At 37.2% G+C, this 143,040-nt stretch overlaps 10 protein-coding genes, 2 long non-coding RNA genes, 17 other non-coding genes and 8 pseudogenes across 29 annotated transcripts; 36 read left to right on the forward strand and 1 right to left on the reverse strand.

Moving 5' to 3' along the window:
- The first annotated feature begins 4,261 nt into the window (after positions 1-4,261).
- On the forward strand, positions 4,262-7,907 carry LOC113304327 (annotated as a pseudogene).
- A 1,351-nt stretch (positions 7,908-9,258) lies between these two features.
- LOC113305163 lies at positions 9,259-12,855 on the forward strand (annotated as a pseudogene).
- A 2,014-nt stretch (positions 12,856-14,869) lies between these two features.
- On the forward strand, positions 14,870-18,270 carry LOC113304388 (probable sulfate transporter 3.4). The gene is made up of 12 exons (XM_026553494.1): positions 14,870-15,265; positions 15,349-15,397; positions 15,483-15,862; positions 15,957-16,022; positions 16,162-16,275; positions 16,373-16,489; positions 16,573-16,699; positions 16,797-17,083; positions 17,227-17,417; positions 17,506-17,588; positions 17,673-17,749; positions 17,859-18,270. The coding sequence occupies exons 1-12, from the start codon at positions 14,933-14,935 to the stop codon at positions 18,000-18,002; spliced, it is 1,968 nt and encodes a 655-aa protein (XP_026409279.1). The 5' UTR covers positions 14,870-14,932; the 3' UTR covers positions 18,003-18,270.
- Positions 18,271-23,826: 5,556 nt separating this feature from the next.
- Positions 23,827-27,233, forward strand: LOC113305164 (annotated as a pseudogene).
- A 1,840-nt stretch (positions 27,234-29,073) lies between these two features.
- On the forward strand, positions 29,074-31,793 carry LOC113305165 (probable sulfate transporter 3.4). Its single transcript, XM_026554260.1, has 10 exons — positions 29,074-29,406; positions 29,490-29,538; positions 29,624-30,003; positions 30,098-30,163; positions 30,305-30,418; positions 30,519-30,635; positions 30,719-30,845; positions 30,943-31,229; positions 31,373-31,563; positions 31,652-31,793. The coding sequence occupies exons 1-10, from the start codon at positions 29,074-29,076 to the stop codon at positions 31,791-31,793; spliced, it is 1,806 nt and encodes a 601-aa protein (XP_026410045.1).
- A 1,466-nt stretch (positions 31,794-33,259) lies between these two features.
- Positions 33,260-33,768, forward strand: LOC113305166 (probable sulfate transporter 3.4). Its single transcript, XM_026554261.1, has 2 exons — positions 33,260-33,592; positions 33,676-33,768. The coding sequence occupies exons 1-2, from the start codon at positions 33,260-33,262 to the stop codon at positions 33,766-33,768; spliced, it is 426 nt and encodes a 141-aa protein (XP_026410046.1).
- Positions 33,769-33,861: 93 nt separating this feature from the next.
- LOC113304386 (probable sulfate transporter 3.4) lies at positions 33,862-36,418 on the forward strand. Its single transcript, XM_026553493.1, has 10 exons — positions 33,862-34,189; positions 34,284-34,349; positions 34,491-34,604; positions 34,705-34,821; positions 34,905-35,031; positions 35,129-35,415; positions 35,559-35,749; positions 35,838-35,923; positions 36,008-36,084; positions 36,194-36,418. The coding sequence occupies exons 1-10, from the start codon at positions 33,899-33,901 to the stop codon at positions 36,335-36,337; spliced, it is 1,500 nt and encodes a 499-aa protein (XP_026409278.1). The 5' UTR covers positions 33,862-33,898; the 3' UTR covers positions 36,338-36,418.
- Positions 36,419-38,472: 2,054 nt separating this feature from the next.
- LOC113305167 (probable sulfate transporter 3.4) lies at positions 38,473-38,981 on the forward strand. The gene is made up of 2 exons (XM_026554262.1): positions 38,473-38,805; positions 38,889-38,981. The coding sequence occupies exons 1-2, from the start codon at positions 38,473-38,475 to the stop codon at positions 38,979-38,981; spliced, it is 426 nt and encodes a 141-aa protein (XP_026410047.1).
- Positions 38,689-41,880, forward strand: LOC113304387 (annotated as a pseudogene).
- A 1,799-nt stretch (positions 41,881-43,679) lies between these two features.
- LOC113305168 lies at positions 43,680-47,025 on the forward strand (annotated as a pseudogene).
- A 1,820-nt stretch (positions 47,026-48,845) lies between these two features.
- LOC113305169 (probable sulfate transporter 3.4) lies at positions 48,846-57,185 on the forward strand. The gene is made up of 12 exons (XM_026554263.1): positions 48,846-49,241; positions 49,325-49,373; positions 49,459-49,838; positions 49,933-49,998; positions 50,140-50,253; positions 55,571-55,687; positions 55,770-55,896; positions 55,994-56,280; positions 56,424-56,614; positions 56,702-56,787; positions 56,870-56,946; positions 57,042-57,185. Exons 1-12 carry the CDS (start codon positions 48,909-48,911, stop codon positions 57,183-57,185), a joined length of 1,971 nt encoding a protein of 656 aa, XP_026410048.1. The 5' UTR covers positions 48,846-48,908.
- An 871-nt stretch (positions 57,186-58,056) lies between these two features.
- Positions 58,057-59,930, forward strand: LOC113301681 (annotated as a pseudogene).
- A 10,127-nt stretch (positions 59,931-70,057) lies between these two features.
- Positions 70,058-70,807, forward strand: LOC113305170 (AAA-ATPase ASD, mitochondrial-like). The gene has a single exon (XM_026554264.1). The coding sequence runs from the start codon at positions 70,058-70,060 to the stop codon at positions 70,805-70,807; it is 750 nt and encodes a 249-aa protein (XP_026410049.1).
- A 4,976-nt stretch (positions 70,808-75,783) lies between these two features.
- On the forward strand, positions 75,784-76,438 carry LOC113305171 (annotated as a pseudogene).
- A 1,263-nt stretch (positions 76,439-77,701) lies between these two features.
- On the forward strand, positions 77,702-79,331 carry LOC113301181 (AAA-ATPase At3g28510-like). The gene has a single exon (XM_026549941.1). It carries the CDS (start codon positions 77,774-77,776, stop codon positions 79,181-79,183), a length of 1,410 nt encoding a protein of 469 aa, XP_026405726.1. The 5' UTR covers positions 77,702-77,773; the 3' UTR covers positions 79,184-79,331.
- Positions 79,332-80,247: 916 nt separating this feature from the next.
- LOC113305172 lies at positions 80,248-81,633 on the forward strand (annotated as a pseudogene).
- A 4,480-nt stretch (positions 81,634-86,113) lies between these two features.
- LOC113307049 lies at positions 86,114-86,204 on the forward strand. The gene has a single exon (XR_003339016.1). It is a non-coding gene; the product is annotated as a small nucleolar RNA SNORD96 family (small nucleolar RNA).
- A 7,114-nt stretch (positions 86,205-93,318) lies between these two features.
- On the forward strand, positions 93,319-93,427 carry LOC113307326. Its single transcript, XR_003339113.1, has one exon. It is a non-coding gene; the product is annotated as a small nucleolar RNA Z107/R87 (small nucleolar RNA).
- Positions 93,428-93,506: 79 nt separating this feature from the next.
- Positions 93,507-93,603, forward strand: LOC113307043. The gene has a single exon (XR_003339009.1). It is a non-coding gene; the product is annotated as a small nucleolar RNA R30/Z108 (small nucleolar RNA).
- Positions 93,604-93,650: 47 nt separating this feature from the next.
- On the forward strand, positions 93,651-96,964 carry LOC113304389. The gene is made up of 2 exons (XR_003338169.1): positions 93,651-96,445; positions 96,603-96,964. It is a non-coding gene; the product is annotated as an uncharacterized LOC113304389 (long non-coding RNA).
- LOC113307324 lies at positions 93,921-94,028 on the forward strand. Its single transcript, XR_003339111.1, has one exon. It is a non-coding gene; the product is annotated as a small nucleolar RNA Z107/R87 (small nucleolar RNA).
- Positions 94,582-94,689, forward strand: LOC113307321. Its single transcript, XR_003339108.1, has one exon. It is a non-coding gene; the product is annotated as a small nucleolar RNA Z107/R87 (small nucleolar RNA).
- Positions 94,782-94,879, forward strand: LOC113307044. Its single transcript, XR_003339010.1, has one exon. It is a non-coding gene; the product is annotated as a small nucleolar RNA R30/Z108 (small nucleolar RNA).
- LOC113307359 lies at positions 95,468-95,613 on the forward strand. The gene has a single exon (XR_003339139.1). It is a non-coding gene; the product is annotated as a small nucleolar RNA snoR2/U65 (small nucleolar RNA).
- Positions 95,654-95,736, forward strand: LOC113307330. The gene has a single exon (XR_003339117.1). It is a non-coding gene; the product is annotated as a small nucleolar RNA snoR77Y (small nucleolar RNA).
- LOC113307050 lies at positions 96,339-96,429 on the forward strand. The gene has a single exon (XR_003339017.1). It is a non-coding gene; the product is annotated as a small nucleolar RNA SNORD96 family (small nucleolar RNA).
- Positions 96,965-103,548: 6,584 nt separating the features above from the next.
- On the forward strand, positions 103,549-103,656 carry LOC113307327. The gene has a single exon (XR_003339114.1). It is a non-coding gene; the product is annotated as a small nucleolar RNA Z107/R87 (small nucleolar RNA).
- Positions 103,657-103,736: 80 nt separating this feature from the next.
- Positions 103,737-103,835, forward strand: LOC113307042. Its single transcript, XR_003339008.1, has one exon. It is a non-coding gene; the product is annotated as a small nucleolar RNA R30/Z108 (small nucleolar RNA).
- A 318-nt stretch (positions 103,836-104,153) lies between these two features.
- On the forward strand, positions 104,154-104,261 carry LOC113307325. Its single transcript, XR_003339112.1, has one exon. It is a non-coding gene; the product is annotated as a small nucleolar RNA Z107/R87 (small nucleolar RNA).
- A 521-nt stretch (positions 104,262-104,782) lies between these two features.
- Positions 104,783-107,192, forward strand: LOC113304390. The gene is made up of 2 exons (XR_003338170.1): positions 104,783-106,673; positions 106,831-107,192. It is a non-coding gene; the product is annotated as an uncharacterized LOC113304390 (long non-coding RNA).
- LOC113307323 lies at positions 104,814-104,921 on the forward strand. Its single transcript, XR_003339110.1, has one exon. It is a non-coding gene; the product is annotated as a small nucleolar RNA Z107/R87 (small nucleolar RNA).
- On the forward strand, positions 105,014-105,111 carry LOC113307045. Its single transcript, XR_003339011.1, has one exon. It is a non-coding gene; the product is annotated as a small nucleolar RNA R30/Z108 (small nucleolar RNA).
- LOC113307360 lies at positions 105,700-105,845 on the forward strand. The gene has a single exon (XR_003339140.1). It is a non-coding gene; the product is annotated as a small nucleolar RNA snoR2/U65 (small nucleolar RNA).
- Positions 105,886-105,968, forward strand: LOC113307331. Its single transcript, XR_003339118.1, has one exon. It is a non-coding gene; the product is annotated as a small nucleolar RNA snoR77Y (small nucleolar RNA).
- Positions 106,567-106,657, forward strand: LOC113307052. Its single transcript, XR_003339018.1, has one exon. It is a non-coding gene; the product is annotated as a small nucleolar RNA SNORD96 family (small nucleolar RNA).
- Positions 107,193-125,927: 18,735 nt separating the features above from the next.
- Positions 125,928-130,491, reverse strand: LOC113305173. The gene is made up of 6 exons (XM_026554266.1): positions 129,630-130,491; positions 128,550-129,539; positions 128,052-128,183; positions 127,854-127,937; positions 127,465-127,757; positions 125,928-126,107 (listed from the first exon to the last, which is right to left on the reverse strand). Exons 1-6 carry the CDS (start codon positions 130,489-130,491, stop codon positions 125,928-125,930), a joined length of 2,541 nt encoding a protein of 846 aa, XP_026410051.1.
- Positions 130,492-135,623: 5,132 nt separating this feature from the next.
- On the forward strand, positions 135,624-138,000 carry LOC113303079 (uncharacterized protein At4g00950-like). The gene is made up of 2 exons (XM_026552071.1): positions 135,624-136,382; positions 137,562-138,000. Exons 1-2 carry the CDS (start codon positions 135,756-135,758, stop codon positions 137,688-137,690), a joined length of 756 nt encoding a protein of 251 aa, XP_026407856.1. The 5' UTR covers positions 135,624-135,755; the 3' UTR covers positions 137,691-138,000.
- Positions 138,001-143,040: the final 5,040 nt, after the last annotated feature.

Consider the following 143,040-nt stretch of genomic DNA (forward strand, 5'->3'; position numbering starts at 1 on the left):
TTGTTATGAACAAGGACCTTCACCGGTTCCGCAGCTGCAACTATGTTGACCTCTTCTTGATTACCTTTGTTTCCACCATTATTAGCACCTTTGTTTTCTGGACAATCACGCTTGAAGTGTCCTACTTTCTTACACGCTCAACAACACCTCTAGTCCGGGATTGAGATCTCCCCTAGACATTCCTCTAGAATTCCATCTGGATTTGTTGTTGTTGTTCCTATTTTGAACTCCTGCCTCTATCTTCTTCTTGCATACTTAAGGCCGAGCTTGAAGTACTAGAACCGTAACCTTGTTCTATTATTCTCTCCTCTTCAACGATCAACCTTTGTTGCACATCATCAAGCTTCAGCTTCTCGCTCCATGGGGAATTGCTAATGGTTGTCCTTCCAGTCTCCCAACTCTTTGGTAATGACGACAACAACCGTAAATCTTGAACTTCATCATCAAAAGTAATACTAACTTTTGAAAGTTGAGAACTAATCGATTTAAACTTCCCAAGATGTGCTGAAATCGCTTCGCCTTCTTGCATCTTCAGATTGAATAGTTGTTCACACAACATAATCTTCCCCGAGGCTGATGACTTTTGATACAACTTTTCAAGTTTATCCATAGGATTATTCGTACTAGTTTCCTCCTGCACGTTATTGTAGACTTCCTCCGTTAGACATCTACGGATCACGGCTACACACTTGCGATCAAGAGTTGTCCATTCATCGTCTTTGCGTGCTCCATTTTTCGCTACTCCACCCAATGGATCAGCAAGGTCTTTCTCATATAGGTAGTCTTCCATCTGAGACTTCCAAAACGCAAAGTTCTTCCCATTAAAAACTTTAACCCTAGATACCGTACTTTCGCTATTATCACCCATAACTCCCACTCCAATCGTACTACGATAAACCCTAAAGCTCTAACCCGAGCTCTGATACCAGTTGTTAGGATTCGCTTATGGAATCACTGACAATCGCAGAATAACGGATCTTGAGATATTATGATGAATAGTAAGTAAACCAAGCACAAGCAAATATGAAAATACGAGAAAGATAAATCAACTCACAAGACATAAGATTTATAGTGGTTCGACCAATACATACAAAGAAGGTATATATTGTCTATTTCCACTTTGAGCCGCACCAACTCAAATCCACTATGAAGAAAAACGATCACAACGTCATGTGAATCCCAGCAAACCCTTGGTTACACCGCAACAATTACCCGAGACGATAACCTTGTCTCTTGTTCCTCACCAATATGCTCTCACAACGAAACCCTAACTTTAGCCCTAAAAGCTATACAAGGAATCTCTCATCGATCTCTTAATCGTTTTCTACACAATACAATTCTACAAGGCCTAATTACCTATTTATATAGGTTACAAACTTGGCCACCAAGAATTATAACCGGTTTAGGAAACCCCTTTCCTAAAATATCACGACTAACTTTAGAAAATAGTTAATTAGTCTTCAATTAACTAACAGAAGAGTGACTCAACAAAGGAGGAGATACATAAAGTTTCTTTACCACCAAATGAAACTACGTTCCAATCTCAAAGTTTTATGAGACATATCGCGCTGGAAGTGTTTTATGTGGTGGTAAAAAACTCTATGTATCTCATCTTTTGTTTGTTGTTTCACCACACACCAATTAACAATAGTTTTATGAACATCTAATTAGTTTGAACTTCCACTCGCCATCTATGCACAAGAGAGAACCCATTAAAAAACTTCAGATATGCAGTAACAAGAAACAATATGAAGAAGCAAGCTACATATAACCCTTTAGAAGACAACCGTAAACAAAGTTAAAGAGATCAACCGAGAATATTATAGTGAACACGAGAGGAAGAAATATAAGTAGCTGCTTCTTCATATTATCTCTGGTTGATGGATGGTATGGATGTGCATATGAAGTTCTTTGTACGTGTATGTATATATAGTTTTATTTTTCATTGGGAAAGAAATCACTTTATCACTCGGGGTCTTCTTTTCTTTTTCTTTGAAAAGGCAAAAAGAGAGTTTAATAGAAGAGGAAAAAGATAGTTTACAACCTACTTACTCCCACCTAAACTGATTTATATAAAGTACATTTAACTTAATGCATGATGACTATGATTTAGCAAAGGTAATCCAACAATCACACTCGATTACCCAACAATGTTGAGCGTTAAAATCGTTGCGGTGTAGCATCTGGCGATATGCCCTTTTGGGTGGTCAACCGTATCCATGGATTCCTGTTCATGTGTACGGGCCATGAGCCAGGGTCCACTTTGAAGACGGTCATACCCTCAACATGCGAACTTATTACACCATCCTTTTGGTGGACGCTTGTCCCCTGGGCAGGGGTAAAGTGGATTTGTTGCGATAACGGTCGCGAATGCGTAAATCCTATTAGAACGGTTCATCCACTCCATGTTCATTACAAAAACGACACGGAACGTGTTAAGTATTTTTCCTTAACTCAGGGTGGGTTCCGTCTCGGCGGGATGGCAACCGGTGTAAAAACTTCGCCGCATCTTTGGAAATAAGATCGTTACACGATTCATCTCTGCTCGACCTGGGACTTTCTACTGGAAAAGAGTTTTGCTTTGGACTATGATTTAACCAATTTCCTTCAACTTTCGATGACTTTGATTTGTCAACTTGGGTCCTGTTTTGCAAAACTACGTACGTTATAATCTTTCACACGGTAATTGGAATTATTTAAGAAACGAAATTTTCTTTCGAATAATAGGATATTCTGTTTCATATATGTTGTTGTTTCGTTTTATAACAAGAAAAACTTGCGTATTGTTTATGTAATGTGGTGAAGGTACATTATAAAGCCCCATACGTGAACGTTAACTATGATTCAGTATTTCTTTCTTTTAGCCAAGTTAGGTTGTTTACTCCATCGTAACACCTTCCGCAAGTGTTGGGTTGTCCGGTATTTGAGTCGGAAAACGAAATCTATTCACCACATACATATGTTTATGTGACTAGGTATAGCTAGGATTTGTTTTCATAGCCAAAGTCAAATCAGCTTTTGAGATTGTTAAATAAAATCCTATAAATAAGATATTCCCATGCATGCCAATTCTCAAAATTATCGCCAAGATATTTCGTGAGATTTTATCCGATGGCGTTTCCTTTACCTCCCCGGGAGAGAGACTACAAATTCGAAACAAGTAGCAAAATCGGACGGAAATGTTAATAGCAAAGAACATCGCATAGATATAGTTGACTCGACAAGTTACACCAAGGTTACAAGTTATGTAGACGAAGACGAAGAAAATATAGTTTTGATGGTGTTTAATTTTATAGGGATGGTGATTATTTTTATAGGAAAACTTTTATTTGGTATATTTTTGGGGGTCACTATTTTTATGGTGCTCTATATGGTGTTCATGCTATTTAAATCACTCGTAGAACTGTTTATCGAGATTATATTTCATTAGATTTTTTAATGTCAAATTTTGAAATACCTATCACGATCGTATATGACGTGAAACATGGATGTGAGCATAACAAATATTACAGATATTTTTATTTTGTGCACTTCCCCCACAAAATTACAGATAACATCTTGCCTTAAGTTATAAGATTTTTTATTTTTTTTCCTCAATGAATATTAAAGATTTTTATAAAGAAGAAAAAAAATTCATATCCCTTTTCATTTTTTTTAATATGTGTTAAGCAAACTCATCAAATAAACTAGGTTGGAGACAACATACGCAAATCAACCGTATCGATTTCATTACATCCACCCAGCAGCAACTCTAGATGTTGTGTTAACACTGCGCATAATCCTTGGATAGATGATGATCTAGGGGGAATTACATCCAGCAAAGTTTGCAATGGCACCATCTACGTACCATAAACATCGTTGGGTTGGGTTAACGTTCCGAGCAGTAATTAGCAAACGCGGATCCAGGACTACTTTCGGTAGAGGAGGAATGAGTCTCTGCAACTGAATCTTGATTTTTGGCACTCAGTTGGGTCTTGGAGGAGAGCTTTCTTCAGGGACATCAGTAAGAAGAATAATTTCTGACGTAGTAAGTAGTAGTATTAAGGTTAGGGTTTCTTCCTTGAACTAGGAATGGGATGTTCCCTAAAATATGAGTTCTTTAAGTGCATACTCTCTGCATCAGGCCGTTGTCATGCATATCGTGTATACGTGCTTATCCGGCCAACTTTGTTCGGCCGCAATCTTCTGCAATTTTCTATTCTATATATATATAGCAACCGACTGAAATTTCAAAAAACCATATCCCCATAGGATTAAAATTTCCAATCCCACTAGGATCTGTGCTTTTCTGTTTCCTTAATTTCCTTCATTATCTCCTGTATAAATAACACAGGTTATGTAAAACACTCGATACATACAATCTTCTTCAACAACAAACTCTAGAAAAGCAATTTAGGTTTTTTTTCTTGCTTTGTGCAGAGATGGTGGGTGGAAGTTCAAACAAAGTAGATGATGTTCATGAAACTAGTATTACAATTGATGGTGATCATTTAACAATGGTGGAGATACATAAAGTTTGTTTACCACCAAATAAAACCATCTTCCAATCTATTAAACACAACTTTTCTGAGATATTTTTCCCTGATGATCCTCTTCACAGGTTTAAGAATCAAAAACCTTCTAAGAAATTTCTTCTAGGGTTTCAATATTTCTTTCCTATACTTCAATGGGGGTCTGAGTATATATAGCTTCAAATTTCTCAAATCTGATGTTATATCTGGTCTTACCATTGCTAGTTTGGCTATTCCTCAGGTATGCCAAAACTTCCCCATTCATTAAACGGTTAAACCCCCATAATATTTTAAAGTTTTTAGTATTGATATGAACCCTAAGTTTCCATTCTTTAAACGGTTAAACCCCATAATAACGTAAAACTTATGGTTTTGATATGAACCCTAAATTTTTTACTTTGCAGGGAATTAGTTATGCTAAGTTGGCAAATTTGCCTCCTATTCATGGACTATGTAAGCACTTTATAATTATTTTTTGACAATTTTTTCTTTATCTTTTGTTTTTTTTGTAGAGTTTTATTGATTTAGGGTATTGTGGGATATGATGACAGATTCAAATTTTCTACCGCCATTGTTATATGCGGTTCTTGGAAGTTCAGGACATTTAGCAGTTGGTCCGGTATCAATATCATCGCTAGTAATGGGTTCTATGCTTAAAGAGTAGTCTCACCAACTGAAGATCCAACTCTGTATTTGAAATTGGCTCTCACTTCAACCTTCTTTGCTGGTGTATTTCAAACATCTTTGGGTCTACTTAGGTTGGGTTTCATCATCGATTTCCTGTCGAAGCCAACTTTAACTGGGTTCACAGCCGGGGAAGCAGTTATTGTAGGTCTACAACAGCTTAAGGGAATGATTGGAATTACTCACTTTACTCTTAAGATGAAAATTGTCAATGTGCTGTCTTCTGTTTTTAGCACCACAAAAGAGGTATGTACATCTGCAAGGACATTTTTTATATACATGCACATTCAAAGGTTGAAAGCCGGAAAGTACTAACCGGGAGATCCTTATGATTTTGATATGCAGTGGTCATGGCAAACTGTAGTGATGGGGATGTGTTTCTTGATCTTTCTACTGGCAACAAGGCACATTGTAAGTTATTTTCCATCATCACATATGAAACTGTCAACCTTTTTGCTTCTTACTATGGTTTAAACATCCCACATAAAGTCCTTTCCCATTGCGTTTGGCATAATAATCTCATGTTGTTGTTGTTGTCTTATCTGACTATCAGAGCATAAAAAACCCAAACCTCTTTTGGATTTCGGCAGCCGCTCCATTAGCATCCGTAATTCTGTCAACAGTTTTAGTCTATGTCTTCAGAGCTCACACTTCTGCCATTTCAACAGTAAGTTTCAGTCACATATGAATCTACTTTTAATATAATTGTTGTTCTGTTTCATCAAGGTCTAACAATTTTTAACTTTTTATTGCTTTATCAGATTGGACACTTGTCGACAGGCTTGAACCCGCCCGCCGTCTGCGAACATGTTATCTTTCAGTGGAACTCATCTAGCCCTTGCTGTAAAAACAGGCATTGTATCCGGGATTCCCTCACTGTAAGTCACCGTAAACCATCTAAGGGTAGAAACCGGCCCAGTCTATACAACTTTGTTTTGCAACTATCTGAATGTATACCTCGTTTTGCAGGAAGGTATTGCAGTTGGAAGGACTTTTGCTTCACTGAGAAATTACCAAATCGATGGGAATAAAGAAATGATTGCAATCGGTGTTATGAATATGGCTGGTTCTTGTACTTCATGCTATGTAACTACAGGTACCGTTAATCTTCTTTACGACTCTACAAATTAACCTTTTTGTAATTGTTATTTGTAGGATCATTTTCTAGATCAGCTATAAACTTCAATGCCGGAGCACAGACAGCAGTATCGAACATAGTTATGGCAGCAACCGTCATGATCACACTGCTATTCCTGCTGCCATTGTTTTACTTCACTCCCAATGTCATCTTAGCGGCGATTATTATAACTGCGGTTATGGGCTGATCAATTACCAAGAAGTGGATTAAGTTCTGGAGGGTTGACAAGTTCGACTTCATGACATGTTTAATTGCATTCTTTGGTGTTATTTTCCTCTCTGTCCAAATGGGCCTTGCAATTGCTGTAAGCTTCTATTCCAGTCTACTGTTCGTCTTACTACATATCTAATATGTTAATCCAGTTCTTTCTAACAAAATTGACTCTACAAATACAAACGCTCGCTATGCTATCTGATTAGGATCCGACATAGTGACATCTTTTTGTCTTATCAGGTGGGGGTGTCAATATTCAAGATTCTGATGAATGTGACGAGGCCAACCACAGTAGTGTTGGGGAATCTTCCTGGGACGCAACTATTTCAACATGTTGGTCGTTACGGAGACGCTAAATGTGTTCCATCATTCTTTATATTTGCGATTGAATCTCCCATCTGCTTCGCAAATTCTGCCTATCTTCAAGAGAGGTTGGTATAGGATCAAGTATACATGCAACACATATCAAGTAGTGGTTACGGACTTCATGTTACTCAAATTTGCTTGTTTATTCTTGGTGCAGGATATTAAGATGGGTTAGAGAGGAGGAAGAAAGGATTTTAGCAAACAAAGAGCAAGACATGAAAACCATAATCTTGGACCTGACAGGTATAGAACTTATCCGCATAACTATGTTCATGTTCATCTTCTTATCGATTATCTGACATAAAAAACTATTGTACAGTATTGCAGCTGTAACTGCCATAGACACCAATGGACTTGAAGCAATAGTTGAAATCAGAAAGATGCTCGATAATCGATCGTATAAGGTAAGAATAACCTGCAGGGTATTTCAAGTATATATACCCTGAATTTGTTTTTGGTACCTACTATTTGTATGGTTTTAACCATATTGTGGTTTTTGCTTGAATTTTGTAGCTGGTGTTGGTGAATCCATTGGGACAAGTGATGGAGAAACTGGAAACTTCAAAGACACTGGAACTTTTTGGGGAAAGAGGATTTGTATCTCACAGTTGGAGAAGCCATTGCAGATATATCCAAAAGGTCCAAGATTGAGGTCTAAGTCACTTGTTACAATGGGTAGTTGAATCCAGATTGTCTTATTTTTACACGATAGATCAGAGGACCCCTATTTTATTTATTTATTTTTTTTTTTTGATAGGCTAAAGCTGGACCAGGCCCCTACCCAAATCAAGCCAGTTGGACTAGCCCCACTGCTAGACCCAACCCCGCCAAATCCCTCTATACAACTAATTAAATATAAATCCCTCTAGCCCCACTGCTAGACCCAGGCCCCTGCATTAGAGTATTACCCAAGTTTGTTCCAAGTCACTTGTTATAATTGTATCTGTATATATTTAATTGCATCTTTGCAGCACTTAATTAACCTTGTAATTCCTATTTTTGAAGCACATTTTTTTCTCATGAATGTTAATAAATAAACAAAATGGTTGGATTATGTTTCGGATCGATTGGTTCTCTTCTAAACTTTGTATCAGTTTTTTTTTCCTCATTAGATCTTCTCTTTCTCTTGACAAAGTTATTGGTAGGTATCGTATCTTTTTTTACCATATGATTTTGTCTCCAATATGTGGTTTTTTGGTTTTGTTCTTAAAAGTAATCTTTGTATTTACCTTTAAGGTCAGTTGTCAAACAACAACGGCTTCAATTTGATACAACTAGCAGTCCAAGTTTCTCGAGTCAAAACTTATTCCAAAATCTAAATGGTGTTTAGATTAGAAGTGCTGGGTTGATTGAACACTAGACAGAATCTAAATGGCATATTGTAGATATGTGGTGTACAGACTATACAAAGTACTATTATTCTCTGGGTTGTACTAGCTACGGCACTATGCCAACTTCCAACTAAGAAGGGCGTGTAACACATGGTTTTTGAAAGATGAGAAAGTTAAGGTGTTTCCAAAATGAGAAGTTATCAAGCTGCAGGTGAAGAAAGTACGAAGCACCTAACTCCCCCATGGTAAACCATCTCACTAATGGGATCACCAATGATAAATAATACTTGACGCAGATCCAATGGGAAGAGAGTTAGTTAGTTCATTAGTTACCTACAAGGGTTTAGGTTGATCATGCACAAATTAACACTCTATCCTAACCGTTCCTCTTAGTATATGTAACAACACTTAATGTAGGAAGAGAGTTAGTTCATAGAGAGAGAGAGAGAGCACAAACTAAAGTAGATGAGATATTTTGGGAACAAATGATTCTTGAGTTTATGCAGTCACAATCATCACAACAACCATGACTGATTTTCATCACTATGCTCGGGCCTTTTTTGAGACATCGGCGAAAACTAAAATTGGTAAGTGAAAACATCTTTCGGATTGCCTCCTGACAAGATCCTCATTAATTCTTCTTCTCGTATAGAAGCGATTTAGCCCTCTACGAAAACATCCTTTCCAGGCTCTCTTGCTACGAAAATTCTATATTATTGTTTTATTAATTTCTAGTTTTGCATTATTGGATTAACATTTGGATATGAGATTTGTAGGAAAGGATGAAGATTTCTTAAATGCATTTAGTGCACCAAATACAATTTTCTGTTTTGTTTTGTTTTGTTTATTTTAATTTTTCTATCATTTTTATTTAATTATTAAAATTAGCTAGGTGATTATATTTCACCAAAACCTACAGCTTTTCCGGTCCAAACAATCTAAGGCAAGGAAACAACTAAATAACAAACTAAGTCGCGTATAAATCCGATCAGATCCACAACGGTAAACAAATATAATGGGTATTACAGGACGTGTAAATGTTTACCTGAAAAATTTGCATACTTTTCCTTTCCGTATACACAAAAAAGATGAACTCTCGGCAAGGGTTCTTGTGGTCATCCTTCAAAACATCCTCACTACAGCCCCAACAGTAGGGTTCATAAGTAGATGGCCCATTTCGCGAGTTCATCTAGGGCACCCTTGACACTGAGACGGCCTGCATGCATGCGTGCTTATCCGGCCAATTTCGTTCCGCCAATCTTGTGCAATTTTCATAGATCTTTCCTTCTTTTAGAAAACCAGATCCCCGGAGGATTAAAATTTCCAAAAACTGTAGCCTACACTCCCACTAGGATTAGGTCTTTCTCTTACCTTTCACTTTTTTTCTCCTCTATAAATTACACAGGCTATGAAAACAATCGTAGTTACAATTTTCTTCATCAACAAACTTTAAATAAGCAATTTAGGTTTCTGAGATGGTGAGTGGAAGTTCAAACAAAGTAGGTGATGTTCATGAAACCAGTATTACGATTGAGGGTGATCATGATCATTCAACAACGGTGGAGATACATAAAGTTTGTTTACCACCAATAAAACGACATTCCAATCTATCAAACATTACTTTTCTGAGATATTTTTCCCTGATGATCCTCTTCATAAGTTTAAGAATCAAAAACCTTCTAAGAAATTTTTTCTAGGGCTTCAATATTTCTTTCCAATACTTGAATGGGGGTCTGAGTATAGCTTCAAACTACTTAAATCTGATGTTATTTCTGGTCTTACCATTGCTAGTTTGGCTATTCCTCAGGTATGACTAATTTCACATTCTCAAAACCCCATATTATCTTAAGATTTATGGTTTTGAATGAACCCTAAATTTTCACTTTGCAGGGAATTAGTTATGCAAAGTTGGCTAATTTGCCTCCTATTCATGGACTGTGTAAGCATACTTCCAATTTTTTCTTTATTTTTTGCTTTTTGTAGAGTTTTATTGATTTAGGGTATATTGTGGGATATGATGACAGATTCAAGTTTTGTACCACCATTGCTGTATGCAATTCTTGGAAGTTCAAGACATTTAGCAGTTGGTCCAGTATCAATAGCATCACTAGTAATGGGTTCTATGCTTAAGAAGTAGTCTCACCAACTGAAGACCCAACTCTGTATCTGAAATTGGCTCTCACTTCAACCTTCTTTGCTGGTGTATTTCAAACATCTTTGGGTCTACTTAGGTTGGGATTCATAATCGATTTCCTTTCGAAGCCGACTTTAACTGGGTTCACAGCTGGGGCAGCTGTTATTGTAGGTCTACAGCAGCTTAAAGGAATGCTTGGGATTACTCACTTTACTCCTAAGATGCAAATTGTCAATGTGCTGTCTTCTGTTTTTAGCACCACAAAAGAGGTATACGTATGACAAGGACTTACATTTATATACATATTTAAAGTTGAAAGACGAAAAGTATTAATCTGGTAATCCTTGTGATTTTGATGAGCAGTGGTCATGGCAAACTGTTGTGATGGGGATGTGTTTCTTGATCTTTCTACTGGCAACAAGGCATATTGTAAGTTATTGTCCCTCGTGTATGAAAATAAAATATTAACTGTTTTTCTTGTTACTATTGTTTATCCCCACTCAAATTTCTTTACCTTTGTAATTGGCATATTAATCTCATGTCGTGGTTGTTGTTTTATCTACTATCAGAGCATCAAAAGCCACAGCTCTTTTGGATTTCAGCAGCCGCTCCATTAGCATCCGTAATTCTGTCAACAGCTTTAGTCTATGCCTTCAGAGCTCACACTTCTGCCATTTCAATCGTAAGCTTCAGTAGGATACCAGTCTATTTTTAATGTACATGTTCATCTGTTTCATCAAGGTCTTACAACTTTTGATTTTTTGTTGTATTACTATTACCAGATTGGACACTTGTCGAAGGGTTTGAATCCGCCATCCTCGAACATGCTATCTTTCAGTGGAACTCATCTTCCCCTTGCTGTAAAAACGGGCATTGTATCCGGGATTTTGTCTCTCACTGTAAGTCATCTTAAACCATCTTTTTTGGATCAAAATATGTACCTAAGCCTTGGAACTATCTGAACGTATACCTCCTTTTACAGGAAGGTATCGCAGTTGGAAGGACTTTTGCTTCGCTAAGAAATTATCAAATTGATGGGAATAAAGAAATGATAGCAATCGGTGTTATGAATATGGCTGGTTCTGGTACTTCATGCTATGTAACAACAGGTACCGTCAATCTTCTATATGATTGTACACGTTACTTTGCAAGATTTTTGCTCACATGCAGTTTATAATGACCACTTTTTGTGATTGTTATTTTTAGGATCATTTTCTAGATCAGCAGTAAACTTTAATGCTGGAGCACAGACAGCAGTATCGAACATAGTTATGGCAGCAACCGTCATGATCACACTGCTATTCCTGCTGCCGTTGTTTTACTTTACTCCCAATGTCATCTTAGCGGCGATTATTATAACTGCTGTTATTGGGCTGATCAATTATCAAGAAGTCATTAAGTTTGGAGGGTTGATAAGTTCGACTTCATGACATGTTTAATTGCATTCTTTGGTGTTCTTTTCTTCTCTGTTCAAATGGGCCTCGCAATTGCTGTAAGTTCTCTTTCATTCTACTATTTGTCTTACGAGATGCATAAATATGCTAATGCAGTTCTTTCTAAAAAACTGACATTACAAACGCTTGCTATGCTATCTGATTGGAATCCGACAAAGTGACATCTTTCCTATCTATCAGGTCGGGGTTTCAATATTCAAGATTCTGATGAATGTGACAAGACCAAATACAATGGTGTTAGGGAATATTCCTGGGACACAAGTATTCCAAAATGTTGGCCGTTATGGAGACGCTACAAGGGTTCCATCATTCTTCATACTTGCGATTGAATCTCCCATCTGCTTTGCAAATTCTGCATATCTTCAAGAGAGGTTGGTATAGGATCACTATGCATCACACATCAAGTAATGGTTCCGGACTTTATGTTTCTCAAATTTGCTTGTGTTATTCTTGGTGCAGGATATTAAGATGGGTTAGAGAGGAGGAAGAAAGGATTTTAGAAAACAAAGAGCAAGACATGAAAACCATAATCTTGGACCTGACAGGTATAGAACTTATCCGCATAACTATGTTCATGTTCATCTTCTTATCGATTATCTGACATAAAAAACTATTGTACAATATTGCAGCTGTAACTGCCATAGACACCAATGGACTTGAAGCAATAGTTGAAATCAGAAAGATGCTCGATAAGCGATCGTATAAGGTAAGAAAACCTGCAGGGTATTTCAAGTATATATACCCTGAATTTGTTTTTGGTACCTACTATTTGTATGGTTTTAACCATATTGTGGTTTTTGCTTGAATTTTGTAGCTGGTGTTGGTGAATCCATTGGGACAAGTGATGGAGAAACTGGAAACTTCAAAGACACTGGAACTTTTTGGGGAAAGAGGATTGTATCTCACAGTTGGAGAAGCCATTGCAGATATATCCAAAAGGTCCAAGATTGAGGTCTAAGTCACTTGTTACAATGGGTAGTTGAATCCCGATTGTCTTATTTTTACACGATAGATCAGAGGATCCCTATTTTATTTTTTTATTTTATTTTTTTTTATTTTTTGATAGGCTAAAGCTGGACCCAGACCCTACCCAAATCAAGCCAGTTGGACTAGCCCCACTGCTAGACCCAACCCCGCCAAATCCCTCTAGCCCCACTGCTAGACCCAGGCCCCTACATTAGAGTATTACCCAAGTTTGTTCCAAGTCACTTGTTATAATTGTATCTGTATATATTTAATTGCATCTTTGCAGCACTTAATTAACCTTGTAATTAGTCCTATTTTGAAGCACATTTTTTTCTCATGAATGTTAATAAATAACAAAATGGTTGGATTATCTTTCGGATCGATTGGTTCTCTTCTAAACTTTGTATCAGTTTTTTTTTCCTCATTAGATCTTCTCTTTCTCTTGACAAAGTTATTGGTAGGTATCGTATCTTTTTTTACCATATGATTTTGTCTCCAATATGTGGTTTTTTGGTTTTGTTCTTAAAAGTAATCTTTGTATTTACCTTTAAGGTCAGTTGTCAAACAACAACGGCTTCAATTTGATACAACTAACAGTCCAAGTTTCTCGAGTCAAAACTTATTCCAAAATCTAAATGGTGTTTAGATTAGAAGTGCTGGGTTGATTGAACACTAGACAGAATCTAAATGGCATATTGTAGATATGTGGTGTACAGACTATACAAAGTACTATTATTCTCTGGGTTGTACTAGCTACGGCACTATGCCAACTTCCAACTAAGAAGGGCGTGTAACACATGGTTTTTGAAAGATGAGAAAGTTAAGGTGTTTCCAAAATGAGAAGTTATCAAGCTGCAGGTGAAGAAAGTACGAAGCACCTAACTCCCCCATGGTAAACCATCTCACTAATGGGATCACCAATGATAAATAATACTTGACGCAGATCCAATGGGAAGAGAGTTAGTTAGTTCATTAGTTACCTACAAGGGTTTAGGTTGATCATGCACAAATTAACACTCTATCCTAACCATTCCTCTTAGTATATGTAACAACACTTAATGTAGGAAGAGAGTTAGTTCATAGAGAGAGAGAGAGAGAGCACAAACTAAAGTAGATGAGATATTTTGGGAACAAATGATTCTTGAGTTTATGCAGTCACAATCATGATCACAACAACCATTTTGACTGATTTTCATCACTATGCTCGGGCCTTTTTTGAGACATCGGCGAAAACTAAAATTGGTAAGTGAAAACATCTTTCGGATTGCCTCCTGACAAGATCCTCATTAATTCTTCTTCTCGTATAGAAGCGATTTAGCCCTCTACGAAAACATCCTTTCCAGGCTCTCTTGCTACGAAAATTCTATATTATTGTTTTATTAATTTCTAGTTTTGCATTATTGGATTAACATTTGGATATATGAGATTTGTAGGAAAGGATGAAGATTTCTTAAATGCATTTAGTGCACCAAATACAATTTTCTGTTTTGTTTGGTTTTGTTTATTTTAATTTTTCTATCATTTTTATTTAATTATTAAAATTAGCTAGGTGATTATATTTCACCAAAACCTACAGCTTTTCCGGTTCAAACAATCTAAGGCAAAGGAAACAACCTAAATAACAAACTAAGTCGCGTATAATCCGATCCGATCCACAACGGTAAACAAATATAATGGGTATTACAGGACGTGTAAATGTTTATCCTGAAAAACATTTGCATACTTTCCTTTCCGTATACACAAAAAAGATGAACTCTCGGCAAGGGTTCTTGTGGTCATCCTTCAAAACATCCTCACTACAGCCCCAACGGTAGGGTTCATAAGTAGATGGCCCATTTCGCGAGTTCATCTAGGGCACCCTTGACACTGAGACGGCCTGCATGCATGCGTGCTTATCCGGCCAATTTCGTTCCGCCAATCTTGTGCAATTTTCATAGATCTTTCCTTCTTTTAGAAAACCAGATCCCCGGAGGATTAAAATTTCCAAAAACTGTAGCCTACACTCCCACTAGGATTAGGTCTTTCTCTTACCTTTCACTTTTTTTCTCCTCTATAAATTACACAGGCTATGAAAACAATCGTAGTTACAATTTTCTTCATCAACAAACTTTAAATAAGCAATTTAGGTTTCTGAGATGGTGAGTGGAAGTTCAAACAAAGTAGGTGATGTTCATGAAACCAGTATTACGATTGAGGGTGATCATGATCATTCAACAACGGTGGAGATACATAAAGTTTGTTTACCACCAAATAAAACGACATTCCAATCTATCAAACATTACTTTTCTGAGATATTTTTCCCTGATGATCCTCTTCATAAGTTTAAGAATCAAAAACCTTCTAAGAAATTTTTTCTAGGGCTTCAATATTTCTTTCCAATACTTGAATGGGGGTCTGAGTATAGCTTCAAACTACTTAAATCTGATGTTATTTCTGGTCTTACCATTGCTAGTTTGGCTATTCCTCAGGTATGACTAATTTCACATTCTCAAAACCCCATATTATCTTAAGATTTATGGTTTTGAATGAACCCTAAATTTTCACTTTGCAGGGAATTAGTTATGCAAAGTTGGCTAATTTGCCTCCTATTCATGGACTGTGTAAGCATACTTCCAATTTTTTCTTTATTTTTTGCTTTTTGTAGAGTTTTATTGATTTAGGGTATATTGTGGGATATGATGACAGATTCAAGTTTTGTACCACCATTGCTGTATGCAATTCTTGGAAGTTCAAGACATTTAGCAGTTGGTCCAGTATCAATAGCATCACTAGTAATGGGTTCTATGCTTAAAGAAGTAGTCTCACCAACTGAAGACCCAACTCTGTATCTGAAATTGGCTCTCACTTCAACCTTCTTTGCTGGTGTATTTCAAACATCTTTGGGTCTACTTAGGTTGGGATTCATAATCGATTTCCTTTCGAAGCCGACTTTAACTGGGTTCACAGCTGGGGCAGCTGTTATTGTAGGTCTACAGCAGCTTAAAGGAATGCTTGGGATTACTCACTTTACTCCTAAGATGCAAATTGTCAATGTGCTGTCTTCTGTTTTTAGCACCACAAAAGAGGTATACGTATGACAAGGACTTACATTTATATACATATTTAAAGTTGAAAGACGAAAAGTATTAATCTGGTAATCCTTGTGATTTTGATGAGCAGTGGTCATGGCAAACTGTTGTGATGGGGATGTGTTTCTTGATCTTTCTACTGGCAACAAGGCATATTGTAAGTTATTGTCCCTCGTGTATGAAAAATAATATTAACTGTTTTTCTTGTTACTATTGTTTATCCCCACTCAAATTTCTTTACCTTTGTAATTGGCATATTAATCTCATGTCGTGGTTGTTGTTTTATCTACTATCAGAGCATCAAAAAGCCACAGCTCTTTTGGATTTCAGCAGCCGCTCCATTAGCATCCGTAATTCTGTCAACAGCTTTAGTCTATGCCTTCAGAGCTCACACTTCTGCCATTTCAATCGTAAGCTTCAGTAGGATACCAGTCTATTTTTAATGTACATGTTCATCTGTTTCATCAAGGTCTTACAACTTTTGATTTTTTGTATTACTATTACCAGATTGGACACTTGTCGAAGGGTTTGAATCCGCCATCCTCGAACATGCTATCTTTCAGTGGAACTCATCTTCCCCTTGCTGTAAAAACGGGCATTGTATCCGGGATTTTGTCTCTCACTGTAAGTCATCTTAAACCATCTTTTTTGGATCAAAATATGTACCTAAGCCTTGCAACTATCTGAACGTATACCTCCTTTTACAGGAAGGTATCGCAGTTGGAAGGACTTTTGCTTCGCTAAGAAATTATCAAATTGATGGGAATAAAGAAATGATAGCAATCGGTGTTATGAATATGGCTGGTTCTGGTACTTCATGCTATGTAACAACAGGTACCGTCAATCTTCTATATGATTGTACACGTTACTTTGCAAGATGTTTGCTCACATGCAGTTTATAATGACCACTTTTTGTGATTGTTATTTTTAGGATCATTTTCTAGATCAGCAGTAAACTTTAATGCTGGAGCACAGACAGCAGTATCGAACATAGTTATGGCAGCAACCGTCATGATCACACTGCTATTCCTGCTGCCGTTGTTTTACTTTACTCCCAATGTCATCTTAGCGGCGATTATTATAACTGCTGTTATTGGGCTGATCAATTATCAAGAAGTCATTAAGTTCTGGAGGGTTGATAAGTTCGACTTCATGACATGTTTAATTGCATTCTTTGGTGTTCTTTTCTTCTCTGTTCAAATGGGCCTCGCAATTGCTGTAAGTTCTCTTTCATTCTACTATTTGTCTTACGAGATGCATAAATATGCTAATGCAGTTCTTTCTAACAAAACTGACATTACAAACGCTTGCTATGCTATCTGATTGGAATCTGACAAAGTGACATCTTTCCTATCTATCAGGTCGGGGTTTCAATATTCAAGATTCTGATGAATGTGACAAGACCAAATACAATGGTGTTAGGGAATATTCCTGGGACACAAGTATTCCAAAATGTTGGCCGTTATGGAGACGCTACAAGGGTTCCATCATTCTTCATACTTGCGATTGAATCTCCCATCTGCTTTGCAAATTCTGCATATCTTCAAGAGAGGTTGGTATAGGATCACTATGCATCACACATCAAGTAATGGTTCCGGACTTTATGTTTCTCAAATTTGCTTGTGTTATTCTTGGTGCAGGATATTAAGATGGGTTAGAGGAGGAGAAAGGATTTTAGAAAACAAAGAGCAAGACATGAAAACCATAATCTTGGACCTGACAGGTATAGAACTTATCCGCATAACTATGTTCATGTTCATCTTCTTATCGATTATCTGACATAAAAAACTATTGTACAATATTGCAGCTGTAACTGCCATAGACACCAATGGACTTGAAGCAATAGTTGAAATCAGAAAGATGCTCGATAAGCGATCGTATAAGGTAAGAATAACCTGCAGGGTATTTCAAGTATATATACCCTGAATTTGTTTTTGGTACCTACTATTTGTATGGTTTTAACCATATTGTGGTTTTTGCTTGAATTTTGTAGCTGGTGTTGGTGAATCCATTGGGACAAGTGATGGAGAAACTGGAAACTTCAAAGACACTGGAACTTTTTGGGGAAAGAGGATTGTATCTCACAGTTGGAGAAGCCATTGCAGATATATCCAAAAGGTCCAAGATTGAGGTCTAAGTCACTTGTTACAATGGGTAGTTGAATCCCGATTGTCTTATTTTTACACGATAGATCAGAGGATCCCTATTTTATTTTTTTATTTTATTTTTTTTTATTTTTTTGATAGGCTAAAGCTGGACCCAGACCCTACCCAAATCAAGCCAGTTGGACTAGCCCCACTGCTAGACCCAACCCCGCCAAATCCCTCTAGCCCCACTGCTAGACCCAGGCCCCTACATTAGAGTATTACCCAAGTTTGTTCCAAGTCACTTGTTATAATTGTATCTGTATATATTTAATTGCATCTTTTCAGCACTTAATTAACCTTGTAATTAGTCCTATTTTTGAAGCACATTTTTTTCTCATGAATGTTAATAAATAAGCAAAATGGTTGGATTATCTTTCGGATCGATTGGTTCTCTTCTAAACTTTGTATCAGTTTTTTTTTCCTCATTAGATCTTCTCTTTCTCTTGACAAAGTTATTGGTAGGTATCGTATCTTTTTTTACCATATGATTTTGTCTCCAATATGTGGTTTTTTGGTTTTGTTCTTAAAAGTAATCTTTGTATTTACCTTTAAGGTCAGTTGTCAAACAACAACGGCTTCAATTTGATACAACTAACAGTCCAAGTTTCTCGAGTCAAAACTTATTCCAAAATCTAAATGGTGTTTAGATTAGAAGTGCTGGGTTGATTGAACACTAGACAGAATCTAAATGGCATATTGTAGATATGTGGTGTACAGACTATACAAAGTACTATTATTCTCTGGGTTGTACTAGCTACGGCACTATGCCAACTTCCAACTAAGAAGGGCGTGTAACACATGGTTTTTGAAAGATGAGAAAGTTAAGGTGTTTCCAAAATGAGAAGTTATCAAGCTGCAGGTGAAGAAAGTACGAAGCACCTAACTCCCCCATGGTAAACCATCTCACTAATGGGATCACCAATGATAAATAATACTTGACGCAGATCCAATGGGAAGAGAGTTAGTTAGTTCATTAGTTACCTACAAGGGTTTAGGTTGATCATGCACAAATTAACACTCTATCCTAACCATTCCTCTTAGTATATGTAACAACACTTAATGTAGGAAGAGAGTTAGTTCATAGAGAGAGAGAGAGAGCACAAACTAAAGTAGATGAGATATTTTGGGAACAAATGATTCTTGAGTTTATGCAGTCACAATCATGATCACAACAATTTCCATGTCTAACCGTTGACTTTCAAGATCACATCACCCAAACCAATGATGTCGCATGCTTTACCGTCACCTAAGAATACTTGGCCATAGTATCCTTCTTTATAAGAGATCATAATACTCTTATCACCCGCTGCATGGAAAGAATCTCCCTAGTCTATAATCCAAGACTCATTTTTCTTGTCCTCATAGAGTAGTAGAAAACCTTCTGTAATCACCTTCTTGTTATGAACAAGGACCTTCACCGGTTCCGCAGCTGCAACTACGTTGACCTCTTCTTGATTACCTTTGTTTCCACCATTATTAGCACCTTTGTTTTCTGGACAATCACGCTTGAAGTGTCCTACTTTCTTACACGCTCAACAACACCTCTAGTCCGGGATTGAGATCTCCCCTAGACATTCCTCTAGAATTCCATCTGGATTTGTTGTTGTTGTTCCTATTTTGAACTCCTGCCTCTATCTTCTTCTTGCATACTTAAGGCCGAGCTTGAAGTACTAGAACCGTAACCTTGTTCTATTATTCTCTCCTCTTCAGCGATCAACCTTTGTTGCGCATCATCAAGCTTCAGCTTCTCGCTCCCTGAGGAATTGCTAATGGTTGTCCTTCGAGTCTCCCAACTCTTTGGTAATGACGACAAGAACCGTAAATCTTGAACTTCATCATCAAAAGTAATACTAACTTTTGAAAGTTGAGAACTAATCGATTTAAACTTCCCAAGATGTGCTGAAATCGCTTCGCCTTCTTGCATCTTCAGATTGAATAGTTGTTCACACAACATAATCTTCCCCGAGGCTGATGACTTTTGATACAACTTTTCAAGTTTATCCATAGGATTCTTCGTACTAGTTTCCTCCTGCACGTTATTGTAGACTTCCTGCGTTAGACATCTACGGATCACGGCTACACACTTGCGATCAAGAGTTGTCCATTCATCGTCTTTGCGTGCTTCCTTTTTCGCAACTCCACCCAATTGATCAGCAAGGTCTTTCTCATATAGGTAGTCTTCCATCTGAGACTTCCAAAACTCAAAGTTCTTCCCATTAAAAACTTTAACCCTAGCTACCGTACTTTCGCTATTATCACCCATAACTCCCACTCCAATCGTACTACGATAAACCCTAAAGCTCTAACCCGAGCTCTGATACCAGTTGTTAGGATTCGCTTATGGAATCACTGACAATCGCGGAGTAACGGATCTTGAGATATTATGATGAATAGTAAGTAAACCAAGCACAAACAAATATGAAAATACGAGAAAGATAAATCAACTCACAAGACACAATATTTATAGTGGTTCGACCAATACATACAAAGAAGGTATATATTGTCTATTTCCACTTTGAGCCGCACCAACTCAAATCCACTATGAAGAAAAACGATCACAACGTCATGTGAATCCCATCAAACCCTTGGGTACACCGCAACAATTACCCGAGACGATAACCTTGTCTCTTGTTCCTCACCAATATGCTCTCACAACGAAACCCTAGCTTTAGCCCTAAAAGCTATACAAGAAATCTCTCATCGATCTCTTAATCGTTTTCTACACAATACAATTCTACAAGGCCTAATTACCTATTTATATAGGTTACAAACTTGGCCACCAAGAATTATAACCGGTTTAGGAAACCCCTTTCCTAAAATATCACGACTAACTTTAGGAAATAGTTAATTAGTCTTCAATTAACTAACAGAAGAGTGACTCAACAAAGGAGGAGATACATAAAGTTTCTTTACCACCAAATGAAACTACGTTCCAATCTCAAAGTTTTATGAGACATATCGCGCTGGAAGTGTTTTATGTGGTGGTAAAAAACTCTATGTATCTCATCTTTTGTTTGTTGTTTCACCACACACCAAGTAACAATAGTTTTATGAACATCTAATTAGTTTGAACTTCCACTCGCCATCTATGCACAAGAGAGAACCCATTGAAAAACTTCAGATATGCAGTAACAAGAAACAATATGAGGAAGCAAGCTACATATAACCCTTTAGAAGACAACCATAAACAAAGTTAAAGAGATCAACCGAGAATATTATAGTGAACACGAGAGGAAGAAATATAAGTAGCTGCTTCTTCATATTATCTCTGGTTGATGGATGGTATGGATGTGCATATGAAGTTCTTTGTACGTGTATGTATATATAGTTTTATACTTTCATTGGGAAAGAAATCACTTTATCACTCGGGGTCTTCTTTTCTTTTTCTTTGAAAAGGCAAAAAGAGAGTTTAATAGAAGAGGAAAAAGATAGTTGACAACCTACTTACTCCCACCTAAACTGATTTATATAAAGTACATTTAACTTAATGCATGATGACTATGATTTAGCAAAGGTAATCCAACAATCACACTCGATTACCCAACAATGTTGAGCGTTAAAATCGTTGTGGTGTAGCATCTGGCGATATGCCCTTTTGGGTGGTCAACCGTATCCATGGATTCCTGTTCATGTGTACGGGCCATGAGCCAGGGTCCACTTTGAAGACGGTCATACCCTCAACATGCGAACTTATTACACCATCCTTTTGGTGGACGCTTGTCCCCTGGGCAGGGGTAAAGTGGATTTGTTGCGATAACGGTCGCGAATGCGTAAATCCTATTAGAACGGTTCATCCACTCCATGTTCATTACAAAAACGACACGGAACGTGTTAAGTATTTTTCCTTAACTCAGGGTGGGTTCCGTCTCGGCGGGATGGCAACCGGTGTAAAAACTTCGCCGCATCTTTGGAAATAAGATCGTTACACGATTCATCTCTGCTCGACCTGGGACTTTCTACTGGAAAAGAGTTTTTCTTTGGACTATGATTTAACCAATTTCCTTCAACTTTCGATGACTTTGATTTGTCAACTTGGGTCCTGTTTTGCAAAACTACGTACGTTATAATCTTTCACACGGTAATTGGAATTATTTAAGAAACGAAATTTTCTTTCGAATAATAGGATATTCTGTTTCATATATGTTGTTGTTTCGTTTTATAACAAGAAAAACTTGCGTATTGTTTATGTAATGTGGTGAAGGTACATTATAAAGCCCCATACGTGAACGTTAACTATGATTCAGTATTTCTTTCTTTTAGCCAAGTTAGGTTGTTTACTCCATCGTAACACCTTCCGCAAGTGTTGGGTTGTCCGGTATTTGAGTCGGAAAACGAAATCTATTCACCACATACATATGTTTATGTGACTAGGTATAGCTAGGATTTGTTTTCATAGCCAAAGTCAAATCAGCTTTTGAGATTGTTAAATAAAATCCTATAAATAAGATATTCCCATGCATGCCAATTCTCAAAATTATCGCCAAGATATTTCGTGAGATTTTATCCGATGGCGTTTCCTTTACCTCCCCGGGAGAGAGACTACAAATTCGAAACAAGTAGCAAAATCGGACGGAAATGTTAATAGCAAAGAACATCGCATAGATATAGTTGACTCGACAAGTTACACCAAGGTTACAAGTTATGTAGACGAAGACGAAGAAAATATAGTTTTGATGGTGTTTAATTTTATAGGGATGGTGATTATTTTTATAGGAAAACTTTTATTTGGTATATTTTTGGGGGTCACTATTTTTATGGTGCTCTATATGGTGTTCATGCTATTTAAATCACTCGTAGAACTGTTTATCGAGATTATATTTCATTAGATTTTTTAATGTCAAATTTTGAAATACCTATCACGATCGTATATGACGTGAAACATGGATGTGAGCATAACAAATATTACAGATATTTTTTTTTGTGCACTTCCCCCACAAAATTACAGATAACATCTTGCCTTAAGTTATAAGATTTTTTATTTTTTTTCCTCAATGAATATTAAAGATTTTTATAAAGAAGAAAAAAAATTCATATCCCTTTTCATTTTTTTTAATATGTGTTAAGCAAACTCATCAAATAAACTAGGTTGGAGACAACATACGCAAATCAACCGTATCGATTTCATTACATCCACCCAGCAGCAACTCTAGATGTTGTGTTAACACTGCGCATAATCCTTGGATAGATGATGATCTAGGGGGAATTACATCCAGCAAAGTTTGCAATGGCACCATCTACGTACCATAAACATCGTTGGGTTGGGTTAACGTTCCGAGCAGTAATTAGCAAACGCGGATCCAGGACTACTTTCGGTAGAGGAGGAATGAGTCTCTGCAACTGAATCTTGATTTTTGGCACTCAGTTGGGTCTTGGAGGAGAGCTTTCTTCAGGGACATCAGTAAGAAGAATAATTTCTGACGTAGTAAGTAGTAGTATTAAGGTTAGGGTTTCTTCCTTGAACTAGGAATGGGATGTTCCCTAAAATATGAGTTCTTTAAGTGCATACTCTCTGCATCAGGCCGTTGTCATGCATATCGTGTATACGTGCTTATCCGGCCAACTTTGTTCGGCCGCATCTTCTGCAATTTTCTATTCTATATATATATAGCAACCGACTGAAATTTCAAAAAACCATATCCCCATAGGATTAAAATTTCCAATCCCACTAGGATCTGTGCTTTTCTGTTTCCTTAATTTCCTTCATTATCTCCTGTATAAATAACACAGGTTATGTAAAACACTCGATACATACAATCTTCTTCAACAACAAACTCTAGAAAAGCAATTTAGGTTTTTTTCTTGCTTTGTGCAGAGATGGTGGGTGGAAGTTCAAACAAAGTAGATGATGTTCATGAAACTAGTATTACAATTGATGGTGATCATTTAACAATGGTGGAGATACATAAAGTTTGTTTACCACCAAATAAAACCATCTTCCAATCTTAAACACAACTTTTCTGAGATATTTTTCCCTGATGATCCTCTTCACAGGTTTAAGAATCAAAAACCTTCTAAGAAATTTCTTCTAGGGTTTCAATATTTCTTTCCTATACTTCAATGGGGGTCTGAGTATATATAGCTTCAAATTTCTCAAATCTGATGTTATATCTGGTCTTACCATTGCTAGTTTGGCTATTCCTCAGGTATGCCAAAACTTCCCCATTCATTAAACGGTTAAACCCCCATAATATTTTAAAGTTTTTAGTATTGATATGAACCCTAAGTTTCCATTCTTTAAACGGTTAAACCCCATAATAACGTAAAACTTATGGTTTTGATATGAACCCTAAATTTTTACTTTGCAGGGAATTAGTTATGCTAAGTTGGCAAATTTGCCTCCTATTCATGGACTATGTAAGCACTTTATAATTATTTTTTGACAATTTTTTCTTTATCTTTTGTTTTTTTTGTAGAGTTTTATTGATTTAGGGTATTGTGGGATATGATGACAGATTCAAATTTTCTACCGCCATTGTTATATGCGGTTCTTGGAAGTTCAGGACATTTAGCAGTTGGTCCGGTATCAATATCATCGCTAGTAATGGGTTCTATGCTTAAAGAGTAGTCTCACCAACTGAAGATCCAACTCTGTATTTGAAATTGGCTCTCACTTCAACCTTCTTTGCTGGTGTATTTCAAACATCTTTGGGTCTACTTAGGTTGGGTTTCATCATCGATTTCCTGTCGAAGCCAACTTTAACTGGGTTCACAGCCGGGGAAGCAGTTATTGTAGGTCTACAACAGCTTAAGGGAATGCTTGGAATTACTCACTTTACTCTTAAGATGAAAATTGTCAATGTGCTGTCTTCTGTTTTTAGCACCACAAAAGAGGTATGTACATCTGCAAGGACATTTTTTATATACATGCACATTCAAAGGTTGAAAGCCGGAAAGTACTAACCGGGAGATCCTTATGATTTTGATATGCAGTGGTCATGGCAAACTGTAGTGATGGGGATGTTTCTTGATCTTTCTACTGGCAACAAGGCACATTGTAAGTTATTTTCCATCATCACATATGAAACTGTCAACCTTTTTGCTTCTTACTATGGTTTAAACATCCCACATAAAGTCCTTTCCCATTGCGTTTGGCATAATAATCTCATGTTGTTGTTGTTGTCTTATCTGACTATCAGAGCATAAAAAACCCAAACCTCTTTTGGATTTCGGCAGCCGCTCCATTAGCATCCGTAATTCTGTCAACAGTTTTGTCTATGTCTTCAGAGCTCACACTTCTGCCATTTCAACAGTAAGTTTCAGTCACATATGAATCTACTTTTAATAATTGTTGTTCTGTTTCATCAAGGTCTAACAATTTTTAACTTTTTATTGCTTTATCAGATTGGACACTTGTCGACAGGCTTGAACCCGCCCGCCGTCTGCGAACATGTTATCTTTCAGTGGAACTCATCTAGCCCTTGCTGTAAAAACAGGCATTGTATCCGGGATTCCCTCACTGTAAGTCACCGTAAACCATCTAAGGGTAGAAACCGGCCCAGTCTATACAACTTTGTTTTGCAACTATCTGAATGTATACCTCGTTTTGCAGGAAGGTATTGCAGTTGGAAGGACTTTTGCTTCACTGAGAAATTACCAAATCGATGGGAATAAAGAAATGATTGCAATCGGTGTTATGAACATGGCTGGTTCTTGTACTTCATGCTATGTAACTACAGGTACCGTTAATCTTCTTTACGACTCTACACATTAACCTTTTTGTAATTGTTATTTGTAGGATCATTTTCTAGATCAGCTATAAACTTCAATGCCGGAGCACAGACAGCAGTATCGAACATAGTTATGGCAGCAACCGTCATGATCACACTGCTATTCCTGCTGCCATTGTTTTACTTCACTCCCAATGTCATCTTAGCGGCGATTATTATAACTGCGGTTATGGGCTGATCAATTACCAAGAAGTGGATTAAGTTCTGGAGGGTTGACAAGTTCGACTTCATGACATGTTTAATTGCATTCTTTGGTGTTATTTTCCTCTCTGTCCAAATGGGCCTTGCAATTGCTGTAAGCTTCTATTCCAGTCTACTGTTCGTCTTACTACATATCTAATATGTTAATCCAGTTCTTTCTAACAAAATTGACTCTACAAATACAAACGCTCGCTATGCTATCTGATTAGGATCCGACATAGTGACATCTTTTTGTCTTATCAGGTGGGGGTGTCAATATTCAAGATTCTGATGAATGTGACGAGGCCAACCACAGTAGTGTTGGGGAATCTTCCTGGGACGCAACTATTTCAACATGTTGGTCGTTACGGAGACGCTAAATGTGTTCCATCATTCTTTATATTTGCGATTGAATCTCCCATCTGCTTCGCAAATTCTGCCTATCTTCAAGAGAGGTTGGTATAGGATCAAGTATACATGCAACACATATCAAGTAGTGGTTACGGACTTCATGTTACTCAAATTTGCTTGTTTATTCTTGGTGCAGGATATTAAGATGGGTTAGAGAGGAGGAAGAAAGGATTTTAGCAAACAAGAGCAAGACATGAAAACCATAATCTTGGACCTGACAGGTATAGAACTTATCCGCATAACTATGTTCATGTTCATCTTCTTATCGATTATCTGACATAAAAAACTATTGTACAGTATTGCAGCTGTAACTGCCATAGACACCAATGGACTTGAAGCAATAGTTGAAATCAGAAAGATGCTCGATAAGCGATCGTATAAGGTAAGAATAACCTGCAGGGTATTTCAAGTATATATACCCTGAATTTGTTTTTGGTACCTACTATTTGTATGGTTTTAACCATATTGTGGTTTTTGCTTGAATTTTGTAGCTGGTGTTGGTGAATCCATTGGGACAAGTGATGGAGAAACTGGAAACTTCAAAGACACTGGAACTTTTTGGGGAAAGAGGATTGTATCTCACAGTTGGAGAAGCCATTGCAGATATATCCAAAAGGTCCAAGATTGAGGTCTAAGTCACTTGTTACAATGGGTAGTTGAATCCCGATTGTCTTATTTTTACACGATAGATCAGAGGATCCCTATTTTATTTTTTTATTTTATTTTTTTTTATTTTTTTGATAGGCTAAAGCTGGACCCAGACCCTACCCAAATCAAGCCAGTTGGACTAGCCCCACTGCTAGACCCAACCCCGCCAAATCCCTCTAGCCCCACTGCTAGACCCAGGCCCCTACATTAGAGTATTACCCAAGTTTGTTCCAAGTCACTTGTTATAATTGTATCTGTATATATTTAATTGCATCTTTTCAGCACTTAATTAACCTTGTAATTAGTCCTATTTTTGAAGCACATTTTTTTCTCATGAATGTTAATAAATAAGCAAAATGGTTGGATTATCTTTCGGATCGATTGGTTCTCTTCTAAACTTTGTATCAGTTTTTTTTTCCTCATTAGATCTTCTCTTTCTCTTGACAAAGTTATTGGTAGGTATCGTATCTTTTTTTACCATATGATTTTGTCTCCAATATGTGGTTTTTTGGTTTTGTTCTTAAAAGTAATCTTTGTATTTACCTTTAAGGTCAGTTGTCAAACAACAACGGCTTCAATTTGATACAACTAACAGTCCAAGTTTCTCGAGTCAAAACTTATTCCAAAATCTAAATGGTGTTTAGATTAGAAGTGCTGGGTTGATTGAACACTAGACAGAATCTAAATGGCATATTGTAGATATGTGGTGTACAGACTATACAAAGTACTATTATTCTCTGGGTTGTACTAGCTACGGCACTATGCCAACTTCCAACTAAGAAGGGCGTGTAACACATGGTTTTTGAAAGATGAGAAAGTTAAGGTGTTTCCAAAATGAGAAGTTATCAAGCTGCAGGTGAAGAAAGTACGAAGCACCTAACTCCCCCATGGTAAACCATCTCACTAATGGGATCACCAATGATAAATAATACTTGACGCAGATCCAATGGGAAGAGAGTTAGTTAGTTCATTAGTTACCTACAAGGGTTTAGGTTGATCATGCACAAATTAACACTCTATCCTAACCATTCCTCTTAGTATATGTAACAACACTTAATGTAGGAAGAGAGTTAGTTCATAGAGAGAGAGAGAGAGCACAAACTAAAGTAGATGAGATATTTTGGGAACAAATGATTCTTGAGTTTATGCAGTCACAATCATGATGGGCCTTTTTTGAGACATCGGCGAAAACTAAAATTGGTAAGTGAAAACATCTTTCGGATTGCCTCCTGACAAGATCCTCATTAATTCTTCTTCTCGTATAGAAGCGATTTAGCCCTCTACGAAAACATCCTTTCCAGGCTCTCTTGCTACGAAAATTCTATATTATTGTTTTATTAATTTCTAGTTTTGCATTATTGGATTAACATTTGGATATATGAGATTTGTAGGAAAGGATGAAGATTTCTTAAATGCATTTAGTGCACCAAATACAATTTTCTGTTTTGTTTTGTTTTGTTTATTTTAATTTTTCTATCATTTTTATTTAATTATTAAAATTAGCTAGGTGATTATATTTCACCAAAACCTACAGCTTTTCCGGTCCAAACAATCTAAGGCGAAGGAAACAACCTAAATAACAAACTAAGTCGCGTATAAATCCGATCAGATCCACAACGGTAAACAAATATAATGGGTATTACAGGACGTGTAAATGTTTACCCTGAAAAAGATTTGCATACTTTTCCTTTCCGTATACACAAAAAAGATGAACTCTCGGCAAGGGTTCTTGTGGTCATCCTTCAAAACATCCTCACTACAGCCCCAACAGTAGGGTTCATAAGTAGATGGCCCATTTCGCGAGTTCATCTAGGGCACCCTTGACACTGAGACGGCCTGCATGCATGCGTGCTTATCCGGCCAATTTCGTTCCGCCAATCTTGTGCAATTTTCATAGATCTTTCCTTCTTTTAGAAAACCAGATCCCCGGAGGATTAAAATTTCCAAAAACTGTAGCCTACACTCCCACTAGGATTAGGTCTTTCTCTTACCTTTCACTTTTTTTCTCCTCTATAAATTACACAGGCTATGAAAACAATCGTAGTTACAATTTTCTTCATCAACAAACTTTAAATAAGCAATTTAGGTTTCTGAGATGGTGAGTGGAAGTTCAAACAAAGTAGGTGATGTTCATGAAACCAGTATTACGATTGAGGGTGATCATGATCATTCAACAACGGAGGAGATACATAAAGTTTGTTTACCACCAAATAAAACGACATTCCAATCTATCAAACATTACTTTTCTGAGATATTTTTCCCTGATGATCCTCTTCATAAGTTTAAGAATCAAAAACCTTCTAAGAAATTTTTTCTAGGGCTTCAATATTTCTTTCCAATACTTGAATGGGGGTCTGAGTATAGCTTCAAACTACTTAAATCTGATGTTATTTCTGGTCTTACCATTGCTAGTTTGGCTATTCCTCAGGTATGACTAATTTCACATTCTCAAAACCCCATATTATCTTAAGATTTATGGTTTTGAATGAACCCTAAATTTTCACTTTGCAGGGAATTAGTTATGCAAAGTTGGCTAATTTGCCTCCTATTCATGGACTGTGTAAGCATACTTCCAATTTTTTCTTTATTTTTTGCTTTTTGTAGAGTTTTATTGATTTAGGGTATATTGTGGGATATGATGACAGATTCAAGTTTTGTACCACCATTGCTGTATGCAATTCTTGGAAGTTCAAGACATTTAGCAGTTGGTCCAGTATCAATAGCATCACTAGTAATGGGTTCTATGCTTAAAGAAGTAGTCTCACCAACTGAAGACCCAACTCTGTATCTGAAATTGGCTCTCACTTCAACCTTCTTTGCTGGTGTATTTCAAACATCTTTGGGTCTACTTAGGTTGGGATTCATAATCGATTTCCTTTCGAAGCCGACTTTAACTGGGTTCACAGCTGGGGCAGCTGTTATTGTAGGTCTACAGCAGCTTAAAGGAATGCTTGGGATTACTCACTTTACTCCTAAGATGCAAATTGTCAATGTGTTGTCTTCTGTTTTTAGCACCACAAAAGAGGTATACGTATGACAAGGACTTACATTTATATACATATTTAAAGTTGAAAGACGAAAAGTATTAATCTGGTAATCCTTGTGATTTTGATGAGCAGTGGTCATGGCAAACTGTTGTGATGGGGATGTGTTTCTTGATCTTTCTACTGGCAACAAGGCATATTGTAAGTTATTGTCCCTCGTGTATGAAAATAATAATATTAACTGTTTTTCTTGTTACTATTGTTTATCCCCACTCAAATTTCTTTACCTTTGTAATTGGCATATTAATCTCATGTCGTGGTTGTTGTTTTATCTACTATCAGAGCATCAAAAAGCCACAGCTCTTTTGGATTTCAGCAGCCGCTCCATTAGCATCCGTAATTCTGTCAACAGCTTTAGTCTATGCCTTCAGAGCTCACACTTCTGCCATTTCAATCGTAAGCTTCAGTAGGATACCAGTCTATTTTTAATGTACATGTTCATCTGTTTCATCAAGGTCTTACAACTTTTGATTTTTTGTTGTATTACTATTACCAGATTGGACACTTGTCGAAGGGTTTGAATCCGCCATCCTCGAACATGCTATCTTTCAGTGGAACTCATCTTCCCCTTGCTGTAAAAACGGGCATTGTATCCGGGATTTTGTCTCTCACTGTAAGTCATCTTAAACCATCTTTTTTGGATCAAAATATGTACCTAAGCCTTGCAACTATCTGAACGTATACCTCCTTTTACAGGAAGGTATCGCAGTTGGAAGGACTTTTGCTTCGCTAAGAAATTATCAAATTGATGGGAATAAAGAAATGATAGCAATCGGTGTTATGAATATGGCTGGTTCTGGTACTTCATGCTATGTAACAACAGGTACCGTCAATCTTCTATATGATTGTACACGTTACTTTGCAAGATGTTTGCTCACATGCAGTTTATAATGACCACTTTTTGTGATTGTTATTTTTAGGATCATTTTCTAGATCAGCAGTAAACTTTAATGCTGGAGCACAGACAGCAGTATCGAACATAGTTATGGCAGCAACCGTCATGATCACACTGCTATTCCTGCTGCCGTTGTTTTACTTTACTCCCAATGTCATCTTAGCGGCGATTATTATAACTGCTGTTATTGGGCTGATCAATTATCAAGAAGTCATTAAGTTCTGGAGGGTTGATAAGTTCGACTTCATGACATGTTTAATTGCATTCTTTGGTGTTCTTTTCTTCTCTGTTCAAATGGGCCTCGCAATTGCTGTAAGTTCTCTTTCATTCTACTATTTGTCTTACGAGATGCATAAATATGCTAATGCAGTTCTTTCTAACAAAACTGACATTACAAACGCTTGCTATGCTATCTGATTGGAATCTGACAAAGTGACATCTTTCCTATCTATCAGGTCGGGGTTTCAATATTCAAGATTCTGATGAATGTGACAAGACCAAATACAATGGTGTTAGGGAATATTCCTGGGACACAAGTATTCCAAAATGTTGGCCGTTATGGAGACGCTACAAGGGTTCCATCATTCTTCATACTTGCGATTGAATCTCCCATCTGCTTTGCAAATTCTGCATATCTTCAAGAGAGGTTGGTATAGGATCACTATGCATCACACATCAAGTAATGGTTCCGGACTTTATGTTTCTCAAATTTGCTTGTGTTATTCTTGGTGCAGGATATTAAGATGGGTTAGAGAGGAGGAAGAAAGGATTTTAGAAAACAAAGAGCAAGACATGAAAACCATAATCTTGGACCTGACAGGTATAGAACTTATCCGCATAACTATGTTCATGTTCATCTTCTTATCGATTATCTGACAAAATGGTGTTTAGATTAGAAGTGCTGGGTTGATTGAACACTAGACAGAATCTAAATGGCATATTGTAGATATGTGGTGTACAGACTATACAAAGTACTATTATTCTCTGGGTTGTACTAGCTACGGCACTATGCCAACTTCCAACTAAGAAGGGCGTGTAACACATGGTTTTTGAAAGATGAGAAAGTTAAGGTGTTTCCAAAATGAGAAGTTATCAAGCTGCAGGTGAAGAAAGTACGAAGCACCTAACTCCCCCATGGTAAACCATCTCACTAATGGGATCACCAATGATAAATAATACTTGACGCAGATCCAATGGGAAGAGAGTTAGTTAGTTCATTAGTTACCTACAAGGGTTTAGGTTGATCATGCACAAATTAACACTCTATCCTAACCGTTCCTCTTAGTATATGTAACAACACTTAATGTAGGAAGAGAGTTAGTTCATAGAGAGAGAGAGAGAGCACAAACTAAAGTAGATGAGATATTTTGGGAACAAATGATTCTTGAGTTTATGCAGTCACAATCATGATGGGCCTTTTTTGAGACATCGGCGAAAACTAAAATTGGTAAGTGAAAACATCTTTCGGATTGCCTCCTGACAAGATCCTCATTAATTCTTCTTCTCGTATAGAAGCGATTTAGCCCTCTACGAAAACATCCTTTCCAGGCTCTCTTGCTACGAAAATTCTATATTATTGTTTTATTAATTTCTAGTTTTGCATTATTGGATTAACATTTGGATATATGAGATTTGTAGGAAAGGATGAAGATTTCTTAAATGCATTTAGTGCACCAAATACAATTTTCTGTTTTGTTTTGTTTTGTTTATTTTAATTTTTCTATCATTTTTATTTAATTATTAAAATTAGCTAGGTGATTATATTTCACCAAAACCTACAGCTTTTCCGGTCCAAACAATCTAAGGCGAAGGAAACAACCTAAATAACAAACTAAGTCGCGTATAAATCCGATCAGATCCACAACGGTAAACAAATATAATGGGTATTACAGGACGTGTAAATGTTTACCCTGAAAAAGATTTGCATACTTTTCCTTTCCGTATACACAAAAAAGATGAACTCTCGGCAAGGGTTCTTGTGGTCATCCTTCAAAACATCCTCACTACAGCCCCAACAGTAGGGTTCATAAGTAGATGGCCCATTTCGCGAGTTCATCTAGGGCACCCTTGACACTGAGACGGCCTGCATGCATGCGTGCTTATCCGGCCAATTTCGTTCCGCCAATCTTGTGCAATTTTCATAGATCTTTCCTTCTTTTAGAAAACCAGATCCCCGGAGGATTAAAATTTCCAAAAACTGTAGCCTACACTCCCACTAGGATTAGGTCTTTCTCTTACCTTTCACTTTTTTTCTCCTCTATAAATTACACAGGCTATGAAAACAATCGTAGTTACAATTTTCTTCATCAACAAACTTTAAATAAGCAATTTAGGTTTCTGAGATGGTGAGTGGAAGTTCAAACAAAGTAGGTGATGTTCATGAAACCAGTATTACGATTGAGGGTGATCATGATCATTCAACAACGGAGGAGATACATAAAGTTTGTTTACCACCAAATAAAACGACATTCCAATCTATCAAACATTACTTTTCTGAGATATTTTTCCCTGATGATCCTCTTCATAAGTTTAAGAATCAAAAACCTTCTAAGAAATTTTTTCTAGGGCTTCAATATTTCTTTCCAATACTTGAATGGGGGTCTGAGTATAGCTTCAAACTACTTAAATCTGATGTTATTTCTGGTCTTACCATTGCTAGTTTGGCTATTCCTCAGGTATGACTAATTTCACATTCTCAAAACCCCATATTATCTTAAGATTTATGGTTTTGAATGAACCCTAAATTTTCACTTTGCAGGGAATTAGTTATGCAAAGTTGGCTAATTTGCCTCCTATTCATGGACTGTGTAAGCATACTTCCAATTTTTTCTTTATTTTTTGCTTTTTGTAGAGTTTTATTGATTTAGGGTATATTGTGGGATATGATGACAGATTCAAGTTTTGTACCACCATTGCTGTATGCAATTCTTGGAAGTTCAAGACATTTAGCAGTTGGTCCAGTATCAATAGCATCACTAGTAATGGGTTCTATGCTTAAAGAAGTAGTCTCACCAACTGAAGACCCAACTCTGTATCTGAAATTGGCTCTCACTTCAACCTTCTTTGCTGGTGTATTTCAAACATCTTTGGGTCTACTTAGGTTGGGATTCATAATCGATTTCCTTTCGAAGCCGACTTTAACTGGGTTCACAGCTGGGGCAGCTGTTATTGTAGGTCTACAGCAGCTTAAAGGAATGCTTGGGATTACTCACTTTACTCCTAAGATGCAAATTGTCAATGTGCTGTCTTCTGTTTTTAGCACCACAAAAGAGGTATACGTATGACAAGGACTTACATTTATATACATATTTAAAGTTGAAAGACGAAAAGTATTAATCTGGTAATCCTTGTGATTTTGATGAGCAGTGGTCATGGCAAACTGTTGTGATGGGGATGTGTTTCTTGATCTTTCTACTGGCAACAAGGCATATTGTAAGTTATTGTCCCTCGTGTATGAAAATAATAATATTAACTGTTTTTCTTGTTACTATTGTTTATCCCCACTCAAATTTCTTTACCTTTGTAATTGGCATATTAATCTCATGTCGTGGTTGTTGTTTTATCTACTATCAGAGCATCAAAAAGCCACAGCTCTTTTGGATTTCAGCAGCCGCTCCATTAGCATCCGTAATTCTGTCAACAGCTTTAGTCTATGCCTTCAGAGCTCACACTTCTGCCATTTCAATCGTAAGCTTCAGTAGGATACCAGTCTATTTTTAATGTACATGTTCATCTGTTTCATCAAGGTCTTACAACTTTTGATTTTTTGTTGTATTACTATTACCAGATTGGACACTTGTCGAAGGGTTTGAATCCGCCATCCTCGAACATGCTATCTTTCAGTGGAACTCATCTTCCCCTTGCTGTAAAAACGGGCATTGTATCCGGGATTTTGTCTCTCACTGTAAGTCATCTTAAACCATCTTTTTTGGATCAAAATATGTACCTAAGCCTTGGAACTATCTGAACGTATACCTCCTTTTACAGGAAGGTATCGCAGTTGGAAGGACTTTTGCTTCGCTAAGAAATTATCAAATTGATGGGAATAAAGAAATGATAGCAATCGGTGTTATGAATATGGCTGGTTCTGGTACTTCATGCTATGTAACAACAGGTACCGTCAATCTTCTATATGATTGTACACGTTACTTTGCAAGATGTTTGCTCACATGCAGTTTATAATGACCACTTTTTGTGATTGTTATTTTTAGGATCATTTTCTAGATCAGCAGTAATCTTTAATGCTGGAGCACAGACAGCAGTATCGAACATAGTTATGGCAGCAACCGTCATGATCACACTGCTATTCCTGCTGCCGTTGTTTTACTTTACTCCCAATGTCATCTTAGCGGCGATTATTATAACTGCTGTTATTGGGCTGATCAATTATCAAGAAGTCATTAAGTTTTGGAGGGTTGATAAGTTCGACTTCATGACATGTTTAATTGCATTCTTTGGTGTTCTTTTCTTCTCTGTTCAAATGGGCCTCGCAATTGCTGTAAGTTCTCTTTCATTCTACTATTTGTCTTACGAGATGCATAAATATGCTAATGCAGTTCTTTCTAAGAAAACTGACATTACAAACGCTTGCTATGCTATCTGATTGGAATCCGACAAAGTGACATCTTTCCTATCTATCAGGTCGGGGTTTCAATATTCAAGATTCTGATGAATGTGACAAGACCAAATACAATGGTGTTAGGGAATATTCCTGGGACACAAGTATTCCAAAATGTTGGCCGTTATGGAGACGCTACAAGGGTTCCATCATTCTTCATACTTGCGATTGAATCTCCCATCTGCTTTGCAAATTCTGCATATCTTCAAGAGAGGTTGGTATAGGATCACTATGCATCACACATCAAGTAATGGTTCCGGACTTTATGTTTCTCAAATTTGCTTGTGTTATTCTTGGTGCAGGATATTAAGATGGGTTAGAGAGGAGGAAGAAAGGATTTTAGAAAACAAAGAGCAAGACATGAAAACCATAATCTTGGACCTGACAGGTATAGAACTTATCCGCATAACTATGTTCATGTTCATCTTCTTATCGATTATCTGACATAAAAAACTATTGTACAATATTGCAGCTGTAACTGCCATAGACACCAATGGACTTGAAGCAATAGTTGAAATCAGAAAGATGCTCGATAAGCGATCGTATAAGGTAAGAATAACCTGCAGGGTATTTCAAGTATATATACCCTGAATTTGTTTTTGGTACCTACTATTTGTATGGTTTTAACCATGTTGTGGTTTTTGCTTGAATTTTGTAGCTGGTGTTGGTGAATCCATTGGGACAAGTGATGGAGAAACTGGAAACTTCAAAGACACTGGAACTTTTTGGGGAAAGAGGATTGTATCTCACAGTTGGAGAAGCCATTGCAGATATATCCAAAAGGTCCAAGATTGAGGTCTAAGTCACTTGTTACAATGGGTAGTTGAATCCCGATTGTCTTATTTTTACACGATAGATCAGAGGATCCCTATTTTATTTTTTTTATTTTATTTTTTTTTATTTTTTTGATAGGCTAAAGCTGGACCCAGACCCTACCCAAATCAAGCCAGTTGGACTAGCCCCACTGCTAGACCCAACCCCGTCAAATCCCTCTATACAACTAATTAAATATAAATCCCTCTAGCCCCACTGCTAGACCCAGACCCCTGCATTAGAGTATTACCCAAGTTTGTTCCAAGTCACTTGTTATAATTGTATCTGTATATATTTAATTGCATCTTTGCAGCACTTAATTAACCTTGTAATTCCTATTTTTGAAGCACATTTTTTTCTCATGAATGTTAATAAATAAACAAAATGGTTGGATTATGTTTCGGATCGATTGGTTCTCTTCTAAACTTTGTATCAGTTTTTTTTTTCCTCATTAGATCTTCTCTTTCTCTTGACAAAGTTATTGGTAGGTATCGTATCTTTTTTTACCATATGATTTTGTCTCCAATATGTGGTTTTTTGGTTTTGTTCTTAAAAGTAATCTTTGTATTTACCTTTAAGGTCAGTTGTCAAACAACAACGGCTTCAATTTGATACAACTAGCAGTCCAAGTTTCTCGAGTCAAAACTTATTCCAAAATCTAAATGGTGTTTAGATTAGAAGTGCTGGGTTGATTGAACACTAGACAGAATCTAAATGGCATATTGTAGATATGTGGTGTACAGACTATACAAAGTACTATTATTCTCTGGGTTGTACTAGCTACGGCACTATGCCAACTTCCAACTAAGAAGGGCGTGTAACACATGGTTTTTGAAAGATGAGAAAGTTAAGGTGTTTCCAAAATGAGAAGTTATCAAGCTGCAGGTGAAGAAAGTACGAAGCACCTAACTCCCCCATGGTAAACCATCTCACTAATGGGATCACCAATGATAAATAATACTTGACGCAGATCCAATGGGAAGAGAGTTAGTTAGTTCATTAGTTACCTACAAGGGTTTAGGTTGATCATGCACAAATTAACACTCTATCCTAACCGTTCCTCTTAGTATATGTAACAACACTTAATGTAGGAAGAGAGTTAGTTCATAGAGAGAGAGAGAGAGCACAAACTAAAGTAGATGAGATATTTTGGGAACAAATGATTCTTGAGTTTATGCAGTCACAATCATGATGGGCCTTTTTTGAGACATCGGCGAAAACTAAAATTGGTAAGTGAAAACATCTTTCGGATTGCCTCCTGACAAGATCCTCATTAATTCTTCTTCTCGTATAGAAGCGATTTAGCCCTCTACGAAAACATCCTTTCCAGGCTCTCTTGCTACGAAAATTCTATATTATTGTTTTATTAATTTCTAGTTTTGCATTATTGGATTAACATTTGGATATATGAGATTTGTAGGAAAGGATGAAGATTTCTTAAATGCATTTAGTGCACCAAATACAATTTTCTGTTTTGTTTTGTTTTGTTTATTTTAATTTTTCTATCATTTTTATTTAATTATTAAAATTAGCTAGGTGATTATATTTCACCAAAACCTACAGCTTTTCCGGTCCAAACAATCTAAGGCGAAGGAAACAACCTAAATAACAAACTAAGTCGCGTATAAATCCGATCAGATCCACAACGGTAAACAAATATAATGGGTATTACAGGACGTGTAAATGTTTACCCTGAAAAAGATTTGCATACTTTTCCTTTCCGTATACACAAAAAAGATGAACTCTCGGCAAGGGTTCTTGTGGTCATCCTTCAAAACATCCTCACTACAGCCCCAACAGTAGGGTTCATAAGTAGATGGCCCATTTCGCGAGTTCATCTAGGGCACCCTTGACACTGAGACGGCCTGCATGCATGCGTGCTTATCCGGCCAATTTCGTTCCGCCAATCTTGTGCAATTTTCATAGATCTTTCCTTCTTTTAGAAAACCAGATCCCCGGAGGATTAAAATTTCCAAAAACTGTAGCCTACACTCCCACTAGGATTAGGTCTTTCTCTTACCTTTCACTTTTTTTCTCCTCTATAAATTACACAGGCTATGAAAACAATCGTAGTTACAATTTTCTTCATCAACAAACTTTAAATAAGCAATTTAGGTTTCTGAGATGGTGAGTGGAAGTTCAAACAAAGTAGGTGATGTTCATGAAACCAGTATTACGATTGAGGGTGATCATGATCATTCAACAACGGAGGAGATACATAAAGTTTGTTTACCACCAAATAAAACGACATTCCAATCTATCAAACATTACTTTTCTGAGATATTTTTCCCTGATGATCCTCTTCATAAGTTTAAGAATCAAAAACCTTCTAAGAAATTTTTTCTAGGGCTTCAATATTTCTTTCCAATACTTGAATGGGGGTCTGAGTATAGCTTCAAACTACTTAAATCTGATGTTATTTCTGGTCTTACCATTGCTAGTTTGGCTATTCCTCAGGTATGACTAATTTCACATTCTCAAAACCCCATATTATCTTAAGATTTATGGTTTTGAATGAACCCTAAATTTTCACTTTGCAGGGAATTAGTTATGCAAAGTTGGCTAATTTGCCTCCTATTCATGGACTGTGTAAGCATACTTCCAATTTTTTCTTTATTTTTTGCTTTTTGTAGAGTTTTATTGATTTAGGGTATATTGTGGGATATGATGACAGATTCAAGTTTTGTACCACCATTGCTGTATGCAATTCTTGGAAGTTCAAGACATTTAGCAGTTGGTCCAGTATCAATAGCATCACTAGTAATGGGTTCTATGCTTAAAGAAGTAGTCTCACCAACTGAAGACCCAACTCTGTATCTGAAATTGGCTCTCACTTCAACCTTCTTTGCTGGTGTATTTCAAACATCTTTGGGTCTACTTAGGTTGGGATTCATAATCGATTTCCTTTCGAAGCCGACTTTAACTGGGTTCACAGCTGGGGCAGCTGTTATTGTAGGTCTACAGCAGCTTAAAGGAATGCTTGGGATTACTCACTTTACTCCTAAGATGCAAATTGTCAATGTGCTGTCTTCTGTTTTTAGCACCACAAAAGAGGTATACGTATGACAAGGACTTACATTTATATACATATTTAAAGTTGAAAGACGAAAAGTATTAATCTGGTAATCCTTGTGATTTTGATGAGCAGTGGTCATGGCAAACTGTTGTGATGGGGATGTGTTTCTTGATCTTTCTACTGGCAACAAGGCATATTGTAAGTTATTGTCCCTCGTGTATGAAAAATAATATTAACTTTTTCTTGTTACTATTGTTTATCCCCACTCAAATTTCTTTACCTTTGTAATTGGCATATTAATCTCATGTCGTGGTTGTTGTTTTATCTACTATCAGAGCATCAAAAAGCCACAGCTCTTTTGGATTTCAGCAGCCGCTCCATTAGCATCCGTAATTCTGTCAACAGCTTTAGTCTATGCCTTCAGAGCTCACACTTCTGCCATTTCAATCGTAAGCTTCAGTAGGATACCAGTCTATTTTTAATGTACATGTTCATCTGTTTCATCAAGGTCTTACAACTTTTGATTTTTTGTTGTATTACTATTACCAGATTGGACACTTGTCGAAGGGTTTGAATCCGCCATCCTCGAACATGCTATCTTTCAGTGGAACTCATCTTCCCCTTGCTGTAAAAACGGGCATTGTATCCGGGATTTTGTCTCTCACTGTAAGTCATCTTAAACCATCTTTTTTGGATCAAAATATGTACCTAAGCCTTGGAACTATCTGAACGTATACCTCCTTTTACAGGAAGGTATCGCAGTTGGAAGGACTTTTGCTTCGCTAAGAAATTATCAAATTGATGGGAATAAAGAAATGATAGCAATCGGTGTTATGAATATGGCTGGTTCTGGTACTTCATGCTATGTAACAACAGGTACCGTCAATCTTCTATATGATTGTACACGTTACTTTGCAAGATGTTTGCTCACATGCAGTTTATAATGACCACTTTTTGTGATTGTTATTTTTAGGATCATTTTCTAGATCAGCAGTAAACTTTAATGCTGGAGCACAGACAGCAGTATCGAACATAGTTATGGCAGCAACCGTCATGATCACACTGCTATTCCTGCTGCCGTTGTTTTACTTTACTCCCAATGTCATCTTAGCGGCGATTATTATAACTGCTGTTATTGGGCTGATCAATTATCAAGAAGTCATTAAGTTTTGGAGGGTTGATAAGTTCGACTTCATGACATGTTTAATTGCATTCTTTGGTGTTCTTTTCTTCTCTGTTCAAATGGGCCTCGCAATTGCTGTAAGTTCTCTTCATTCTACTATTTGTCTTACGAGATGCATAAATATGCTAATGCAGTTCTTTCTAAGAAACTGACATTACAAACGCTTGCTATGCTATCTGATTGGAATCCGACAAAGTGACATCTTTCCTATCTATCAGGTCGGGGTTTCAATATTCAAGATTCTGATGAATGTGACAAGACCAAATACAATGGTGTTAGGGAATATTCCTGGGACACAAGTATTCCAAAATGTTGGCCGTTATGGAGACGCTACAAGGGTTCCATCATTCTTCATACTTGCGATTGAATCTCCCATCTGCTTTGCAAATTCTGCATATCTTCAAGAGAGGTTGGTATAGGATCACTATGCATCACACATCAAGTAATGGTTCCGGACTTTATGTTTCTCAAATTTGCTTGTGTTATTCTTGGTGCAGGATATTAAGATGGGTTAGAGAGGAGGAAGAAAGGATTTTAGAAAACAAAGAGCAAGACATGAAAACCATAATCTTGGACCTGACAGGTATAGAACTTATCCGCATAACTATGTTCATGTTCATCTTCTTATCGATTATCTGACATAAAAAACTATTGTACAATATTGCAGCTGTAACTGCCATAGACACCAATGGACTTGAAGCAATAGTTGAAATCAGAAAGATGCTCGATAAGCGATCGTATAAGGTAAGAATAACCTGCAGGGTATTTCAAGTATATATACCCTGAATTTGTTTTTGGTACCTACTATTTGTATGGTTTTAACCATATTGTGGTTTTTGCTTGAATTTTGTAGCTGGTGTTGGTGAATCCATTGGGACAAGTGATGGAGAAACTGGAAACTGGAAACTTCAAAGACACTGGAACTTTTTGGGGAAAGAGGATTGTATCTCACAGTTGGAGAAGCCATTGCAGATATATCCAAAAGGTCCAAGATTGAGGTCTAAGTCACTTGTTACAATGGGTAGTTGAATCCCGATTGTCTTATTTTTACACGATAGATCAGAGGATCCCTATTTTATTTTTTTATTTTATTTTTTTTTATTTTTTGATAGGCTAAAGCTGGACCCAGACCCTACCCAAATCAAGCCAGTTGGACTAGCCCCACTGCTAGACCCAACCCCGTCAAATCCCTCTATACAACTAATTAAATATAAATCCCTCTAGCCCCACTGCTAGACCCAGACCCCTGCATTAGAGTATTACCCAAGTTTGTTCCAAGTCACTTGTTATAATTGTATCTGTATATATTTAATTGCATCTTTGCAGCACTTAATTAACCTTGTAATTCCTATTTTTGAAGCACATTTTTTTCTCATGAATGTTAATAAATAAACAAAATGGTTGGATTATGTTTCGGATCGATTGGTTCTCTTCTAAACTTTGTATCAGTTTTTTTTTCCTCATTAGATCTTCTCTTTCTCTTGACAAAGTTATTGGTAGGTATCGTATCTTTTTTTACCATATGATTTTGTCTCCAATATGTGGTTTTTTGGTTTTGTTCTTAAAAGTAATCTTTGTATTTACCTTTAAGGTCAGTTGTCAAACAACAACGGCTTCAATTTGATACAACTAGCAGTCCAAGTTTCTCGAGTCAAAACTTATTCCAAAATCTAAATGGTGTTTAGATTAGAAGTGCTGGGTTGATTGAACACTAGACAGAATCTAAATGGCATATTGTAGATATGTGGTGTACAGACTATACAAAGTACTATTATTCTCTGGGTTGTACTAGCTACGGCACTATGCCAACTTCCAACTAAGAAGGGCGTGTAACACATGGTTTTTGAAAGATGAGAAAGTTAAGGTGTTTCCAAAATGAGAAGTTATCAAGCTGCAGGTGAAGAAAGTACGAAGCACCTAACTCCCCCATGGTAAACCATCTCACTAATGGGATCACCAATGATAAATAATACTTGACGCAGATCCAATGGGAAGAGAGTTAGTTAGTTCATTAGTTACCTACAAGGGTTTAGGTTGATCATGCACAAATTAACACTCTATCCTAACCGTTCCTCTTAGTATATGTAACAACACTTAATGTAGGAAGAGAGTTAGTTCATAGAGAGAGAGAGAGAGCACAAACTAAAGTAGATGAGATATTTTGGGAACAAATGATTCTTGAGTTTATGCAGTCACAATCATGATGGGCCTTTTTTGAGACATCGGCGAAAACTAAAATTGGTAAGTGAAAACATCTTTCGGATTGCCTCCTGACAAGATCCTCATTAATTCTTCTTCTCGTATAGAAGCGATTTAGCCCTCTACGAAAACATCCTTTCCAGGCTCTCTTGCTACGAAAATTCTATATTATTGTTTTATTAATTTCTAGTTTTGCATTATTGGATTAACATTTGGATATATGAGATTTGTAGGAAAGGATGAAGATTTCTTAAATGCATTTAGTGCACCAAATACAATTTTCTGTTTTGTTTTGTTTTGTTTATTTTAATTTTTCTATCATTTTTATTTAATTATTAAAATTAGCTAGGTGATTATATTTCACCAAAACCTACAGCTTTTCCGGTCCAAACAATCTAAGGCGAAGGAAACAACCTAAATAACAAACTAAGTCGCGTATAAATCCGATCAGATCCACAACGGTAAACAAATATAATGGGTATTACAGGACGTGTAAATGTTTACCTGAAAAAGATTTGCATACTTTTCCTTTCCGTATACACAAAAAAGATGAACTCTCGGCAAGGGTTCTTGTGGTCATCCTTCAAAACATCCTCACTACACCGCCCAACAGTAGGGTTCATAAGTAGATGGCCCATTTCGCGAGTTCATCTAGGGCACCCTTGACACTGAGACGGCCTGCATGCATGCGTGCTTATCCGGCCAATTTCGTTCCGCCAATCTTGTGCAATTTTCATAGATCTTTCCTTCTTTTAGAAAACCAGATCCCCGGAGGATTAAAATTTCCAAAAACTGTAGCCTACACTCCCACTAGGATTAGGTCTTTCTCTTACCTTTCACTTTTTTTCTCCTCTATAAATTACACAGGCTATGAAAACAATCGTAGTTACAATTTTCTCAACAAACTTTAAATAAGCAATTTAGGTTTCTGAGATGGTGAGTGGAAGTTCAAACAAAGTAGGTGATGTTCATGAAACCAGTATTACGATTGAGGGTGATCATGATCATTCAACAACGGTGGAGATACATAAAGTTTGTTTACCACCAAATAAAACGACATTCCAATCTATCAAACATTACTTTTCTGAGATATTTTTCCCTGATGATCCTCTTCATAAGTTTAAGAATCAAAAACCTTCTAAGAAATTTTTTCTAGGGCTTCAATATTTCTTTCCAATACTTGAATGGGGGTCTGAGTATAGCTTCAAACTACTTAAATCTGATGTTATTTCTGGTCTTACCATTGCTAGTTTGGCTATTCCTCAGGTATGACTAATTTCACATTCTCAAAACCCCATATTATCTTAAGATTTATGGTTTTGAATGAACCCTAAATTTTCACTTTGCAGGGAATTAGTTATGCAAAGTTGGCTAATTTGCCTCCTATTCATGGACTGTGTAAGCATACTTCCAATTTTTTCTTTATTTTTTGCTTTTTGTAGAGTTTTATTGATTTAGGGTATATTGTGGGATATGATGACAGATTCAAGTTTTGTACCACCATTGCTGTATGCAATTCTTGGAAGTTCAAGACATTTAGCAGTTGGTCCAGTATCAATAGCATCACTAGTAATGGGTTCTATGCTTAAAGAAGTAGTCTCACCAACTGAAGACCCAACTCTGTATCTGAAATTGGCTCTCACTTCAACCTTCTTTGCTGGTGTATTTCAAACATCTTTGGGTCTACTTAGGTTGGGATTCATAATCGATTTCCTTTCGAAGCCGACTTTAACTGGGTTCACAGCTGGGGCAGCTGTTATTGTAGGTCTACAGCAGCTTAAAGGAATGCTTGGGATTACTCACTTTACTCCTAAGATGCAAATTGTCAATGTGCTGTCTTCTGTTTTTAGCACCACAAAAGAGGTATACGTATGACAAGGACTTACATTTATATACATATTTAAAGTTGAAAGACGAAAAGTATTAATCTGGTAATCCTTGTGATTTTGATGAGCAGTGGTCATGGCAAACTGTTGTGATGGGGATGTGTTTCTTGATCTTTCTACTGGCAACAAGGCATATTGTAAGTTATTGTCCCTCGTGTATGAAAATAATAATATTAACTGTTTTTCTTGTTACTATTGTTTATCCCCACTCAAATTTCTTTACCTTTGTAATTGGCATATTAATCTCATGTCGTGGTTGTTGTTTTATCTACTATCAGAGCATCAAAAAGCCACAGCTCTTTTGGATTTCAGCAGCCGCTCCATTAGCATCCGTAATTCTGTCAACAGCTTTAGTCTATGCCTTCAGAGCTCACACTTCTGCCATTTCAATCGTAAGCTTCAGTAGGATACCAGTCTATTTTTAATGTACATGTTCATCTGTTTCATCAAGGTCTTACAACTTTTGATTTTTTGTTGTATTACTATTACCAGATTGGACACTTGTCGAAGGGTTTGAATCCGCCATCCTCGAACATGCTATCTTTCAGTGGAACTCATCTTCCCCTTGCTGTAAAAACGGGCATTGTATCCGGGATTTTGTCTCTCACTGTAAGTCATCTTAAACCATCTTTTTTGGATCAAAATATGTACCTAAGCCTTGGAACTATCTGAACGTATACCTCCTTTTACAGGAAGGTATCGCAGTTGGAAGGACTTTTGCTTCGCTAAGAAATTATCAAATTGATGGGAATAAAGAAATGATAGCAATCGGTGTTATGAATATGGCTGGTTCTGGTACTTCATGCTATGTAACAACAGGTACCGTCAATCTTCTATATGATTGTACACGTTACTTTGCAAGATGTTTGCTCACATGCAGTTTATAATGACCACTTTTTGTGATTGTTATTTTTAGGATCATTTTCTAGATCAGCAGTAAACTTTAATGCTGGAGCACAGACAGCAGTATCGAACATAGTTATGGCAGCAACCGTCATGATCACACTGCTATTCCTGCTGCCGTTGTTTTACTTTACTCCCAATGTCATCTTAGCGGCGATTATTATAACTGCTGTTATTGGGCTGATCAATTATCAAGAAGTCATTAAGTTTGGAGGGTTGATAAGTTCGACTTCATGACATGTTTAATTGCATTCTTTGGTGTTCTTTTCTTCTCTGTTCAAATGGGCCTCGCAATTGCTGTAAGTTCTCTTTCATTCTACTATTTGTCTTACGAGATGCATAAATATGCTAATGCAGTTCTTTCTAACTAAAACTGACATTACAAACGCTTGCTATGCTATCTGATTGGAATCCGACAAAGTGACATCTTTCCTATCTATCAGGTCGGGGTTTCAATATTCAAGATTCTGATGAATGTGACAAGACCAAATACAATGGTGTTAGGGAATATTCCTGGGACACAAGTATTCCAAAATGTTGGCCGTTATGGAGACGCTACAAGGGTTCCATCATTCTTCATACTTGCGATTGAATCTCCCATCTGCTTTGCAAATTCTGCATATCTTCAAGAGAGGTTGGTATAGGATCACTATGCATCACACATCAAGTAATGGTTCCGGACTTTATGTTTCTCAAATTTGCTTGTGTTATTCTTGGTGCAGGATATTAAGATGGGTTAGAGAGGAGGAAGAAAGGATTTTAGAAAACAAAGAGCAAGACATGAAAACCATAATCTTGGACCTGACAGGTATAGAACTTATCCGCATAACTATGTTCATGTTCATCTTCTTATCGATTATCTGACATAAAAAACTATTGTACAATATTGCAGCTGTAACTGCCATAGACACCAATGGACTTGAAGCAATAGTTGAAATCAGAAAGATGCTCGATAAGCGATCGTATAAGGTAAGAATAACCTGCAGGGTATTTCAAGTATATATACCCTGAATTTGTTTTTGGTACCTACTATTTGTATGGTTTTAACCATATTGTGGTTTTTGCTTGAATTTTGTAGCTGGTGTTGGTGAATCCATTGGGACAAGTGATGGAGAAACTGGAAACTTCAAAGACACTGGAACTTTTTGGGGAAAGAGGATTGTATCTCACAGTTGGAGAAGCCATTGCAGATATATCCAAAAGGTCCAAGATTGAGGTCTAAGTCACTTGTTACAATGGGTAGTTGAATCCCGATTGTCTTATTTTTACACGATAGATCAGAGGATCCCTATTTTATTTTTTTATTTTATTTTTTTTTATTTTTTTGATAGGCTAAAGCTGGACCCAGACCCTACCCAAATCAAGCCAGTTGGACTAGCCCCACTGCTAGACCCAACCCCGCCAAATCCCTCTAGCCCCACTGCTAGACCCAGGCCCCTACATTAGAGTATTACCCAAGTTTGTTCCAAGTCACTTGTTATAATTGTATCTGTATATATTTAATTGCATCTTTTCAGCACTTAATTAACCTTGTAATTAGTCCTATTTTTGAAGCACATTTTTTTCTCATGAATGTTAATAAATAAACAAAATGGTTGGATTATCTTTCGGATCGATTGGTTCTCTTCTAAACTTTGTATCAGTTTTTTTTTCCTCGTTAGATCTTCTCTTTCTCTTGACAAAGTTATTGGTAGGTATCGTATCTTTTTTTACCATATGATTTTGTCTCCAATATGTGGTTTTTTGGTTTTGTTCTTAAAAGTAATCTTTGTATTTACCTTTAAGGTCAGTTGTCAAACAACAACGGCTTCAATTTGATACAACTAACAGTCCAAGTTTCTCGAGTCAAAACTTATTCCAAAATCTAAATGGTGTTTAGATTAGAAGTGCTGGGTTGATTGAACACTAGACAGAATCTAAATGGCATATTGTAGATATGTGGTGTACAGACTATACAAAGTACTATTATTCTCTGGGTTGTACTAGCTACGGCACTATGCCAACTTCCAACTAAGAAGGGCGTGTAACACATGGTTTTTGAAAGATGAGAAAGTTAAGGTGTTTCCAAAATGAGAAGTTATCAAGCTGCAGGTGAAGAAAGTACGAAGCACCTAACTCCCCCATGGTAAACCATCTCACTAATGGGATCACCAATGATAAATAATACTTGACGCAGATCCAATGGGAAGAGAGTTAGTTAGTTCATTAGTTACCTACAAGGGTTTAGGTTGATCATGCACAAATTAACACTCTATCCTAACCATTCCTCTTAGTATATGTAACAACACTTAATGTAGGAAGAGAGTTAGTTCATAGAGAGAGAGAGAGAGAGAGAGCACAAACTAAAGTAGATGAGATATTTTGGGAACAAATGATTCTTGAGTTTATGCAGTCACAATCATGATCACAACAACCATTTTGACTGATTTTCATCACTATGCTCGGGCCTTTTTTGAGACATCGGCCAAAACTAAAATTGGTAAGTGAAAACATCTTTCGGATTGCCTCCTGACAAGATCCTCGTTAATTCTTCTTCTCGTATAGAAGCGATTTAGCCCTCTACGAAAACATCCTTTCCAGGCTCTCTTGCTACGAAAATTCTATATTATTGTTTTATTAATTTCTAGTTTTGCATTATTGGATTAACATTTGGATATATGAGATTTGTAGGAAAGGATGAAGATTTCTTAAATGCATTTAGTGCACCAAATACAATTTTCTGTTTTGTTTGGTTTTGTTTATTTTAATTTTTCTATCATTTTTATTTAATTATTAAAATTAGCTAGGTGATTATATTTCACCAAAACCTACAGCTTTTCCGGTTCAAACAATCTAAGGCAAAGGAAACAACCTAAATAACAAACTAAGTCGCGTATAATCCGATCCGATCCACAACGGTAAACAAATATAATGGGTATTACAGGACGTGTAAATGTTTATCCTGAAAAACATTTGCATACTTTTCCTTTCCGTATACACAAAAAAGATGAACTCTCGGCAAGGGTTCTTGTGGTCATCCTTCAAAACATCCTCACTACAGCCCCAACGGTAGGGTTCATAAGTAGATGGCCCATTTCGCGAGTTCATCTAGGGCACCCTTGACACTGAGACGGCCTGCATGCATGCGTGCTTATCCGGCCAATTTCGTTCCGCCAATCTTGTGCAATTTTCATAGATCTTTCCTTCTTTTAGAAAACCAGATCCCCGGAGGATTAAAATTTCCAAAAACTGTAGCCTACACTCCCACTAGGATTAGGTCTTTCTCTTACCTTTCACTTTTTTTCTCCTCTATAAATTACACAGGCTATGAAAACAATCGTAGTTACAATTTTCTTCATCAACAAACTTTAAATAAGCAATTTAGGTTTCTGAGATGGTGAGTGGAAGTTCAAACAAAGTAGGTGATGTTCATGAAACCAGTATTACGATTGAGGGTGATCATGATCATTCAACAACGGTGGAGATACATAAAGTTTGTTTACCACCAAATAAAACGACATTCCAATCTATCAAACATTACTTTTCTGAGATATTTTTCCCTGATGATCCTCTTCATAAGTTTAAGAATCAAAAACCTTCTAAGAAATTTTTTCTAGGGCTTCAATATTTCTTTCCAATACTTGAATGGGGGTCTGAGTATAGCTTCAAACTACTTAAATCTGATGTTATTTCTGGTCTTACCATTGCTAGTTTGGCTATTCCTCAGGTATGACTAATTTCACATTCTCAAAACCCCATATTATCTTAAGATTTATGGTTTTGAATGAACCCTAAATTTTCACTTTGCAGGGAATTAGTTATGCAAAGTTGGCTAATTTGCCTCCTATTCATGGACTGTGTAAGCATACTTCCAATTTTTTCTTTATTTTTTGCTTTTTGTAGAGTTTTATTGATTTAGGGTATATTGTGGGATATGATGACAGATTCAAGTTTTGTACCACCATTGCTGTATGCAATTCTTGGAAGTTCAAGACATTTAGCAGTTGGTCCAGTATCAATAGCATCACTAGTAATGGGTTCTATGCTTAAAGAAGTAGTCTCACCAACTGAAGACCCAACTCTGTATCTGAAATTGGCTCTCACTTCAACCTTCTTTGCTGGTGTATTTCAAACATCTTTGGGTCTACTTAGGTTGGGATTCATAATCGATTTCCTTTCGAAGCCGACTTTAACTGGGTTCACAGCTGGGGCAGCTGTTATTGTAGGTCTACAGCAGCTTAAAGGAATGCTTGGGATTACTCACTTTACTCCTAAGATGCAAATTGTCAATGTGCTGTCTTCTGTTTTTAGCACCACAAAAGAGGTATACGTATGACAAGGACTTACATTTATATACATATTTAAAGTTGAAAGACGAAAAGTATTAATCTGGTAATCCTTGTGATTTTGATGAGCAGTGGTCATGGCAAACTGTTGTGATGGGGATGTGTTTCTTGATCTTTCTACTGGCAACAAGGCATATTGTAAGTTATTGTCCCTCGTGTATGAAAATAATAATATTAACTGTTTTTCTTGTTACTATTGTTTATCCCCACTCAAATTTCTTTACCTTTGTAATTGGCATATTAATCTCATGTCGTGGTTGTTGTTTTATCTACTATCAGAGCATCAAAAAGCCACAGCTCTTTTGGATTTCAGCAGCCGCTCCATTAGCATCCGTAATTCTGTCAACAGCTTTAGTCTATGCCTTCAGAGCTCACACTTCTGCCATTTCAACCGTAAGCTTCAGTAGGATACCAGTCTATTTTTAATGTACATGTTCATCTGTTTCATCAAGGTCTTACAACTTTTGATTTTTTGTTGTATTACTTGTTGGCGCAATGCGGAAGTGAGATGGGTTTGTAGAAATGATTTAAGAAACAAAGATTGGTTAATTGAATGATAAGTGAGGCTTATATTAATTGGAAATGAAAGTGATACAATGGAACTTGTCGCAACTTTGGCTCACTCAATTTCTTACAGGAAAATCACTTGGACTTGCACTTATCTCTCTAGCTCTCACTCTTTCTTTATCTACCTCACATGAATTTTCAGATGATATGATTTTATGGATTACTACTGATCGGCACTTGCCTATTTATAGATAGTCCATGACCGACCAAAGGTACTCTTGTAAACTCTAGAGTATTCTACCACTTGACCGATCAACTAAGAAAAATATCTAGAGAAAGAATCCTCCAGATAATTGTCGAAGATGCTAGAAAAAGAAGTATCCAGACATCGTACTCTAGCTCCCCTTTTGGGCCAGACAAAGCTAGATTGTTCTGGGCTTTTCTTAACCCAGGAAACTAAGTCATACACACTTCAAGATTATTCTAGAATAATCACAAATCAATTTATAATTTTAACACCCCCTCTTAATTTGTGATGTTAAGCTTTTCTCTAAAATGATTGAACTTGTCCACTGTGACGGCTTTAGTGAAAATATCGGCATTTTGTTCTTGTGTTGGACAAAATTGGAGCTCAATTTCCTTGTTTTCGACCAGCTCTCTGATAAAGTGATGTCGTAGCTCTATGTGCTTCGTCCGTCCGTGAAAGACTGGATTTTTTGTCATTGCAATTGTAGACATATTGTCACAGTAGATAGTCGTCGGCTGCTTTTTCCTTTGTTGTAGGTCGGTCATTATTCTTCTCAACCATACTGCCTCACATGCTGCACTTGTTGATGCTATGTATTCTGCTTCGGCTGACGATAATGCCACCGTACTTTGTTTTTTAGAACTCCAAGAGATAACTTTTGTTCCCATACAGAAAACATAGCCTGATGTGCTCTTTCGGTCTTCAATAGAACCTGCCCAATTGCTATCTGTGAAGCCAATTAAATCATTATCTTTTTTTCTTGTATACTTGACGCCAAAATCCTTCGTTCCCTTGATATACCGAAGAATTCTCTTTGCGGCTGCATAGTGTAACTTGCTTGGATCGCTCATAAACCGAGAAACAATACTGGTAGCATTGACGATGTCTGGCCTTGTATTTGTTAAGTAGATCAGTTAGCCGACTAGACTTCTGAATAAGGTTGGATCAACTTTTGTCGCTCCATCATTTTTTACCAATTTCTCATTGGTACCCATTGGAGTTGCAATTGGTTTGCAATCCATCATGTTGAACCTTTTCAGGAAGTCTTCTGCATATTTTTCTTGGGAATGAATATTTCTTATGGAGATTGTTTTACTTGAATCCCAAGAAAATATCGCGTAATTCCTAAGTCTGTCATCTCATATTATTTCATCATCTCCTTATTAAATTTTTCTGCCATCTCTTGTTTTGTACTGGCATAAATTAAATCATCGACGTAGAGACAGACGATTAGAAAATTTGTACCTTTTTTTTTGATGTACAGTTATGGCTCACTTGGACTCTTCTCAAATCCATTATCTCGGAAATACTTGTCGATTTTGTTGTTCCATGCACGCGGTGCTTGCTTGAGACCATATAGTGCTTTGCGGAGACGATATACCATTTTTTCTTTTCCTTTGCAGACATATCCTTGAGGTTGTTCGACGTACACCTCTTCTTCAAGTTCTCCGTTTAGGAATGCCGACTTTACATCCAATTGGTAGACCTTCATTTTTAGTTGAGCTGCCAAAGCTAACACCATTCGGATTGTTTCCATGCGAGCGACTGGGGCGAATGTATCGTAGTAGTCAATTCCTGGTTGCTGGGAATATCCTTTTGCAACTAGCCTTTCCTTATGTTTTTGAATTGAACCGTCTTCATTATACTTTGTCTTGTAGACCCATTTCAGACCAATTATTTCTTTATCAATTGGCTGATTGACAAGCTCCCATGGCTTATTTTTCTCGATCACTCGCATTTCTTCGTCCATGGCATGTCTCCATTTTTCTTCTTTTGTCGCTTCCTCATATTTTTGAGGTTTCTAGTGCTATAAATGCACAATTAGATGTATCATAAATATCTCTTAGGGAACGCACCTTTTTAGGTGGGGCACTTGCTTCCGATGAACTTGGACTTTGTTGTGTTGGACTAGGAGATCGCGGGCTTGCTGGTGGAGTACTTTCTTCTTGACGTGGCTGATCTGGCTCGTCTTCGATGAGTAGTGGCAACTCTTAGTTGTCTGCTTCATCATTCCAATCCCATGATTTGAATTCATCAAAAATAACATCTCTTGAAATTACCAGTTCCTTTGTATCTGGCTTTAGAAGTCTATATGCTTTAGAATATTCACTGTATCCGATGAATATTATCTTTTCTCCTTTTTCATCGAACTTTTCTCTATGTTGGGATGGAATATGTGAGTATGCTACGCAACCAAAAATTCTGAAAGAAGTTACCTCGGGCTTTTTCTTATTCCAAGCTTCATATGGAGTTTTGTTGAGAACTGCTTTTGTTGGCGAACGATTAAGGATGTAGACCGCCGTGTTGACTGCTTCTGCCCAGTAACTGTTGGGTAGCTTCCTTGCTTTCAACATGCTGCGAGCCATTTCAACGATCGTGCGATTTTTTCTTTCCGCGACGCCGTTTTGTTGTGGAGAGTATCAGACGGTAAGCTCCTTCTTAATACCGTTTTCTTTGCAGTAGTTGATAAACTCATTTGAGGTAAATTCTCCACCACGGTCTGTACGGAATACTTTTAATTGATGGCCACTTTTCTTCTCTGCCAAGGCCTTGAACTCCAGGAATTTAGTGAATGCCTCAGATTTTTGCTCGAGAATGTACACCCACATCATCCTGGTATAATCATCCACAAATAGGAGAAAATATCTTTTGTTGTTGAGTGAAGTTGTTCTTGTCGGACCACAGATATCGGCGTGCACCAATTCGAGGGGCCTTCTTGCTCTCCACGATTTGTTTGTGAATGGAAGTCTATGGAACTTCCCAAGAATACAACCTTCACATATTTTATCTCCACCGTTGATATCAGGAAGACCAATTACCATGTTCTTTGATTTTAGAACCTTCAAGGATCTGTAGTTGAGATGCCCGTATCTCATATGCCATAGCTTGCATTCATCTATATGATTGGTACTCATTGCACAATTTTCAATTGATGGCATAGATAAAGGAAAGACAAAATTTCCTGACATTTTTACTTTTGCCACCAATTGTTTATTAATTTTATCATAAATTGTGCATTCTCCGTCTTCGAAATGTACTGAGTACCCTTTTCTTATAAGTTGTCCAACACTTAATAAATTTTGAGCTAGGCCAGGAACATAAAGAACATCAGATATGTATCGAGTTTTACCTGAACTTGTACGTACGGATATGACTCCTCTTCCTTCAACATTCTGGAACTTTCCATCTCCGAGCTTGACCGGTGGAATCTCTTGCTCCTCCAATTTTACGAAATATTCTTTGTTTCCTGTCATATGGCTGCTGCATCCGCTGTCGACATACCATATACCTTGCGCTTCTTGTTGCGAGGTGAGGCAAGAATAAAATACTTGATTTTGAGAATCATTTTTCTCGGAATAGTTGGCTTCATTATTTTTAAGCCAACAATCTTTTTCCATGTGATTTAAGTTATCACATTTGGTGCACTTGTACTTGCAATTTTCAGTTGCATGGCCAAACTTTTTGCAAACATTGCAACGGAGATTTGAGGAGTAATTTTTTCCGTACTTTTGATTGTTGTTTCTGTAACCTCCCTTTCCTCTTCCACGTCCGCGGTAGAAATTTTTGGTCCATTGATTTGATGTCGAACCTTTCTCGTGAGGTGATGTTGATAACGATCCCCCTCTGGAGCTTTCTTTTCTGGCTTCCGTATTTTTCTTTTCACTGAAATTTATTTTTGTTTGAAACGCCTGCTCCAACGGTTGCTCTGCGAACCTATTTATCCTTTTCTCGTGCGCCTCGAGTGAACCCATTAATTCGTGTACCGAGAGAGTCGATAAATTTTTGGACTCTTCAATGGCAGCGACGATGTGATCGAATTTGAACGGTAAGCTCCTTAAAATCTTTTCTACAACTCTTTTATTTTCTATGGTATCTCCATAACTACTAATTTGATTTATTATACCAGTAACTCTTGAAAAGAAATTCTGGATAGTTTCATTTTCTTTCATAAGTAGATTATCAAAATCTCGCCATAAGTTTTGTAGTTTAATGGAGATTACCTTTTCTGATCCTTGGAATGCTACTTTGAGAATATTCCAGGCCTCCTTTGAAGTTTTCGCCACCGAAATTCGAGGAAAAATAGCTTTGCTTACGCTCTGTTGTAGAAACAGTAGTGCTTTAGCATATTTCTTCTTATTTTCCTTATACTCCTTTTTCTCTGCGTCCGTCCATGACGATAGAGCTTCTGCCGACTCTGGTACTTTATAACCATCTTCTACAAAATCCCATAAGTCTTGTGAAATGAATAATGTTTTCATTTGTAAACTCCAATAATCATAACTCTCACCATCAAAAATTGGAATTAGACTTTGGGCATAATTGAAACCTTGAATACTTTGGTTAATTGCCATGGGTAGAGTTCTAGGATTATTGGGTTAGGTTTACTCTGATACCAAATTTGTTGGCGCAATGCGGAAGTGAGATGGGTTTGTAGAAATGATTTAAGAAACAAAGATTGGTTAATTGAATGATAAGTGAGGCTTATATTAATTGGAAATGAAAGTGATACAATGAAACTTTATTGTCGCAACTTTGGCTCACTCAATTTCTTACAGGAAAGTCACTTGGACTTGCACTTATCTCTCTAGATCTCACTTTTTCTTTATCTACCTTGCATGAATTTTCAGATGATATGATTTTATGGATTACTACTGATCGGCACTTGCCTATTTATAGATAGTCCATGACCGACCAAAGGTACTCTTGTAAACTCTAAAGTATTCTACCACTTGACCGACCAATTAAGAAAAATATCTGGAGAAAGAATCTCCAGATAATCGCCGAAGATGCTAGAAAAATAAGTATCCAGACATCGTACTCTAGCTCCCCTTTTGGGCCAGATAAAGCTAGATTGTTCTGGGCTTTTCTTAACCCAGGAAACTAAGTCATACACACTTCAAGATTATTCTAGAATAATCACAAATTAATTTATAATTTTAACATTACTATTACCAGATTGGACACTTGTCGAAGGGTTTGAATCCGCCATCCGCGAACATGCTATCTTTCAGTGGAACTCATCTTCCCCTTGCTGTAAAAACGGTCATTGTATCCGGGATTTTGTCTCTCACTGTAAGTCATCTTAAACCATCTTTTTTGGATCAAAATATGTACCTAAGCCTTGCAACTATCTGAACTATACCTCCTTTTACAGGAAGGTATCGCAGTTGGAAGGACTTTTGCTTCGCTAAGAAATTATCAAATTGATGGGAATAAAGAAATGATAGCAATCGGTGTTATGAATATGGCTGGTTCTGGTACTTCATGCTATGTAACAACAGGTACCGTTAATCTTCTATATGATTGTACACGTTACTTTGCAAGATGTTTGCTCACATGCAGTTTATAATGACCACTTTTTGTGATTGTTATTTTTAGGATCATTTTCTAGATCAGCAGTAAACTTTAATGCTGGAGCACAGACAGCAGTATCGAACATAGTTATGGCAGCAACCGTCATGATCACACTGCTATTCCTGCTGCCGTTGTTTTACTTTACTCCCAATGTCATCTTAGCGGCGATTATTATAACTGCTGTTATTGGGCTGATCAATTATCAAGAAGTCATTAAGTTCTGGAGGGTTGATAAGTTCGACTTCATGACATGTTTAATTGCATTCTTTGGTGTTCTTTTCTTCTCTGTTCAAATGGGCCTCGCAATTGCTGTAAGTTCTCTTTCATTCTACTATTTGTCTTACGAGATGCATAAATATGCTAATGCAGTTCTTTCTAACAAAACTGACATTACAAACGCTTGCTATGCTATCTGATTGGAATCCGACATAGTGACATCTTTCCTATCTATCAGGTCGGGGTTTCAATATTCAAGATTCTGATGAATGTGACAAGACCAAATACAATGGTGTTAGGGAATATTCCTGGGACACAAGTATTCCAAAATGTTGGCCGTTATGGAGACGCTACAAGGGTTCCATCATTCTTCATACTTGCGATTGAATCTCCCATCTGCTTTGCAAATTCTGCATATCTTCAAGAGAGGTTGGTATAGGATCACTATGCAACACACATCAAGTAATGGTTCCGGACTTTATGTTTCTCAAATTTGCTTGTTTATTCTTGGTGCAGGATATTAAGATGGGTTAGAGAGGAGGAAGAAAGGATTTTAGCAAACAAAGAGCAAGACATGAAAACCATAATCTTGGACTTGACAGGTATATATAGTACCCCATAACTATGTTCAAGTTCATTTCCTTTTATCGGTTATTGACTTAAAACTATTGTACAATATTGCAGCTGTAACTGCCATAGACACCAATGGACTTGAAGCAATAGTTGAAATCAGAAAGATGCTCGATAAACGATCATATAAAGTATGAATAACCTCCAAGGGTATTCCAAGTATACTTTATTTGTACCTATTATTTGTATGGTTAACCATAATGTCGTTTTTGTTTGAATTTTGTAGCTGGTGTTGGTGAACCCAGTAGGACAAGTGATGGAGAAACTGGAAACTTCAAAAACACTGGAACTTTTTGGGGAAAGAGGATTGTATCTCACAGTTGGAGAAGCCGTTGCAGATATCTCCAAAAGGTCCAAGATTGAGGTCTAAGTCACTTGTTACAATGGGTAGTTGAATTCCGATTGTTTTATTTTTACACGACTAATCGGAGGATCTGATATTAGGGTACTACCCAAGTTTGTTCTAAGTCACTTGTTATTGTCATATCTGTATGTATATAATTGCATCTTTGCAGCACTTCACCTTGTAATATTTTAGGAGCACATTACTCTTAGGAAAATTAATAAATAAACAAAATGGTTGGTTTATATTTCGGATGCAATTGGTTCTCATCTAAACCTTGAATCTATTTTTTCCGTTATATCCATTCGGCTTTTGAGCCAAATTTTGACTATATAGGAAATTGGAACGTTAGTTCAATCAGACTTAAGCCATTGTTGTTTCACAACTGATCAAAGGTTTAAAAATGAGTACGCATGGGATTTCATGTGTATAAGTGAAGTGCAGCATGCCTTCCAACATATTCTAGAATGAGACTGTTGAACACTAGAGACATATATTATATATGTGGTCAACAGACGACCTAATTTGCAAGTATTATTAATTCTCTGAGTTATTCTAGCCATAGCACTATACCTACCAAAAAAAGAAGGGCATGATGGTACGTACGTCCGTCGGTCCATCTTCCATCCAACAAACAGTTTTCAAATGAGAGGCTTATGATGCATATTCATATATGGTTGCAAGGTATGTCATTGTCAAAACCACGAGCTAGCACGCTTTTAACTTTCTGACTGCATGCACGGTTTTCATTTTCTTCCGCTTTCCTGGTACCCACGCAGTATAATATATAAACCCTATTGCTCCATTAAAACTCAGCATTCCCTCTTTAGAAAATTTCAGTATCACTAATAAAATCTCTGTGCTACATCACTGCCGTAATTCCTGTAAGAAAGTAACCATGGAATCAAAGACATGGGTCTCTTTGGTTTTCTTTGCTTTAATCTTAGTTGGATTATCTTATTCTTCACATTTATTTCTTAAAGATTTAGATGAACAAGTACAATCCATCTCTTTTCAAAGGTATAGTCACTATAGTTTGTGTGCCTTAATTTAGTAGTCACTTTTCTCTTTGTTTTTTGGTAGCAGTGCTTAATTAGAGACCAAAGTGCAGCCCTTTCTAATGTTCTATTTGTTGGATAAATTTAATTTATGTTTATTTTCATGTTTCAGTGATCTGAAGACAACAATCCTTGGAATTTTTGATTGGGTTACGATGGATGACATAAGAGAAGAAGAGAATAAACCAGAACATCATGTTATCTTAACTCCAAACCTCTCGACATGTCATAAATCACTTTCAGATGCGGTCGACCAGTTTATTGTTGTCCACCAAAAGCTGAATCATTAGAACCCATTATTGATTTCAAATTTCCAGACATTTCAGAACCAATAAAAGTTAGGAAACCAGCTCACATGGTTGATGCAGATTACATAGCCAAGTATAACAAAGCCATAACCATCATGAAATCATTACCTTACGACGATCCACGTAACTTCATGCGTCAAGCTAATATGCATTGCATATATAGTACTGGTGCTTACAATCAACAGAATTCCAACTCTCTACTCAAAATTCATAGGTCTTGGATGTTTTTCCCATGGCATAGAATGATGATTTACTTTCACGAACGAATTCTTGGAAGTTTGATCGGGGATGAGACTTTCGCTCTACCTTTCTGGAACTGGGATTCGCCTGAGGGCATGTTTATTCCTGATATGTACTTATATGGGTCAATGGTCGATACGCAGCGGGATAGTTCTCACCTTCCACCCCGAGTTGCTGATCTTTACTACGATTACCACGAAAGAGGATTAGGAACAGTAGATCAAATTTCGACAAATCTTGCTTTCATGTATAATCAAATGGTTTCTGGCGCTAAAAGGACTGAGCTTTTCATGGGTTGTCCTTATAAAGCCGGCGAGAAGGGATTTTGTGATGGACCTGGAACTATTGAACTGGCACCACATAATGCATTGCATACTTGGGTTGGTAGTAACTTGAATCCTGAAAGAGAAGATTTCGGAGCCTTCTATTCAGCTGCAAGAGATCCAATTTTCTATGCACACCATTCAAACATCGATCGACTGTGGAACGTATGGAATGAACTTCGGGGCAACAAGCCAGCGATTGAGGATCCGGATTGGTTAGATACTACTTTCTACTTCCACAACGAAAAGTCACAGCTTGTAAGAATCAAAATAAGAGATGTTGTTGACAGTTCTAAACTTAGATATGCTTACGAGTTACGAGAACGTCGAGAATGTATGGCTCAATGCAAGACCTAAACCTTCTGTACCTCCACAGATTGCTCGTCAGGTACTGAAAATGAGAGAGAATCAGAACCCATTCCTGGACGGTAGTAGGAGGCTTGATACCACAATAAGAGTGAAGCTTCATAGACCACAAACACATAGAAGTAAGATCGAGAAAGAACAAGAAGAAGAGATTATAGTTGTTTATGGAATTGACATCAGTAAAGATATGTACGTTAAGTTCGATGTTATGTAAATGCCATTGATGAGAGCATAATTGGTCCCGAATCAAGAGAGTTTGCTGGAACATTTGTGAACATGATGAGAGGAGTAAGGATATTATTGAACAAAGGAGATTTAGTAATGAAGAGTAAGACAATTTTTAAGGTAGGTATCACTGAGTTATTGGAAGATCTCGAGGCAGACCACGACGGGACCATTTGGGTCACATTGGTACCAAGAGGTGGGACTGGCATCAATACAACTGTCGATGCAGTCCGGATTGAATACTTGAAATGAGAAGATATGCTCGGTTTCATAAAAATAAAAATATATATATATATATATATATATATATATATATATATATGATATTTTCGCTTTTTCAATTTTTTTCTCCTTTCTTTTTTTGTCTTTTGCATGAAATGATTCTAATTGACAAAAATATCATTGTGTCCATATAGTGCCTCTAAAACTGCCTTCCTCCAAAAAAAAAAAAAAAAGAAAAAAAAAAAGTACTTAAACTGGGCTTTATGGAGGTTCCCAGCCTCTTCCCAAGCCAAAAAAGTGTGGTCTATTTCTCCATTTGAACACTAATTTTGGGCATGCCTAAAACTTTCAAGGCATACAAAGGACTAGTGCTAACTTGGGTGACCTTATAAGGGGTACCCTATGGGGTGGTTCAATTACCTATATGCCCTTAAATTCTCTAAATTACTACTAATCTATCCCTATCCCTAATACAAAAACCTATAATCAATAAACCAAAATCAGTTTCATATCCCTAACCCCTTCTTCTTCCTCCTCCACAACAACCGAACCCTTCTTCTTCCTTTTTTTTCATCGTTTCATCGCGGAAATTTAATCGTCGATTCGTGAAAATTTAGTCGACGATTAAACTCATCTATATAATGGTTCGCCGTAAGCCAGTATCTCGTTCTAATCGAGAGATTGAACAACCCATTGAAGAAGAAGAAGAAGATTTAGAGAGTGAAGAAGAAACTCAAAATCAACCACAAAATCAACCGGAAGAAGAGATTGAAGAAGAACCAACTCCACAAATGAGAATAAGAAGGTTAGTTTTACAAACCCATCTCGTATTTGATGTTTTTGATTGGTTTGATTGATTTAATTCGTCAAAATCATGTTTCTGCGGCGGTTACAGGGTATGGTTCGGCGCAAAACAAATCTTAGATGTGCGCCGAGCTGTTCTTGAAACTGAACCCTGAAAGTGCATTTGAACGGCTCGGCGTATATCTGAAATCCGTTTTGAGCCGAACTTGGTGACACAGAGACTTATATTTAGGATCGGCTTATTCGATGGTGTTAGTTTTGTGCCGAATATGTTTTGTGAATTTCAGAAATTTTGCATGTGCGTAGGATCGGGTTGTATGGTAGTATTAGTTTTGTGCCGAATAATTGTTGTTTGAATTTCATAATTTTTGCATGTGTATAGGATCGGCTCATATGGTAGTACTAGTTTTGTGCCGAATAAATGTTTGAATTCATAAGTCTAGATTCGGCTTATTCGATAGTATTAGGGTTGCGCCGAATATCATTGTTAAAATTTCATAAATTTTACTAGTGTGTAGGATCGGCTTATTTATATGATATCATGTTGCGCTGAATACATGTTTGAGTTCATAATCATAGATTCGGCTTATTCGACGGTATCGGTTGTGAGCCGAATATATAGGATCGGCTAATAATTTTGCATGTGCGTAGGATCGGCTTGTATGGTAGTATTAGTTTTGTGCCGAATAATTGTTGTTTGAATTTCAGAATTTTTGCATGTGCTTAGGATCGGCTTGTATGGTTGTATTAGTTTTGCGTCGAATACATGTTTGAGTTCATAATCATAGATTCGGCTTATTCGACGGTATCGGTTGTGAGCCGAATATATGGGATCGGTTTATAATTGTTTTGTGGTATGAGCCGATCCACGCTCTGTGTAAGCTAATAAAAATTTCAAGACATGATTCGGCTCATATGTGTTATTTCGGGTAAGCCGAGCCTTCTTATTTTCTTACAAGTTTTTGGCTTTCCAAATCTCTTTGTTGTTCGAATTAGTCTTATAACTTTCATACTTGTGTCAGGACCAATGCAGCTACAAAGAGGAAGAAGATGGAGGTAACACCTTCTACTTCTAAAACTCCCGATCCTAGAGGAGGAGGTAAGAAAAAATTGGGAGCGGGAGGTAGAGGAGGGACTTTAGAAGAAGTAAGAATTGAAAGACAAGTAAGAATTGAAAGACAAGAAGAAGGAATAGCTGAAGATGAAGAAGTTTATGATAATCAAGAAGTTCATCAAGAAACACAACCCCAAGGAAAACCCAAGAAAGACAAGAAAGGTAAGAAGGTGGCAGAACCCGAGAAAGAGAAGAACGATGATGATCGACGGATCACTGGTTTACACATTCCTGATGAAGATGACGTAATTACACCTCGATCAGATGGTTTTCCTCATGGTCTTCCGGAAGATGGAGGAAATGTGTTGATTGGTTATGCCGATTCTTGGGCGAAGAGAATTTATGAGACTCCTGATCACAACCGTGCAGTCCGAGTATTGAGACACCAGAGGGCAGCGGAATGGAGTCTTGATGAAGAGGTTCCTGAGGTGATTGCTTACGTACAAGCCAGTGCTTTATGGCCCGCTATCAATTATGGACATAAGGAATATGATAGTGTGTCAGCCTCTGCATTTACCGAGCGCTTTTGTCCAGAAACTTACACATTTCAATTACCTTTTGGAGAGATGTCAATCACTCCTGATGAGGCTAGTAAGATTACAGGTCTTAAAGCAAGGGGTGTAAGTGTGGATGCTGGTTTTTATGACATGAGTTGGGATGATCTATACAATTTGTACCTGGAATTCCTTGGTTGGGGTTCAATGAAAACTGAGTTGGAGTTTTGTCGATCAGTTAAAGATGTCGATACCGTTTTCATACCGGGTGGCAGAAATAAGAAGAATAAGAAGATCAAGTTAACTAACTTGAAAAGGGAGTTTGAGAACACAAAGGAAATAGTCACACAAGGTTTGTTGATAATGGATCCCGTCAAAGTGAAGCAAACCGGAACTGCCTACTTGCTTTATACTCTTGGTAGAGACATCTTTCCCGACACTACCGGAAACAAGGTAAATGCTAATTATCTGCAATTGGTAAAGAATCTTGAAACTTGTAACAAGTTTGCTTGGGGAACGGCTACGCTCGCTTACCTGCTGGACCAACTTGCCACCGCGTCTAGGTTGACAAGTACAAACATCGGAGGGAACTTCACTTTGCTCCAGGTAACTTTTGGGAGTTCAGAGTATGGTTCGGCTTATAACCATAAAACCTTTTAAGCCGAAGTTTTTTCTTACTTGGTTCGGCTTATAATACTTGATCCATATAAGCCGAACAGTTCTCTGAGTTTGCAAACTTTAGTCTTACTTTGATGTTTCCAAGTAAAACTTGTTTTTATCAATTCAATTCCTTTGATTTTTTAATGTGGTTCTTTTGATGCATGTGTGGATATATGACCATTTCTCAATTTTGAACTTGGCCAAAGTATTTGAGAAAGATGTCAATTATGTTGATACTGAGCCAACTGCAGCACGGTACGCGTACGAGGACTCCAAGAAAAGGAACAAAAAGAAGTTGGTGGCAAGTTTGAGAGAGACGTTAGACTGTCTTGGTGTTGATGATGTCGCTTTTCAACCATATGAGAATGAAGATGAAGAAGATGAAGTTGTTGAAGATGAGGATATGCCGGTAGGTATGTATCATGGGCCATTGTGGTATCCCGGTGGTTATGTTATATACGATCCTAGGCGAGTACTCCGTCAATTAGGATGTGTCCAAAAGGTTCCTTTGTTTGACGAGAAATTCAGGTTGTTACCAAAGAGTGGTAAGGGAACTAAAAGCACCACTTCATCTTGGGAACCAAAGTATGATCCTGATCCCACCGTTGAGTTTTGGAATAATTTAGACAATCACACATTAGATGTGTCCAAGTTAACACCTTTACTTGATGATCCATGTGAAGAGGATCCGGGCTATATGGATTGGTATAACCAAATTTCTCATCCCTTCATTATCAATAAGAAAAGGCAAAAGATATCTGATAAGGGGAAGGCGAGGCCAATCAAGATCACCAACAAGTCTACTTCCGAAGATGTAGTCAAGGCTTTCAAGGTTATGGTAAGAATGACTTCATTTTGTACTGTTTTCATATATTAGTTATGGTAAAAAAATGTCTTCAACCTCATGGTTATAAGTTGTTCTCAAATGAAAAATAGGTTGCCGCGGGTAGGGAGATGTTGAAGAAAATGAAGGCCAAACTTGGTTGCAAAACAACAATGACCGTGGAAGAACAAAAATACCTCATCGACAAGTGGGATGCAATCATAAACAAAGGACAAGGACCCGAGGAACCCGAACAAAGGCCTGCCACTAAGAGGTCTCGACAAGTTGGTGAAGGTACAAGCCAAGTTGGTGCTACCGTCCAACCCGGTAATGATGTGTCGGAAGATGAAGACCAAGGTGGAAGAATAGGTGGTTGTGGAACTAAGAAGAGGGGTCGTGGTTAAATGCCCTTTTATGTACACTTTTATGGTACACTTTTTCTTAAGTTTTAAGTACACTTTTATGGTGTTGCAAACACCTTTGCTTTAAGGTGCTGAACTTTGTTTTTAATGGTGCTGGGATTGGGTTATGGACACCGTCAATTTCATGTTTTAATGAATAGCTTAACAGTTATGTGCCGAATTTACAGAGTTCGGATTATCCTCTAATGTTAGTTACACGCCGAATCATTTTTCCTTCAGGTTCGGCGCATTCGATAATCACATTATGTGCTGAACTATGAACATTTACAGGTTTCGGCTTATACGATATCCTCAATATGTGCCGAACCGCGAACAATATTTTAACCCAAAAATTAACAAATTCATGTTCGGCTCAGACGATAATCATATTATGTGCCGAACCTTGAACATAAGAGGTTTCGGCTGATACGATATTATCCATATGTGCCGAACCAGTAACAATATTTCAACCCAGAAATTAAAAAATTATGTTCGGCACATACGAATTTGGATATGTAAGCCGAATTAGTAATGATTCTATTCCGGTCTATTCAGGATGTTGTTCGGCTTACTATGAAACTTTCATATAAGCCGAACTAGTGTCTAGCAAAAGGGTGGGAATTGGAAATTATAGGTTCCGCGCATGCAGTAAACAGATTCAGTAAGCTGAACCATTCATCAATTGGTAGATTCGGCTCATAGATGTGAGCCGAACCTCAACCTGTTTCGCCGAACCATGATTCATAATCTAAGAAATCAGCCATTTGGGAATCATTGGTGTAGTTGATGTGTATTTTCCTAGGTTTTTTAGATGATATATGACCCTCCTCATCCTCCATTGAATCAAGAATTATAATTTTCTCACTTTCTCCTTCTCTTTCTCTCCTTCTTAACCAAACCAAAACCTTGATTTTTTTTTCCTCATATTTTTCATCTAAACAACTCTTATAATTCTGAAAATTATCTTAATCTCTAAACAAAATATTTAATCACTAATCAAGATTATTAACACTAATACGTAAAGGGCATATTTGCCATTAAAAAAAATTGGGTTAAGGGGTTATCTGATTTTGCTATTCAACAACCTTTTTTTGTCTTCATTCAGTATGCCTTGAAAGATTTTGGTATGCCCAAAATTATGGTTCCTCCATTTTACACTCACGTTATCTATTGAGTGGGAATATTTGTTAGAAGAAAGTCCAAATGGGCAATGGTTTGCCATTTTGGAAAAGTGAAAATGGTTAATTATTGTTCGAGCTACACCATGAAAACGGATAGCGGTTGACAGTTCCACTAGAATGGTTAGTAATCAATCGTTCTGGAATTTTTTGGAACGGCTAGCCATTATCCGTTCTTTTATCTTTTGTAGTTTACACTCCGCTAACATTTCTTTTAAATTTTAGCATTAACCAAACATTATTGACGCTCTCTTTACACTGAACCACGTAAACGTTTTCGGAGCTTCGTGAACATAGATTTTTCTGTGTTTGGGTCAACATGTTTTGGGTACATGGCACTAACCAAAACTGGGAATGTTAATCTAGTTAACGATGTTTTGAAGAATCCTTGTACTGATAACTCGTATTTAGATCGATATTTGTAAACTTAAGCGAGAATTACTAATTTCATTGAACTCAATTAAGATGCATAAATAATTTCATTAATTTCACAAGTATCGCTTGATTAATAGCTTGATTTAAAATTTAGATCACTTTCGCAAGTATCGCGTCTGCACTTAGCTGGTGCGGCAAGCCTCTTAACCGCAAAGTGTCTTTAATTTGTCTCGGGAGGATTTACCAGAGGTTTATTCACAAAACCTTTACTGGCGGTGTAGTGGTGCTAATCTTCGTCACCATCTTGAGGAGAATCACGGCATAAATCTTCTAGATTATACTCGGACATCATCTCATTCAGCAGTGAATGACATTCATAGAATTTGAATTCTTTGTTTGTTGCAGCTGAGTACCTATGTGACGCCTCCCGTTCCTACACTAAACAAAGAAAAACTAATTAGTGTTTCATTAAAATAGTGTTTTAAGCATAATTTTAGTTAAAAGTATAACAACTACACAATCATTCAAAATCCAACCAGATGGTATGTCTCTATAAAATGGAAGCGTGAAAACTAAGTATCGCTTCACCTCTTTTTTAATAGTTGAAACCATGTTTTGTATAACCCTATTTGTTTTTCGGTTTGGATTTCCATTTCCAATTATTATATGTTGAACTACCAAATCCCATAAGTTCACCCTTGAAATAATATTTTGTGTATCCTCTTCAGCAACAAAAACATTCATCTAAGCTTGAATAATAGTTGCATCTTCCACAGTAGTAAATTTGACAACCATAACTTATCAAAGAATTAAAATAAAATATAGAAAATAATGAAGAAGATGTCGAAAGTAAAGAAGATATTGAGAATTGGGTTGTGTTATTTTGGTAGAGCATGTGTGACACAATTTATACTAATTAAATTGTGGGATATGTTTCATTGAAACTTCAAATCACTTTACTGATTTGTATCGTCTCTTCTACTCACCCATGTTACACTGATGCATGTTGTCAGTTGAGTTTTCCTATCACCATAAAGAGAATTGGTTTTTTCATATCACGCTTTAATTTGTCAGACTATTGATGATCTGTGTAGATGAGTTTTCATATCAACGAATCTGTTTTGTTACGTCATATCACTTTTCGTATCAACAAATCTTTACATCTATTTCCGACTTTTATTGTCATTATTTTACATGCATTATTTCGAGTCATCACATTAGTGTCTGATTGATATGTTTTGGTGTGTTTTCATGTTTTGGTGTGTTTTCATGTTCATCTTGTCATAATGTATTTGCATGAGTTTTGTTGTAATTACATTTATTTCTGTCTTTTATTGCCATAATTTTGCATGCATTATTTCGACCCTTCAAATCAGAGTCTCATTGACATGTTTTTGTTCCCTTTCATGTTGATGTGTTTTTTCTAGTCCAAATTATATTTTTGTTTACACCACTATCATATCATTACTTTATTTGTGCATGTTGTCATGTTGAAAACAACTTTATTACAAAACCTTATATGTTTCTATTTAATCCCTTAAATGGATCCTATTGAGCATACTCTCATTAAATAGCCTGTAAGACCAACCAATAAGTTTGTAATATCAATAATCATGCGGTTTAGTAATGAAGAAGGTGTTGGTGTTGTCGAAGCATGGATCTTACTAACAAATTGATGCTCATGTTGATAAATTAAAAGATATTAGATAAAAAGGACGCAATCGAACATGAAAAGAAGGTTGCTGAAAGTGAGATGATGTGTCAGTTAGTGGAACAAGGGGCAAGAGATACACTGGCAAGACAGAAGAAATCCCAAAAGGAAGAATTAACCATCCTTGAAAAACAAAGACACGGGGATATGGAAATATATTAATAGATATTGACAGTGTCCCTCAACGGAAGAGACAGCCTGTGACTAAAATGCAGGAGGACATATGTGCTCAAATGGGATATGTTCCTCATCGTTAGTTAATTAGTTGTGTTGTTCATTTGGAGTTGCTGCAATTTAATGTAATTTTTGTTTTGTAGTTTTAATCATATTATGCTTCAATGTTTTAATATAAATTTTCATTTTCTTTAAAGAGTAGGTAACACTTAAATATTTATTCAAGATTGTAGCTTGGGGGAATGTCTTTTAATAGCTCGTGCAATGCATCAAACTTAAAAGATTTTTTTTGTGTCTTCAGGAAATTCGATCCGAGCTCTCGTTTTATGAATAAAAGAAAGAAAAAACAATAACATATAAGTATATAAAAAAAATTAAGATTATTTAGATAATTAGTTCGCATTGATCGTAAATTGACAAGGAGGTGCAAGATCATTTAGATTGTCATCGAAAAAATTTGTGAACTTCAAAACATTTAGATCATTGTTAGAGCCTCCCACTCCAAAATAATCATGTCAAAACCACCTATCATACGAAGAAACCGCCTCAAGAACACAAGTGGGATAACTTTTGTGACCGATGTGTGTTGTTGCGTCGTCCATTAGACAAACCCTCCAACCCCAATGCATACAGTCTAGGCTACCAAGCATTCTTGGGAACCCTCGTGTTTGGTTCTCCTTCATCAATCACTTAGTATCGTTCACGGTGGGCCGTCTAATATACTCCGCATTAAACCCAAACATAATGGCGTCACAGAACTTCTTAATATAATAGTAAACAGGAAATAAGTCATACGAGTATAATCATCCACGATATCAGGTAGAATACCTTAACAAAGACACTTCAAAACGGAAATACATTTTCATGTGTGAACTATGGCCTGGAATTCTTGCAGTATCTCTTCATTGTAGAAAGTATGGGTCAACCTCACAAATCTTATGCAAAATCCTTAAAAAAAGTGGTCGATAAATATCTAATCGGCCATGAAAAAATTTTGGTCCCCAAGTACAACCATCGTTTAAATAATCCTCCATCATTCTTGCATCTGCTTCTACACGACCTCTATAAATCGATTCCCTTTGCGTGACTTGCTTTGGAATTGGTTGATGTGAATTTTAAGTACTTGGTAGCATAACCTGATACAAAATGAAAAGATTTTCATTTGTCTCTTCATCATCAGAATCATCTCCAAGCCTAACCCCATACTTAATTGATATATGTCTTCTTAAATACATGCTGCAAATTACAACAACGCCAAAATTACAATGAAACATTAGCAAAGTAAACAGTGTCGTCTTACAGGTTTTGGGTGCCTAGGCGAACACGATGGGTTTTTGTTTATGGTTACTAAATCAAAGGTTAAGTTGGAATTTTAGTTTAGAAGGAGACAAATTTATGTATTTAAAGTGATAATTTTGATCCAACTATGCGGTCAAATGCTGTTCAATTTTTTTCCGGTGTTTTGGGTTAGATTAAATTTATCTATTAGTTTAAAAGAAAAAAAAATTTTGGGCCCCCAACAATTTGGGGCCATATGCGGCCTCCTTGCTCGCCTTTCCCTTCAGACAGCAGTGAAAGTAAACAACTAACAATTGTAAAATTGGAATGTGAACAACGAACAACAGATGCATTGGATTCCAACAAAACTGTAGCAAATTACATACGAGATAATATCACTATCTGATAAATTACCAAGATGGTTAGACATGCAACATCACTTGGATTATTTTTCTCTAAAGAATAACCATGTTCGTCGATAAATCACTAAAATTAATAATGTTCTACAAATCAAATAAACACAAAGCAATAACTAACAACAATATATTCATTCAATCTATGTTATTCATCAAAAACGTAACAGAAAACATATGAATTGAACAATTGAATCAAAAGTAGGGTTTTAGTTTATAATGCACTAATAAAGACGCACGCACGATGCGCTTGCCTTCCATTCCACCACCTATGATATATACCTATGGTTTTATTTTTCAAGTGTGAAAGCCATTTTTTTTGGGTAGTTACAGCAAGAGGTGCACAATTTTTTTGATTGAAGTCGATTGATTATCAGGCGAATATATATTTACATCTTGTATATACTTTTTTGAATAAGCTTTACTCTGTGATTAACCAGTACACAAATAGCATTTCCTGCTGCAGTATGGGCAGCACTTGTCCAAACAAACTGGATTACAAAAGTTTTTACAACCTAAAATTTGCATTGCTCAAACTTGTAACTTAATGGAATGACAGAAAACCACTTCCGCCAAGAAAATTAAGAATGATGTCCCACTTGTAACGTAGTGGTTTGGTTTATCACACATAGTCCATAAGTTGTCAAATCACACTATTAGGCTATCCCACTTCTCTAATTCACAGATTTCATTTCTTGTACGTTGCACAGAAAATTAAGAATGATGTCCAGTATGGGGGAGACTGTAATGAGAATGGGAACACTCATGGGAAGTATCATGTTTATTTATACCATGATTCAACAATTCATCCCACGGCAAATCTCTGATTATCTCTCGGTATACATGCACCGAATTACGGCATTTCTAAATCCTTCCATGGAGATAAGCTTCGATGAATTCACTAGTGGTGGTGGTGAATGGTTGAAACTAAGCAAAGCGTACACCGCAGTTGAAGCTTATTTGGGTCCTAAAAGTTCTAAATTTGCAAAGCGACTGAAGGCTCGGATAGTGAAGGGAAACAAGGGTCTTGTCTTCAGCATGGATGATTATGAAGAGATAGTTGATGATTTTGAAGGGGTGAAAATCTGGTGGTCCTTGGACATTACTGTCCCGGAAACCAATTCTTTTTCTCGTTATCCTTCGGCTACCGAGGAGCGACGACACTTGACGCTCACATGTCATCAGAAACACCGTGAAATTGTCACCAAGTCATATCTAAATCATGTCATCATGGAGGGAAAGGCAAGCATGATTGAGAACAGAAACATACGGCTCTACTCTAATAATGCAAACCAGGGGTATTATGAATACAAGAAGACATTGTGGAGTCATGTAGAGTTTGAGCACCCCGTGACATTCGATCACCTCGCAATGGATCCAGCAAAAAAACAAGAAATTATCGATGATCTTGTGACGTTTAGTATGGGGAGAGACTACTATCTGAAGATTGGCAAGCCATGGATAATGGCAACTGCAAGATGAAACTTAGCTTATATAAAGACAACTCTCTTTATTGATGTTTAGAAAATCTCTCAAAACTAAACACAAGCTCTAATCTTGCTCATATGATCAACCACAACTTTGGTGATCGTGTATATATATAGAACTATGAATTCCTTTTCCTAGTCCTATTACCTTCTTACATGTTTTTCCTTTTCTTAGAACTAGATGACTTCTAATTCCCTTAGAATTACATCAATTGCCTTTTCTTATCCTAACCAACTTGTTAGAGATTATCTTAGGCTTAATGTTGAAGTTTATCCAACATTCTCCCCCTTAAGCTTCAACTGTGCTTGTGAAAAATCTTGTACTCCTATTAATTTCCTCATCTCTTCAAACTTGATCCGAGCCAATGCCTTTGTTAATATATCTGCCTTCTGCTCAGTTCCAGGTATGTGTTCTACGTTAATGACCTCCTTCTCGATGCATTCTCGTATGAAATGATACCTTTTGTGAATGTGTTTCGTCCTCCCATGAAACACTGGATTTTTAGTAAGTGCAATTGTAGACTTATTACCAATCTTGATAAGAACTTTTTCAGGTTCTCTTCCTTTGATTTCACCCAACAATTCTTGAAGCCATATTGATTGTTTAGTTGCTTCTGTTGCAGACATAAACTCAGCTTCACAGGATGAGAGGGCTACAGTGTCTTGCTTCTGTTAACACCATGTAATAGGTGCTTCTCCTAGATAAAATATATGACCGGTTGTACTTTTTCCATCATCTTGGTCAATATTATGACTGCTGTCACTATACCCAACAATTCCTTTTGATCCTCCTCGACCATACTTCAATCCATAGCTGATTGTTCCTCTTAGATATCTCAATATCTGCTTTATTACATCACCATGAGACTTGCGTGGACTCTGCATATAACGGCTTGCTACTCCCACAGAGAAATCCAAATCTGGTCTTGTGTGTAATAAGTATCTTAGGCATCCAACATTTCTTCTATAACTCGTTGGATCAATCTCAGCTTCTTCTTGTGCCTTTGAAACTTTAAGTCCAAACTCCATTGGTATCTTAGTTGGATTACAAGTTTCAAGTCCTGCTTCTTTCAGAATTCTCCTTGCATAAGCTTCTTGTTTAATCTGAATCCCATCTACTCCTTTATGGACTTCTATGCCAAGGTAATAAGTGAGTTTTCTAAGGTCTGACATCTCAAACTTTGATGACATTTCTCTCTTGAACTCATTGATCACCTTAAGGGAGTTGCCAGTTAAAACAGATCATCTACATAGACTGCAATCACAAGAAGCGTTCCCTTTTCTTCTCTTCTGTATACAGAAGTTTCTTTAGAACAATTTATGAATCTCATTCCCTTTAAGATTTGATCTAACTTTGTATTCCAGGCTCGAGGAGCTTGTCTTAGACCATATAGATATTTTGATAACTTATAAACCTTATGCTCTTGTCCTTTTACTTCAAAACCTTCTGGTTGTTCAACATACACATCTTCTCGCAATTCACCATGTAAGAATGTTGTCTTAACGTCTAAGTGGTGAATTTACCATGAGTTTGATGCTGCCTCTGGCTTATCAACTAGAAACCAAGTCTTGTTTCTGTTGATTGAAATAATTTCTTCTCTACATGCTTGTGTCCATTTAGTCGAGACCTTTGCTTCCTGAAAATTCCTTGGTTCATCATTAACAGAAAGTAGCATAATCTCACATTCTTCTGCAGCTTGAAGAACATAATCCTCCAGATACTGTGGCTTTTGTATCTGTCTTGTTGATTTTCGCAGTGGAATGGGTTGAGTTATTTCATCGATCTCCTCTTCTTCTTCTTCTTCTACTTCTTCGTTATTCTCAGTGTTTTCATTATTCTCTTCTTCTTCTTGATTAACATCATTGTTTCCATTAGTATTGATGATTATGGGTCCTTCGCATTCATAAATTACTTGACCCCATCTCATGTGAAACATTCCTGGATCCCTACTTGATCCATCATTAGTTTCTTTCCAGTTCCAGTTTGCTTTTTCATCGAATGCCACATCTCGACTCACTATTACTCTTTTCGTTGTTGGATTGAATAATCTGTAAGCTTTGGATCCAGTCTCAATTCCTAGATGCACAAGAGTCTGAGATCGATCATCCAGTTTCTTAAGAGTTGCAGAATCAACTTTTGCGTATGCTTTGCAACCAAACACTCTTAAATGATCTATGTTTGGTTTTTTCTTTCGCAAGCTTTCATATGGAGTCATGTCTTTCAGAGCTTTCGTAGGTATCCTGTTTATTAGGTATGGGGAGTGTCTTACATCTTCTCCCCATAGATAATTAGGTACCTGCATATCCTTTAAAGAACTTCTTGTCATCTCCATTAGAGTCCTGTTTCTCCTCTTCACCACTCCGTTTTGTTGTGGTAGGCCTCGAACCATCTTATTCTGAGACATAGTTTTTAAGGTTCTGAAACTTATGTGTCCTAATCTTGCATGCCACTTCCATGTCTGATCTTCCAGTCTCATATTCAGACATAATGGCCTTTCAATCATGAGACTTATCTTGTAGAGTCTATTCTGTGACTCTAACTAAAAGTCTTCCACTTGGGTCATGAACTGTTAGATAATCTTGTCGCATTCTAACATCACATCCAACTTCTGTAGCTTGTCCTAAACTTAGAATGTTTCTTTGTAAGTTTGGGATGAAGTAGATGTTTGTGACAAGCTTCTGTTCTCCGGTCTTTCTCTGAAATAGAATTGATCCTTTCCCTTCAATTTCTACAGAAGATCCATCCCCAAACTTCACTTGTCCTTTGATTTTCTCATTGAGTTCAGAAAAGTAGTGTCTCTTACCAGTCATGTGATTGCTGGCTCCATTATCTAAATACTAGATTCCTTCTTCTCCATCCTTTGATTCGTAGTTCTTTGGTATTAGTTTCCCTTTGTTTAAGAATACAACTTCGTGCATGAAAAGAGCTGTATCTGCTTCCCTTGTTTCGTTCTTGTTTGCTTCTTCCATCTTTTGTATTCTTTCAGGGCATACAGAGGAGAAGTGTCCTGGTTTATCATATCTGTAACAAATAATGTTTGATCTATCCTTTTTTTCTTTCCCTTGGTTTTGATCATTCTGACTTGTTGTTCTATCTTGTGAGTTAAACCTTCCTCCCCTTCCTCGGCCTCTGTTTACTCTACCACCTCTTCCACGACCTCTTCCTCTTGTCGCAAAGTTTTGTTGGTAAGAGTTTGTGTACAAGATTTTTCGTTGATTTTCTCCATTGTTTTCTTCATCAAGGATTCTCTCTTCATATGCTTTCAATCTTCCAATTATATCTTCATAGCTAGTCTTCTTTAAATCTAAGACTTGTTCGAGAGAAGCTATGATATGAATATACTTGGATCTTGGCAAACTATTGAGAAACTTCTTTACCAGTTTATCTTCATCAATGGATTGTCCAAGTGACGCAGCTTTTGAGGCTATCTCTGATAGCTTTCCTGCAAAGCTATCAATAGTATCAGTGTCTTTCATCTTCATTCTTTCAAATTCATCCATTAAGGTTTGCAGACGGGCTTCTTTAACTCGATCAGCTCCGAGATTACGTGCCTTTATTGCATCCCAAATTTTCTTTGAAGTTTCCTGTTCACCAACTTGTATAACAAGACATTCTGGTATTGCTTGAAAGAGTAATCCAATGGAAACATTGCTTTTTTCTGGGTCCAATGTACCAGGATCAATTGTTTCCCAAACTTTGTAGATTTTCATCAGTACCTTCATTCTCATGGCCCATACTGTGTAGTTTGTGGCGTTGAGGATTGGAACTTTTATTAATGGTGGCGTGAACTGTTTTGCACCCACAATGGTGGTTTCATTTTCAATGGCTCAGAAACAAGATCTGATACCAATTAATGGAAACTGCAAGATGAAACTTAGCTTATATAAAGACAACTCTCTTTATTGATGTTTAGAAAATCTCTCGAAACTAAACACAAGCTCTAATCTTGCTCATATGATCAACCACAACTTTGGTGATCGTATATATATATAGAACTATGAATTCCTTTTCCTAGTCCTATTACCTTATTACATGTCTTTCATTTTCTTAGAACTAGATGACTTCTAATTCCCTTAGGATTACATCAATTGCCTTTTCTTATCCTAACCAACTTGTTAGAGATTATCTTAGGCTTAATGTTGAAGTTTATCCAACAATGGAAGCGTGGGTATCTCTTGTATGGTCCCCCGGGTACTGGTGAGCTGTTGTTTCCTTAGAACGTGAATTAGATAAGAAGAAGAACTGATGCCATCGATTAACAGGGATGAAGGGAATAGATTCAAGGTTTATTGGGTCTGTTGTGTGGAAGAACAAATGGGTTTTGTAGAGATGTAACTATGGTATGGTTGATTGAGAAAGATTGAGAAGATGATGTTGAGTTCGTGTGTATGGTGATGGTGAAATGGGTTGTTAAACTGATTCTGCGATGAAGGTTAATGGTGTTTGACTCAAGGAAGAGATGGGTTCGGCAGGGGAGAGTTTGTTTTGTGTTGTGGGTGATTTTTAAGATGAACTAGGTGAAGAATAGGTGTGAACAACGGATAGATTAATGTTTGCAGGAAGAAGGCCTGAACCTGGACGGAAAATGGCTGAGAAATAAACAGAACCCGGACGACGTAGAGTCCAATGACCGATCTCAGTGCAGAATTGGTCCGATACAACTCAGTAAAACAGCCAATAAGGCCGTTTTTTCTATTGACTCGGCGATTCAAGTGGATTCGGTTCGACTCAGTAGGAAGGGCTTTTTAGACTTTTTAACACTGCCACCTAAGTGTTAACGCCTGCTATCTGTTGTTTCCCGTTTTTTTGAATAAAACGGTCAAGGAAAAGGCATTTTGACAAATTTCTAAAAAACGGGGACATTTTTTTTAATATAATGTGAAAAGTAAGGGTACTTTATCAAAAAGCCCAATCAAAAGCCTTCTAAGAAATTTCTTCTAGGACTTTAATTAATATTTTTTTCTATACTACAATGGGTTTCTGAGTATAGCTTCAAACTTCTTAAATCTGATGTTATATCTGGTCTTCCAACTGCTAGCTTGCCTATACCTCAGGTATGAGAAGCTTCCCATGTTTTAAGTGGTTAAATCCCCATATTATCTTAAAGTTTATGGTTGTGATATGAACCCTAAATTTTTTGACTTTGCAGGGAATTTATGCTGAGTTGGCAAATTTGCCTCCTATTCATGGACTATGTAATCACTTTACAATTCATTTTCTTGATTGTTTTCTTTGTACCACCATTGTTGCATGCAATTCTCGGAAGTTCAAGACATTTAGCAGGTGGTCAAGTATCAATAACATCACTAGTAATGGGTTCTATGCTTAAAGTATTCTCACCAACTGAAGACCCAACTCTATATCTGAAAGTGACTCTCACTTCAACATTCTTTGCTGGTGTATTTCAGACATCTTTGGATCTACTTAGGTTAGGCTTCATAATCGATTTCCTATCGAAACCGACTTTAACCGTGTTCGTTGTAAGTCTACAACAGAATGCTTGGAATTACTCACTTTACTCCTAAGATGCAAATTGTCAATGTACTGTCTTTTGTTTTTAGCACCACAAAAGAGGCATACATATGGCTAGGACTTATTTCCCTAATGATCGTCTTCCTAAATTAGAATCAAGAACCATATAGAAAGTTTCTCCGGGGCTTCAATATATCATTCATGTACTTCAAAATATTTCCAATTCAGTATGCATGTGTATGACAATGTTAATAAATTGAAATTTAATACTGAAAATCGTGTTTATTAAAAATAACGAAAAATGGGTAATTTGTCCAAATATTTTTAAATCACGGTTCAAATGGAAGAGTAAAAAATAGTTTGGGTGAAATGGCCAAAAAAAAATAGCAAAGATGAAACTGGATTCATCCTAGCTTAAATTTAAAAAATAGCAAGGATGAAACTGGATACATCCTGTGCAAATTAAAAATAAGAAAAAATATTTGAATGGGCACGATGAAACTGGTTACATCCTGCCTATTTTTACATTTTTGTCCATTTAAAAAGTATCAAAATCTAACTGTCCATTTCACCCAGGAATTGTTGGTTTTGGTCTTTTCAACTAATTTTGTGTAAAAATAAATAAATATAGAAGATGACTTTGTTTCAAGTTTGTTCTAAAAGTGTAAGAGAAAAATAAAATGAAGTCCTATGAGCTTGTGAAAGAAATGAATGAGCTAAAAAAAAGGTGGTGGCTATTTTAAGGCGTATTATACTACTATCGCACTTCTCTGATCTCTCGGTAGGATCTTGACTATATTTCCATCGAAAATATAATTATTGTCAGACTTGGTGTGCTGGTCATATTGCAGTGGTGAATTATTATCACCATCTTTTATATGTGGGCACCTATTTTATTCCGTTACTGAGAGAAGGTACGTAGAGCTAGTGTGAAGGACAAGGAAAATTCCATCTTCAATATTAAACCTGCAGCTTTACCTACCATAATGGGACGGTGTACCGTGTTCTCTACAAATTGATTCTTGCGCCTTTTCTTTTTTGCAGCGTCGTTATATTTTAACATACCGAATGGTCTTTACTTGGTAAATAATGACACTATTATATATACGAAAATAGAAAATAAATTAATAAACTGTAGAAGTGAGAAACTGAAGACAAATTTAAAGAGACGGTAAAGAAACTTCCAACATGCTAGCATGTGGAAGAAACATGATTAAGAAATCATTTATGTGGTGACCGGCCACGTTCTAAATTTCTATTTTATTAAGACTCCAGGAGCCAATGAGGTTGGTTCCTTATGCCTGAATTAATTAGCAGGAAAGAGCCCCAAAAAGATGTTTTAATTAGACATCTATTTAAGGATGATCACAACCCTTTGAATTTTGGATATACACACATAGTCCATAAGTTGTCAAATCACACTATTAGGCTATCCCACTTCTCTAATTCACAGATTTCATTTCTTGTACGTTGCACAGAAAATTAAGAATGATGTCCAGTATGGGGGAGACTGTAATGAGAATGGGAACACTCATGGGAAGTATCATGTTTATTTATACCATGATTCAACAATTCATCCCACGGCAAATCTCTGATTATCTCTCAGTATACATGCACCGAATTACGGCATTTCTAAATCCTTACATGGAGATAAGCTTCGATGAATTCACTAGTGGTGGTGGTGAATGGTTGAAACTAAGCAAAGCGTACACCGCAGTTGAAGCTTATTTGGGTCCTAAAAGTTCTAAATTTGCAAAGCGACTGAAGGCTCGGATAGTGAAGGGAAACAAGGGTCTTGTCTTCAGCATGGATGATTATGAAGAGATAGTTGATGATTTTGAAGGGGTGAAAATCTGGTGGTCCTTGGGCATTACTGTCCCGGAAACCAATTCTTTTTCTCGTTATCCTTCGGCTACCGAGGAGCGACGACACTTGACGCTCACATTTCATCAGAAACACCGTGCAATTGTCACCAAGTCATATCTAAATCATGTCATCAAGGAGGGAAAGGCAAGCATGATTGAGAACAGAAACATACGGCTCTACTCTAATAATGCAAACCAGGGGTATTATGAATACAAGAAGACATTGTGGAGTCATGTAGAGTTTGAGCACCCCGTGACATTCGATCACCTCGCAATGGATCCAGCAAAAAAACAAGAAATTATCGATGATCTTGTGACGTTTAGTATGGGGAGAGACTACTATCTGAAGATTGGCAAGCCATGGAAGCGTGGGTATCTCTTGTATGGTCCCCCGGGTACTGGTAAGTCTAGTATGATTGCTGCCATGGCTAAGCTTTTGCATTATGATATATATGATCTTGAATTAACGGCAGTGAGAGACAATAGCGAGCTTAAAAAGCTTTTACATGATACATCAAATAAGTCTATTACTGTAATAGAGGATGTCGACTGTTCACTGGATCTTACCAGCAGACGGGAGAAGAAGAAAATGGAGGAAGATGAAAAAGAAGTAGAAGAAAGTAATGAAGACATCAGCAGGGTTACGCTATCTGGGCTTCTTAATGTCATAGACGGGTTATGGTCAGCTTGCAGCAAAGAACGAATCTTTGTGTTCACCACTAACTACGTCGAGGAATTAGACCCAGCTCTAATTCGTAGAGGCCGGATGGACAAACACATTGAACTGTCGTACTGCTGTTTTGAAGGATTCAAATTGTTTGCGAAGATATACTTAGACCTGGAGTCTCATGAACTCTTTGGCACCATAAGACAGTTGATCCATGAGGTAAATGTTTCTCCTGCTGATGTTGCTGAGAATCTAATGCCTAAAACCATCAAAAGAGACTCTCAAGTTTGTTTGCAAAACCTGATAAAGGCTCTTGAGAAGATAAAAGAAGATGGAAAGTTGAAAGCTGAGGAAGAAGAAGAATAGAAGAAGGAAAACGATCATGCATGGACATGTATCATTGATTTGGTTTAACGCGTGCTTTGTGAATTTATTTGAACTTCAAAATTTGCTGCTATTTTAAAATTTAATCGGTCTTGTTGTCACGGGATCCAAAACATAAATATTCATCTTTTACGTGAAAATAATTTTACGTCATACAATGCATATTTTAAAATCAGAACTAGAGATAGGTTTTTAGCACAATTATGCATATATAAAATTTTGGTGAGCCATGCATACCTAAGAGTGTTCTATACCTATTGACTGCAAAATAAAAAAGCCGCCTTCTATGATCTAGCGGTAGTCTTTTAACTAGCTACTTCCACCGAAAATGTAAATGTAATTTAATTTATTGTGAGACTTGGTGCTGTTCATAGTGAAGTGTTAAAGGAAGTTGCCTGTTATTCTGATCTGAGAGAAGGCACGTAAAACTCATGTGAAGCACAAGTCTAATGAAGGAAAAATTCCCTCTTCAATCAAAGTTACACCTTTTACGTCCCATAATGGGACGGTGTCCCCTAAAGATAGATTCTTGCACCTCTTTCTTTTCTTTTTTTCTGTAGCATCGCCATTGTTATCTTAATAAAACCGAATAATCTTTACCTGATCAAGAATTAATGACAGTATTATATATGAAAGTTGAAAAAACAAAGTAAAAGAATAAATAAATATTAGAAAACTGTGAAACTGAAGAACGCTTTAAAGAGACGGTAAAGAAACATCCTGCATGCATGTGTAAATAAAACGATTAAAAAACGTTTATGTGGTGAACATTTCAATTAATTATTTTTTTTATTAAGATTCCGGCTGCTGATGGGGTTCGTTCCTTGCCAATTAAGCATGAATTAATTAGCAGGAAAGAGCACAAAAGAAGATGCATGTTTTTGTTTCTGGTTACAATGATGAGAGCTATGACATCTCTATTTAAGCATGATCACAACCATATGAGTTTTGGATATACACACACAGAGTATAAGTTTTCATACCACACTATCAGGCTCTCCCACTTCTCCGAATTTCATTTCTTGTTGCTCAGAAAATTAAGAAAGATGTCGAAGAGTATGGGGGACATTTTGATGGGATTTGGAACACTCATCGGAAGTATCATGTTTGTTTATACGATGATTCAACAATTTGTTCCAGAGTATGTCACTCGTTATCTATCAGCATGCATATGCCGAATTACGGCGTTTGCATATCCTTACATAGAGATAAGCTTCGATGAATTCACTGGTGGTGGTGATTGGTTGAAAGTAAGCAAAGCTTACACCGCAATTGAAGCTTATCTGGGTCCTAAAAGTTCTAAGCTTGCAAAGCGACTGAAGGCTCGGATAGTGAAGGGCAACAAGGATCTCGCCTTCAGCATGGATGACGATGAAGAGATAGTTGATGACTTTGCAGGAGTGAAAATCTGGTGGTCCTTGGACAAGACTGTCTTAGAAACCAAGTCTTTTTCTCGTTATTCTTCGGCTATTGAGGAGAGACGACATTTGACGCTCAAATTTCATCGGCGGCACCGCGAGACGATCACCGGGCCATATCTAAATCATGTCATCAAGGAGGGGAAAACATGATTGAGAACAGGCACATACGGCTCTACTCTAATAATGCAAACCATGAGTACGGATACAAGTTGTGGAGTCAAGTAGCGTTTGAGCACCCAGTGACGTTCGATCACCTCGCAATGGATCCAGCAAAAAAGCAAGAAATTATCGATGATCTAGTAACCTTTAGTATGGGGAGAGACTACTATCTGAAGATAGGTAAACCATGGAAGCGTGGGTATCTCTTATATGGTCCCCCGGGTACTGGTAAGTCTAGTATGATTGCTGCCATGGCTAAGCTTTTCAATTATGACATTTATGATCTTGAACTAAGGGCAGTGAGCGGAAATAGCGAGCTTAAACAGCTTTTACATAATACATCAAATAAGTCTATTACTGTAATAGAGGATGTCGATTGTTAACTCGATCTTACCAACAAACGGGAGAAGAAAAAGGAAGAAGATAAAGATAAAGATAAAGAAGATGAAGAAAGTAACGGGGACAGCAAGGTTACGCTGTCTGGGCTTCTTAATGTCATAGACGGGTTATGGTCAGCTTGCAGCAAAGAACGAATCTTTGTGTTCACCACTAACTACGTCGAGGAATTAGACCCAGCTCTAATTCGTAGAGGCCGGATGGACAAACACATTGAAATGTCGTACTGCTGTTTCGAAGGATTTAAAGTGTTTGCGAAGATATATTTAGACCTGGAGTCTCATGAACTGTTTGACACCATAAGACATTTGATCCATGAGGTAAAAGTTTCTCCTGCTGATGTTGCTGAGAATTTGATGCCTAAAACCATCGAAAGAGACTCTCAAGCTTGTTTGCAAAACTTGATAAAGGCTCTTGAGAAGATAAAGGAAGATGAATAGTTGAAAGCTGAGAAAGAAGAAGCATAAAACAAGGGAAATGATGGTATCGTTGATTTGATTTAACCAGTGTGTTGTGAATTTATTTGAACTTCAGATTTGTTGTTTTTTATTATATTCTGCTATGACGTGAAAATAATTGAAAAATAATTTTATAAAGATTTTATGGGATAGTATATATTCTGATGATCTACTCAATGTTTTGGAATCTCTCCATGCATATGGAAGCTTAACTCGTGAATGAGTGCTTGAAGAACCTTACCGTTTAATTAGGCATTACCAACCTAGCTAGCTACCATGGTCCTGTGTTCTTATCCGGCCAGTTCTGTGTGCGTCAGTGTGTTCAGTAATATGTGTCAATGTGTGTTTGTGAAGAGAATTTTGCGCTTTTTCATTGATCCTTCGGGTCTCTCTTCTTCGTTCACTTCTCCTTACCTTTATAAATAAAACACATTATGAAAACCCTTACCAATCATGAAGTGTTTGTATAATTCTTTTTGGTGGATTATATTAGTACTAGGATGAGTAGGAGGAACGTAGGATCAAATATACATCTTTTGTCCCCAAGGCCATGTTGTTAATAAAAATAGTAGGTGTCAGGAATCCTCTACCAACAAGTCAGGGAGCTTATAATGGAATAACAATAAATCGGAAGGAAAAAGAAAGAACTCATACAAGAAAAAAATGGCAAAAGCTCATCACCATCTATGTTTCTCAGCTCCTCTTCTCATCGGGTTTCTCTTGGTTTTGTTTGTCTCGTACTTCCCGTAAGTTATACAAGCTGTTTGTTAATTTCCTTTGCGTTTGTGTCTTGCTGCTCAATTATAATGTTGTTTCTGTTGACAACTGGAACTATCTATATTACAAGCATCTGTTTCGTTCAATACAGGAAATAGATACATGTATCTTAATGTGAGTAATATTCTTTATTACGTATGTACAGGAACGTCCATAGCCAACCATGTAATCCACAGGGACATGCTGAAATACACGACCCAAACACCCCTTGTGACGAGAACTTGTGTCACTTTACATATTGTTCTAAGATGGGTAGCCTAAAGTTCGATTTCACCGTGTGTGGATCGAATCCAGAAACAGGAAATAGTGTCTGCTTATGCTGCATCGAGGATAAACCCCCAGCTCCTGAGTTTTCATTAAAAAGTTTGATGAACAAGTTGTTGGGATATAATCAGTTTGATTTATGTCCTTCCGGTGTTATGATCTTTAATTATATACTCTGGATATTGTACGTGCTTCTGTTATTATTTCATATTAGTTCTTCTATCAAGTTTGTTGGTTTACATTGAAAAATGTTTATGTTTTGGCTTTTAATCAACAATTCTTGATTTTATATTAATTACGTACTACGTACCAACTCTCATTTTTTTTATTGAAGGATTAATAAAATTATGTTAGAAGGGAATAAATATAAATACAATGCTATGTGCAGAAAAAATCTACCAACTCCTTCATGCTTTCATTAACTTTTCTGTGAACTGCTGGAGCACATCATCGTATGTTTGTTCCTGAAAGCCGTGGTTCGTGCATATTCTATAGACTTGGACAACTTACAGGTGTGTATGTTGAAAGATCAAAGATTGCTATCGATCCCCATGGAATTCTGTGACAAAGTGAATGAGAAGGGCGTGTTCGACCTTTTGCTGTTACATGTAATCCTCTTCTTATATGCGGGAATTGTAGAATAATCAATTTAGTTTAACTTGAAAGTACGCTCGTAGCTGGGTTATGCTGGAGTTGAAACTGCAATATGCCTGTCACAGCCTTCTGTGTTCTTGTTATCTAAAACATTCATAGGAAGTCACTTCCAACCTTGGAAAGATTAAATTTCTAAAATTTTGTCTGCCCTTCGCTGTATGGCAGCAAATCTGGGAGGAGAGGAACGATAGAGTTTTCCGCAACAAACAAAAAACGGAAGAGCGGGTTATTATTCTAATGAGGCTTGTTTATATAGTTGGGCAATGGTTCATGAGTCCTTTAAACAATTTAAGTTTGCGAATTTTGTGAATGATTGGGGCATTTTTAAATCATAATTTCTAGTCTCAACATGTAAGAGGGATTTCTCCGAATATGTACTTTCTTAGCCTGTTTTTTCTCTTCTTGGTTTAGGAGAATATCCGTTGTATCTTTAGTGCTAGCTCAGCACTACATTTGAATGAAATTTTATCTTTTCCAAAAAAGAAAAACCTTGGAAAGATTAAAAACACCAATAAATTTGATGCTAAAATACAAGAGGTAAGATATGCAGATGACCATATCGAGGAGTACTGTTATTATAAGTCTGTTTGTTAGGCCAAGTGCATATGGACAGGCTATGACCCGAAAAGAAATGAGAATTATACGTCTGCTGCTACCCAAGAAACTAGGAAGCTTAAGAAATGAGAATTATACGTCCGCTGCTCCCCAAGAATCTAGGATGCTTCAGAGCATTTTACAACCATGTTCGACATCTAAAATATCAGGATATTAACTCGTCCATGAGAATATATCATAAATAAGCCTAGAGGTATACCTTTTCAAGCTTCTCTCGCGGCATCTGAAAGAAAACCAACTCACAATTTCCTTCATCAACAAACTCCAAATAATTAATCGGTCTTTCTTTCTTGTTTTGTGCCGAGACGAAGATGTCAGGATTTTCTTATGGAATCAGTAACAACCGCGGAATAACGGATCTTGAGATATTATGATGAATAATAAGTAAACCAAGCACAAGCAACTATGAAAATACGAGAAAGATAAATCAACTCAGAAGACACAAGATTTATAGTGGTTCGACCAATACATACAACGAAGGTATATATTGTCTACTTCCACTTTGAGCCGCACCAACTCAAATCCACTATGAAGAAAAATGATTACAACGTTGTTTGAATCCCAGCAAACCCTTGGTTACACCGCAACAATTACCCGAGACGATAACCTTGTCTCGTGTTCCTCACCAATATGCTCTCACAACGAAACCCTAGCTTTATCCCTAAAATCTATACAAGAAATCTCTCACCGATCTCTTAATCGTTTTCTACACAATACAATCCTACAAGGCCTAATTACCGACTTATATAGGTTACCGGTTTAGGAAACCGCTTTCCTAAAATATCACGGCTAACTTTAGGAAATAATTAATTAGTCTTCAATTAACTAACAATCTCCCACTTTGAAGACTCATTAATTGTCTTCAATTGTCCTTTTCTTCAACTTTGGATTTACGGTGCTAAAACATCTTCCTTGTTAGTGTGGCTCCCCTCCCAGATCCTCATTCTGAGAGACCAACTAAAGCCGCAGAGCTTTAGCTTGTCTGATGTAACTCCTTTGGTAAACATATCTGTCGGATTCTTCGAACCAAGAATCTTCTCGAGCTTCAACTCTCCTTCTTCTAAGAGATCCCGAATGAAATGATAACGAATATCTATATGCTTCATCCTAGCATGATAGGCTGAGTTCTTGGCTAAATGTATAGCGTTTTGACTGTCGCTAAATAGAATACTATCTCGTTGTTCCTTTCCCAACTCATCTAACAAACCTCGTAACCAAATCATCTCCTTGTTCGCTTCTGTTACTACTACGTACTCCGCTTCCGTAGTAGACAATGTCACCAATTTCTGTAAACGTGAGTTCCAACTCACTGCAGCTGACCCCAAAGTATAAACATAACCTGTCGTACTTCGCCTTTTATCTACATCACCTGCGAAGTCTGCATCCACATAACCCCTCAAGATAGAACCACCTCTTCCGTAACACAATGGTACGTTTATGTTACCTCTCAAATACCTGAGAATCCACTTCACAGCTTCCCAATGTCGTTTTCCTGGGTTGCTTGTATATCTACTCACTACTCCCACTGCATGTGCAATATCTGGTCTCCTGCACACCATAGCATACATTAGACTCCCAATCGCCGAAGAATATGGTACGTTATCCATGTACTCCTTTTCTTCATTTGTCTTCGCACACTGCATACTTGAAAGACGAATTTGACTTCCAAGTGGAGAACTAACTGGTTTAGCATTCTCCATATTGAACCTTTTCAACACTCGTTCAATATATTCAGCCTGACTAAGCATAAGTACACCCTTAGCTCTATCTCTTATGATCCTCATACCAAGAATCTTCTTTGCCTCACCAAGATCTTTCATAGCAAACTCACTTGCTAATTGTTTCTTCAAATTCTCAACTTCTTGTAGAGATATTCTGGCAACCAACATATCATCCACATACAGTAATAATATGATGTAGTCAGAACCACACCTTTTGAAGTAACAACAATGATCTGCATTACACCATGAGTAACCACCTCAATGCATGAAGTTATCAAACTTCTTGTACCACTGTCTCGGGGCTTGTTTTAAACCATACAAACTCATATTTCATTGCATTGGGGAGCTGCATTGTGGCCATTACCTCTTGGGACTGGCCATGATATATATATTTCTTTTGTGTTGATCTTCGTAACAAATAGTCATCTTGATTTATGTTTTGCTACCGAGCCTATGAGGATATCTGATTTAAAGAACACCATCTTTCGGGACTGAATGGCTTAACGCCTTGGTGACAAATTCTGCAATTCTGAGGCTCATAAATTTTGTTGTTGGTTAGTTATTTATTCTATGTAGTTGTAGCTTGTTGGTTACTTGCAAGATGCAGCTACTATATCATTGTGATGACCACCACTGACTCGAAACATCCGATAGAGTTAGAAATATGGCTAGTATGAGACTTATAATCTGTGATTGGTCTGGAAACTACAGGGAGTCCAAGTTCATCGCAAGGATATCAACGGAAGCAAGCTAAACAGGTAGGCTTGCACTGGAAGAAGCTCTGATTTGGGCCGAGGATGTAGGACTACACGAGGTTTAGCTAGAAGGAGAAAACCACTTTCGTCAGAGGAAATAAGACCAGCGTTCACTGGCACTCGTTTTCCAGTCATATCTAAGGAATGAAGACCAGTGTTGTATGTTTGCCGATAATGAACCTTGAGCTGAGATTTTTGCACTAATTGCTTTTCAACTATTGAGGCTCAAACATACAAGTCCTTGTGATAACAATTGCGTTCTACATGTTTCTCATCATGGTATATATAAGGGATTACTTGTATTCTTAGGCCATATGGGATTGATAATAGGAATCCTATTGTTGGGGCTTGAAAAGTCATGGTCTTTTGGGGCTGTCAAGGGCTGCCAAATAGTAATTGGGACACCCCATCAAATATTTATATAAATGACTAATATGACCCCTCACTGATTTTACATAATAAACTTGATTAATGTTACTAATTAATCATGATTAGCTAATTAATCAACACTAGTTCATTCCTTAAGTTAAGTGTTAGAAGTTGAAAATCAAAAAAAAAAAAAAACAGAGGGAAGAGAAGAAGAAGAGGGGAAAAAATTGGGGAGAAAAATGAAAATCAGTGATTCAAGCAAAACTTTTGATGTAGGTGAACTCTCATCTTCAAAATACGATAACATATTAATACCCATCAACAATAATCAGTTTTTTGCTGATTTTTCACAAAATCATGAAATTTCTTCTCAAACTCAAAATAACTCTTATGAACCCTATTATGATTTTGAAGGACCAACCCAAGAAGAAGAAGAAATCGAAGAAACAATTGCTCAAGATTACCAGGTGTACCTATATTCTAACTCCTATTTCAGTTTTGAAGCTCAGAGTTTCCATTCTTTCCTTCCGAAAACCGTAGGTTTCCAGCCGCCAGGTACAATCACGGCTGGGAAACCATGAACTCCTGGCCGTTATTGAGTTATACGGCTCACAGATCATGAACTCCCAGCCGTTACTAAACCTTACGGATGGAACGATGGAAATTCTTAGCCGTAACTAGTCAATTACGGCCAGGTATTTTCTACGTGCATGGGAAGCATTTAATACTGTCGGCGACGGTTAGGTTTCCTGTCCGATAATATTAAATGCTACTTAATGCTGGTGGCACCGGTTGGGTTACCCAGCCGTAACCAGTTTTACGGCTCGTTTTTTAGGCCGTAAGCTGACTCCTCCAGCTACAGGAAACCATACGTCTTGGTATTCCTGGCCGTAAATGGTTTACGGTTAGGAATAATACTTTTCGACCTAGCCGTGTACACTTTGACGGCTGGAATATCACTTGTCGACCCAGCCGTGTACACTTTGACGGCTGAAATATCACTCTCGAACCCAGCCGTTTCTCTGTGTTTAAATTTCTTTTGTGAATAATTATGTGACATATGTCATTTTATTATAGATTGTACCGTACATTCCCGTGGAAGATCAAGAGGTGGTTATGGAAGATCAAGAGGTGGTTATTGAAGAGCAAGAGGTGGTTACGGAAAATCAACCTCCACCTGTGCAAGTTTTCGAGGACACAAGTGCTCACTATGCAAACAACTATGAGTGGGGAGATAAGAAAGATGCAAAGTTGTGGGCTCGATCACAAGGGTTGAAAAAGATGTGCATCATAGTCCAGAATAAACAAGTTACAGACAAGAGCTTTCAAATGGTTTGCGAGTGTAGTGGAAAGTATGAGAGCCACTGGAAAAAGGGTAGTGGGTATAAACCAAAAACTGTTAGGAAGAAGGGAGTATATAATACGAAGAAGACCGAATGCCCTTTTAAGCTTAAATTTAAATTTAACGACGACAACAAAATGTGGTATATGGAAAAAGTCGTCTCGGGTTATCATAATCATCCTATTCCGGAAAGTTTGATCAACCATCCTTATTCGGCAAGGCTCAACCCTTTAGAAAAGGTTTTAGTACGCGTGTTGAGTAAAAGACGCACAAGACCTATTGATATTCTTAGTGGCGTCAAGGTGTTAAATCCACAAAACTCATCCTCATTGGAAACTATCTATAATGAAAGAGAAAAATTTAGAAAAGAGTCATGGTAAGAGAGAGTGGTTATGCAACAATTATTTTTTTTGTTTGAGGAGGCAAAGTACTCTACCGCGTGTGACAGGAATGAAGAAAACGAAGTGGAATATATTTTCGTCGCGAATCCGGAATGTGTTCAATTGGCAAGATGCTTTCATCAAATTCTCTTTATGGATTGCACGTATAAAACGAACAAGTACAACATGCCGATATTGAACTTTGTTGGGCAAATATCTACCAAGTCGACATTTACCGTTGCGTTTTGTTTCTTGAAAGACGAGTCGAAGGAAAGTTATTTGTGGGCATTGCAAAAGGTCAAGTTATTGTATCAAGAAGGTATACTCATACAGTGTTGATTACGGATAAAGAGCAAGCATTGATGTGGGCCATACCACGTGCTTTTCCCTACGCGCGTCATCATCTTTGCACGTTTCATATATGGAACAATGTGCAAACTAATTGCAAGAGGGCTATATGGCCAGCAAAGAAGACCGAAATGGAGAGGATCAAAAATCTACTGTTGGAGATACAACAAGAAGAGAAAGAAAATCTTTAGATGAATGACAAGATAGCCGGGGTGCTTTGGGCGGATTTTCAAGGTGATTGGGAACAACTATTATGGTCACTCATGGAACCATTATATTTACAAAGGGAGCGTTTTGTAATGGAAATTGGTCAACCTACCCGGATGTTATAACATATTTGAAGAACGAGTTATTGGATCCCCATAAATAATAGTTTGTTAGTGCATGGGTAAACCGTTGTACACACTACGACAATCAAGCCACAAGCACGGTGGAGTCGGCTCACTATCGGTTCAAGACTAAGTTAAATGGTTGTGATGGTGGATTCGTTGTTGTTTTTGAAGTTATGGTTGAGTATTTCAAGCGTGATCTCGATATAATTAAAGGGCTTTTGAAAAGAGACGATCTAGACTCGTTACCGACTACCGGGATAGCCCTTGGCTCCGGGGAATAAGTTTATATATTTCTCAATGGGCAATCCTAAAAATGAAAACGGAAGTGGAGGTTTGGGAGGAACACAATTTTCCACCGGGAATGATATGTAATTGTCCAATTAAGTCGACTTTGGGGCTCTCATGTAGGCATTTAATAGCAAATTATCCCACAAGGATGATTCCGATTGAAGATATAGATCCATTTTGGCAACAACTAACATTTAAAGATCCATCACCAAATCAAGGTCTTGTGGAAGTGTTTTCCGACACGGAGGTGGCGATTAAAACGATAATATGATAGTAATGTGGTGAACCTATGTATTTTGAATCACTCATTATATATGAAGAATCTAGTTTTACTCTTATTATGTGTTTGCAATCATAATATGATAAATTTATGAGGTTACTTAGAGGTAGTTACGGCCAGGTCATACGCTGACGCGACCTAGCCGTAATGACCCAAGTGAGCAATTCGCATAATCACGACTGGGAAACCTAGCCGAACATTCGGTAACGTCTAGGAATTCAACCCGTATTTTTGGGTAATGTAAAACTTACGGCTGGTAATCCTGGCCGTAACTCTTCCTGTAATCCCAGTTTCAGATTTTACTAAGTTACGGCTGAGACACCAAACCGTAAACCCGATTTTGGATATGTTTTCTTCCTGTAGTTCTGGGTACAGGAGTTCAACGGCTGTTAATATTAGCCGTTGATACAACTTACGGCTGATTATCCTAGCCGTTACCAAAACTTACGGCTGGTAATCCTGGTCGTAAATTAAGAATCTCATAAATTAAGAACCAAAACACTATTATCCATTCATTCAAGGTTAATGAAAAGTAACTCTGAAAAGTAAATCACCCAAATCCATAACCTTAAACATGCTAAAAGTCTGCATAAACATAAGCTGGAATGACTTAAATAAGTAAATTATCTACAATCATCCACTACGACCAACAATCGAAGGAACATCCTCAGAAGATGATGAAGAACTGTCGGGAGTTTGGGAAAGACTAATCCAATCATCAATTACTTCGTCAGTATATAGATCATCCCTCATTGGATTATGTAATTCCAGAAGCCTGAGAATCAGTTTTCTTTGTTCCTCGCAATCCAAATATAAAACCTCCTCAATGTTACGCCTCAGTCCCCTGGCAATCCACATAGCTCTCTTGACATATTTCCACATCATTCAATTAATAGTGGTACATAATTTGGGAAACGTATACCAAAAAAAGAATCATATGCTTAGGTTACGTATCCATCATCGTAGCAATATCACACATTGGTAGTTCCTGGGGTTCTTTCTCCTTCCCAGGGTTCCTAAAAATGATGAAAAACATATCAGAAGATAGGATTACGGATTGGAAATAAAATTATTGTGAGAATGATGGTGTTTGATACCAGAACCTTCTGCTTGTTTAAGTAACCCCTAACCACTGAGCCGACATCTCTTTGGTGATAATAAACATAGGGTCCTAGATATATACATGACCCAGTGACCCGGGTTAAACCGCGGGTTGACCCATTTGACCCTGACCCGGTAATTTTTCCAGTTCGACATTCGGGCCGGTTTTCAGAACTTTGTTAGATGCACTATGATTTCTCACTTCATATGCATTGCCAAAAGCTTTAACACCCTCACCCGCAGGTACAATATTTGTCCATTCTCGTGCTTTGGACGCCGATACACTTGTGGGCCTTGTAGCTATCCTTAATAACGTGGAATTTTAACCACTGCTCTTAAATCAGGTGTACCACCACCACCACAACTCGCCACGAACAACCACACTAATATAAAAGAACTGACAAAACCATTAATTCAACACATATAATTTCTAAAAAAAACTGCCAGAGAACCACAGAGAAAGGTTGTTGCAGATCTAACGAACTTTTTCTACATCAAAGTTTGAAGCTGCGTTTATCTTTAGATGGGGGTCAACTCTCCTCAAAGGATCAAGTTGTACCCTATTACGGTGTAGGTAGTGCAGGTACATGCACTTCTTTTCATCCTTTGACTTTGCATTGAAGTTTTGTTCCAGTCATAAGTGAATTCCATATATCTAATTTAAGAGATGCTTTAACATTTGACTGTTACCAAATTATAAGTAAAGTCGCCTCAGTCATACATTATACCTTGATGGCTGCATAATGGCACGTTCATGTTACGGTGACTTGTATGTATCCTTTCAATTGGCAGCTCCAAAAACGCTTTAGAAACAACGAAAATATCCGACTTAGCATAGTTGTAATCGACCTATTGTGGGAATTGGTATCATAAGTCAGTCCAAAATTAGAGGTCTGATAAAGCAATTTAGATCATAGCTGATGTAAAGAATCATGAGGTAAAAATAGATAATGATACTATCCCAATAAAAAATTAATCAATGACCAATATCTGGATTCGTGGAATGTTCTAAGAAACATACCATCCATAGAGGTAATTCACCCATCAGAAATTTTAAAAATTCAACGAATGCAATATTCGACCCAAATTGAACAATAGATAGATATGACAAATATGAATTGATTGTTGGATTCTCTGAGGTAAATCAACAAACACAAAAACCCAAATAGGAAACATATAATAGGATGACAACTTACATATGGGTTCTATCTAATTCTTCATTTTCGAAATACCCAGGATAAAAAAAAAATGAGTGATTGAAATTCCTAAAATTAAATAAGAATCAGATTATAGTTTGATTCAAAATTGACTAACCTAGATTGAAATATGGTGTTAGGTCTCAGAGTTTTCGTAGACGTTGTGCCTCTTTCACGGTGGAGGTGTTTCAGAATTCGTGGAGGAGGTGGAGAGGGTGTTTTCACGAAAAAGAGAGTTGAAAGGACGAACTGGTTTTGTATTAGAAGATCAAGTTACATTACGACCCTCTATTACATAGTTGTGATCAGAAAATAAGCGAGGGTAGTTTAGTAAAAAATGGGGCCACGGTTAAAAAGTCCTCCTTTGCTTTATTATAGTAAGATAGTAAGATTACATTTTCTTATTGAGTGGACGAAAGTACTTAAAACTATTTGGAACTAGCAATCGAAAGGTTCTTGAACAAAGCCAATCAAAGGTTGGAGATGAAAGAGTGGAAAGTGATGGTTGTGAGATGAATCTTGATTTTTCTCCCAAACCCATGAAAATGGAAGGATGAACTGAACTATGGGCGATTCTCTGTGTGTTTTGAGTAGAAATAGCGAAATGGACAATGGTTTTCCGCTTCAATTCATGCTGACTGGTCAGACAGACAAAACAATAACGAGTATTCTTTCCACCAAAAGTTGTCGATTAGAATCCTTGTTGTGAAGAACGGTTGATGACTAACCGTTATTTACTAAGAACGGCTAGCCATTAGGCATTCCCTACTTATTTAGGGAATTACCGTTGGGGGCTTAGGCCCTTACCAAGTGTAAAGGCATTGGAAATGGCTTGGGGACTCAGTGGGAAGGCCCATAAGACCAAGTCTATGTAAGCACTTACCCAGATTTAGGGTTTTGTTTTATGTCTTTCTTCTCCTATATAAATAAATTTCCAGTCACTTGTTCTTCTTATCATCAACATCAGCTTTTGTGCCGCTCTTCTTTTCGTCTCTGTAATGTGAATTATTTCTTAGTAAAATTCGTATGTTTTTCATATTTGTGATTAATTACAGTTTTGCCTCCTCTTTCGGCTTCAAGAGTTGAGATCTGTTGATCGATTTCTTGGATGCTGTGTTCTAGAGGCATAAATTAAATTCAATGTTGGGAGACTCTTAATAATCTTGAGTTTTGATATTTCTTCTTTGGATTTGTCTCTTCCTGGTACATTTTGAAACTTGTTTAGGGTTTAGATCTGAGAAATGGTAATGAAATTGGTGGAGATTGCAGTGATGACTCCATAAAATTCAAGCTCAACAGACCGGATTGCAGGTTTTTCTCGGTCGAGGAAAATTATTTGCGTGTCGATACACCCGCTGAGCTGAGCAATATCTTTTTACTTATCAAATTCTCAGTCCATTTTTAGGGTTTTAAGATTTTGAATTCGAATGTTTTTTATAATTTGGGGGAAACGATTGCAATGAGGATAACAAGCTCCTCTTCTGATACAAGCTGAGGACAATTGCTGGCTGAATCGAACCTAATTATAATCGCCACTACTGAGTAATCTATTTTCCCCTTGTTTTATTTATGATTGATTAATGATTTGAATTTGTGGATTTTTGTTCTACTGTCTCGAGTGTAACCTGATAGCCATAAGGCAACATTTTTAGAGTCGCTGATGCGTTTACATTGCAATAGCGACATCAGTGCTGTTTGTTGCCGATAATGAATCTTGAGCTGAGATTTTTGCACTAATTGCTGTTTAACTAGCGATTTAATGCATTGAAGCTTAAACATATACAATCTTTATTCATGATAAGGAGTAATAACTAATAAGGTACATTTTTAAATCTTAGTGTTTTAGAATAATTAAATAAATGGGATTGCAGTGATGACTCCATAAAATTCAAGCTCAACAGACCGGATTGCAGGTTTTTCTCAGTCGAGAAAATTATTTGCGTGTCGATACACCCGCTGAGCTGAGCAATCTCCTTTGATTTATCATAGGATTTCACCGTTTTGAATTAGAATGTTTAAATTTTATGATGATAATTTGAGGACAATTGTTTGAATGAATTGTTGTTTAATAGCCATTGCTGTTTAATCGCTGTAACATGATTCTTTGAAACTCATCCAGATTCTACTATCTGAGTATGTCTGAGTATAGACGTCTTAGCCATAAGGCACCATTTTTAGAGTCGCTGATACGTTTACATTGCAATAGCGATATCAGTGCTGTATGTTGCCGATAGTGAACCTTTGAGCTAAGATTTTTGCACTAATCACTGCTTAACTAGCGATTTAACGCATTGAAGCTCAAACACGTCAATCTTTATTCATGAGAATTACAATGGTATATACTATTTATTATCTTCTACATGTTGAGCACATATACTGTGCAGATTCTTCAGGTCTTTAAGCAGGAGTAGTCTTAATGGTTCATTTTTCAGTTGTAGTGTTTAAGATTTGAGAATGGATAATAATTATTACATTCAGTCGTAGTGTTTTTGATTTGAGAACTATTAATAATGAAATAAAAGGGGATTGCAGTGATGACTCCATAAAATTCAAGCTCAACAGACCGGATTGCAGGTTTTTCTCAGTGGAGAAAATTATTTGCGTGTCGATACACCCGCTGAGCTGAGCAATCTCTTTTAATTTTATCAATTCTCGATTTTGGGTTTTAAAATTTTCGAATTTGAATGTTTTTGATTTATACCGCCACTACTGAGTAATGTTTCGAAGGATTGCAATGAGGATAACAAGCTCCCTCTTCTGAATTAAGCTGAGGACAATTGTTGGCTGAATCGAACCTAATTATAATCGCCACTACTGAGGAATCTCTCTGTAACCAATTTTCCCCTTGTTTAAGCCATAATAGCTAATAATTATTTATGATTAATGATTTGAATCTCTGAATCTTTAAACTCAATCCTGATTGTACTGTCTGGAGTATAAACTCCTACTCTGCTAGCCATAAGGCAACATTTTTAGAGTCGCTGATGCGTTTACACTGCAATAGCGACATCAGTGCTGTATGTTTCCGAAAGTGAACCTTTGTGCTGAGATTTTTGCACTAATTGCTGTTCAACTAGCGATTTAACGCATTGAAGCTCAAACATACAAGTCTTTATTCATGATAATTACAATTGTATATTCTGTTTTTTATATTTTACATGATTAGAAATTTAGCACATATAGTTAAATGATTCTTCAGGTCTCTGTTAATGGTTTAAGGGGTTACTTTTATTCTATATGATAACAGATATGAAGCATCATCTTTATGAATCTTCATGTCTCTTAATTTCTGCAATTCTGAGGAGTATAATTTAATTAGAACGGTGGTGGTTGTTTTCATGTCTTCTGCTGTGTGTGTGATTTGAAAAGGGAACCTTTCAAATGTTGCAAGTTTCTTTTTTTCCTTTTTTGGTCTGAGCCACGTTGACGATAGTCAAAAAGACAATGACCGTCAATGCTATGATTAGACCTACACAAATTTCATGTTTCGCATCTTGATAGGAATATGTGCACTGATTTGTCCTTCATTTACAGAGCCATTTGTGTGATTACATTTTCTTTTGAAGTTCATGTTCATAGTTGTGAAGATTTAGTGACTGCCTGTGACGATCAAAACTTATTTGGAATTACCGTCTGATTTCTTTGATGTTAACCTTTGGCTGTTTTTCTGAGGCAATCTAAATCAAAGTTAAAAATCTTTTTTGTACGTCTGTTTGTTCTGTACATTTTATTTTTGATGGGGATGGTAAACGTAGGAAATTAAGTTCTCGTAGGAGTTCCATGGTTGTTTGTACAGTCTCATATTAGTTCTGTGATTCTTTGTTTTGTATTCACCGGCCATTTCAATTTTCTTCTCATCTTTTTTGGGTGTGTTTGTCCGAGTTTTTGCTTTTATTGATTGTGTAGGTTTCCATGGGACAAATGGTTTCTTAGTCACATGTGTTCGTATGCTTGTTCTTTTGTAATAATAATAATAATAATATGTGGTAAATCTTATGACTTATTCAATATTAGTTTGTCTTTTGATGGGGGAGGTTTTGGCAAAAATCTCTCTTTCACTGATTGGAGCAAACAAGTTATGTTTGTAAAATCCTCCGTAAACGTCACACATTAAGACTGATATGTTGACGGTTGAAAAATCTCCATTTCGGGCGGTCTCATATTCCATTGCCTTGGGGAGCTGCGTTGTGGCCATTACCTCTTGGGACTGGCCATGAGACATATATTTCTTTTGTGTTGATCTTCGTAACAAATAGTGATCTTGATTTATGTTTTGCTACCGAGCCTATGAGGATATCTGATTTAAAGAACACCATCTTTCGGGACTGAATGGCTTAACGCCTTGGTGACAAATTCTGCAATTCTGAGGCTCATAAATTTTGTTGCTGGTTAGTTATTTATTCTATGTAGTTGTAGCTTGTTGGTTACTTGCAAGATGCGGCTACTATATCATTGTGATGACCACCACTGACTCGAAACATCCGATAGAGTTAGAAATATGGCTAGTATGAGACTTATAATCTGTGATTGGTCTGGAAACTACAGGGAGTCCAAGTTCATCGCAAGGATATCAAGGGAAGCAAGCTAAACAGGTAGGCTTACACTGGAAGAAGCTCTGATTTGGGCCGAGGATGTAGGCCTACACGAGGTTGAGCTGGAAGGAGAAAACCACTTTCGTCAGAGGAAAGAAGACCAGCGTTCACTGGCACTCGTTTTCCAGTCATATCTAAGGAATGAAGACCAGTGCTGTATGTTTGCCGATAATGAACCTTGAGCTGAGATTTTTGCACTAATTGTTGTTCAACTATTGAGGCTCAAACATACAAGTCCTTGTGATGACAATTGTATATACTATCTATTGCATTCTACATGTTTCTCATCATGGTATATATAAGGGATTACTTGTATTCTTAGGCCATATGGGATTGATAATAAGAATCCTATTGTTGGGGCTTGAAAAGTCATGGTCTTTTGGGGGCTGTCAAGGGCTGCCAAATAGCAATTGGGACACCCCATCAAATATTTATATAAATGACTAATATGACCCCTCACTGATTTTACATAATAAACTTGATTAATGTTACTAATTAATCATGATTAGCTAATTAATCAAAACTAGTTCATTTCCTTAAGTGTTGAAGTTGAAAATCAAAACAAAAAAAAAAACAGGGGAAGAGAACAAGAAGAGGGAATAAAATTGGGGAGAAAAATGAAAATCAGTGATTCAAGCAAAATTTTTGATGTAGGTGAACTCTCATCTTCAAAATACGATAACATATTAATACCCATCAACAATAATCAGTTTTTGCTGATTTTTCACAAAATCATGAAATTTCTTCTCAAACTCAAAATAACTCTTATGAACCCTATTATGATTTGAAGGACCAATCCAAGAAGAAGAAGAAATCGAAGAAACAATTGCTCAAGATTACCAGGTATACCTCTATTCTAACTCCTATTTCAGTTTTGAAGCTCAGAGTTTCCATTCTTTCCTTCCGAAAACCGTAGGTTTCCAGCCGTCAGGTACAATCACGGCTGGGAAACCATGAACTCCTGGCCGTTATTGAGTTATACGGCTCACAGATCATGAACTCCCAGCCGTTACTAAACCTTACGGATGGAACGATGGAAATTCTTAGCCGTAACTAGTCAATTACGGCCAGGTATTTTCTACGTGCATGGGAAGCATTTAATACTGTCGGCGACGGTTAGGTTTCCTGTCCGATAATATTAAATGCTACTTAATGCTGGTGGCGCCGGTTGGGTTACCCAGCCGTAACCAGTTTTACGGCTCGTTTTTTAGGCCGTAAGCTGACTCCTCCAGCTACAGGAAACCATACGTCTTGGTATTCCTGGCCGTAAATGGTTTACGGTTAGGAATAATACTTTTCGACCTAGTCGTGTACACTTTGACGGCTGGAATATCACTTGTCGACCCAGCCGTGTACACTTTGACGGCTGAAATATCACTCTCGAACCCAGACGTTTCTCTGAGTTTAAATTTCTTTTGTGAATAATTATGTGACATATGTCATTTTATTATAGATTGTGCCGTACATTCCCGTGGAAGATCAAGAGGTGGTTATGGAAGATCAAGAGGTGGTTATTGAAGAGCAAGAGGTGGTTACGGAAATCAACCTCCACCTGTGCAAGTTTCGAGGACACAAGTGCTCACTATGCAAACAACTATGAGTGGGGAGATAAGAAAGATGCAAAGTTGTGGGCTCGATCACAAGGGTTGAAAAAGATGTGCATCATAGTCCAGAATAAACAAGTTACAGACAAGAGCTTTCAAATGGTTTGCGAGTGTAGTGGAAAGTATGAGAGCCACTGGAAAAAGGGTAGTGAGTATAAACCAAAAACTGTTAGGAAGAAGGGAGTATATAATACGAAGAAGACCGAATGCCCTTTTAAGCTTAAATTTAAATTTAACGACGACAACAAAATGTGGTATATGGAAAAAGTCGTCTCGGGTTATCATAATCATCCTATTCCGGAAAGTTTGATCAACCATCCTTATTCGGCAAGGCTCAACCCTTTAGAAAAGGTTTTAGTACGCGTGTTGAGTAAAAGACGCACAAGACCTATTGATATTCTTAGTGGTGTCAAGGTGTTAAATCCACAAAACTCATCCTCATTGGCAACTATCTATAATGAAAGAGAAAAATTTAGAAAAGAGTCATGGGAAGAGAGAGTGGTTATGCAACAATTATTTTTTTTGTTTGAGGAGGCAAAGTACTCTACCGCGTGTGACAGGAATGAAGAAAACGAAGTGGAATATCTTTTCGTCGCGAATCCGGAATGTGTACAATTGGCAAGATGCTTTCATCAAATTCTCTTTATGGATTGCACGTATAAAACGAACAAGTACAACATGCCGATATTGAACTTTGTTGGGCAAATATCTACCAAGTCGACATTTACCGTTGCGTTTTGTTTCTTGAAAGACGAGTCGAAGGAAAGTTATTTGTGGGCATTGCAAAAGGTCAAGTTATTGTATCAAGAAGGTTATACTCCTACGGTGTTGATTACGGATAAGGAAAGCATTGATGTGGTCCATACCACGTGCTATTCCCTACGCGCGTCATCATCTTTGCACGTTTCATATATGGAACAATGTGCAAACTAATTGCAAGGGCTATATGGCCAGCAAAGAAGACCGAAATGGAGAGGATCAAAAATCTACTGTTGGAGATACAACAAGAAGAGAAAGAAAAGTTTATGAGATGAAGACAAGATAGCCGGGTGCTTTGGGCGGATTTTCAAGGTGATTGGGAAAACTATTATGGTCACGTCATGGAACCATTATATTTACAAAGGGATCGTTTTGTAATGGAAAATGGTCAACCTACCCGGATGTTATAACATATTTGAAGAACGAGTTATTGGATCCCCATAAATAATAGTTTGTTAGTGCATGGGTAAACCGTTGTACACACTACGACAATCAAGCCACAAGCACGGTGGAGTCGGCTCACTATCGGTTCAAGACTAAGTTAAATGGTTGTGATGGTGGATTCGTTGTTGTTTTTGAAGCTATGGTTGAGTATTTCAAGCGTGATCTCGATAGAATTAAAGGGCTTTTGAAAAGAGACGATCTAGACTCGTTACCGACTACCGGGATAGCCCTTGGCTCCGGGGAATAAGTTTATATATTTCTCAATGAGCAATCCTAAAAATGAAAACGGAAGTGGAGGTTTGGGAGGAACACAATTTTCCACCGGGAATGATATGTAATTGTCCAATTAAGTCGACTTTGGGGCTCTCATGTAGGCATTTAATAGCAAATTATCCACAAGGATGATTCCGATTGAAGATATAGATCCATTTTGGCAACAACTAACATTTAAAGATCCATCACCAAATCAAGGTCTTGTGGAAGTGTTTTCCGACGGAGGTGGCGATTAAAACGATAATATGATAGTAATGTGGTGAACCTATGTATTTTGAATCACTCATTATATATGAAGAATCTAGTTTTACTCTTATTATGTGTTTGCAATGATAATATGATAAAGTTATGAGGTTACTTAGAGGTAGTTACGGCCAGGTCATACGCTGACACGACCTAGCCGTAATGACCCAAGTGAGCAATTCGCATAATCACGACTGGGAAACCTAGCCGAACATTCGGTAACGTCTAGGAATTCAACCCGTATTTTTGGGTAATGTAAAACTTACGGCTGGTAATCCTGGCCGTAACTCTTCCTGTAATCCCAGTTTCAGATTTTACTAAGTTACGGCTGAGACACCAAACCGTAAACCCGATTTCGGCTATGTTTTCTTCCTGTAATTCTGGGTACAGGGAGTTCAAAGGCTGTTTTCTTCCGTTGATACAACTTACGGCTGATTATCCTAGCCGTTACCAAAACTTACGGCTGGTAATCCTGGTCGTAAATTAAGAATCTCATAAATTAAGAACCAAAACACTATTATCCATTCATTCAAGGTTAATGAAAAGTAACTCTGAAAAGTAAATCACCCAAATCCATAACCTTAAACATGCTAAAAGTCTGCATAAACATAAGCTGGAATGACTTAAATAAGTAAATTATCTACAATCATCCACTACGACCAACAATCGAAGGAACATCCTCAGAAGATGATGAAGAACTGTCGGGAGTTTGGGAAAGACTAATCCAATCATCAATTACTTCGTCAGTATATAGATCATCCCTCATTGGATTATGTAATTCCAGAAGCCTGAGAATCAGTTTTCTTTGTTCCTCGCAATCCAAATATAAAACCTCCTCAATGTTACGCCTTAGTCCCCTGGCTATCCACATAGCTCTCTTGACATATTTCCACATCATTCAATTAATAGTGGTACATAATTTGGGAAACGTATACCAAAAAAAGAATCATATGCTTAGGTTACGTATCCATCATCGTAGCAATATCACACATTGGTAGTTCCTAGGGTTCTTTCTCCTTCCCAGGGTTCCTAAAAATGATGAAAAACATATCAGAAGATAGGATTACGGATTGGAAATAAAATTATTGTGAGAATGATGGTGTTTGATACCAGAACCTTCTTCTTGTTTAAGTAAACCCTAACCACTGAGCCGGCATCTCTTTGGTGATAAAAAATAGGGTCCTAGATATATACATGACCCAGTGACCCGGGTTAAACCGCGGGTTGACCCATTTGACCCTGACCCGGTAATTTTTCCAGTTCGACATTCGGGCCGGATTTCAGAACATGTTAGATGCACTATGATTTCTCACTTCATATGCATTGCCAAAAGCTTTAACACCCTCACCCGCAGGTACAATATTTGTCCATTCTCGTGCTTTGGACGCCGATACACTTGTGGGCCTTGTAGCTATCCTTAATAACGTGGAATTTTAACCACTGCTCTTAAATCAGGTGTACCACCACCACCACAACTCGCCACGAACAACCACACTAATATAAAAGAACTGACAAAACCATTAATTCAACACATAATTTCTAAAAAAAACTGCCAGAGAACCACAGAGAAAGGTTGTTGCAGATCTAACGAACTTTTTCTACATCAAAGTTTGAAGCTGCGTTTATCTTTAGATGGGGGTCAACTCTCCTCAAAGGATCAAGTTGTACCCTATTACGGTGTAGGTAGTGCAGGTACATGCACTTCTTTTCATCCTTTGACTTTGCATTGAAGTTTTGTTCCAGTCATAAGTGAATTCCATATATCTAATTTAAGAGATGCTTTAACATTTGACTGTTACCAAATTATAGTAAAGTCGCCTCAGTCATACATTATACCTTGATGGCTGCATAATGGCACGTTCATGTTACGGTGACTTGTATGTATCCTTTCAATTGGCAGCTCCAAAAACGCTTTAGAAACAACGAAAATATCCGACTTAGCATAGTTGTAATCGACCTATTGTGGGAATTGGTATCATAAGTCAGTCCAAAATTAGAGGTCTGATAAAGCAATTTAGATCATAGCTGATGTAAAGAATCATGAGGTAAAAATAGATAATGATACTATCCCAATAAAAAATTAATCAATGACCAATATCTGGATTCGTGGAATGTTCTAAGAAACATACCATCCATAGAGGTAATTCACCCATCAGAAATTTTAAAAATTCAACGAATGCAATATTCGACCCAAATTGAACAATAGATAGATATGACAAATATGAATTGATTGTTGGATTCTCTGAGGTAAATCAACAAACACAAAAACCCAAATAGGAAACATATAATAGGATGACAACTTACATATGGGTTCTATCTAATTCTTCATTTTCGAAATACCCAGGATAAAAAAAAAATGAGTGATTGAAATTCCTAAAATTAAATAAGAATCAGATTATAGTTTGATTCAAAATTGACTAACCTAGATTGAAATATGGTGTTAGGTCTCAGAGTTTTCGTAGACGTTGTGCCTCTTTCACGGTGGAGGTGTTTCAGAATTCGTGGAGGAGGTGGAGAGGGTGTTTTCACGAAAAAGAGAGTTGAAAGGACGAACTGGTTTTGTATTAGAAGATCAAGTTACATTACGACCCTCTATTACATAGTTGTGATCAGAAAATAAGCGAGGGTAGTTTAGTAAAAAATGGGGGCCACGGTTAAAAAGTCCTCCTTTGCTTTATTATAGTAAGATAGTAAGATTACATTTTCTTATTGAGTGGACGAAAGTACTTAAAACTATTTGGAACTAGCAATCGAAAGGTTCTTGAACAAAGCCAATCAAAGGTTGGAGATGAAAGAGTGGAAAGTGATGGTTGTGAGATGAATCTTGATTTTTCTCCCAAAACCCATGAAAATGGAAGGATGAACTGAACTATGGGCGAATTCTCTGTGTGTTTTGAGTAGAAATAGCGAAATGGACAATGGTTTTCCGCTTCAATTCATGCTGACTGGTCAAGACAGACAAAACAACTAACGAGTATTCTTTCCACCAAAAGTTGTCGATTAGAATCCTTGTTGTGAAGAACGGTTGATGACTAACCGTTATTTTTACTAAGAACGGCTAGCCATTAGGCATTCCCTACTTATTTAGGGAATTACCGTTGGGGGCTTAGGCCCTTACCAAGTGTAAAGGCATTGGAAATGGCTTGGGGAACTCAGTGGGAAGGCCCATAAGACCAAGTCTATGTAAGCACTTACCCAGATTTAGGGTTTTGTTTTATGTCTTTCTTCTCTCCTATATAAATAAATTTCCAGTCACTTGTTCTTCTTATCATCAACATCAGCTTTTGGTGCCGCTTCTTTTCGTCTCTGTAATGTGAATTATTTCTTAGTAAAATTCGTATGTTTTTCATATTTGTGATTAATTACAGTTTTGCCTCCTCTTTCGGCTTCAAGAGTTTGAGATCTGTTGATCGATTTCTTGGATGCTTTGTTCTAGAGGCATAAATTAAATTCAATGTTGGGAGACTCTTATATAATCTTGAGTTTTGATATTTCTTCTTTGGATTTGTCTCTTCCTGGTACATTTTGAAACTTGTTTAGGGTTTAGATCTGAGAAATGGTAATGAAATTGGTGGAGATTGCAGTGATGACTCCATAAAATTCAAGCTCAACAGACCGGATTGCAGGTTTTTCTCGGTCGAGAAAATTATTTGCGTGTCGATACACCCGCTGAGCTGAGCAATATCTTTTTACTTTATCAAATTCTCAGTCCATTTTTAGGGTTTTAAGATTTTGAATTCGAATGTTTTTTATAATTTGGGGGAAACGATTGCAATGAGGATAACAAGCTCCCTCTTCTGAATACAAGCTGAGGACAATTGCTGGCTGAATCGAACCTAATTATAATCGCCACTACTGAGTAATCTATTTTCCCCTTGTTTTATTTATGATTGATTAATGATTTGAATTTGTGGATTTTTTGTTCTACTGTCTCGAGTGTAACCTGATAGCCATAAGGCAACATTTTTAGAGTCGCTGATGCGTTTACATTGCAATAGCGACATCAGTGCTGTTTGTTGCCGATAATGAATCTTGAGCTGAGATTTTTGCACTAATTGCTGTTTAACTAGCGATTTAATGCATTGAAGCTTAAACATATACAATCTTTATTCATGATAAGGAGTAATAACTAATAAGGTACATTTTTAAATCTTAGTGTTTTAGAATAATTAAATAAATGGGATTGCAGTGATGACTCCATAAAATTCAAGCTCAACAGACCGGATTGCAGGTTTTTCTCAGTCGAGAAAATTATTTGCGTGTCGATACACCCGCTGAGCTGAGCAATCTCCTTTGATTTATCATAGGATTTCACCGTTTTGAATTAGAATGTTTAAATTTTATGATGATAATTTGAGGACAATTGTTTGAATGAATTGTTGTTTAATAGCCATTGCTGTTTAATCGCTGTAACATGATTCTTTGAAACTCATCCAGATTCTACTATCTGAGTATGTCTGAGTATAGACGTCTTAGCCATAAGGCACCATTTTTAGAGTCGCTGATACGTTTACATTGCAATAGCGATATCAGTGCTGTATGTTGCCGATAGTGAACCTTTGAGCTAAGATTTTTGCACTAATCACTGCTTAACTAGCGATTTAACGCATTGAAGCTCAAACACGTCAATCTTTATTCATGAGAATTACAATGGTATATACTATTTATTATCTTCTACATGTTGAGCACATATACTGTGCAGATTCTTCAGGTCTTTAAGCAGGAGTAGTCTTAATGGTTCATTTTTCAGTTGTAGTGTTTAAGATTTGAGAATGGATAATAATTATTACATTCAGTCGTAGTGTTTTGATTTGAGAACTATTAATAATGAAATAAAAGGGGATTGCAGTGATGACTCCATAAAATTCAAGCTCAACAGACCGGATTGCAGGTTTTTCTCAGTGGAGAAAATTATTTGCGTGTCGATACACCCGCTGAGCTGAGCAATCTCTTTTAATTTTATCAATTCTCGATTTTGGGTTTTAAAATTTTCGAATTTGAATGTTTTTGATTTATACCGCCACTACTGAGTAATGTTTCGAAGGATTGCAATGAGGATAACAAGCTCCCTCTTCTGAATTAAGCTGAGGACAATTGTTGGCTGAATCGAACCTAATTATAATCGCCACTACTGAGGAATCTCTCTGTAACCAATTTTCCCCTTGTTTAAGCCATAATAGCTAATAATTATTTATGATTAATGATTTGAATCTCTGAATCTTTAAACTCAATCCTGATTGTACTGTCTGGAGTATAAACTCCTACTCTGCTAGCCATAAGGCAACATTTTTAGAGTCGCTGATGCGTTTACACTGCAATAGCGACATCAGTGCTGTATGTTTCCGAAAGTGAACCTTTGTGCTGAGATTTTTGCACTAATTGCTGTTCAACTAGCGATTTAACGCATTGAAGCTCAAACATACAAGTCTTTATTCATGATAATTACAATTGTATATTCTGTTTTTTATATTTTACATGATTAGAAATTTAGCACATATAGTTAAATGATTCTTCAGGTCTCTGTTAATGGTTTAAGGGGTTACTTTTATTCTATATGATAACAGATATGAAGCATCATCTTTATGAATCTTCATGTCTCTTAATTTCTGCAATTCTGAGGAGTATAATTTAATTAGAACGGTGGTGGTTGTTTTCATGTCTTCTGCTGTGTGTGTGATTTGAAAAGGGAACCTTTCAAATGTTGCAAGTTTCTTTTTTTCCTTTTTTGGTCTGAGCCACGTTGACGATAGTCAAAAAGACAATGACCGTCAATGCTATGATTAGACCTACACAAATTTCATGTTTCGCATCTTGATAGGAATATGTGCACTGATTTGTCCTTCATTTACAGAGCCATTTGTGTGATTACATTTTCTTTTGAAGTTCATGTTCATAGTTGTGAAGATTTAGTGACTGCCTGTGACGATCAAAACTTATTTGGAATTACCGTCTGATTTCTTTGATGTTAACCTTTGGCTGTTTTTCTGAGGCAATCTAAATCAAAGTTAAAAATCTTTTTTGTACGTCTGTTTGTTCTGTACATTTTATTTTTGATGGGGATGGTAAACGTAGGAAATTAAGTTCTCGTAGGAGTTCCATGGTTGTTTGTACAGTCTCATATTAGTTCTGTGATTCTTTGTTTTGTATTCACCGGCCATTTCAATTTTCTTCTCATCTTTTTTGGGTGTGTTTGTCCGAGTTTTTGCTTTTATTGATTGTGTAGGTTTCCATGGGACAAATGGTTTCTTAGTCACATGTGTTCGTATGCTTGTTCTTTTGTAATAATAATAATAATATGTGGTAAATCTTATGACTTATTCAATATTAGTTTGTCTTTTGATGGGGGAGGTTTGGCAAAAATCTCTCTTTCACTGATTGGAGCAAACAAGTTATGTTTGTAAAATCCTCCGTAAACGTCACACATTAAGACTGATATGTTGACGGTTGAAAAATCTCCATTTCGGGCGGTCTCATATTCCATTGCCTTGGGGAGCTGCGTTGTGGCCATTACCTCTTGGGACTGGCCATGAGACATATATTTCTTTTGTGTTGATCTTCGTAACAAATAGTGATCTTGATTTATGTTTTGCTACCGAGCCTATGAGGATATCTGATTTAAAGAACACCATCTTTCGGGACTGAATGGCTTAACGCCTTGGTGACAAATTCTGCAATTCTGAGGCTCATAAATTTTGTTGCTGGTTAGTTATTTATTCTATGTAGTTGTAGCTTGTTGGTTACTTGCAAGATGCGGCTACTATATCATTGTGATGACCACCACTGACTCGAAACATCCGATAGAGTTAGAAATATGGCTAGTATGAGACTTATAATCTGTGATTGGTCTGGAAACTACAGGGAGTCCAAGTTCATCGCAAGGATATCAAGGGAAGCAAGCTAAACAGGTAGGCTTACACTGGAAGAAGCTCTGATTTGGGCCGAGGATGTAGGCCTACACGAGGTTGAGCTGGAAGGAGAAAACCACTTTCGTCAGAGGAAAGAAGACCAGCGTTCACTGGCACTCGTTTTCCAGTCATATCTAAGGAATGAAGACCAGTGCTGTATGTTTGCCGATAATGAACCTTGAGCTGAGATTTTTGCACTAATTGTTGTTCAACTATTGAGGCTCAAACATACAAGTCCTTGTGATGACAATTGTATATACTATCTATTGCATTCTACATGTTTCTCATCATGGTATATATAAGGGATTACTTGTATTCTTAGGCCATATGGGATTGATAATAAGAATCCTATTGTTGGGGCTTGAAAAGTCATGGTCTTTTGGGGGCTGTCAAGGGCTGCCAAATAGCAATTGGGACACCCCATCAAATATTTATATAAATGACTAATATGACCCCTCACTGATTTTACATAATAAACTTGATTAATGTTACTAATTAATCATGATTAGCTAATTAATCAAAACTAGTTCATTTCCTTAAGTGTTGAAGTTGAAAATCAAAACAAAAAAAAAACAGAGGGAAGAGAACAAGAAGAGGGAATAAAATTGGGGAGAAAAATGAAAATCAGTGATTCAAGCAAAATTTTTGATGTAGGTGAACTCTCATCTTCAAAATACGATAACATATTAATACCCATCAACAATAATCAGTTTTTTGCTGATTTTTCACAAAATCATGAAATTTCTTCTCAAACTCAAAATAACTCTTATGAACCCTATTATGATTTTGAAGGACCAATCCAAGAAGAAGAAGAAATCGAAGAAACAATTGCTCAAGATTACCAGGTATACCTCTATTCTAACTCCTATTTCAGTTTTGAAGCTCAGAGTTTCCATTCTTTCCTTCCGAAAACCGTAGGTTTCCAGCCGTCAGGTACAATCACGGCTGGGAAACCATGAACTCCTGGCCGTTATTGAGTTATACGGCTCACAGATCATGAACTCCCAGCCGTTACTAAACCTTACGGATGGAACGATGGAAATTCTTAGCCGTAACTAGTCAATTACGGCCAGGTATTTTCTACGTGCATGGGAAGCATTTAATACTGTCGGCGACGGTTAGGTTTCCTGTCCGATAATATTAAATGCTACTTAATGCTGGTGGCGCCGGTTGGGTTACCCAGCCGTAAAAAGGGTAGTGAGTATAAACCAAAAACTGTTAGGAAGAAGGGAGTATATAATACGAAGAAGACCGAATGCCCTTTTAAGCTTAAATTTAAATTTAACGACGACAACAAAATGTGATATATGGAAAAAGTCGTCTCGGGTTATCATAATCATCCTATTCCGGAAAAGTTTGATCAACCATCCTTATTCGGCAAGGCTCAACCCTTTAGAAAAGGATTTAGTACGCGTGTTGAGTAAAAGACGCACAAGACCTATTGATATTCTTAGTGGCGTCAAGGTGTTAAATCCACAAAACTCATCCTCATTGGCAACTATCTATAATGAAAGAGAAAAATTTAGAAAAGAGTCATGGTAAGAGAGAGTGGTTATGCAACAATTATTTTTTTTGTTTGAGGAGGCAAAGTACTCTACCGCGTATGACAGGAATGAAGAAAACGAAGTGGAATATCTTTTCGTCGCGAATCCGGAATGTGTACAATTGGCAAGATGCTTTCATCAAATTCTCTTTATGGATTGCACGTATAAAAGGAACAAGTACAACATGCCGATATTGAACTTTGTTGGGCAAATATCTACCAAGTCGACATTTACCGTTGCGTTTTGTTTCTTGAAAGACGAGTCGAAGGAAAGTTATTTGTGGGCATTGCAAAAGGTCAAGTTATTGTATCAAGAAGGTATACTCATACAGTGTTGATTACGGATAAAGAGCAAGCATTGATGTGGGCCATACCACGTGCTTTTCCCTACGCGCGTCATCATTTTTGCACGTTTCATATATGGAACAATGTGCAAACTAATTGCAAGAGGGCTATATGGCCAGCAAAGAAGACCGAAATGTAGAGGATCAAAAATCTACTGTTGGAGATACAACAAGAAGAGAAACAAAAGCTTTAGATGAATGACAAGATAGCCGGGGTGCTTTGGGCGGATTTTCAAGGTGATTGGGAACAACTATTATGGTCACTCATGGAACCATTATATTTACAAAGGGAGCGTTTTGTAATGGAAAAATGGTCAACCTACCCGGATGTTATAACATATTTGAAGAACGAGTTATTGGATCCCCATAAATAATAGTTTGTTGGTGCATGGGTAAACCGTTATACACACTATGACAATCAAGCCACAAGCACGGTGGAGTCGGCTCACTATCGGTTCAAGACTAAGTTAAATGGTTGTGATGGTGGATTCGTTGTAATTTTTGAAGCTATGGTTGAGTATTTCAAGCGTGATCTCGATAGAATTAAAGGGCTTTTGAAAAGAGCCAATCTAGACTCGTTATCGACTACCGGGATAGCCCTTGGCTCCGGGGAATAAGTTTATATATTTATCAATGGGCAATCCTAAAAATGAAAACGGAAGTGGAGGTTTGGGAGGAACACAATTTTCCACCGGGAATGATATGTAATTGTCCAATTAAGTCGGCTTTGGGGCTCTCATGTAGGCATTGAATAGCAAATTATCCCACAATGATGATTCCGATTGAATATATAGATCCATTTTGGCAACAACTAACATTTAAAGATCCATCACCAAATCAAGGTCTTGGGGAAGTGTTTTCCGACACGGAGGTGGTGATTAAAACGATAATATGATAATAATGTGGCGAACCTATGTATTTTGAATCACTCATTATATATGAAGAATCTAGTTTTACTCTTATTATGTGTTTGCAATGATAATATGATAAAGTTATGAGGTTACTAAGAGGTAGTTACGGCCAGGTCATCGCTGACACGACCTAGCCGTAATGACCCAATTGAGCAATTCGCATAATCACGGCTGGGAAACCTAGCCGAACATTCGGTAACGTCTAGGAATTCAACCCGTATTTCAGGGTAATGTAAAACTTACGGCTGGTAATCCTGGCCGTAACTCTTCCTGTAATCCCAGTTTCAGATTTTACTAAGTTACGGCTGAGACACCAAACCGTAAACCCGATTTCGGCTATGTTTTCTGCCCGTAATTCTGGGTACAGGGAGTTCAACGGCTGGTAATATTAGCCGTTGATACAACTTACGGCTGATTATCCTAGCCGTTACCAAAACTTACGGCTGGTAATCCTGGCCGTAAATTAAGAATCTCATAAATTAAGAATCAAAACACTATTATCCATTCATTCAAGTTTAATGAAAAGTAACTCTGAAAAGTAAATCACCCAAATCCATAACCTTAATCATGCTAAAAGTATGCATAAACATAAGCTGGAATGACTTAAACAAGTAAATTATCTACAATCATCCACTACGACCAACCATCGAAGGAAATACTCAGAAGATGATGAAGAACTCTCGGGAGTTTGGGAAAGACTAATCCAAATTAAGCTAAAATCCTTAATGAATCGACGATAAAAACCTGCATGCCCTAAGAATGACCTAATATCTCTTACGTTTTTGGGACCTGTAAAGTTTTAATCAGGTCAACTTTGGCTTTATCTACCTTTATACCCTTAGAGGATACGATATGCCCTAAAACAATTCCTGAACGAACCATGAAGTGACATTTCTCCCAATTAAGCACTAAATTCTTTTCCTTACACCTAGCCAACACTAGTGACAAATGATGCAAGCACTCATCGAAAGACGAACCAAACACTGAAAAATCATCCATAAAGACCTCTAAGAACCGTTCTACCATGTCAGAAAATATGGTCATCATGCAACGCTGAAAAATCGCAGGGGCATTACAAAGCCCAAAAGGCATGCATCTATACGCAAAGGTACCAAAGGGACAGGTAAAAGTGGTTTTCTCCTGATCTTCTGGGGAAATAACGATCTGATTATATCCAGAATAGCCATCTAAAAAGTAGTAGTGACTATGTCCAGCTAATCTATCTAGCATCTGGTCGATGAAGGGAAGGGGAAAGTGGTCCTTCCTAGTGACCTTGTTCAATTTCCTATAGTCAATACAAACACGCCAACCTGTGGTCACTCGGGTCGGGATTAACTCATTGTTATCATTCTGGACTACAGTAATACCAGATTTCTTGGGAACAACCTGAACGGGGATGACCCACTTACTGTCTGAAATGGGGTAGATAATGTCTGCATCTAACAACTTAAGGACCTCGTTTCGAACTACCTCTTTCATATTAGGGTTTAGTCGACGTTGCATCTCCCTAGAGGGTTTGGTATCACTCTCTAAATAGATCCGATGCATACAAACAGTGGGACTTATACCCTTAATGTCAGCTATGGTCCACCCTAAAGCTTCCTTGTTGTTTTGAAGGACGGTTACTAGCCTACTTTCCTGGTCGCTATCCAAGACGGAAGAAATAATCACAGGTAAAGTCACAGATGGGCCTAAAAACCTATATTTCAGGGAATCTGGTAATGGTTTTAGGTCCAACTTAGGAGGCTCTTCTAACGAAGGAACTAGGGTAGACTCAGAAATTGGTAGTGGTTCGACTTTAGGTTTCCATCCATTACTCGTATCTAAAAAAGGGGTTGAATCTAACAAAGAATTCACCTCATTAATCATATTATCATCATCAAAATTAATCCCAAAGTGAGCTAGGCATTTCTCTAATGGATCTTCTAACAAAGTGTTTGGTTATGACTCCTCGACTAATGTTCCTATCATGTTCACCTCTTCTATGTTCGAGTCATCTAGTTCGGAGGGTAGCTTACTAATATTAAAAATGTTCAGTTCAATAGTGATATTACCAAAAGACAATTTCATAATACCATTTCGACAGTTAATGATCGCATTGGATGTAGCTAAAAACGGGCGACCTAAAATTACTGGTATCTGGTTCTCTGGGTCAGGGAAAGGTTGGGTATCTAGGATAACAAAATCCACTGGATAAATAAACTTGTCAACCTCTATGAGAACATCCTCGATCACACCACGAGGAATTTTAATGGACCTATCAGCTAACTGAAGTGTCATCTGGGTAGGTTTCATCTCACCAAGTCCTAGCTTAAGGTACACGTGATATGGTAGTAAGTTCACACTAGCTCCTAAGTCAAGCAACTCTTTCTCAACACGGTATTTACCTATCGAACGGTAGGGGACCCCGGATCTTTATACTTAGGAGTAGTGGTATTATGAATAATAGAACTCACGTGACTAGCTAGAAAGGCTTTCTTCTGGACATTAAGATTTCGCTTTCGCGTACACATATCCTTGAGAAACTTGGCATAAGAGGGAATCTGCTTAATTGCATCTAGTAGTGGAAGGTTGATAGTTACCTGCTTAAAAACCTCCAATATATCATTAAAATTGGACTCCCTCTTAGTTGGAACTAGCAGCTGTGGGAATGGGGCTCTAGGGACAAAGCCGGGCTCAATATGACCTTCATTGGTATCTTTAGAGACTCTATCAGTCTCCTCAGTTTCTGGTTCAGAAGGGTGAACTACAGCATGTTCACGATCAGGCATGGAAACCTTGTTGTCTATCTCTCTACCACTCCTAAGGGTTTTAATAGCATTCACATGATCAGATGGTCTTTCACCTATTTCATTAATTCCTCTAGGGTTGGGTTGAGTCTGACTAGGAAACTTACCTCTTTCTCTTAAAGACTCATTTATCTGACTAACCTGGTTTTTCAACTCGGAAATAACCTGAGAGTTAGCCTGACCTATTCTCTTATTTTCTTCTAAACCTTGAGCAACAGATTGCTGAAACTGCACAGTGTTACGAGTTAACAAAGCAAGAGACTCTTCTAAACTCATAATCTTCTTATCCGAAGGGTTCTGAAACTGTCCCGGAGCTGAAGGATTCTTAGTATAGCCAAAACCTGGGGGAACCTGAGCATTACTAGACTGACCTTGATTCTGGCCCTTGGACCAAGAAATGTTTGGATGGTTTCTCCATCCAGGGTTATAGGTTTCTGAATATGGGTCAAACTTCTGTCGGTTATCAAACCTAGTGTTGTTATAAAGAGCATTGGCTTGCTCTTCAACAACATGGCCTTCCTAAAAAGGCTCATTTCTTCCACTACTACCACTAGAGTGACCTAATTCTAAGGCTTCTAACCTTTTGGCTATAACTGCTATTTTGGCATATGACTCATGAGATCCTTCTACCCTATTAACATTTCCTCTACTTAGAAGAATTTTTTTCTGGGGTTCCCTACTATTTTACCATTGTTGGGTCTTATCGGCGATTTCATTCAAAAATGTCATCACTTTATCAACAGTTTTATTCTCAAACCCACCTGTGCATAAGGACTCAACCATGGTTGTTGTTGAATAATCTAAACCCTCGTAGAGGATCTGAACTAACCTAACCTTCTCCAAACCATGATGAGGACATTCAGATATCAAGTCATTGAACCTTTCTAAGTACCTATATAAAGATTCTCCCTCTTGTTGGGCAAAAGTACATATTTGTGTCCTAATAGACGATGTTTTTTGCCTTGGGAAAAACTTATGTATAAAAGAAGAAGTAAGTTGGTCATAGGTTTCAATTGACTCAGAGTCCAAACTATACAACCAAGATTTGGATTTATCTTTTAAGGAAAAGGGGAATAACCTAAGTTTCAACGCATCATCACTTAGGTTTTTAATTTTCAGAGTACTACAAACTTCCTCAAATTCCTAACATGAAAATAGGGGTTCTCATTCTCCTTCCCTAAAAACATTGGGAGCATCTGTAAAGTCCCGGGTTTCAGTTCATAATTTGCCTCGGTTTCAGCTAACTTGATACAAGACGGACGAGAGGTCCTAGTTGGGTTTAGCAAAGCTTTCAAAGTTGCCATTTATGGCACTACCAAAGGACTAGGAGTACTAGGGGTACTTTCCTCACGAAGAGACAGATTCACAAAACTGAAGTTTCCAAAAACGGGGCTCTCAAAAGAAGAGTCTTCGAGCTCCCCGCCTTCACAAGAAGAACTACTAGGTTTGTCACTAATCAAACGACCTAGAGTGTTTCTTTTCCAAGCCCGTTTAAAACTTCGGGCATACACTAGAAAAACAAAATCAAAAAGAAAAGTCCTAAAAAGGAAGGGATGTTCTATGCAAACACAATCAATGCTGAATCCACCACAGCAAACCTACTGATTTCTAGCCAACACAAAGCATGATGACTCCACTTAGATTGTTTCTACAAATAAAATAAAAACCTAAAAAAAAAAAATCTAAAAAATCTATCCTAAAGACAAGTCCGCGTCGGCGGCGCCAAAAATTTGATGTAATTGTCAAAGTTGTTGTAGTAAAAAAAAAAGGTTCGTTGAGACTTGTGAAGGAAGATTATTTTAGACTTAATTTTAAATAAAAATATAGGAAACTTAAATAAAAGTGATATGAAAAATATGGACAAGACTGGGGCTATGGATTCCACTAATTACCAATATCAAAGTGATTTCATATTCTCTAATTATAATTATGCAAATCCTTCATTCAAATTGATTCTAAATATTGCAAAAGTTGATTTTTTAGAAATAACAATTGTAAATCGAAAGTATGGGACATCGAAACCCTAGGCTAGCATGCTCCATCAATTGAAATAACAATTGTTTAACAAAAACCATTTTTTTCTATTTATTTATCAAGGAAATAATCATATAATAATTGCATAAATTAAATAAAATAGAGATTACCACATTTTATTGGCGAAATAGCTTCCTCCGTCGCCCCAGAGGATGGGTTTAGCTCATCATTGCATAAACTTGCTCAAAGTATTGATTCATGCTCAAAATTTGTTTACAAAGATGAAATGGAGAGAAAATAATGAAAAATCGGGTATTTGCAACGTTTATAATTGTTGCAAAACACTGTTACAAAGAACGATAAAAGAGAACTGCTGTTGTTGTCTCTCTGCGACCCTCACGTGTCTGTCCTTGTCATTGTTGATAAACGACTGTCTTCGTCAGTCTGTTATTCGTGTTCTTCAGTTCTGCAGCAGCAGAAATGGTGTTCTCTGCAACTCGATTTTTCGGCTCTGTGATGCTCTCTAACTCTCCCCAAACTCTCCAGACCCCTATATGAGTCCCCAACACCCGATATATACCCAACAAAACCTCCAAATATCGCATTAAACTCTCAAATATTCTCTCATTACTCGGGTGATACAAATTATTTTCGGGGAGATTTTTTTTCCTGTTTTGTTGTTTCCACGCCCCTAGAGATTTATTACACACTGTATCTCATTCATATCATGTTCCATAACAAGATAGACTCTCTCCAACACGTGAGAAACTCTCTGCAATTCAACTAAACCCGTGAAAACTTCATGAAGCTCTGTTTTTCTCCACGCGACGATTCTGCCAAAGTTTGTCCAAAATAAAACCCATACCAACGTTATATAGTCATATCGCGTCCACCCATGAAGTTTCAGCAATTCAGTCTACCTCTAACCCATCCAAAATCTGATCGAAAAAATCTGCCAGGGGTGAGACTCTTCTTCCCGCCAAAAATGAAATTTGAAATGAAGAAGAAGGGTTGCCCCCTATCCGGTCTTGGGGTTCCTTCAGCAAATGGGTGCTATAGACAAATTTGGGTGCTGAGGATGAATTTGGGCTACGCATAACCTTGGGTGTCCCTTAGCCAAATATGGGGTATGTATAGCAAATGTCATCCAGGTGCTTTCCGACAACTTTTCGAGCCAATTTTTTCCAAAAATGTTTATTGGCCAAAAATACCTACAAATAAATGAAACACGATAATAAGTACAAAAATGAGCCCTAACAATATGTAGAATCGAGACAAATCGGACACAAAAATGTGTCTATCAGTATGCATACTATAGTTCCCGGAATTTCAATAACCAACCAGTACATGTACCGGTATGCATATTATGGTTCTCGGACTTGGATTACACATATGCAAGTACGCATATTGTGCTTATATCCAAATGTTCTAAACTCTTATTTCAATCATTGAAAAAATCTTGGAAGATGACAATAGCTAGGGCTGCACATGGGCGGGTATGGGCGGGTATAAGCTAAAACCAACCTCGCACCCACAGACTGCGGTTTTTTTTTTTCATAACCAACCCCGCACCCACAAACAGCGGGCGGGTAACAAAACCCTCCCGCTACGGGTTGGGCGGGTATGGGTTTAAACGGGTTTAAACCCGCTTTATATTCAAGTATTTAGAGTAACTTCTATTCTCCTTGATTAAGTGAGAAAAAAAAAACCAAAACCCCCAAAATATTCATATCTAGGAAGTTCACAGATGAAGATTAAGTGTTGAATCTGTTGATTTTTCGATTGTTGTCGATTTCTGGTGAAGATTCGAAGTTGTTGTTGTCGATTTCTGGTGAAGATTTCTGGTAATTGTCGTTCGTAGGTGAAGAAGGAGAACTGAGGAGGAAGAAGAGGAGAGGCCGAAAAGAGAGAAGAGTGTACAAAGTGAATGAGGGTTATCAGTTATCCTATCTACTAGTATTAGGGTTTCATAATGGACGATTAGGATTAGTTTTATCTAATGGTATATAATCTGCGGGTTTTTTGGGCGGGTATGGGCGGGTATTAGCTTAAACCAACCTCGCACCCACAGACATCGTTTTTTTTTCATAACCAACCCCGCATCCACAACGGGCGGGTATGGATTAAAAACCCACGGATTTAGCGGGTACGGGTGGGTTTGGGTATCGTGGGCGGGTCTTGTGCAGCCCTAACAATAGCTGTCTCACACAAACTATTAGCTTCAAAGCAATTTTCAAGTGATCGAATGATCAATACGAAACATTCCGAGTCTACATCAAAGAGAAAGCTTACCAACACATATTTTGAGAAATATGTAAGCGAGTTAAACTCAGCTCGAAATATCAAATGTGCATAATTGAAGTCTATATAGCTATACGACTTTTGTCTGAAATAAGAGATAAAGTAGATAGACTTTTGAGTGATAGATAAGTTCAAGTCTCCACATACCTTTTGTTGATGAAGTTCCTCAAGATCCCCTTAGTAGTTCTTCGTTTTTAGTCGATGAACGCCGTGAATTCTAATGCTCAACTACACTTTCTATCCTAATCCGAGACTTAACTATAAGTAGACTAGAAATCAAGACTTATAGTTTTGGAAACTAAACTTGACAAATAAGCTTGAGATAGAAACGCTTGCGAGTTCGACCGAGCAGTGCTCGAACAATATCCCCCTTTGTCAAGTTTAGTGACAAAATTATCAATACATATGGATTACAAAATAAACAAACTTTGTAGCTTCTCATCCAAATGCTTGATCTCCTTGGTTCTTCAACATTACTCGAAATCTTCGTCACTTCCAAGTACTCCAGTGATTCTGAACATGTTCAACTCAGCATCATAGTTGTTGAAGATCCGTAGCTATAACAATGAGAAAACAGTAGATCTCAATCATTGTTATACAGTGTCATAGTATAATTGCACATCATCAAAGTCCAATTGTATCACAACTTTGACAACAATACTATGGTGATATGTATCACCCCCTAGTCAATACTCCATCTCACATGAAAACTACTCCCCCTTACATAATGATCCGTAAACCATGCATTTGTAGTGTGAACTACACATTAATTCTTCCCCTTTTTGTCAATATAAATTGGCAAAGGTACGAAAACTAGTGGGATCCTAATGAAATTTTCATAGAGATACTTCATGACCAAAAGAGAACATATTAACTTTGTTTCGATGATTTCACATAGCCGAAACTAGTGTATTCATCAAGGAGTTTATAAAGATACAAGAAAACTCCTACAATATTCCACAGCCGCACTCCCCACAAAGATTTAGAAATTAAGCACAAGTTCAATTAAGAACTCTCCCCCATAAAATTCATTCCAGAAAGAACAACAAGAGCGACCTTTACTTTCACAAGAAAAGAAGGATTTCTTTGGACATTAACAAATCTCATGAAATATGAATTTGTATCCAAAATACTAAATTAAGTTAACCACAAGAGAACCCATGATTAATTTAATCGGAAATGCTCAACATAAGAGAACTTATGGAGCCGCACAGTATTTACACAAAGATGTGGATCAGGGAAAGACCAATACTGCGGAATATTCAAAGATTCATTCTATTTTTCATCAATATTTGCATAGAAACATGTAATAGACTTAATATTTGTAGACAAAAGTTCATCCTATCTTCCATCGATATTTGCATAATGACATAATAGGCTTAACTTTTGTTGTCAAAAGTTCATTCTATCTTTTATCAATAAAGACATATGATAGACTTAACTTTTGAGCAAATATGGGACAATCACAGTTCACGGATGCAAACACACATATCACGTAACAAGTTACAATATATAAAATCATAAATATTAATACTGCAAAATAATCTTCCAAATAAACTTCAGAATTTAAATAAATAAATCTAAAAACATTGCAAGATGAAAATCGTTGGCAATAGCTATGTGTACTCACAATAATAGATATTCCAAACCTTAGTTATCCTTCTTAAAACACGAGAATAAATTCTCATAAGAAGTTTCCTAAACACAATAAATTTAAGCAAGAGATAAGGAATTTAATTATCATCTTCATCATCGGTAACCATCCAAGAGGCTTGAATCCTATCCATATATTCCTTGATATCGGGAAACTTAGTGGCAATCACACATAATTGTTCTTGCACGCATTTCACCTTAGAATTGATCTTACATACACCCGTGTGAATTTGATGGAGAAGATCTAGAGTCAAGGTGCTAGGATCACAAGAACCATCAAGGGAATCACATCTTTACCTTTTAAAAGCATTCCCATTCATATATTTGAAGGTACAAGGACGAGCAAATTTGGGAGTTCCAATGGAATTACCAATAGGAGTAATAGAATATGCTCGACAAATTTGCTCAATTAAGCAAGGAAAGCCTAACTTCTTGTTGGATGACGTCATTGAGAGCATTTGAAGAATGATGAATCCACAAATATCAAGACTTCGAGAACCCAAATCAATGAAATAGACTAGCTCCGCAAACTCACGAGTCCACCGCGAATTCTCAATTATGGAGGGACAAAGTTGAGATATACCAAGTTTTCTGAAAGACATCAAAGCAAGATTAAGATAATTAGTAGGAAATTTCCCTTCAATCCAATCAACACTCTTGCCAAAAATACCATTTCATAAGATGGTCTTTCTTCCCTTGGTCTAGGAAGGCTAAAATTACCCAAAGGAATATTGGTAATCCTTGAAATTAACTCTCTATTAACAAGAATCCTTTCTCTATTTATTATGGTCTTGAATTCCATGTCACAAGATCAACATCATGGATGTTAGCATAGAAGATTCTTGTGAGAGTGTCAAAACCTTCACCAAGACCATTAAAGATGTTTCCAAGATTAAATTTTTCAAAGAAAACCAAGTCTTCTTTATGACCACTAACCATATCCAATTTCTTTTATAGAATAAAACCACTAGAAGAAATCCTCTCAAAGATCTTACTACTAGAATCATTGACAAATCTAATTCTAATAGAATCTTGATTTGAGGTATAATCATGCTAGAAGATGAAGAATCCAAGTTTTTTGAAACCTTCTTTGAAACCTTGAAATTTACAATGAGACCTAGAAATTGAGAGTACAAGGAGAAGGAAGAACGTACTTGATTTTCTCCTTGATGATGAATAACACCCTTAGTTACTTTTGTATCCCCAAAGATGAATTTTAATGGAGATGATACATGAACCCTAGAAAAGTTCGCGTACGCGGACTAGAGAATGAAAAAGAAGGGTACGCCTGCCACACTTCTTATAAACCATAAAATGGGATTGGACCTGTTCATGAACCGCGACCAGAAAAAGGAAAGCAGGATTTTTTGAAACGTTCAACAGCCAAGGTTCGCACACTGAGATGATCTGTACAATGCAGTAAAAGGATAGTAGAGAGCAAACTACATTACTTTAATTAAACTTGAGAGGAAAAACTTGTCAAGGATTATTTCTCAGAGAAAAAGATTAAAAATAAATTAACCCAAACAAAAAAAAAAAAATCAAAACGTTACTTGCTCCATCCCAAGTTATATACAAATGGAGTAGAGCCAATCTTGTTAGCAAGAGGGTTGATGTGCATAGAGATCCTCATGCACCTTTTCTGGTCGATATTTATGAAATGTACCAGAGGTATAATCATAGTAATGATGATACTCAGGGACGTTAATAGAGTTTTTTGAATTCTTTTTCTTATGACCAAGGAATGACGTTTTCCGACAATTAGAACCTACACCGAACTCACGAGAAATATTTTTATCAATTTCACATGAGTTGGTAGTAAGTATAGTTCGTACATGAATACACGATTTGACAAGTACATACTTTTATCAGAACAATTCTTTTCCTCAATCGAATTAAGATTTTCTAAGAATTTAAAAACGCTTTCAAAAACTCTAAATAGATCTTTGTTAATTGATCCATCACGATAGTATTCCTCAAAAAGATTAAGAGTTAATCTAGTGAGATTCCATATCTTTGAGCGTTGACCATGTTTTCTCGAACAAATTTTCTTAGAAGAACTTTTAATTTTCCCTTTAGACTGTTCCTCATCATCTAAGTTCTCCAAAGTCTTAGATGGAGCGAGATTATCATGAGAGACCAGAGGTCTAATGGATAATAAGCTCAGAACAACCTTTAAGGAATTTTGGCGTGCGTTACAGATGGTTAAAGCAAGTTTCCCAAAGAAATTTCTCATAGGGACAAACTTTAGGGATCAGTCTAACACTAACTTATTAGGTTTATAGTGTTTGCCTGCTGATACCAATTGAAAAAGCTGGGGTATAACAACCACACCCAATAACTCTCACATCCATCTGTATGGACTAAATCCAATATACTTTCAAGAGAATCAACTAGACAGTCAGAATCAATCTTAAGAAAAGTATATCAAAGAGTTATATCTCAATTTCTTAATTCAATCTGCAATCAATCAAATAGGAATTTGCGAGCCCGATTGAATATAAGAAATAACTTGGACGGTATTGATAGACACATTTTTATGTCTGATTTGTCTCGATTCTATATATTGTCAGGGCTCATTTTTGTACTTATTATGGTGTTTTATTTATTTGTAGGTGTTTTTGGCCAATAAACATTTTTGGAAAAAATTGGCTCGAAAAGTTGTCGGAAAGCACCCGGAGGACATTTGCTATTCGGACTCTCACTTTAGATAAGGGGTAACCTAATTACTAAGGGGCATCCCATTTCCAGGCAGTTGCTAATCTCACCCCTACTCTGGATAAGGGGCAACCATCTTCAACATTTCAAAAAACCAGGTTTTGGCGGGAAAATAGTGCAGTGAAGAACAATTTTGGCAATCGTGATTTGGAGGAGTTTGAGGTTGATTAAACCTCTGATTTTCATAAGATAGACTCCTTATGGGTCTAGGAATCTGATACGGGTGTTTAAATCGATTAGACTGGGCTCAATCGACGGATTTTTCTCACAACAGAAAATATGGAAAGTCACGTGTGTGACCTGTTTTAGGGAATTTTAGAGAGATTAAAGCGCTGTAAACCTTCCCAAAGATTTGTATCTATCTAAAGAAGAGTTTAGAATAAAAAGGAAAGCTCAGAAACGCGTAAAACTTCTAAAACAAGAAATTGCCGCAACTTGGCCGTGAAGAGAAGGAAAGAGATTTTGGAAGATTTGGGAGAGATTTAATCGGTATTTTTGATATAAATAGATGTCTTGGGTCATGTAGAAGAGGTGTCGAGAGTTTGGGAACCTAAGGAGAGACAGAGAAGAAGAAATCAAAGCTTTACCAAACTCTGTTTCTGCTGCTGCTGCTGCTGAAGAGGAAGAACGCGAAGAACATTGACGCACGGGAAACAGTCGCAGAACAGTGTCGTTGTTTAACAGCTGAAGAACATTGAACTGTGCAGGGCAGTCATATTCTAGGGTCTTAAAATCAGCGACAAAGCAATAGTTTTTCTGTAACAGTTCTATTGTAACAACTGTTTTGCAACACCAATACATTGTTGCAAACAGTCTGTGTTATTACTTTTCACTCTTTTAATCATCTTTTGAGCAACAAACACATATTTTGAGATCATGATTAATATGAGGAGCTAAACCCATTGCTGAGGCGATAGAGGAAGCTATTTTTCCAACAAAAAGTGGTATATTCTATTTTATCTTTTTATTTGCAATAATTATATGATTATTTGCCTTGAACTATTATTTAATATGATTTTTATTTGAGTGATTGTGATCTATTTTGATGGAGTATGCTTAGTTTTAAGAATTTTGATGCTTCATACTTGGTATTTACAATTATTACTTTTGAAAATCTACTTGTTGCAATATTTTAGAATCAAATTAAACAAGAAAATTGCATAAATATAAGTATTGGTTTAATCACTTTGAACTTGGAAAATAGTGGAATCTTAGCCTCAGTGTTTCTTTTAGTATTGATATCATCTTTGATTGAGTTTGCTATACTTTTTAGTGAGTTTTCTATTTTAATATTAGAATTTAAGTATAATTAATATCCTTCACAAGTCTGAGAATCGAACCACTTTTACCACTATCTACGAATCACATCAGGTATCAAAAACCAATATCCAAGTGTCAATCAATTTAATCAACAACCAAAGGTTGGATTTACAATTGATTAAATTTACGCACAACCTGTGATATTTCAATTATATAAACAAATATAATGCGGAAAAGAATTTACACAGTGTTGATGGTGGTTTTTAGTTCAGGGCTAAAGTTGTAAATTTCCCGTATTTAATATGCTATCACTTTGCAAAGAGACAGATCCATGTAAAAGTGATGAGTGTTGAACCTTTTCATTGGTGCATTTATTGATCAATTCAATATATTCACATGAAATTTACCCAGAATGGTGCATGTAGCAACAATCCCAGATGCTCTATAAATTTCGGCGCCTTGCATATATTACTTATTAATATGAGACTCACTGAGTACCTTTCCGGTGCTATAATCCCCGGAAGAACCCTTAATATCGGTATGGCATGACGGATTTGTGTTCACTCGCAGCAGAGTAGCACAAATCTCCAAGTACCAAAGTTATGGCCCTTGCACAAAATACTCAGTCAGAAAGCGCACTACACTCTGTAAATAAAGAATTTTGTGCCAGCACATAGAATTCAATCAATTTTGTTATAACTCACCTGACTAATTTACAAATTAGGTTTTTGCGCTCTGCGCAATATACTAAACCTCGTTGGTCGAAATTACGGTTAAGCAACTAAGCAATTGATCCACCGCGGATTAATGGGTGCAGAGTCCCGCCCAAAATCATAAAGCAAAGAGTAACGGAGATGCGTAGAAGGAGAAACAATGAAGCGTGGCCATTCCACAGGCCAGCCGGCGCAACTTGGCCGCGCCCCATGTTACCTAACCGACCCTTACTCCTTTGTCGACCAATCAGGTCGTTTTAAACCTGCCACACTCCCATAAATTGTGGCTGGGCCCGTACTTGCCGACCCTATTCCCCATCGAACAATCATGTCGCATTAAACTTGCCAGGCGCACCAAAATGGTGGCCATGCCCATGCTTGTCCGTCCCCCTACTTTCATTGACCAATCAGGTTGCTCTAAACCTGCCAACAACCTTAAAAGAGGTGGAAATTGTGTCAAGAGGCATACTAAGTTGGCTTTCCAAAACCGTGCCAACATGCTAACGTCATGCCAAACATGCCAAAACGATCATGCCAGCCAAACAACATGCCAAACATGCCAAAACAAGCATGCCAGGTGCACATGTCAAACGGAATGCCAAACACACATGCCAAACGTGCCACTCACCGCGGCAGCATGCCAAAACTTTCCAACCCCATCTCCGTGCGTGACCAGCTTCACAACGAACTTAAATTTGTCTATCCTAAACCCTAGGCGCGTCCATGCTCTAGTGCCGGTGGAAGAAACCCTAATTTCTAATCGTGGTACAAAACTATGCCACCTCGGGCCCGCAACATGCCACAAGCCGTACATACTTAGGAAACCCTAAAAAAGGCGCCACACCACAGCCACCCGTGGAAATATTTGATCCTGTGGACGTTTCTACATGGTGGCTTGCATATGTCTCCTCCGGCATGACTCTTGCATCGTTTGTATAAAATGCCATGCCACGACCACCTATCGCATGCTGCATGCCATATATGCTAATTAGGGTTTCGACATGCCAAACCCTAATTTAGGCAAAGTTGTCGCGCCAATCGATCCAAACAATGTTACACATAACATGGGGATCAATGTGGCCATTGAAACTGATGTTGCCACACCACGTTTGAGTCTAACACCAACGTGCCAAAATTTCAGTGGTCACGGCTGCGCCGGGCGCCACTTGCACTATTGTGCCACTGACATGCACAAACTATGCCAGCCATTCCACCGTGCCACTGGCATGCACGGAATATGCCATCCATGCCGCAATGCCGCTGGCATGCACTAAAAGAGATATTGTACCACTATCAGGCGCCAAAAGAAGGTAGCCATGATCAACGACTACCCTTTCTCATGAGATGCAATCTCAGCCATTCAAGTTTGCCACCGAACTGACAGACTTGTGGAAACTTCTAGGCCACCAGCCACCTAAGTCTAGTGGCCACGGCTACGCCAGGCGCCACTTGCACCATCGTGCCGCTGGCATGCACAAACTATGCCTGCCATTCCACCACGCCACTGGCATGCACGAACTATGCCAGCCATGCCGCAATGCCACTGGCGTGCGCTAAAGGCGCCACCGTACCATTATTAGGCGCCAATAGAAGGTAGCCATAATCAACGGCTACCCTTCCTCATGAGATGCGATCTCATCCATCCAAGTTCGCTACCGAGCTGGCAGTCTTGTGGGAAGTTTTAGGCGACCAACCGCCTAAATCTAGTGGCCATGGCTACGCCAGGAGCCACTTGCACCACCGTTCCACTGGCATGCACGAGCCATGCCATGCATGCCACATCGCCACTTGCGTACACCAGAACGCCACTGCGCCATTATCAGGCGCCAACACAAGGTAGTCATAATCAACGACTACCCTTCCTCATGACATGCGATCTCAGCCATTGAAGTTCGCCACCGAACTGACATACTTTTGGAAAGTTTTAGGCGACCATCCAAGACGAGCCTAATAGCATCACATGCTATTTTCCTGCAGCAAGACTCTTGATTTTAACTTGCCACACGTAAAAAAGTGCTACACGTTTTTCACGAAAACACTCGAGACATCAAACATGTCACAAACTGGGGGATACTCATCAGGGTATTGGTCTGGCGGTTTACACCGTGCGGCGTGCAATACGCCCGTTACAAGAAAGTATCATAAAGCGGGGCGTTTAGTAATGGCAAGAAGTAATGGTGTAAACGGATCCTTCATTATGGAAGCATAATTCCTGATGTTACACGTTACTCCACTCTTCCACCACTCAATCGTTTCCACTTCCTACGAGACTAGGGTACGTTTTATTACGACTTGTATAAATAGGTTTCACCTATTTCCACCAGACAACAAGTTTCGGTCAGAGAACAACATAGTATCCAGAAATCACCTGGTAGATTTCCATTCTGCTAGCCAGTTCCACTTTCTGATACAAGTCATAAACAACCACACCTTCAGGATCAACGATTCTGGTCTCAACACTTTCTTCGCTTCCATCCCTAAGACCAACCCTTCTCCTTCACTTTGTGACCGAAGCAAGCCTGGAACATCCATTTCTTGTTTTAAGCTAGGATTGTACAAATTGATCTCTCGAATCAAAAGTACTCCTGTGCAGTACATTGTTTAGGGTTTAGACTCGTTTCTCATCCATACACATGAATTTACCAAAACCAGCAGAAACCGTTTTTACCCATAAATACACAGACACCAGAATTTTTGTTAGCGAGGAAACCGCAAATGCAGAAAAACCCCGGGACCTGGTCCAGATTTGAACACCATATTGTATTAAGACGCTACAGACACTAGCTTACTCCAAGTTAACTTCGGACTGGAATGTAGTTGAAAGATATTCGACCGAGCAGTGCTCTAAAACTTCACATCAATGTACATCAGTCCAGAAGACATTTTCTTCTTGGTGTGTGCTTTGCTCCCTAGCAAACGACTGATGTTGCGATGTTGGCCACTGCCAACATCATGTTGAGCCTTCCCAACATCATGTTGTTTCTCATCAGCACTTGCAGCATCTCTGGTACCCATAGTGTAGTTCTGATATGTAGAACAACTTGTTTCACCCTCATCAAGTTGTTCTGAGGACATCCTTCATGTCTGGTTATTGCTTGTAGATTCTTGAATATATGGTTCACATACTTTTAATGTTAACCTTTGGCTTGATCCATCTTTTCTATGCCTTGTATTTTCTGCGTGGATACTTCACTTCAAATACAATTCACGGCCAACTTCAAGAACAACAACAAACTCAATCTTCCTTCTATAATCCAACATGAACAGAGAGACCCTTAACCAGGGCTCTAGTACCCGAATTGTCATAGGGACGCACTACCCAAATGCAATACCGACCTTGACAATGGAAACTATGCTCCACAACATAATTTCAACCAACTCGCACTTAGCCAATAATTCAACTTCTTGACTAAATCTATACTCAACCCATACTAAATAGAGGTTCTTCTCACAAATATTTCAAGCTTTCAACCAAATACACACACTCCAATTGATGCATTAACAGTAAGCCAAACAGATAGACAAATGCACCAACAAAACTTATCTTTAAACTAGGTCGTAGCCTTTTATTTATTGCACACTTAGGGTTAAACACTCTTCTTGTTTTAGAATACCCAATCCCTTCACAAGATAGGGCTTTTATAGCCTTACAAAAGTTATATACAAGTAACTGTCAGGCAGTTACAAGGAAGTTGGCCAACTGTGCCAACTTTCCTAACTGTTCTCCTAGAGACAAACATAAAGCAAAACAACTTCCGTGTAACTAAGTGTAAACCGTCAAGGCCATGTGCCCGACACATGTCATCCAGCCTTGTTGCACAATGATTGTGTTTGCCAACCAAAGTCCCGCAATCATTGCTGAGTATCATTCTCCCAATAATGCAAGTCTGCTAATACAAGTCTTGATTGCATGCCTGCACGCCTCATGCATATAGTTTATATGCCAAACTCATTTGGAATCTCTTGATGCGAATCTCACATCTTTGGCCATGTCCAAAGCCTATTTGGCACATGTCATTGTCTAGATGCAACTCAGACATGCGCCCCGCATATCTGACCTTGGCCAAGTTACATATAATGCACAACTGTTTTGCATTTCCACTTGGCCACTTGGCAGCCATGTCATAGCTACCGTGCTTAACAAATTCCTCCAAATAGAGTCCTTAAATAAAGTTTATCTTAACTTGATGTAAAATCATGAGGGTCACTCTATCTCATTTTGGATTGTATTTAAAGCTCGACCTTCCAACAAGAGGTCGACAATTTAGTCTGTGGGACACTTGTGAGAAATTGTTTGTAGACATGCTGGAGTCTAGTGAGTATTCATTTTTTTTTTCTTTTGATACTAAAGAATTATTTATTAATGTAATTGAAGGCTTACATAGTCATCTTCTGTCATTTTGATGATATCGGGAGGATAATTGTTCATAAAAAGAAAATTGTTGGCTTCAAGCCTTGCTTTCCTTGCAAGTGCATGAGCAACACTACTACTTAACCTATGGACTTCCTTACAGAACCAGAACTTGTACCTAAATTTTTTATTCTTAATAGCTAAAAGTAAATGTTGGTTATGCCAGTGAATCTGTGATTTATCACTAAGAAGAGAGTTCACCACATTAGTACAATCCATTTCAAAAACCACATTCATGTAATCTGGATGTTCAATCCAATCTACTGCCAACAACAAAGCTTTGCACTCAAAGTATTAAGCTCCAAATTATGCAGCAACTTCCTCATCTAGATTAACACCTTTGACCCCTAAGATGGAACCTGCATAATCACGAGTAATCAGTCCAACACTGCCCTTTTTAGTATCATACATATAAGAAGCATCAATATTGATTTTCACATATCCTGTTTCAGGTGGTAACTAAGACTTTATAATTTCATGATGACTTTTATTTATCCTAGCAGTAGTATAAGAAATATTACATTGTTGGAACATATTTTTAATTCTAATTATTGTACTATTAGCATTTGGTTTAGCATTCTGGAAAAACAAATTGCATCTATCTTTCCAAATGTACCAGATAGTACACATTAGTTTACAAGTATAGCCTTCAGCCTCAAATCTAGCAATCTGTTCATTAGTGTCATGATCTGTAAACCAACTTACCAACCATTCATGGAAATAATTGAAATCATACAAAACAGTTGAGATATTAATATTCATACCTAGACAGATTGACCTAGCATAAGGACAATCTCTAAAAATATGATTACTTGTTTCCATATAATGATTATAGAAAACACAATGGTTCTCAATCTCATGTTTAAAAATTGAGATTTTCTCCCTAGTTGGTACTATATCTTTTAAACATTTCCACAGGAACAATTGTACTCTATGAGGAACCCTCATGTGCCAGAGTTTTTTCCAAACCTCTCTAGGTATAACATCATAGTTTATAGCATTATTAACATAATCAGAACATAAGGTGTTGTAAGCACTTTTGACAGAGAACTTACCTTTTCTGTCTGGCTTCCAAACTAGGTAATCTTGACCAATAGAAGGAATATTCATGTTAAGAATGGTTGTAGCAGTCTCATGATTAAACAATGAAGTAATAAGATCAGTATTCCAAATCCTAGTATTAGGGAGAAAAAGATCACAAACCAAAGAATAATAATTTAGACTAGATATTACCATTACTGGGACATGTAGACTATTGTAACGTATTATCCAATTATCTAGCCATATATTAATTTTTCTGCCACATTGAACAATCCACATGGAATTCTGTTGGACAACCTCAAGACCAGAGTATATACTTCTCCAAATCCATGAACAATCATCCTTGAGTTTATCAAGATGAAGTAAGCTACCATTCTTACCATATTTTGATCTAATAATCTGCATACAAAGAGAGTTACTTTCATTACAGGCCTTCCAAGCAAGTTTAGTGAGCATAGCAGTATTAAAATGCTCAAGATTTCTAGAACCTAGACCACCTAAATATTTAGGTATACTAAGTTTATTCCAACCAATAGGACAATGACCTCTACTGTTTTGATGACCCCACCAAAAATCCCTTTGGATGGAGTCCGTTTTCTCAATCATAGTCTTAGGAAATCTAAAGAAACCCATTTGATGAGTTGGCAAAGCATTAAGCACATGTTTCGCCATAGTAGACCTAGCTGAATGATTCATTGTTTTCCCTTTCCATTTTTTGAGCGTAGAACCAAAAGACTGCATGACAGGATTAAAAGCTCTAGTTTTTTCTATACCTATCAAAAGAGTGACACCAAGATATTTATCACTGTCTTTCATTTCAGACATTTTAAGTTGAGTAACAAGAGTCTGTCTAGTACTAGGACTGATATTATGACTAAAGTAAACACTTGATTTGTCCAAATTGAGAACTTGACCAGAAACTTTACCAAAATCCTCCAGAATCAGGAGGTCATCTGCAAACATTAAGTGAGTAATACCTGGAGAATTTCTAGCTGCCTTAACACCTGAAATTATATGGTTAGTTTCAGCATTTAAGAGGAGTCTAGAAAGGTATTACATGCACAAAATAAAAAGATCAGGTGAAAGTGGGTCACCTTGCCTAATTCCTCTAGAGGGTGTGAAACTCTTAATAGGAGAACCATTCAAAAAAATTGCAACTTGTGTAGTTGAAATACATTGCTTTATATAACCAAAAAATTTCTCATTAAAGTCAAATTTCCTAAGAATACCTAGTAAAAAAGGCCATTCAATCCTATCAAATGCCTTAGAAAGGTCCAGTTTCAGTGCCATAGTGCCACTAATACCTTCCTTGTGCTTCATAGTATGTATCATTTCATGATCAACAATAAAATTGTCATGTATTACTCTCCCTGGGACAAAAGCATCTTGATAGGGGGAAATAAGGTGTTTCAAGTGTGGTTCAATTCTTTCAACAATAATTTTTGAGATGATCTTGTAAACAGTGTTGCACAAACCTATAGGTCTGAAATCTACTGGGTTTTTGGCTTCATCAGTCTTAGGAATCAAGGAAATATAAGTTTTGTTGAAAGAAGAGGGAATAAAACCATTTTCAAAAAAACTTCGGACTGCAATGATAAGATCATGACCAATAATATCCCAATTGGCTTGGTAGAAGCCATCCTGAAAACCATCAGGCTCTGGAGAGCTCCAGGAAGACATGTGTTTAACAGTATTATGAATTTCCTCACTTGAAGGGACTCTAGTGAAATCAAGATTATTCTGGTCAGAAATAATTGTTGGTAGAATGTCAAAAGTATCAGCAGATAAACAAGGGTTAGAGGTTTTACTAACAGTCTCAAAATGGTTAACCAACAAATTTGCAATGTCATCCCTATTATCATACCCGACACCATTAACATCACACATACAATCTATATTTTTCCTAAACATTCTCCTATTAGCCAAGATATGAAAATATTTAGTATTATTATCCATTTATGTGATAAATTTATCACCAGATTTTTGCCTATAAAATTCAATTTTAATATCAAACCAATTGTCTAGATTTTTAGTGATACTAATTATCCTATCATGTCGAGATTCAGTAATTCGAGCCTTTTGGGCTTCTTCAAGTTGAGTTTGTAGATTATTGATATTCCTATCAATATCTCCAAACTCAATTCTATTCCAGTGAGAAAGTCTCTGTCTAGTATGTTGTTGTTTAGTAACAAGTTTAAAAGCAGGAGAACCATGAATATCATTATTCCAAGCAACTTGTAATTGATTCTTAAAAGCAAAGTGCTTCATCAACATAGCAAAGAATTTAAAAGGTATCCAAGTTTTAGTATTATCCATCTCAGTAGGAGATAAAAGAATTGGACAGTGATCAGAACCAGCTTGAACTAAATGAGACAAGTTAGCTGTAAGGAAATTCATACACCAGTAACTGTTACCCATGGACATATCTATTCTAGATTTCCTAATACCAGTTCCATATTTGTTACTAGACCAAGTAAAGTTTCTACCAGTATATCCAATATCCATTAGACCATAAATGTTCATCTGTTCTTGTACATATTTATCCTCAACAGAATAATCAGAATTATTATGCAAATCACGAATATGGAAGTTAAGATCACCTGTCACTATCCATGGTTGCATTATATTTTCACTAATTTTTAACAAATAGTCCCATTGCTCCTTTTTTTTTTTTATATAGGTGGAACCATACATGAAAGTAACTAGGACCTCTGGTTTACTAGGGTCAATCCTAGTAACTATATTAATCATATTAGTTGAAGCATCTTGAACATCACAGATGATACCATCTTTCCACATAAGAATCAAACTACCAGCAAGACCTACTCTATCAATACAAACATGGTTACAATAGTTCAAAGAATTAGCAAAAACTCTCATCCTATCACAATCAATTTTAGTCTCAGAGAGAAATAAGAAATCTGGAGATTGTATTTTTAACAAGAAGAAAGAGTTGGTCTTTAGTGATTTTTTTGGCCAGGCCTTGGACATTCCAAGCTAAAATTTTCATAGTTGAAACAAAAATATAACAGAAACCAAATTTATGCAAATACCAAAAAGAATAGTTGTGTAAGAAAATTACCAAATTAGCAGATGCCTCATTCATTCCATGAAAGGTCTCCCTTGCAATTTGATCTCCTTCCTCAGCCAAGTCATGGTCCATGCCATCAATGTCACCAGATGAATTAGTAGTTCCAACATTATGACCAGTGATATTGTCGCTATATCACCTCTTGATCTCTTCGACCTTCTTACCTCTTCTTGTTCCTCAGCTTCAACATTGATTTGTCTATGGCTTGCCTCACATATTTGTTTCAACATTAAATCCAAATCATCAATGATCTCCACACCATACTGTGTAGCCAATTTATTGCAATAGTTGATATACTCTTCATTAGTATATCTTCTGATTCTAAGATCTTTAGCTACATTCTCACACTCATCATCATCATGATCAACTACAAAGCACTTTGGGCAGAGAGAATGTGGTTGTCTCTCCCAATGATATCTAACCCAAGTAACACCACCTGCAGTTGTGTTCCACCAACCACCTCTATATAGGGGTTTTTTAAGTTCTATCTTAACCCTTGCAATAATCATACTACCATAACCAGGTCTGCAATTTTCTGGAATAATGTGAATTTTTGGACCCGACTCAACCAATGCTTCATCCACCACCTGCACAGAATGATGTTCAATCAAAAGATTTATAACTGAACATTTCATTTCTTATGAGTGAAAGTTTGATCCTTGACAACAATAAATGATCATCATACTCTTTCAGATTGAGATAACTCTTTGCAACATTCCATGGACTTCTTCTAAGCACATCTTTCATTACTTCATTGGTACCGAACTTGAAAAAAAATGTTCTTGTCTAGACCACGAATCTCCTTAGTTTTGTATTGTTTCCATAATTAGAGAATATCCTTTCTTACAACACCAGTTTCAACTGGATCTTTAGAGTAGATTTTACCAATAAGAGTATTCTTCCATTCATCAGTAGCTACAGATAAAGCTCTTGATGTACCCACAACACGCCTCATTTTTTTTTGCACCAAAATCTCGAATCTTAGTTTTTTGCATTTGAGAAGTAATACCAGAAACTTGGTCGTTTGAAGATGAAGACATTTCTGTGAAGGCTAGAGTTTGTGATTTTCTTCTAGTGTATGATATGAGAAAAGTCTTTGAATTCTTTTTCTTATAAATATACAAAACCCTTAGAAAGTAACCATAATCTATTATACTGAGATAACTATGTTGAGTAATATTAGGAAAGAAAATCCTCATAAAATATGAAGAATAAGTCTCTATATGGTAACGAAAGAGATTCAACTGATACATAATCTCAAAAGAGCTGTAATCCCTATAATCAGGCAAACTAATTTGGGGAAGATTTTATTTTTGAAATTTAAAATTTTGGATCTGGAAACTTTATAACTGTTGAAACTTAACTCGGTGTATGAACTCACTGCTGATGAAATCACTAACCTCATTGTGATCATAAACATAATCCAAATTGTAATACTGGAACATACTGTTTTCATCCATCTTGAGATTGATGGCTTGCAATACTGCTGTCGAAACTGACCATAGATTGAAACTTGACAGCAACAATATAGTTGTCAAAAGAAGAATTGAAATTGCAATAGTCCAAAACCGGATGCCTTCCATGATATACATAATGAAGAATCTGCCAGAAAAATTAGAAACCCATTAGAGATAGATGTCAATAATTAAAATTGAAGAGAGAAAATTTAAATAAACATGATAGAAATCAAAAAGAAAGAGAAATCAGCAAAAATTTATAGGAAGGTGGGAAAAAAGATAAATAAAATTAAATCAAAACTTCTAATCTTCATAATCATGATGGAAAAACAATTTCGGAAGAAAAAGGAATCAAAGATTCATGGTTTCTGTAGAGATTTGGAAGAAAAAAATTAAAACTGAGTTAACTCAGATTTCTCCCGATTTGCCGTTGGGCTCAAGATTTTGACGTTTTGCTTTAAGTGAAAATTACAGGGAGACCCATTCTTCGGATCTTTCCAACTGTGAAACCCACGCCCAGAAATCTGAAGGCGCGCACCCATTTTCTAGGAAAAAATTATTCTCAAACCCATAATTTATAAAATTCTGTTTCGTTTTTTTTTTCCTTCTTCTTCATCTTCAATTCATTTTCTTCAACAGTGCCACCAACCCATCATCCATCTTCTAATTTTGGATCAATTCGATTCAACACTCAGCAACCCATTCATCTTGTTAACCTCCACATATTCACAGATTGAACCATTTGATCTTCAGAGCATATCTATCTTCTTCTTTTGAGTTCAACAGGAAAACCCATAATCATCTTCATATTCAAACCACCAACCCCTTATCAACAATGTCATCTCTGTCTCTCAAGAACACCGAAACCCTAACTTCAATTCCTTAATCCCATCTGTTGAGCAGCGACACAAAAATTCCCTTTTCAATTATGCTCAAACCCACACAAATTCGCACCAATATTCACCCAATTTAAGATCTAAAATCACACCCACTGATTGCTCCATCATTTCTCTAAGTCATGGTAACAAACTAAACATCACCGATGTTTAAATAATCAAAGTATATTAGGCTGCACACGAAAAAAATAGATGATTAGGGCTGTAGAAAAAGATAGTTGAATCTCGTATGTGAAGAAAGTGTTCTCGTATGTCATTGCTTATCAATTTGTTTCCTTATCTTCTTCTTTAGCTGTTGTGCTGCTGTGAATAAGAGTTATGATTCAGAAGAGAATTCAGGGTTTGGAGACGGACACAATATAATATCTACGTTATGGTTGCCACACACTTTTAAGGATGAATACTTACAAACTATTAAAAGAGTAGAGATGAGTGGTTTGATGAAGGAAATAATATCTACGTTATGCAGATATTTTTTTTCTCAGTATTGAAACCAACAAAAAACAAGGTTGCATAACTTGTTATGCACCTACAATAATGTCTACATAACAAGTTATGCAGTCATGAAAGTGGATGCATAACCTGTTATGCGTCCGAAAATATGACTGCATAATGCATTATGCATCGAGAAAATTGTTGCATAATCTTTTATGCATCGAGAAAATGGATGCATAACCTGATATGCATCATTTAAATATGGCTGCATAACGCATTATGCACCAATTTTTTCTGTACGAACTAAAATCAACCAAAACAATGGCAACATAACTTGTTATAGATGCATAACTTTGTTATGCAGATACATAACTTGTTATGCAGTCGAAAAAATGGTTGCATAATTCCTTATGCATCTGCATAATGTGTTATGCATGTTTTTTGGAGGCTGCATAATGAATACGCAATCAGTTTTCGAAAATTTTCCTAAAACGATGATCACCTCCGATTTTTTCGTGAAAAAAAATAATTTAATATTGTTGTTTGTACTCGTTGTTTAAAAGATTTCCAAAGATATAAAATTTGTAAAATTCCAAGGTGTGGATCTTTAGATATGTTATATCCAAGTTGCGTAGCCAATTATACCCCTGAAAAATTAGGATGCATAACGAGTTATCCCTGAAAAACAGTATGCATAACACATCATGCGGATGCATAAACCGTCATGCAGACAAGTTTTAATAATTTCGGGTAATTATGGGTGTCACAAAAATATTTATGGATGTCACGGTATCCAAAATTAATTGTGAGCCTGACAATGAGGATATTTTTTTTTTGGTCTCCCCCTAATTTCCCCGTGCTGTAATTCCTAGCGAGTCTTCATTTGGTTCTTCTCTTTAAGGCTAAATAATTGCTTCCTGTATGATATTGTTCTTCTTTTTTCCCCTTCCAAATATGTTGAAACGAGGCGGCTATCCCCAAGCATGGTCGGCAGAAAATTCTGCGACATACATGTTTCAGCTTGTCTTGCTTGCCTCTGCATAATATTGTTCCTGGGCTTGGAAACTCATCCATTTTACAAAGACAGCGGACAACGGGTATAGTACAGAAATTTACACATTGAATTTGGCTGTACGTGGGTTCCACATGTAACTACTTCACATATTTATAACGGCCTCTATTTATAAAGACCTGCTTCTCTCTCGTGAAGTCATAGCGTCCTGGAGGAGCGTTGCTTCACACCATCTCTCTTTCATCTTCTCTATAAGTTAACTCTAAACAGAACACAAAAACCTCAAATCAAGAGACACCAGTGAGTTTCACCGACGGAGACTTATCATCATGGGTTTTGAAGCAGAACCTGAACCTACCTCAGCACCAAAGCTATCACTATTTTCACTACCCAATCAGTCACCGGAACCAACAGGGATGTTAACACCACCACTAAGACCACCAGCATCAGTTCCATTCCAATGGGAAGAAGCACCAGGGAAACCTCGAGGAGGCTGCTGCAGAGAAATTCTGAGTAACAATGTCGCCAGATGTTTAGAATTACCACCAAGGCTATTATCAGAGGTTAAGATTATTGAGATACCCTCACCCACAACAGTTTTAGAAGGTCCTTACATAACCGGTAGATCCTCTTCATTTTCATCCGCTTCTTTCAGTAAAGAACGTTTTTCAGATACCGGTCATAGTAGTAATAATAATAATAAGGTGATCGGACAAGGGTATTTTGGAAACTGGGTGAAGAAGAACAGTAGTAGTTTCAAGGGATTTGGAGGACAAAGTGCTGAGGATAATATTGTCATCTCTCGTTCTTCTTCTTCTTCTGTATCCTCTTCGGTGTTTGTGACTGAAGTTGTTACCGGTGGTGGTGATGATAATTTTACAAAAGTGAAGATTACACGATTTAGAAGAAGAAGAGGGAGTTTCTTGAGCCTTTCAAACACAAGCTCCCAACTCTGGGTAAGTGTTCTTCATTTTCATACAATTTCTTGTTCTTAATCAGCAAGGGTTTTCCTAATGAGTGATAAGCCACTTTCACATGTCTTACTTTTCTTTTCCACTAATTTTCAAGGAATACTTTTCTTTTCCACTAATTTTCATGGAACATGTTTAGCAAATTTCTTTATTCATAACTCCGTTCTAGTTTTAGACTTGATTATTTGTTGATTTTTGGTGAAAAAACTTTTCAATATCTTAATGAAGAATCCACTTTTTCTGTTGGCTTTTGCTTAATGTCAAACTCTATGGAGGATGGAGGAGAAAAGTAAAAAGTAATAAGCTATTTTTAGCTTCTTACATATTTTACTTGGTATTTTATTTATAAGAAAATTTCACTTAATATAGTATTAGGAAGTAGGAAGTAGTCAGATCACTAAATTTCGCAAGAGGAGTTATGAGATTTTCGTGAGTATAATATAATTTAGTTGTTCAGCTCGATCAGTGATAAATCAGACAGATATGATCTGATTGTGAATGGACAAATGAAATGACAGGTGCATTTCTTTCTGATATCTGTATTACAGTAGTTAGGAACTTAACACATAGGTCAACATTACTACATAACATCAACCAACCACCACTAAAAGGACGACAAAAATTCAACCCACTACACCCCTTTAATATTTCTTTGTAAAAATCTAGTACTTCTAGTCTATGTTGCCTTGAGCTTAGGATTCCAAAGCCAGCAGACTACAGCCAAGTTAAGAGGTACCGAGGTTTAGTGACCATGTTAACTTAATTTATAACTAAAGAAAATTATTATTGAAGAAAATAATTAATGTCACCAACCTGTGAAGGGATTTTGTCCCCCTGATAGCACTAGGTTTTCTAGCAAAGTTTATTTCCTTAAAATCCATTGTTAACAGGAGATACCAGTTTATTAGGAAAGGTACTAAATTATATATAAGACAAGTAAGATAGTGTTTTGTTTTTATGGATTTAGTGCCTTTTCGGATAAACTGGTACCACCTTAGCAGCCATGCAGATATATAAGGATCGTATACATATTTTGTGCGCATTCTTCTTTTTCTTTCTGAAGCAATCTTAATATGACTAAAACTCTTGATTTTGGTCGACCTCTAAACACATGAAAAAACATACTATTATGATATTTATATGCCGCTATAATGAATGTTACAGGCAAGCATTTACGGAGCTGTTAAGCAACTGGTCCCATGGAAAAGGAGGAAGATAAATAGACAATTGAAGACAAGAGAAGAGGAGGAAGAAGAAGAGTCACGCAGCAAGCTCAACCTTACGACCGTTTGATTAGTCTATCGTCCGTCATGTCATGTCATCAACCCATCACTTGCTACGAGCTAGCCTCTTTTTTCTTGAAATTTTGTAAATAAATTGCTAGATAGATAAAACAAATTTTATTTTATTTCTTTTTGTCGTGAAGCAAAAAATGATAGAGTGTTAATTACATTATTATTGTGTGTTGTGGGTCGGTGTGGGAGGGTTTTGTTTTGTTTGTTTGTCTACTGCGTGCGCTTTGGTGAAGGTTTGGTTTGGTTCAGTCGGTGTTACCACTTCTGTGACGCTTTATGTAAACTTTTTTTTTCTCCAGACAGTTCAATCTTGTAGGCATTACGAATTGGGTCTGGTTTACTCCTTTAAAAGATTTACTGCCAAATGCCTACAAAATAATACTGTACAAGGTTTACCTTCTTCGAATCGTTATTGTGAAAGGGCTGAGTTTTATGATCGTAAAGAGTTGCACTACAAAGAGCTAAATTATTATAGGCTAAAGAGAATAAGAAATTTCGAAAAAAGATGAGACTATCATCGTGTTTGTGTTTTGTTGACTCGACGTCTAGAGTGGACTTGTCCACTGAATCGGCATGAGCTAGATGTCAGACTATTTGTCTTTTAGTTTGAGTCAGATTTAACTTGTGACTTGATTCAGATTTAATCCTTAACTCAGGCTCTATTTACTTAGGAAATAAGATGTTCTTGACTCATGGAACCAAGTCATTGACTAAGTAAGTTGAATTTGACTCCAAAAACAACAAACACATTGAGTCATATCCAGATGATTCAGGTGATTTTGGTCGGATCTAGACAAATTAGGAACGCACAATTGGGGGATATGGAAACTAATTGGGGGATATAGCTACATGACAAAATAGGGATCCTAATATCAAATCTGGGTCACCCCTTATGTAATTACTTTTGTAATTCCTAATCTAGCCCTCACTAATCACGTTTAGTGGTTAATAGTAATTAGAAAAATCTTAAGTATTTGGGGGATAGATTAGTGTGTATTTTTATTTGAATTTGTGTGAGTGAGGTGAGAGTAGAAGGAGGGAAAAATATTTTTGAGTGGAATTTTTTTTGTGAAAATGGAAGATGATTGTGAGGAGAAAATTGTAGCTGCTGAATCTTTAGCTCAACTAAAACAACAATCATATCTTCAATCTTCGGTTAATGATAACAACTCACAATTGGAGTTATATGATGAACCAACACCCTTGGATCATGATTTTCGTGAGCATGAATTTTTTTATGAAGAACCAACCCAAGAAAGTAAACATGTTCAACATACAAGCAACCCCAACACACAGGTAATGCTGCTAGGAGGTCGAAAATCTGATTTTTTTTTTTTGAAACCGCCATTTTTCTTTGAAAAAGCTTGGTGCCGGCATACACGTAATATGAATACCACGCCGGAATCCCCTTTTGAAACAACTGTCGGCGTGGTCTTCAACCAAAAAAACCATGCCGACACGCAGTTAATTTTTTACCAACCACCGAATATTCTATGGAATATCCAAACCGGCATGGTTCCCTTCTAACTTTCCATGCCGGTACCACAAAAAAAACATCCAGAAGTTAGAGAATTTTGAACTTAAATATCAGCGTCTTATACAAATTATCGAGCACGCCGGAAACTAATACCGGCGTGGTATATTAATTACGGACAACGCCGACATAAATAACCGGCTTGAAACCTTACATATCGAGCCTGCCGGTACCACTAGAAAAACATCCAGAAGTTAGTCACTGCGGTACCGGCGTTGTTTTAAAGTATCGGCCATGCCGGCTCCCGTTTCCGGTGTCGGACCTCGTGTAAAGAGCAAACCGGTATTACGAATGCCGACATCGATGTTCAAGAAAATACAATGCCGGTACTGTTTAAAATTAGGTCCTCTTTTTCAAGTGCATATCCGGAATGCCGGAACATTATTCGAGAATGCCAGCACTCATTTCCGGCTTTGGTTGTTTTGGCGGAACTGTCTTCGAGCATGTCGGAATTAGTATCCGGCATAGTACTTTAATTTTTTTTGGAACTAAATTTTCTTTTCATTCATTCCTTAAATTGTGACATACATTGATCCAACAAATTCCAAGCCGCTTGGTCCGAATACGTCCGAATACTATAAAATTCCTCCGGTATGTTACCAAACAATACTTTTCACCTAGTTTTTAGAACTTTATATGGGGATTGCTTGTAATGAACCTTATAATCTTCCATTATTGTCCTTATGTAGAAAATAAAATCTCCACAGGAAGCAATTGCTTGGGAAAAAGAGATGGCTCTTAAGAACATGTGTGTGTTGGTGAGGAATACCCAACGTTCAGATAATCGTTTTGAGATGGTTTGCGAGAGGAGTGGGCAATACAAGAAGAAGGATATCCATAAGAGAAAGGGTTATGTATATCCAAAGAAGACTAATAGGGTATACAAAACTCATACGAAGAAGGATAATTGCCACTTTAAGCTAGTATTATATTTAAGAGACAAAGAAAAGGAATGGGATTGTACGGTGTGGTTTGGACGTCATAACCACCGGGATCCGAAAGATTTTGTTGGTCACTCCCTAGTTGCGAAGCTAAAACCTCATGAATTCGAGGATGTAAAGATAATGACCAAAGCATGTATCAAACTAAGAGTGATTCTCAGAGGCTTCAAGGAAAAGGATGATCAGAACATTTCTTCTCTAAGTACAATTGATAGTGCACAAACAACCATTAGAAGGGTGGAATGGGAAGGGAGGACCGTTATGCAAGAATTTGAGAAGATAGTTTGGGATCACAACTACACGTGTATCATTAAAAGAGGACCGGACAACAAACTTCTTCAAATATTCATTGCGCATCCTTTGCTTTCACAATTGGCTCATACATGTTGTGGTGTTCTTATGATGGATTGCACCAACAAGACAAACAAACACAACATGCCGTTATTCAACATCGTGGGGCAAACATCGGACAAGGTATCATTTACATTGGCTTGGTGTTTAATGGAAAACGAGAGGGATTACAATTACCATTGGGCATTACTACAATTGAAATTATTGTTCCTGGAAAATCAATTTCTGAGGGTCATCATAACCGATCAAGATGACGCACTAATGAAATGTTATATCCGACGTATTTCTGGATGCACAAAATTTCCTATGTACGTATCACATACGTCAAAATGTGGCAAAACATTGTCATGCTTTGTCTGAACCCTCTAAGGCGGATATTAAGAAGAGAATGGTTTCTCAACTAGAGGAAGATGTTCGCAAGAAGAAACTATCACCCGGAGAAGAAGAAGATGAAAGAGGAAAGATTAAAGAGCGAGTGGACAAAGAACGCAATGAAAATCGTAAAAAGTGGTTGGAATTTCTAAAGTATTGGGAGAAAGTTTATTGGTCTTTTGCCTAGGATATATATGAAAAGAGATTGAACATGTATAACGAAGTGTATCCAAGTGCCGTCTCATATTGTCGGGATAAATTGTTGGATAAGTTAAAGGAAAAATTTGTGCGTGCATGGACAAATTGGTATAGACACCACAGGAAAGAAGCAACTAGTATAGGGGAGTCCGCTCATGGGATATTTAAAGATCTCATCCAGTCCGGCCAAGGAAACGTGGTTATGGTTACCGAGGCATTTGAACAATACTTTAAGGATGTTATCGATAGGATCAAGAAGGATTTTGAGAAAAGCTTGATGGAAAGCATGACATCACATTTTCGATATGGTAAATTTCTCCAAGGAATAGAATTCAACGTCTCGCAATGGGAAATAAAACATATGATTAAACAAATGGAAATGGAGATAAACTACGGCAAACCGGGTGATGTGTGTATTTGTCCCGACATGTCTTCGTTGGGGCTTCCGTGTCGTCATATTCTTGCGAAGTATGAAGAAGTGATACCTATTGAGGTTATTGATCCGTTTTGGAAGAAACTATCTTTCGACCCTTCCCATACGGAAGCGCCCGGACAATCACCACGGGATACAAACGAAGCAAAGGAATTCTATGAATCTTACTCACGTGGCAACTTGGCTATCCGACAAGTATTTTTGAGCCAACTAAGGCTAATTACACGCCCGTGGATAACAGAAAGTGAAGAGACAACAAAGGGAGATCCGCCTGGTAGACCACAAACTAAAACGACTAGTAAAAAACAAAAGAAAGAATTGAAAGCAATGAGTCAACGCGAATGTGAGAACGAGGCAAGTAAGAAACGAGACCCAACTGGATGTGAGCTTTCGGAATCAAGGTTCGCGGAAGCTCCGGTTCCAAAGAAAGGGGATAGGCTGAGGAAGGAACCGCCATCAAGTCAAAAACAAATGGGGAATTCTGTATCTACACCACAAGTCGATAAAGTGCCGGTTCCAAAGAAAAGGGGTAGGCCGAAGAAGTTACCTCTATCAAGTCAAGAACAAATGACGGATTCCGTATCAACACCACAAGCCGATGAAGTGCCGGTTCCAAAGAAAATGGGTAGGCCGACGAAGGTACCCGCATCGATTGAACAAGAAAAAGAAGCCGAGGAAGCGGATGCCATGCCTAGAGTCGATGTAGCGGAGGTTACAAAGAAAAGGAGTAGGCCTAGGAAGGTACCAACAATGATTGAACAAGGAGAGCATTCCGAAGTCACACCCATAGTTGAAAGGGCGGCTAAGCATATCAAAAATGAAAGGCCGAATAAGGAACCTACATTAAGTCAAGTACATCAAGCTGAAAATTCTGAAGTAACGCCAAAGATAAGTGATAGCAAAGGTAAGCGACCAATTCCTAGTTATCAACAACACGATGGTGAAGTAGTCCCTTTTAAAAGCGAAGGGGTAGGCCAAGGAAGTACGGACTCCCAACACATACCGAAGACATTGTAAGTCTAGAGATTGCAGAGGATGGAATGGATATAATTAAGCTAAAAATTGGTAATATGAAGATGTATAAGGATTCCAAAACATGTAAGACTTATATACATTATCATACCAAAATATAGGGTTATGTAGACCAACTTCCCGATTTTATTCGCGAGTATATTGTATATACGGATGATGTCGATAGAGATGGAAATTGTGGCTATCATGCCGTGACCGAACAATTAGGAATATTTGAGACGACGGATAGTAAAGGGATGACACCATGACGATACGCTAGAAAGAGGATGGCCGAGAAACTTATGAAAAAGAAGAGTTGTTACAAACAATTGGTAGATGATGACGAAGGGTTTGATAGTTTGCATGCTCGGGTGTTAGGGCCATAGAACGAGATGAAATTCCTTCCTAATAAATATTGGATGAAAATGCCGGTTTGTGGGAATCTTGTGGCGGATACATTTAACTGTGTTGTTCATTATTTTTCCCCCACTCAACAAACAACTTATAC

The sequence above is a fragment of the Papaver somniferum genome, chromosome 8, assembly GCF_003573695.1.
Source record: "Papaver somniferum cultivar HN1 chromosome 8, ASM357369v1, whole genome shotgun sequence".
Taxonomy (NCBI): Eukaryota; Viridiplantae; Streptophyta; class Magnoliopsida; order Ranunculales; family Papaveraceae; genus Papaver; species Papaver somniferum.

Bases quoted from the DNA above. Each gene is read 5' to 3' on its own strand.
- LOC113304388 (XM_026553494.1), top strand. From the start codon at position 14,933: ATGGTGAGTGGAAGTTCAAACAAAGTAGGTGATGTTCATGAAACCAGT. The intron at 16,023-16,161 runs GTAAGTTATTGT...ATCTACTATCAG, and splicing joins TACTGGCAACAAGGCATATT to AGCATCAAAAAGCCACAGCT. The intron at 17,589-17,672 runs GTATAGAACTTA...ACAATATTGCAG, and splicing joins CATAATCTTGGACCTGACAG to CTGTAACTGCCATAGACACC.
- LOC113305165 (XM_026554260.1), top strand. From the start codon at position 29,074: ATGGTGAGTGGAAGTTCAAACAAAGTAGGTGATGTTCATGAAACCAGT. The intron at 29,407-29,489 runs GTATGACTAATT...TTCACTTTGCAG, and splicing joins CTAGTTTGGCTATTCCTCAG to GGAATTAGTTATGCAAAGTT. The intron at 30,636-30,718 runs GTAAGTCATCTT...CTCCTTTTACAG, and splicing joins CCGGGATTTTGTCTCTCACT to GAAGGTATCGCAGTTGGAAG.
- LOC113305166 (XM_026554261.1), top strand. From the start codon at position 33,260: ATGGTGAGTGGAAGTTCAAACAAAGTAGGTGATGTTCATGAAACCAGT. The intron at 33,593-33,675 runs GTATGACTAATT...TTCACTTTGCAG, and splicing joins CTAGTTTGGCTATTCCTCAG to GGAATTAGTTATGCAAAGTT.
- LOC113304386 (XM_026553493.1), top strand. From the start codon at position 33,899: ATGGGTTCTATGCTTAAAGAAGTAGTCTCACCAACTGAAGACCCAACT. The intron at 35,032-35,128 runs GTACCGTCAATC...TGTTATTTTTAG, and splicing joins TTCATGCTATGTAACAACAG to GATCATTTTCTAGATCAGCA. The intron at 35,750-35,837 runs GTTGGTATAGGA...TTCTTGGTGCAG, and splicing joins TCTGCATATCTTCAAGAGAG to GATATTAAGATGGGTTAGAG.
- LOC113305167 (XM_026554262.1), top strand. From the start codon at position 38,473: ATGGTGAGTGGAAGTTCAAACAAAGTAGGTGATGTTCATGAAACCAGT. The intron at 38,806-38,888 runs GTATGACTAATT...TTCACTTTGCAG, and splicing joins CTAGTTTGGCTATTCCTCAG to GGAATTAGTTATGCAAAGTT.
- LOC113305169 (XM_026554263.1), top strand. From the start codon at position 48,909: ATGGTGAGTGGAAGTTCAAACAAAGTAGGTGATGTTCATGAAACCAGT. The intron at 49,999-50,139 runs GTAAGTTATTGT...ATCTACTATCAG, and splicing joins TACTGGCAACAAGGCATATT to AGCATCAAAAAGCCACAGCT. The intron at 56,281-56,423 runs GTAAGTTCTCTT...CCTATCTATCAG, and splicing joins AAATGGGCCTCGCAATTGCT to GTCGGGGTTTCAATATTCAA.
- LOC113305170 (XM_026554264.1), top strand. From the start codon at position 70,058: ATGGGGGAGACTGTAATGAGAATGGGAACACTCATGGGAAGTATCATG.
- LOC113301181 (XM_026549941.1), top strand. From the start codon at position 77,774: ATGATGTCCAGTATGGGGGAGACTGTAATGAGAATGGGAACACTCATG.
- LOC113305173 (XM_026554266.1), bottom strand. From the start codon at position 130,491: ATGGATAATAATACTAAATATTTTCATATCTTGGCTAATAGGAGAATG. The intron at 127,938-128,051 runs GTACAATAATTA...CACCTGAAACAG, and splicing joins TGCTAAACCAAATGCTAATA to GATATGTGAAAATCAATATT. The intron at 127,758-127,853 runs GTTCCATCTTAG...TGTTGTTGGCAG, and splicing joins GATTACTCGTGATTATGCAG to TAGATTGGATTGAACATCCA.
- LOC113303079 (XM_026552071.1), top strand. From the start codon at position 135,756: ATGGGTTTTGAAGCAGAACCTGAACCTACCTCAGCACCAAAGCTATCA. The intron at 136,383-137,561 runs GTAAGTGTTCTT...TGAATGTTACAG, and splicing joins ACACAAGCTCCCAACTCTGG to GCAAGCATTTACGGAGCTGT.